The following is a 122,483-nucleotide window of genomic DNA, read 5'->3' on the forward strand; positions in this document are numbered from 1 at the left end:
TTCTACTGAGGGGAGTAAATGCCAGATGTGAGCTTCAAAGTTAATATATACCGTGTGGTGGCGCGCTTCGCCTGCGCGAGCGAAATATTGATTCCTTGACTTAGCGTTTTTATTATTTAGCGTATGGCTAATACAGACATATCATGAAATTACATATACATATGTACATATTGACACACAAGAAACTTAAGTTTGTCTTTACAACTGAATATCCAGTCCTTCAATCCAGCGCACTGCATCTGGAGTTGCTAGCAGGAAGTCCTCTTTGGCGCCGTGATAGGCTCGAATCCTGCATTCACTGACAATGTGGTGAACAGTCTGGTATGGAGCCTCGCAGTCACAAGCTGGATCAGGCAGCTTGTTCCACTTAAAGAGAGCATCCCTGCATCGCCCATGGCTGGTACGGATTCTGTTGAGAGTAGACCACGTCTTGCGTGGTAAGTCGAGTCCACTTGGACGTTTAGCACCTGAGAAGATGTTATGCAGGTGCACATCTGTCATTGCTTCCCACCGACCTTTCCATTCTTCAAGATGTTTGAAATTCTTAGCAACCATGTCAGCAGCATCGCACAGAGTTGGATGACGTGGTTTCAGTCTCTTGCGATTTAAAAGTGGCAGGTCGCTATGCACGGGTAGGTTAGAATTCCTGGAGATCTTGTGGAATTCTCTCATAAGGGCAGTACATCTGCGTAGATCAGGAGGCATTATACCGGTTAACAGTGGAAGCCAATAAACTGGAGTAGATCTGATTGTGCCAGATATTATGCGCATTGTCGTATTCAGCTGGGTATCAACAAGCCTTGTATGATGACTATTCATCCAAACAGGTGCACAATACTCAGCACTTGAGTATACCAAGCCCAGAGCTGAAGTTCGCAGGGTGGTCGCTGAAGATCCCCAGGTAGTTCCGCATAGCTTATGGAGGATGTTGTTTCGAGTCCTCAGCTTTTGAGCTAAGTTAAGAAGGTGTTGTTTGAAGCATAGTGTTCGATCCAGGATGACACCAAGATATTTTGGGTTCCAGTTGTGATGAAGAATTCTGCCTCTGAAACTTACCTCCAGTTTTACGTTCGCCAACTGGTTATTTAGATGGAAGCAACACACTTCTGTTTTACTCACACTGGGTTGGAGTCTCCAGATTTTGAAGTAATTGTCTAATGCAGACAGGTCATTGGCTAAAATCTCTTCTGTTGTCTTCATTTCCTGGTGTTTGACGGCTAGAGCCAGGTCATCGGCATAGCAGTATTTTCTGGACGAAGTGTCAGGTAGATCAGATAGATATAGGTTGAACAGTAAGGGTGAGAGAACTGATCCTTGAGGCAATCCGTTGTTCAGCTTCCTCTCCTTACTTATGTTGCTTCCAGTGATTACCTGGAACTTCCGATCACTTAGCATGCTGTTAATCAGTCGAGCCATTGTTCTGCAGGGTATGATGCGGAGAAATTTGTAGATAAAGCCTTCCCTCCACACAGTGTCGAAGGCGGCAGTTAGATCAACAAATGCCACTGATGTTTTCTGCTACATTTGGTATCCTGACTCTATGAAGGATGTGAGAGACAATACTTGGTCGCAGCAGCTACGCCCTGGTCTGAAGCCTGCCTGATCAATTGGAACGTTCTCTAAGATAGCGCTACTTATTCTGTTATATATTAGCCTTTCAAAAAGCTTGTAGCAGCAGCTGAGTAGGGAAATGGGGCGATAGTTTTCTACCCTGTTGCTGGGTTTGCCAGGTTTCAGAACAGATATTATCTTCACCTTTTTAAACTCAGATGGAAGTTGACCAGTCAGCAGGATGTCAGTGAAGAATTCTGCCAGCCATTTCTTAGCTTTTCCTACCATATAGATCAGGAATTCTGGGTGGATACCATCGAATCCAGGTGCCTTAGGAGGTTTGAGGTCCTTCAGTCCAGAGTCAATGTCTGAAACTGTGAAGGGATGGGTATACTCAGATGACTTAGCGTTGCTCCATGGCGAGAGAAAAAAAGTAAGAAAATCGGTATGTGACCGGACTTTGTAGCGAGACAGGATAACTAGAGGACGTGTATGAAGTGTGTGCAATGAAACATTCATTTTAGCCGTCATATTGTATAATTTGTGTTTCTGAGATTCGCGAGCGATAAGTAACGTTAATGTGGAGTTTAGTAACAGCCATAATACAGTCTGACGCAATTCAAAGGTAATTTCAAGTATTTATTTTTGATCAAAAGATTCTTTGATGAGCTAATAATGTACGACAAGCTTTTATAGGACTTCGAACATTTGGTGGTCGATGTTTGCTGTAGAACCTGCTTCAATAACACGGTCGAAAGCATAGAGAAAGTTTTCTCTGCTAAAACGAACTCATTTCACTCGCAGACAATCATCCAATGACCAAATGCGAATGGCAGTCCCCCAATTCGAGAAGATCCTACAGAAGTTTTCTTTCTCTTCCACTTCAAGAATTTTAAGGGCAACCGTTGGAATCGGCAGCTGCTTCTACACGACGAAATTTACTTTTGTACGTGTACGAAATTACGTACGCTGTGGGAGTAGCTGACACCGTTTTGGAAATTAATGTTGTCCTTCACAGACATACAAACAGAGACACTACACACACTAGTTCACTAACAACGACTTTAATATTACCAGCTTAAAAACGTTAATTTCTTCTTTTGAGACTTAATATTACAGTATAAACCACGTTCTTATCTTGAGTTCTGGAAATGCTTTGATGTCCTTACACATTGCTTGTTTTGTGCTAATTTCATTAACACTCACTGACAGTAATCTCACTAATTTAATCTTTACTCACTCACACAGGTACGTAACTTTGTGGCAATTTACTGCTTTGTGTATGGGTGTGTTAACCATACTGCAGTGCTGGCGCTAGGGTGACTTGCCAGTTTCATTTTGTGGCGGCGTAATGCTCTCAGGTTAGATCATTTACAAACATTTACGCCACTAAGGGTGTGTGTGAGCCAATGTATTTGTCGATGAGTTCTATCCATAAGGTCTTCCAGTTTCAACCTTTATATTTAATCTGGCAAGGAGTTTTCCTGAATGTTTGAAATAACTGGCTTTTTCATAAATTATCTTTCATTGGGAATAATACATACGCTGCGGTTTGTAGAATCTGAGATATAGTTGCTAGCATGTGTAGCTTGTGTATTTTCTGCTGTGATACCCCGTGCAGTCTTTAGTAAATCCGACCGACTTACAGACAGTTTCAGCGTATTTATTATATTCTTCACGGCAAAGGCTACACATTTTGTCTCACAATCTATTAAACTTAGCCCACCTTGTGCAGGTGATTTCGTCATCTGATCCATGAAACAACATGCCTGTTCAAATGAACTGTCCTACGTATTTTTTATTTGTGCTACATGTTTTCTATCAATGGGTAGGGCTCGTGCAACATGCCACATATTGGAAAGGGCTACTTTGTGGATGCGTTCAATCCTCTGAAAGATATTCAATTTTTTGTATTACAGTGCCGGAAAAAAATGTTACATCCTTACAGAGGTTTCCAATTCACTCAAGATTTACTGTTGCAACAGTGCATGGGTATTACATGAAATTATTACATTTACAGATGAATACCACAAGTGGTTCTGATGTACCAGGTATTGACCCTTGCTGAAATACCCTCATTAGCACGTAGTGTAGCCCCCATGGGCGACAATCCAGGCGCTGTCTCTGGCATCCATTCGATCGTACAGATGGCGAACACTGTCCTGGGGTACATTATTTCATGCCTGCTCGACCTGTTCACGTAGTTCTACAATAGTTGTTGGTTGAGGAGTGCACGACTCACTGCTCGTCCCATCTTGCCCATACATGCTTGGTTGGAGACAAGTCCAGAGTTCATGGTGGCCAGGGGAGTTCAAGCACGTCTTGCGGAGCGTTCATGGGCAGTATATGGGTGAGCATTATACTGTTGGAACAACACACCACGCTCTTTTCGCAAGAACGGTAAAAGAACGGATCTAACAACATTCTGCACGTGCTGAGTGGTAGTGAGTGTCCCATCTAGAAAGACTAAAGGTGAACGAAAGTTGTAGCTTATCACAGACTAGACCATAAGCCCTGGGGTGCGGCCAGTGTGTCTTGGCCGAATCCAGTCTGTGAGACAGCGTTGACGAGGTGTGTGTTGTATGCTCAAACGACCGTCACTCGCATGCAGGCAGAATCTGCTTTCAGCACCGAAGGCCAAGGCGCGCCATTCCATCTTCCATGTGATCCTCTGAAAATACCAGTCGAGTCGTACACTTCAATGCTGTGGCATGTGTGGAAGACGGGCCGTAGATGTGCATGCCCTTAATCCCAGTGATAATAACTGGTCCGCAAGAGTTCTTACTGTGGTGATTGTACGATCTGCCACTGCTGTCCTTTCAATACGATGATCATGGTGGGCGTCTGTGCTGTGTGACTGTCCTTGACATTGTCTATAGATGTGAGAATGTTCACGTGACAAATAATAACAGCGTCATTGCAAAATTGGCACAGCACGTCAAGCCTGTGTGGCAGTTCTCCGGAAAGAATATCCCGCCAATCGGCAGGCTATAATTTGGCCCCTCTAAAACTAGTTTAGTTAGCTGTAGGAAGCAGAAATGTGTCTCCGTGGATTGGTTCCTTGCTGGCTTCACACGTTTGCATCATATCAAGCCATCTGGCTGTGAACGTTCCCTGTTAAAGGGTAGATGAAGGTGGCGCTCTGCTATCTATGCCACTACGCAACGTGTTGGCGGGGTACGTTGAAATCATTATCAGTACATTTTCTATTCCCCAGGTGGCACATACAGTCATCGGATCAAGATCGACAGCGTCTTTCGAAATGTACTAATTTTTCCCAGCAGCATATTTGCTATGAGCACCGCTTACGTTTCCTTGTATTCCTTTGGAATTACGTCTATTAAGTCGTCTATGTTTTTCCTTAGTTTTAAGTCCGACACTCTCTTTTCGGCGCCTTTGGTAAAAAGATATATCATGGGATTTACTCATTCAGTAAGTCACAAGAGCTGTGTTTTATAATTGCTCGAAGTTACCGCCGTTGCTCACTTGCAGAAGTCCATTATGTCCGAGATTTCACCAATATCTTGGGGCGCACTTTTTTCGTTGCACTTTCCATTGTAACAGAAATACAACGGTCACAACTCATTTGCTTTCTTCATAGGTGTCACTCAGGTTTGTTACAATGACGCAGCTCAGATTGTTGGCGCTGTTTTCAAACACTCCCGCCACCGTTGACATGACTGTAGCTGGAAACAAAAATTCACTCAGTTAGTCACCTATTATTTACATGTGTCTGAATACCTAGGATAATCGGATCAACACCCACCTTCTCCGCAGTCCAGATTTGACACAATCAAAGAATAGAACTTGGAATGGCCACACACAGGCAAACAGCTAGTAATATCTGCAAGCAATGCATGCTGAGCACAAAATTTACTCGTTAGCAACACTTCTGACATCCAAGACGGGAAAGCCCTGCTATTATAGCTGTACGACACTGAGAAAAAGTTTTTCCAGTCAAAATGAAATCAAGAAGCTACTCAAATAATGCTCAGAAATATAAAAAAGATAACATGAACTGTGTCGTGGACAAGTGTCAGCAAAGCAAGTTAATTCTCACTGTTTTGTAATCAAAAAATTGATTGCTGCAAGAACTTACTTGATTTCGTACAGGCTTAATGCTACAAACCAAAAAATTAGACAACACTCCACTGAATACTAATCATCTACCAATGAATTAAACGACACAAACCAAATTAACTTTTGAATCAACAAAGGTACCTAACATCTTATGCTACCTACATTAAACCACTTCATTCAGATTTCCATCTTCACAATTAGTTGATTACTATCGGTTAACAGCTGGTGTGTGACCAAAACAAAATCACTATCACATCAAATGCTGAAAGACTGGTGCAATCGAAGTTACCAATACTTCGATAATAATAACCCCACTTCGGATGTGGTTATTAGGAGATAATATCCAGACTTACATGGCTGTATCCGTCAACAGCAACGATGTGCCTGCCTGTCAGCCATTAATATCGCTCCATGTACCAAAAACAGCCCATACATCACAGGAATTTCAACAGTTATTATGAGCAGCAGGTACCTCAGATGATAAAGATTGACTTCTCAACCAGCATGTCTGGAATCAGAAAGATGACACGTAAACGAAATGTGAGTGGGGAATATACTAACCCATTTTTAATTATTTTGACCTCTCTCAAATTTTCTGGGTATTGCGTGTATCAGGGTGATAGAATACAGTGTGAGGTGGAGGAGTGCTGATTACATGTGGGTTAACAGTGCATTAGAATACCGAAAGATTCAAAAATCAACAATAGATTTATTACTTGAGAGAGACGAATCATTGGTACATACATCTACTGTTACGTCTGCCACAGACGGCCCCTGCCAGACAGACTACACTCAAGACACCCCTGTGTACCATATAACATATTCAAGCACTTGCAGGCGCAACCAATAGGAAAACAATTCTTCAAAACAAACAGAACTTTCTAGAGACTAATGCGAACCTTTTTCTGCAGATGTCGCCTCACAGATATAGGGAAAGTTGGAGTACTCCGCCGGCCTCCACCGGCGCAGCCAGCGCAGCAGCAGTACAGCCAGTTTCTCGCCAAGGTAGGACCAGCTCCGACAGATCTCACCGACGCTCTTGATGAATGGTCGTCTAAAAGTTATTTGTTTTGTGTGTATATAGTGATTGTTCGAGAAGTGTAGTTCAGTTTCAATAGACGACATTATACTGAGTGTTCTACAATACTGAGAATTCTCTATCTCCGAAAAGAATTAATGAGGCTCAGGAAATACATCACCTTCGTAAGTGTCAGTGCTCCGTAATCAAACTTCTCATGGACAGTTCCAGTCATGAACACGTCTGCAAATAATTTGAAAGGGTAATTGCAGATACGATTATTAACGTGGTACGGCTTTTTGGATTACGGGAGGCTACACCAAGGAAGAGGCAGAAATCACTGAAATCACTGGAGTACGGTTTTTTGCAGACAACTACAGTAACTCCTCAAGAACCAATTTCTATTCTAGATACCAGAGAACAACCAAGAGTGTCAGGAACGTGCACCCCGCAGGTTGGGGCAATTCCACGGTTAACACTCGAACCATACTTGTCCGTCCTTTTCTAGTGTACTGCTGCGCCGTATGAGATCCTTACCATATAGCACTGATGGGGGATACCGACAAAGTTAACAGAAGGGCGGCTCGTTTTGTATTATCACCTAATGGGGAAGAGAGTGTCAAGGATAGGATATGCGAGTCTGGTTTGAAATCACCTTTCCGTTGCAATGAGATCCAGTCACAAATTTTTGATTGCTAAATTTCCATCCTGAACGGCAAAATATTTTGTTCACTACCACCTATACAGATAAAAGTGACAACCATGATAAAATAAGAGAAACCAGATCTCACACGGAAACATTTAGGTATTCACCTTCACACCGTGATAAATATTGTGAAAGTGGTACTATGCATCTTCTGCCAACACTTAAGTGCAATGTGCAGAGTAATCATGTACCTGCAGGTGTAGCTGTGTACTGGCGATCAATGTTTATAACAATAGACACTTAGTCACTGTACGCACTCCGTACCCTACTGTTTGTCTTTCTAAACAGTAGTTTTACAACGTATTCCTTTCGGAGTGGGACCACTTTCATCTTCGACATTTTACCAGTATGGATGTAAGTTTCAATTAGACACACTCTTTTACACCTAGGATACGGAGTAGCTGCATAGTTCAGTGAAATTTCCAGGACGAAAGTAATGTACGCCAACCGTCTGAAAATCGTGCAAAAAGTTTTTTTTTCCTTGTCTTGTCGTACTGTAGCTGTTTCGTTGTCGTGTTTTCTGTGGCAGAGATTGGGAACCACCCCAGCATTTCCCAAACAGAGCGTTAAAAAAACGCCAAAAACCACACGCAGGCTGGCCGGAGTATCAGAACAACGGTCATTCATCCACTGCGGTGTGCTTTTTATTTCTTTATATTTTTAGCGGGTAGGAGGCTTTTACCTCCGTTTCCTTTCGCTCACCTCTAGTTGCCGTCTCGTTCTAGCATCTGTGCCATTTTATTACGGGTACTTCTTGTTAAGTGACAAGACTGCTTTATCTCATCTTGTTTCCTAAAAATCATAGTTTTTCTGAAGTAAGGCAGAAAATAATTGATTAACAAATTGTCTGATGTGATAATTTATTTTTTATCAAATGCTATTTTTTATATTTTGTTTAAATTAGAGGTAATCTTAATAGAAAATTAAATCGTAAGGGAAGTTGTTCATTTGGTGAAAATGGAAGAAAAAAGAGACTGTGGACGCGTTTACTCTTACAATTTAAAGTAATCTCGCCTTCTTCTGAAATTCTTTATGTCTATGTCACGCTCTGTTCTATAAAAAACAAAGCATTCTGTTATTCTGCGTAACTCCAATCACTTACCTACTGTAGAAACTGAAATTCTTGCTTCTTGTTAAAAATAATTCTGCCCTGTTGTAGCGATTATATCGTATTGTATCATTGTTGTATACCCATGTTGCAGATTTATAGAACGAATTTCATAATTTTGATAGGTCATTCCCACCACGAGGTGGGCAGACAAGGGTGTGCGTTTAGTTAGGTCGAGTGGAAGACGAAACTTTCTTCTGGGACCGTGTTGTTCAATATGATCTTTTTCATTGCATGTGAAGCATGCTGGTATATCGTATTGTATCATTGTTGTATACCCATGTTGCAGATTTATAGAACAAATTTGATAATTTTGATAGGTCATTCCCACCACGAGGTGGGCAAACAAGGGTGTGCGTTTAGTTAGGTCGAGTTGAAGACGAAACTTTCTTCTGGGACCGTGTTGTTCAATATGATCTTTTTCATTACATGTGAAGCATGCTGGTAGTTACCGCACGTTTGCGAAGTGTGGTTGATAACCCCCAATACTCATTACTGGTGGTATTCGTTTTTCTAACTTCCATTTGTATAGATCATATTCTATTTTGGACAGGGAGTGGATAAAAATCTATCAAAAATTAACTCCGAATTGCAAGAACTTTTCTATAATTGAGCAATTTGAGTTTTATGCCTTTCTTCAGAACATCCACAGGAATGTTAAAAACTCGCAAATCTATCAGGTTGCCTTCGACTAGACTAACTGTGATTTTAAGACAGAGTCTGATGTTAAAGTTAACTCAAAGATACCAGTGCACTCACAGATTACTAGCTCTTACATTAACGTAGAGCTAAGATTGAAATAGTAGGCTGTTCCGTTAGTACTAATTTAGACACTATCTGCTTATCTCTTCTTAAGGAGGTATTACATCACACACGTACCGTATACAAGTCTGCAATGGCGCCCCAAGCGTGCAAGTCTGGAACTGCGAACGTTTTCTAATATCATGAAAGTAGTTAAACTTGTAAATTTTGAGAGGTATTAACCGCTCGAGCGAGGTCCTTGTCGAATTCTAGTTTAACAGTATTTTTCTGAGGATACGTTTCCATTGTTTGCACTTTTTTTACACGCTTGAGGAAGTGTAAATCATAGGACTTTTCACGTAGCGCAGCTGTGTAATATGTTACGCGAAACGTCACAAATAATGCGCAACTTCTAAATACTGGATGCGGCGCACGCAAATAAACAACCCTGTGGGCGAACGCTAAGAGCACTGAGACGAAACTTGTGGATTACGCTATACGAGCAGGTCCGTATTTCTTATACTGCTTCCAAGGACAAATTTGGTGATTTGTCTAGATAGCAAAGAAGGAAATGCCACAGTCTTTGGTTGGTTGGTTGCTTGCTTTGGGATATGAAGGGACAAACTACAGCATCGTCAGTCCCCACAGTCTTTTGCCAAGGAGGACAGCACTTCTGAAGAAATGGCTCTGAGCACTATGGGACCTAACATCTGAGGTCATCGGTCCACTAAAAGTTAGAACTACTTCAACCTAACTAACCTAAGGACATCACACACATCCATGCCCGAGGCAGGATTCGAACCTGCGAGTAGCGGTCGCACGGTTACAGACTGAAGTGCCTAGAACCGCTCGACCACACCGGCCGACGTACTTCTGAAGATCCAAGGACTGCGAATTAACTGTCGTCTGATCTGAAAAGTGGATCATTGCGTGGGAACGCGGAAATGAATACGGAACTGCTGTTGCCACTGACATCCGAGGTGAGCATCGATTGCAGCGACACGCAAGGATCCACTGACAAAGCACTGTAGAGCAGCTCTTCGATCAGAATAGAAATGGGGGTGACACAGCAGTGTCACATTTACCTGTTTATTGTTTAGCAGTTTCATATAACAGCTGTCCTACAGGGTATAGAAATGAAAGTTTGCGCTGTATTTAGAAGTTTTAGATATAGTCTCACTTTTACTAATGACAAAACTGGCCTACATTACCAGACATGCTTTTCCGACAAGGACTTGCTATTTCATGCAAGTCTGATGTCTTTTGACGTATAAATACATTTTTGTACTTGAAAATATCCTAACACAGAAATTTAAATTGTATAACAATAAAACAAAAATTATTGCAACCAAATGACGGCAGCATCATTCAAAAAATTTACCGTGAGTATGGCTACAGTCCAAATAAAAATTATCATTTGGCCAATCTGTTGATGTTTTGCAGACTTGAGACCGTGATGTCGTTTGCAGTTGGTGAAGCTTCAACGCAGACATATAAACATATAGCAAATGTTTACATTCATAAGAGTATTTATATATTTTTTTTTTATCTAAAAAAACGCCATCGTAACCGTTTGCTATAACGATAACTTTTATGGTTATCCATACATCGGAATCACATTTATTACGTAGCAAACGAAATTAAATAGAATGTCATACGCACGTGTAGACGATATTTTGATCTAAAATATTCTCAACAAGAATCAATACATACTTGCGCCTGCTATTTAGGGCTTAGTAATGACGTTCTACAAAGAATATTTAAGTTAGCATTTAGAATCACTTTTTGATAAGTAGTCGGTTACTGGTTCACTCGTCAGTAAACTACCAATCACGCACAAGAACGTGCACACACGTGAACACTTTTAGTGTGGTTTATTAAATTTATAACACGCAGACAGGAGGTTTCAACATGCCGTCTTTATTTGAGAGCTTGATACAACTCGAAAGAACAACTAATCGATATCTCTTCATGAGACCCTTCTATTACAAATGTCTCATTACGTGTAAAGTGCAAGACGAGAACTGTCTTAGGCATGTTTTATTTACTAGCAATATTTTGCTCCCACTTTCTCATTTTGTTTCGCGAAGCAAATTCCACACAATTATCACGTCAGTTTTACCATATCTTCTGGTTGATGTACGTATTATGCAGGAGGTGATGAGAAGGCGAGTTCGTTTTATAGTGGACTTGCAGTCGGGATGACCAGCATTTCATAGACCTGCAAATAAAACAAAATAAATTGAAATATTACTAACAATCATCAACAAAGTAATTTCCACAAAAAATTGGTCTGTACTTTCTATGTATGAATTACTGACCATCACTTCTGAAACACACACACACACACACACATACATACACATATATAGTGGGTGGTCCATTGATAGTGAGCGGGCCAAATATCTCACGAAATAAGCATCAAACGAAAAAACTACAAAGAGCGAAACTCGTCTAGCTTGAAGGAGGAAACCAGATGGCGCCATGGTTGGCCCGCTAGATGGCGCAGTCATAGGTCAAACGGATATCAACTGCGTTTTTTAAATAGAAAACCCCATTTTTATTACATATTTGTGTAGTACGTAAAGAAATATGAATGTTTTAGTTGGCCCACTTTTATCGCTTTGTGATAGATGGCGCTGTAATAGTCACAAACGTATAAGTACGGGGTACCACGTAACATTCCGCCAGTGCGAACGGTATTTGCTTCGTGATATATTACCCGTGTTAAAATGAACCGTTTACCACTTGCGGGAAAGGTCGATATCGTGTTGATGTATGGCTATTGTGATCAAAATGCCCAACTGGTGTGTGCTATGTATGCTGCTCGGTATCCTGGACGACATCATCCAAGTGTCCGGACCGTTCGCCAGATAGTTACGTTATTTAAGGAAACCGGGAGTGTTCAACCGCAGTTGAAACGTCAACCACGACCTGCAACAAATGATGATGCCCAAGTAGGTGTTTTAGCTGCTGTCGCGGCTAATCCGTACATCAGTAGCAGACAAATTGCGCGAGAATCGGGAATCTCAAAAACATCATCCAAGTGTCCGGACCGTTCGCCGGATAGTTACGTTATTTAAGGAAACCGGAAGTGTTCAACCGCAGGTGAAACGTCGACCACGACCTGCAACAAATGATTATGCCCAAGTAGGTGTTTTAGCTGCTGTCGTGGCTAATCCGTACATCAGTAGCAGACAAATTGCGCGAGAATCGGGAATCTCAAAAACGTCGGTGTTGAGATTGCTACATCAACATCGATTGCACCCATACCATATTTCTATGCACCAGGAATTGTATGGCGACGACTTTGAACGTTGTGTACAGTTCTGCCACTGGGAACAAGAGAAATTACGGGACGATGACAGATTTTTTGCACGCGTTCTATTTAGCGACGAAGCGTCATTTACCAACAGCGGTAACGTAAACCGGCATAATATGCACTATTGGGCAACGGAAAATCCACGATGGCTGCGACAAGTGGAACATCAGCGACCTTGGCGGATTAATGTATGGTATGCATGGTGCGGCATTATGGGAGGAAGGATAATTGGCCCCCATTTTATCGATGGCAATCTAAAAGGTGCAGTGTATGCTGATTTCCTACGTGATGTTCTACTGATGTTACTACAAGATGTTTCCCTGAATGACAGAATGGCGATGTAGTTCCAGCATAAGGGATGTCCGGCACATAGCTCGCGTGCGGTTGAAGCGGTACTGAATAGCATATTTCATGACAGGTGGATTGGTCGTCGAGGCACCATACCATGACCCGCACGTTCACCGGATCTGACGTCCCCGGATTTCTTTCTGTGGGGAAAGTTGAAGGATATTTGCTATAGTGATCCACCGACAACGCCTGACAACGTGCGTCAGCGCGTTGTCAGTGCATGTGCGAACATTACGGAAGGCGAACTACTCGCTGTTGAGAGGAATGTCGTTACACGTATTGCCAAATGCATTGAGGTTGACGGACATGATTTTGAGTATTTATTGCATTAATGTGGTATTTACAGATAATCACGCTGTAACAGCATTCGTTCTCAGAAATGATAAGTTCACAAAGGTACATGTATCACATTGGAACAACCGAAATAAAATGTCAAACGTACCTACGTTCTGTATTTTAATTTAAACAACCTACCTGTTACCAACTGTTCGTATAAAATTGTGAGCCATATGTTTATGACTATTACAGCGCCATCTATCACAAAGCGAAAAAAGTAGTCCAACTAAAACATTCATATTTCTTTACGTACTACACGAATATGCAATAAAAAATGGGGGTTCCTATTTTAAAAAAACGCAGTTTATATCCGTTTGACCTATGGCAGCGCCATCTAGCAGGCCAACCATAGCGCCATCTTGTTTCCCCCTTCAAGGTAGACAAGTTTCGTTCTTTGCAGTTTTCTCGTTTGACACTTATTTCGTAAGATATTTGGCCTGGTCACGATCAATGTAGCACACAGCACAGCATTTTTCTTCATGCAATCAGTTGAAATAGAAAACCTGTAAATTGTCGTTATTGTCGTTTACAACAAGACATATAGCACATGCCCATCTGAATTTATATCACTGTCGTGAAATTTGTAGTAAGTCTGTCAACAACTTTTCAGGATTTTTGCATCCAACATTTCCCCTTTCTATATTAAATATATATTTATATATTATGTACATTAAAAATATGTAACATATCTCCGTCTGAATCTTCTTTAGAGTATCGTGTGAAATTTGAAGTAAATCGATCAAAAACGTTTCTCATTTTTGGTAAAAACTTTTCCCAAATATATATTACACTTATATTTAAATGTTGAAAAATATATAGCCTATAGACCGGTCGAATGTTCATTAGGGTATTGCGTAAAAATTTTAAGTTAACTGTCAAGCACATTTCGAGACTTTTGTTTATAAAGTAAAACGATGACTTGTCTTTGTAGTATAGATTGATATTACGAGAAATTTGACGCCAGGGTGTCAACTATAATATATCCCCTATAGCTTTGAAGGAATACGTCATAGTTCTGGTGTAGAGGCAACGACAAATATCCAACGCAAAAGTGTATTCTCCACTATAAGAAAAATCGATCAGGAAGTGGATGAAGTGTTCAGCACTTGTGAGATCCTTGTGTCTCAGGGTGACTCTTACAACGTACGAAGTGGTACCGAACTCGCCCTTATCACGTACGAGACACTGAAAGCCATGGATCGAGGCAGTGAGGTAGATTCAGTTTTCTCTGATTTCGAAAATCATTTGACTCAGTACCACATATACTCTTTTTATCCAAAATGCGATCGTTTGTGTTATCGGAAGAAATTAATGAGTGGATTAGGGATTTATTGGTAGGGAGGAGGCCTCATTTTATCTTGGATGTAGTAGTTACTTCCGGCACGCGCCAGAGTGATGTACTGGGACCCTTACTGTTCAAGTTTTATACCAGTGACGTAACAGACAGTATTAATTGTAACCTCACACATCCCGCAGATAATGCTGTTATCTGTAATGAAGTTCTGTCTGAAAACAGCTGCACAAATATTCAGTCGGATATTGATAAGATTTCAAAGTCGTACAAAGATTGGTAACTTGATTTAAATGTTCACAAATGTAAAATTTGGGGCTTCACAAAACGAAAAAACGTAATGGGTGACTACAATATTAGTGAGTTACTGATGGAACCGGTCAACTCATATCTGGGCGTAACAATTTGCGAAGATATGAAATGTAACGACCTTGTAGACTCAGTCGATGGTAAACAAAATGGGATACTTCGTTTGATCGGTTGAATACTAGGGAGGCGTAATTTACATATAAATGATAAATCTGCAATACACCATAAATTATGAGAGGGTTCATCGAATTATCTTCAAGATATCTCTCTATCGTTCCACTCTCGAATGCGTGCGAGAAAAACGAACACTTAAATCTTTCCGGGCAAGCTCTGACTTGCCTTATCTTATTACAACGACCATTTCTCCGTATGCAGGTGGACGCCACAAAATATTTTCACACTCTGAAGAGGAAGTTGGTGATTGAGATTTTGTAAAAAGATCCTATCCCAACAAAAACGTCCTTGTTTTAATGAATGCCACCACAGTTTGCTTCTCATATCCGTGACACTCTCTCCTTCACGATAATACAAAACGAGTTGCCATTCTTTGAACTTTTTCGATGTTGCCCGTCAATCTTATCTGATACGGATCGCACACCGCGCGGCTGTGCTCCAAAAGAGGAAGGACAAGAATAGGGTAGGCAATCTCTTCAGTAGACCTATTGCATCTTCTAAGTGTCCTGTCAATAAATCGGAGTCTTGGGTTAGCTTTCCTTGCAACATTATCTACACTATGGGATCAAAAGTATCCGGAAAGTCCCAAAAACATGCTTTTTTCATATTAGGTGCATAGTGCTGCCATCTACTGCCAGGTACTCTATATCAGCGACCTCAGTAGTCATCGTGAGAGAGCAGAATGGGGAGCTCCGTGGAACTCACAGACTTCGAACGTGGTCAGATGCTTCAGTGACACTTGTATCATACGTCTGTACGCGAGTTCTCCACACTCCTAAACATCCCTAGGTCCACTGTTTCCGATGTGATAGTGAAGAGGAAACGTGAAGGGACACGTACAGCACAAAAGCGTACAGGTCGACCTCGTCTGTTGTCTGACAGAGGCCGCCGACATTTGAAGAGGGTCGTAATGTGTGATAGGCAGACATTTATCCAGACCATCACACGAGAATTCCAAACTGTCTCAGGATCCACTGCAAGTACTGTGACAGTTTGGCGGGAGTTGAGAAAACTTGAATTTCATGGTCGAGCGGATGCTCAAAAGCCACACATCACGCGGATAAATGCCTAAGGACACCTCGCTTGGTGTATGGAGCGTAAACATTGGACGACTGAACAGTGGAAACACGTTGTGTGGAGTGACGAATCACGGTGCACAGTGTGGCGATCCGATGGCAGAGTGTGAGTATGGCGAATGTCCGGTAAACGTCATCTGCCAGCGTGTGTAGTGCCAACAGCAAAATTCAGAGGCCGTGGTGTTATGGTGTGGTCGTATTTTTCATGGAGGGGGCTTGCACACCTTGTTGCTTTGCTTTGCACTATCACAGCACAGGCCTACACTGATGTTTTGAGCATCTTCTTGCCTCTCACTGTTGAAGAGCAATTCGGGGCTGGCGACTGCATCTTTCAGCACGATCAAGCACCAGTTCATAATGCACGGCCTGTGACAGAGTAGTTACACGAGAATAACATCCCTGTAATGGACTGGCCTGCACGAATCCTGACCTGAATCCTGTAGCACATCTTTGGGACGTTTTGGAACGCTGACTTTGTGCCAGGCCTCACCGACCGACATCGATACCTCTCCTTGGTGCAGCAGTCCGTGAAGAATGGGCTACCTTTCCGCAAGAAACCTTCCAGCGCCTGATTGAACGTATGCCTGTGAGATTGGAAGCTGTCATCAAGGCTAAGGGTGGGCCAACACCATACTGAATTCCAGCATTTCCGACGGAGGGCGCCACGAACTTGTAAGTCATTTTCAATCGGCTACTATTCATCCCATAGTGTGTGTGATAGCTCCAATTGAAATTATTCGTAACTGTAATCCATAAGTATTTAATAGAATTCACAAACTTTAGATCTGTGTTAATTATCGCATAACCGAAATTTAGCAGGTTCCTTTTAGTGCTCATGTGGATGACTTCCATTTTCTCATTATCTAGATTTAACTGCCATTTTTCGCGGCATACAGACACCTAAATCATTCTGCAATTGGTCCTGATCACTTTACAAGATAGAAAATGGCAGCATTATCTGAAAACAATCTAAGAGGGCTTCTCAGATTTCCTCCTAAATGGTTCATACAGATTAGAAACAGCAGAGGACCTATAACACTGCCTTGGAGAAAGCCAGATTTCACTTCTGTTTTTCTTGGTGACTTCCCAGCAATTACTGCGAACTGTGTGACCTTTCTGACAGGAATCACGAATCCAGTCTCATAACTGAGACGATACTCCACAGGTACTCACTTTGATTTTAAGCTGCTTGTGAGGGACGGTGTCAAAAGCTTTCTGGATATATAGAAATATGGAATTAACTTCCGTACACTGCCGATAGCACTCACTGCTTCGTGTGAATGAGAACTAGTCTTGTTTCACAAGAACGATATTATCTGGGATATTTCTTGGTAGGGAGTACGCCTTATTTTATATTGTATGGAGGGTCATCAACAGATGTTTAATTTACTCCCTGCGAGCCCGCGAGTAATGTGTTGCGTTACGTGCTGTTACGTTGTGTATCAGTGTCATAGCAGACAATACAAATTGTAGCCTCACCCTTTTCGCAGACGATGCAGTTATCTATAATGAAGTATTCCTCCAAGAAAACGAGTTATTGTCAATAAATCCTTTTATTGTAGAAGTACTGCAATATAGGTAACTGCAGTATCTGCTAAAAGTTTGAGCTTACAATTAATATGGCCTGTTAGGTCACTAATGCACAACAAGGGTACTACCACATTACTCGAGGGTATGCAGGAAATAACTTCTACATCTGTTTAGTCAATAAATCGTTTTCTTGGAGGTAATTCACAATGATCGAAAACAGTATGTGTTCCAAACCCCTACTACAAATCGACGTTACTGATATGTATCTGTAATTCAGCTGGTTACTCCTATTTTCTTTCTTGAGTATTGGTGTGATCTGTACAGGTTTTCAGACTTCAAGTAGGGATCTTTGGTCGAGCGACCGGTTGTCTTTGATTGCTAAATATGGAGCTATTGTATCAGTATATTCTGACAGCAACCTGCCTGATACAAAATTCAGACCGAACGTCTTTCCTTGATTGATTTAAGCTGATACACCATGCTGAAGGTATCTACACTACTAGCCACAAAAATTGCTACACCAAGAAGAAATGAAGATGATAAACGGGTATTCATTGGACAAATATATTATACTAGAACTAACACGTGATTACATTTTCATGCAATTTGGGTGCATAGATCCTGAGAAATCAGTACCCAGAACAACCACCTCTGGCCGTAATAACGGCCTTGATACGCCTGGGCATTGAGTCAAACAGAGCTTGGATGGAGTGTACAGATACAGCTGCCCATGCAGCTTCAACACGATACCACAGTTAATCAAGAGTAGTGACTGGCGTATTGTGACGAGCCAGTTGCTCGGCCACCATTGACCAACGTTTTCAATTGGTGAGAGATCTGGTGAATGAGCTGGCCAGGGCAGCAGTCGAACATTTTCTGTATCCAGAAAGGCCCATGCAAGACCTGCAACATGCGGTCGTGCATTATCCTGCTGAAATGTAGGGTTTCGCAGGGATCGAATGAAGGGTAGAGCCACGGGTCGTAACACATCTGAAATGTAACGTCCACTGTTCAAAGTGCCGTCAATGCGAACAAGAGGTGACCGAGACGTGTAACCAATGGCACCCCATACCATCACGCCAGGTGATACGCCAGTATGGCGATGACAATACACGTTTCCAATGTGCGTGTCCCGCGATGTCACCAAACACGGATGCGACCATCATGATGCTTTAAACAGAACCTGGATTCATCAAAAAAATGACGTTTTGCCATTCGTGCACCCAGATTCGTCGTTGAGTACACCATCGCGGGCGCTCCTGTCTGTGATGCAGCGTCAAGGGTAACCTCAACCATGGTCTCCGAGCTGATAGTCCATGCTACTGCAAACATCGTCGAACTGTTTGTGCAGATGGTTGTCGTCTTGCAGACGTCCCCATCTGCTGACTCAGGAATCGAGACGTGGCTGCACGATCCGTTACAGCCATGCGGATAAGATGCCTGTCATCTAGACTACTCGTGATACGAGGCCGTTGGGATCCAGCACGGCGTTCCGTATTACCCTCCTGAACCCACCGATTCCATATTCCGCTAACAGTCATTGGATCTCGACCAACGCGAGCAGCAATGTCGCGATACGATAAACCGCAATCGCGATAGGCTACAATCCGAACTTTATCAAAGTCGGAAATGTGATGGTATGCATTTCTCCTCGTTACACGAGGCATCACAGCAACGTTTCACCAGACAACGCCGGTCACCTGCTGTTTGTGTATGAGAAACTTTCCTCATGTCAGCACGTTGTAGGCGTCGCCACCGGCGCCAACCTTGTGTAAATGCTCTGAAAAGCTAATTATTTGCATATCACCGCATCTTCTTCCTGTCGGTTAAATTTCGCGTCTGTAGCACGTCATCTTCGTGGTGTAGCAATTTTAATGGCCTGTAGTGTACTTCTAAGTTATTCTTCATTTGAATTCTAGAACATTTACTTCGTCTTCTTTGGTGATGGAATCTCGGAAAACTGTGAAATAAAGTCACCTTAGTGGCCCTGTCATCGGTAATATTGACATTGCTGTTGCGCAGTGAAGGTGTTGTTTGTCCCTTGCCGTGGTTGTTCTTTACTTACGACTCTATCAATTTTCTCTCAGTTTTAGAGGCAGAGTTTCATTGTGGCAGCTATTAAAGGCATCTCTTACTAAAATCCACGCTAGGTTTCTAGCTGCAGTGAAACATCACTGCACTACAGAACTGTTTGTGATCGTGTTCCTAAGTTACTGCCATGTTAGTGATAATTTGTGAACAGTGACAAGAGGGTCACGGAAATGGATACACCGCAACGCATCACAACGAGACCGCCACGCCAGAAGAACAAAGATGTCCAGAGCATTTACGAAAAGACTATGTAGTGTCAGTATGACCTTATTGTAAAGTTGTTTTTGTAGTGCCATTTAGCCTGAAGGTGAGGTTTAACCCTCGAAACATGTCGCTAAGTAAATAAGTAACACAATAGTTGACAAAATTTTTGTCTGGTAGCGGTAATTAAAAAAAAAGCCTTTCCATACTGACAGGTTTGCTTGACCCATTGTAGAGCGTTCGGGAGATGCTGCAAGACCAGAACTGGCAAACGCCTGAACGTAGACGCGAAATAACCCTTGAAATCCTACTTACAAGGGAAACGTGTCTGGTCGTTATAACCGGTTTCGTCCGCATTTATAGTATATATAATGTTTGGCCAGAGATGAAAGTGACAAGTGGGAGCTCCAGACGGACAAGAGTCTAGAAAAAAAAAATCCAAGTAAGGGCAAGCAGGACTCACGAGCCGAGGGTTCCGTACAAATTTAATTATGTAGGCCTACCTACAGGGGGTTTCAGGAAGAGCGTGCAAAAATTTGTCAGGATGCTCTACTGAACAATTTGACGTAGCGAACCTGGGGACTTAGGATCAGCTTAAGGAGATAATGGGAATAAAATAATATGTCTATTTTTTATGTACGTTAGTTATAGTTAACTGCAGATACCATCATTAACACAATGAATCTACACACATCAAAACAAGTTTTGCATCACTTCGGTTCCGAGAGTTCCGGAAACTGTACAGAAAATTGGAATAGAGATCAACATAAACATCGTTCCCGCCCTTTTTATTGCTCATGAAAACCACACATTACATGTTGTACCATCATACAGCGAGGCCTTCAGAGGTGGTGGTCCAGTTTGCTGTACACACCGGTACCTTAAATACCCATAGCACGTCCCCTTACTTACATTCCTCGTGGCATACTATTCACAAGTTCATCAAGGCACTATTGGTCCAGATTGTCCCACTCCGCAACGGCGATTCGGCGTAGATCCCTCAGAGTGGTTGGTGGGTAACGTCGCCCATAAACAGCCATTTTCAATTTATCCTAGGCATGTTCGATAGGGTTCATGTCCGGAGAACATGCTGGCCACTCTAGTCGAGCCATGGCGTTATCCTGAAAGAAGTCAATCACAAGATGTGCACGATGGGGGAGCGAATTGTCGCCCATGAAGACGAATGCCTCACCAATATGCTGCCGATATGGTTGCACTAACGGTCGTAGGATGGCTTTCACGTATCGTACAGCCGTTACGGCACCTTCCATGACCACCAGCGGCGTACGCCGGCCCCACATAATGCCACCCTAAAACAGTAGGGAACCTCCACCCTGCTTCACTCGTGTGTCTAAGGCGTTCAGCCTGACCGGGTTGCCTCCAAACACGTCTATGGCGACTGTCTGTCTGAAGTCATATGGGAGACTCATCGGTGAAGAGAAGGTGATGCCAATCCTGAACGGTCTATTCGGCATGTTGTTGGGCCCATCTGTACCGCGCTGCATGGTGTCGTGGTTGCAAAGGTGGACCTCACCATGGACGTCGGGAGTGAAGTTGCGCATCGTGAAGCCTATCGCGCACAGTTTGAGTCGTAACACGACGTCCTGTGGCTGCACGAAAAGCATTATTCAGCATGGTGGCGTCGCTGTCAGAGTTCCTCCGATCCAAAATCCGTAGGCAGCGGTCATCCACTGCAGTAGTAGCCCTTGGGCGGCCTGAACGAGGTATATCATCTACATTTCCTGTCTCTCTGTATGCCCTCCATGTCCGAAACGCCTGGAGAGCCCTTCTTGGCACAAAGTGACAATGCGGACGCGATCGAACTGCGGTATTGATCATCTACGCAGGGTTGAACGACAGACAACATGTGCCGTGTACCTCCTTTTTGGTGGAATGACTGGAATTGATTGGCTTTCGTATCCCCTCCTTCTAATAGGCACTGCTAATGCGTGGTTGTTTACATCTTTGGGCGGATTTACTGACATCTCTGAACAGTCAAAGGAACTATGTCTGATACAATATCCACAGTCATCGCCTATCTTCAGGAATTCTGGGAACCGGGTGATGTAAAACTGTTTTTGATGTGTGTACCATTTGTACTCTATCTCCATAAATAAGCTGAAACTGACAGCCATCAACCTCAATGCAACTATGACATCGGCGAACAAGATTCTGGCGCAGCCTAACAAACATCCCTGGTCTGTTTAGAATCATATCACAGGTACCTACAATTCTGGTACTTAATTCCTTCCCCGTACCCACTGGGGTCCCACAGACAAATGACATTAGATATCCCCATAAGAAATAAGCAAGGGGATTCAGGTTAGGTGCCCTCTCAGGCCATCGGACAGGACCTCCCCTTCCAATCCAGCGACCAGAAAATGCAGCACTGATATGGTTGCGGACACCCACATTGAAGCAAGGCGATGCACCATCATGTTGTATCAACATCCTCTCACGAACAGCCAAGGGTACGTTCTCCAACAACTCAGGTAGAACTCTTTGCACAAACCTCCAATACAGGTGGCCATTCACACGGTCAGGTAGAAGATATGGCCCAACGAGATTGTCACCTGAAATGCCGGTCCGGATGTTCACACCAAACTTTCTTGATTGTGTGACCCTACTACAGCGTGGACGTTTCCCTCATCCTACACATGGTTGTTCCTGCTGTTCGAAACACCATCACGGTCGCATGAGGTCTCGTCAGTAAACAGCACGATTTGGAGGAAATCTGGTCGATCAATCCACTGTTGGTGCATCCACTGACACAACGCGACCCTTAGTGCATGGATCCGTTGTGGGTTATGTGGGTGTAATTGTTGTTCGTGGAGTGCTCGGCAGACGCTAGAAGGTGCGTCGCCCATTTGGCGTGAAATAGGACGAGTACTTGTAGCGGAGTCCGCTGCAACACGTTTCAGCACCTCCGCTTCAAAATCGGGTGTGCGAGCGGTCCTCATGATGCCAGGTCTGTCGTTTCTTCTTTTCAACCAGTCTCCCGCATTTGTCGATCGAGAGAGGCCTGTTAAGGAACCTTTCCCTGCAGAGCCTTTCAGCAGCTAAAGTATTGCAAAATACTTCCCCATACACAGAAAGTGCATGTCAGTGAGTTCTGCGAAACTGTTCCGGTACTGCTCCATCATGTAGTAAAGTACGTCCCTGAATAGCACTGGGTAATGAATGGGTATGTCGATGAGTCATGGAACGTTCCGTCATGAGACAATGTAAATACGATACAACAGAGCCACCTTATGGACAAGTAAGGTAAACAAAACCTGTATCACGACTTCCTAGTATTCAGGCTCGTCCTCCTTGTTTCCTTTCGGAAATAAAGAATGTACATCTAAACAAACGGCATAGTACCCCGTAATCTTGTACGCACGTTAGTTGCAAATAAGCTAGAAAACAGTAAATCTGGACAAAACGGCAGACAAGTTTACTTCAGTATCTCCGTAAAATGGTTTCTCCCATCCCAGGTTCCCTACCTCAAATTATTCAGTGGTGCATTCTCTATGTCCTGTTACATTTTTGCACGCTCTTACGGGAACATCCTGTAGACAGTTCATCCATTCCGGGAATCGAGAATTTCGGCGATTTTTGCCCGTTACCGATATCGATACAGGCTCGATATACGTTTACCTATTCCTCAACAGGACAGGCAGTCGGAAAACAGATGACAAAATTTTTGTTTTCATGTGATACAATTACAAATTAAAAATTGTCGGATTTATTTCCTCACTTCTGCTATGAAATATTGCTACACGCCAAATTTCTTGAATGTAGGTCAACGATAAGTACCCTGTACGGTTCAATTGAGTTTGCGAATATATAAATAAGTGACATAAATAGCCTTATCCTCTGATTATGTTGACTTACAAGGATAAATTTCTTAGAACGCCAAGGGACCAGAGACCTTAGCAAGTGATGTCAATTTCAGCTATATACGTCCACGCATTCCTGAGAAAAAGGATTCTTAACAGTCAGGCAGACAGGTGGATAACAAATTATTAAAATATATTTTCTTCACGTAATGTAATTATAGATTAAAAGTTTTCTGATATTTTCCATTACGTCTACTGAGATTTCTTTTTTTTTTTTGCAAATTTCATGATTCTAGGTCAACGGGTTTAGGTTTTGATGAGTGAATTGGCAACCATCATAATATGTGACTGAAATGGCCGTAACTTTTGACTGCATTCACGTGGTAGATCCAATTTTCTTACACCGCCAAGGCCCTTAGCTCCTCATATATGTCATGACATTCAACTTGATGCGTCTACCCGTTCCTAAGAAAAATGGTTTTTAACAGTCGGACAGACAGAAAGATAGAGAGACCGACGACAAGGTAAGCCTGTAAGAGACAGGTTTGTACCGACTGAGGCACAGAACCTTGAAACCGGTATTACTGGCGTGGGTATGGCGAGCCATGAGCCATTTATGTAAGCGCACATCCTATGAAGCTGTTTTCGTAGTGGAAAATTTCTGGTAATCCGAGGATCGTGGGGTTGAGAGCGTGCGTGGAACCTTCCTTTTTAATCTTCAGGCTCTATTTTACTTGTATTGCAAGTAAACCGTAAAAATGCTTAGTAAACGATATTTATTAATATTTTCATAAAAGATATGAAAATTAAAGGCAAAAATAGAGATCTTAGGGTTTATAATGAATCTCTCTCCTCTAACATTATCTTTTTTTTATGGAGATAACGGGTACTATCTATACAATCGATTCTTGCGTAGGTGGAGATTATCTCAGCTGTTTCATTAAAAGATTTGTTATGATTTTATATGCGATGTATTATATTTCCGGCTAAAATCTATAAAAAAGCAATTAATGTGTTACAGTCGATATGTACTAACAGATAAAATTACTCTTCTTTTAAAAATATTTGAAATCACGAAATTTCTGGAATACTTAATATTCATGTTATTAATTGTACAATCTATCTCTAATTACGAAATTTATTTCTGGATTTACTTATAAACTAAAGATATAATTTTGTGAAGATTTTTCTTTTGCAAAGAAAGTTTGTAAACTCTTTTGCTTTGTAAACTCTTTGGAATAATGTGAGTACCGCCGAATGTAAGTGGTGGTGGAAATGCCTCTGATGGAAGCGGACGTTTTCTAAGTTTGTCATCAACAATGTAATTATTGGTTTTATCTTAATGTGGATAATGTAAAACCGGTGAGATGTTGAAAGGTGTGATGAAGAATAAATTTCAAGAATAATACAGGCAAATCATATTCTGTTATTTAATCATCAAGAATCTACAAATTCGAAATTTCAGTTGCAAGAATGTACCCCTATACAAGACTATACAAGACTATACAAAGAGACAATGAAGATACGTAAAATGTTATTCTTTTGTATATGTTACGCCTCGCAAAGCTTTCAAAATTTATACAAAGACGGAGAATTTTAATAGTGATGTGTGGGAGGGCAATGTTACAGGTTGCAGTAGCGGAGTGTACTTGGGGTAATTACTTTAATGCCACACGATGGCAATCTTTCTTCATATTGAAAACTCTCGCCGAACAATAGTGGATCTGTGGGCCCCCCCCTCCCCCCTCTCCTTCCATGAGATAGTTAACAGGAGAAATTTGTTCTCCTGCACCCAGGACTTAAATTTCAGTCGCAAATTTTCCTTTCTATTAGCATTTTCTCTCTTTTATGAAAACAGTAATAAATGAATGAGAGGAAGAAGGTCAGCACCGAGCATAATACCATCTGTCTCTCTTACTACAGATCTAGATTTTAGGCGAGAGCGCAGTGTCTCATATGTAGTCATCTAGTTCACATGTATGGTGTGAACTGTCAAAAATTATAGGAAATGTCTACAATATTATATCAAAATATTACGCCACGCTGTATAAAACAGTTCAAAATGTACGTAACATCGATATTTTAGAATTTCACTTGAAATATAACGAGGACAGTCACCAGATATAGCCACACCGGATGTTATACATACGTCAGGACGACGTAGTCGTACTTGAAAATGGAGATCTTCCGAAATAGCTGTCGTAATAGTCCACAAATGTTTTGAGCAGTGATACTGTAAACTCACTTACTTTCTGAAGTCCCGTGATACTTCCGAAAATATGTCGACAATATATCTAAAGCTAAACTGGGGACAGTAATGTGACAGGGTATCGCATACACCACTGGGAGCACTGCAGTTATGTCTACCAAAATACGCTACCAAACGTACACCTAAACGGTCATATAACAAAAGAAATTGTGACTAACAGAGATGAGACAAGGTAGCTGTGTAACTCCCACTGTTTTTAATATTTATACGGACGAGAGTGAAACAACCAAACAACAACCATATTCTGTTTTAATATTGACACAATCTTAAATTCTCCTTTGAATGCCGACGATTTGGTAATAATACGACGAATTCAAAATGGCGTTTCAAGGTAATGAACTATCAATATTGAAAAGCAAAACAAATACGTATTATAGACTTCGTGGATAAAAATTTTGTACCAGCCAAAACAGTGCTAATAAATCATAAGTGCCACACTTTTCAGGTTTCAGATATCTACAACGTATTTTGACTTTTAGGTACTGACGCCATCATCAAAACAGAAAGTTCAGTCACATGTGTGGCCCAACACAAAAATTCCTGAGAAACAATTCGAGGAAGGCTACAACAACAAAATTTTACAAAAGAATAGCGATTGCAGCCCTAGACCACTAGACTGAGGCACTTGCGAGCTGTGAGAGAGGTTCTCTAGAAAAGACATGATCAGAAGCAAGGATATCCGCAAGGAATTAAACGTTTACAACGTGCTGAACGAATTAATAGAATACAGGAGACAATGGAGTGATCATATTACATGTATTTCGAAAGCTGGCTGACTCTGAAAACGTCGAGATTGCGACCCTCTATCAAAGAAGACCTTGGAAGACTGAGTACAAGACTGACGCCAGAAGTCGCTCGAGGAATGCTTGAATAACAAGACGAAAGACGATCAAATTTTCAAAGCGGTTTAGCTTTCATCCAGTGTACGTCCTAAGTATGGAGTCAGGCCTGAGACGTTCGCAACATGTGTTCACTACTTGCAGGTATCGAAAGACTGATTTTTATTTAAAATCCAAGCAGTAGGTATGTTGACATTCGAATCCGTAAGTTAATACTAAAAGATGTTAAACATTAAGTGTACGTGATAACATCGTTTCTGAGGGACCAGTTTTTTTCTTTTGTTCGTCTAAGGCGTCCTGAATGTTGCGGGAAACACACATGTGGTAACAACCTACAGCCGTACACACGAATGCGTACATATACGAAGTTCTAAATTTATGTTTCGTTGTCTTTTGTCTACGCAGTGCAGAATGTAACCGCGTATAATTTATTTTCATAAATGCTACGTAATATCCGTCTGGCCAAGCGAATTCTAGAGAAAAGTACTGACACGCACAAGAAATGGAATGCATTATGGAAGCTGAGAGGATTGAGTACTGTTGTAGTGCAACAGATGGTAACACTTTTCAAGCTGTAAACCAAAGAAAATAAGAATAAATTCCGGGCTAAATATTCAAAGACTATCCGATTAATTGTATAATATGCATTACTAATGTGCGATGGAAGGCCATAAATATGAACTAGATAACGTCTATCTTTAATATTGTAAGATATGGATTTAATAATGCTCTCTCATGATAGTTTTTTTTTAATATAGAAGGAGAAGATGTGTGACCAGTAACTTATGTTACAACCAGTGACGTCACAACTTTGTTTTGATGAAATAAAAAAAAGAGAATGATGGAATGCAATTTTTTATGTTGCTAATAACTGGAATCACTACATCTATAAGACCACTACATCTATTGGATGTGGTGTTGAACCTAACACCCCTATTGCAAGTAATACTGTCTGCAGTATAGGATGCTGTGTAGGAAGTATAAAAAAGGATCCATTTACTTTTTTGTATTTCAAAGAACACAGTTTTCTTGAATTTTGCATTTAAAATTGGTAGTATGGAGGTTCGTGAGTGTTATCTGTTAGGTACCGATCAGGAAACTAACTATAATCTAAGAATCACGTTTTGATATCGTGATAATGTGAAGATATCTAGACATAGTTCTGGATTGACGAATTTCATTTTAATCGGTAAAAAAATTAATCAAGTGCCTTATTACATTTTACATATCTGGCACAGCATCAGGTTTATGTCAAACATTAATTTGATGAAAACACAAAAAAAATGGTTCAAATGGCTCTGAGGACTATGGGACTCAACATCTGTTGTCATCAGTCCCCTAGAACTTAGAGCTACTTAAACCTAACTAACCTAAGGACATCACACACATCCATGCCCGACGCAGGATTCGAACCTGCGACCGTAGCGGCCACGCGGTTCCAGACTGAAGCGCCTAGACCCGCACGGCCACACCGGCCGGCAACACTTGTTGGTCATCGCATACAAACAAAATATTATCTTTCTGTACATGAATTTAATATACGATACTCTCTGGCGTCATGTAGAGATAACTTTCAAATAGGAGTGCCTGATCTGGCGATGTTGTATTATCAAATGTCATTCGCAACTCAGCACAGTATTGAAGCCATTTAAATAATAACGAATTCGTTTATCAATAAACGGTAGGCAACTTTCCTATTGACGTTGTCAGTGCATTCGATGTGTCGTGACCGCTTTCAGTTTTTCGTAGTATTCCATAGCTTGACGTCTAAGCGACAACCTTCGAAATATTAAAACAGCACTCCAGATTGCCGTTTGCTCTAGTGCCGGCCACTGACGCGATCCTAAACAAGATGCATTATGTGGATCCCGTATCCTTACACGTCGGGCTATGACATATTTTTATTTTATTTTTAGCTCTACTGAGTGAAGTGCCATATCTATTAGCAGCTCTCAAAGCTTATACAGCTTATTGAAAGGTGACGTCAAAATGACGACTTCCAGAAAACTCGATGTGACAAAGAAACCTGACAGCTGTCGACAAATTGGCTGGACGAGTATACGCCATTTTGACGTCACTTTCCAGTAAGCTTAGAATGAAAATAGCGTCTTCCGTCATATCTGGCAGACCTTTGTCTAATAATAACGGGGATAGGATGACATTGAGGGTCACGAAAGGCGAGCTGGATGTAACGGCTGGCAGTACAGTGCAGTACGAGTCTGTTCGTGGAACTGCTAGGGCTGAGTATGAAACGGAATGACGATGGTTATTGGTACATGGAGTAAATCTTTTAAATACATGCTAAATTCGTACGATCTTTGTGAAAATATTCAGAGTGTATCATCTGCAAAACTGGCTTTAATTTCAGTCAAAAAAGTCCTGCTCATGTTCGATCCGAAATTAGCAATGTCACAGCAGTAAATGGTAAATAGAGTCACGTTCGTTAACAGTGAAGGGGAAGAAATTAACAGGTGATTATGCAATACAAGTGTCTGGTAGCGGAATAGTGCGATGTCCGCCTGCCGCAATGTTATGTGTTCCCTCTTATGCGACTCGTCTTGATACCAGAGCTGTTGCCTGATAGCTTCATCTAGTTGCTCGGAATGTGATACCAGGATGCAGGTCGTAGGAAACACCACTACTGACCTGTACGCGCGGATGTCGCGACAGCATGTAAACAACAGCGTCAGCGATGTCCTCTGGATGCAAGGCAGGCGACTCTTTTACCTCTTTGGGAAAGTCGAACTTCGGCAACGATCTCCTCAGTCCTTCGGTATCCACCATACCAGGGGAAATTTGCTGCAATGAAATGTTCATTTCTTAGTTACAACTAGCATAGCCATGTACTAAAATTTGGTCTTTGAACGAAAATCGGTGGAATACGATTCTAATTATAACATGAAGCTGAAGAATGATGCAATTTTACAATAAAAATGAGTGCAAAATACAGGTGTAACAAAACTACGTATGCAAAATTTTTGAATTTTTACAGGAGATAGGATGGATGATTATGTGACAAAAATATCACTTTCCCCCCTCCCCCCAGGCGTCCATTGACATTTACATACAGCGCCCGCTCTACGTGAAACCTTGACCCACGATTATCGTTTTAATTTGCTCTTGGCATTTTACGATGTGATATTGGTTATAACATATTTTTGCCCAGTGTATAAAAGATATTCATGTCACAGGTTTATAATGAGAAGACATTAATTTTACTCGTGTATGTATGGCAATAGAAGAGCGTCAACTATAATTTTCAGGTTTACAATTAGAAGGACCTAAACAAATCTATTCAAATTTAAAATGTTCATTTGACATCATAAACGGTCGTCAAGCCAGAGTTACTAAAGCAATGAAATTTTTAAAATGCTGCGTAACTACTTCTGGCGCAGTCAGTCGCCATTTTCAAATTGTAATCACAAACCTGGAAAACGGCATTAATAATTGCAACCACACTTCTTTAGAATATTACGGAAAATACAATAAAACCAGTAAACTGAACCGAAGGCAGCAGAAACGGGTTACGCAATGACAATTTTTGGTTGATCAGTCATTTCACACCTTAATGCATTGTAGATGAAAACTGCATCAGGAAGAAAGACATTATATACTCTTGCATTACGATACGATCCTGCAGCGATACAACAATCATTTTGCAAACGTAGGATCACACGTCCCACTCCTATAACGTGCAGCAAGTCCAAAACTAGAACACAGCACGCAATGGTACTGTGTTCTCCTAGTGAAATCTTACAAAGACGATGCACTCCCATTTGGGCTAACACAAAAATGATCGTTGCATCACTGCAGGACGTAATACAATAGTACTGTATATGTGTAACCCAGATGCGAAAGACGCTAACGGCATGATAAGCGAAACTGAAGTATCCCGAAAAACTCATCTCACCCAAACTATTGAAGTTAAAGACTTCAATTCTTTTCTAAAAATAGGTGAAAAATAATTAGATACACGGTATTAATGGTTGAAATCTATAACTATGTTTTATACGTTAAAATCGTAAGTGAATTATTGACTTAGCTGTTTTTTTCACCAGATTTATCCAGTTAGTGGATTTTGCAAATGTATCGATCTAGTTACGTATTAAAAAATATTCGGCTGCAAAATCCGCTACTCGGTGTTAGTTACGAATGACGTAAGGTGGAATTTACTTATTGCGAATATAAAAGCAACACTTTTATATCAAAGAAAAATCTGAAAATTCTACGAAACTGGCTTATAAAAACACGAAGGGAACATTATTTTACCGGGAAAAACTGACTTATTTAATGTCAGAAAGAGAACAGACATGAATGCTCAACATTGTGGTTTTTTACAAAAAAATATACCATTCCGTTTTTCACATCAAAAGATATAACAGAAAATAAAATAAGCTTGTAATTGCATCTTAGTAAACCACCGAAACTGATTTGGAAAATAATAAAATTGGCGGGAATTTGCATCTTAGTTAAAATAGCAACAAAAAGTTCTACAAAATGAAATCAGCTGAAAATTGCTTTCAAGTGACATCGTCCTCAACACTACCCATTAATTCAAAATCGCTTGCCGCATCTTCAGGTGCAGCGGTGTCCCTGCCTGCTCGTGTAAAACCTCGATTAGAATTTGAGTTTGCTGTTGGTCGCCTAGTCGGGAAGACTAGCTACAAAAGCTATAAAAGCTTTTTGATGTTTCCGAGTTTGACTTCTGAAAGTTTTATTCCAGCTGTGATTGGTGTTGGTCTTTTCCTTTTCAGGATGCTCTTCCCGTCTCCAGTCTCAAAGTTGTAGAAGGGCTCTCCACGAACTAGAGAAATCATCTTGTTTATGCTTTTCGTGAACAACATTTTTTTGGCTTTCTGAATCTGTAAATGTCACTTATCAATACCTTTCTCTAATCCTTCCACGTATGTCATAACAATTAGTGTAAACAGAGTACTCTTTGCATAATATTGCTTTAGTAATACTTTCCATGTTCTTACATTTTTCATCTGGTAACATTTCTCTCTCACTGAACAGGCTGCCTCTTGCTTTTCCATGAGGGGCTTTCGCCCTCCTTCTGGTCATTTGCAACTGCTACGACAGGTTCGACCTCTTGTGAAATTCCTACTGTTTCAATTATGCAAACTTTGTTTGTACCATATGCTGCATTTAAGCCGCCCACAAAATAACTTGTTTTCTTCAAAAGACTCACGCAAATACATCAACTAACATCCTACTGACCAGCTGAACTGTGCTCACTAGTGCATATTTCAACAAGTAATCGGCAGCGAGAGCTTCATTGTTGCGTACACGTTCGTTACAGCGTAGCCACCCTAACTCTGAATGAGAAAAATGTCCCTTCGAATCGTCACAAACTGAAAGGTAGCTTTGAATGTCTAGATTGGTAACACTGGTGTCAGTTCGCGTTCCTTGCATCAGGATCTGGTACAGCAACTGCGACGCCTATTGAACTTCGCAGGTTTTACAAATTTTGGACATTTATCAGACTTTGCACCAGAAGACATCGTGCAGTTAGCGGCTTTTGCAAACCAAACAACATCTTATACAGCCAATTTCAAAGGTTTATAGCGGGTTTCGCGCACTGAAACCTATTTTTGCATCGGGGCTACTCATATAATACCTTTCGTCCAGATGCAGTTTTCATCTACACTGCATTAAAGTGTGAAATGACTTATCGACCAAAAATTGTTGTGACGTCTCGTGACCCGTTTCTGCTGACTTTGCGTAAGTTTACTGGTTTTGATGTATTCTTCATCATATTTCAAAGAAGGCTTTGCTTCGGTTTAAGGTTTTAATGTATTCTTCGTAATATTTCAAAGAAGTGTGGCTGCAATTATTAAGTCAGTTTTCCAGGTTTGTGATTACATTTTAAAATGATAACTCAGTGTGACGAAACTAGTTTCGTAATCTTTTAAAAATTTCGTTGTTTGAGTGATTGTGGCCCCCACGACTGTTTGTGGTGTAAAACAAACATTTTAAATTTAATTCAGTCACACTCCTTGATGACAGTTATCTCAAAATACAGAATCTATTCACATAATACTATAGCTGTTGCTTAAAGCTACTTTCACTTGACAAATTCTTTTAAATGATGCAGTGTTATGATTCGTCACTATTGTTATATAAAGTTATTCGAGTCTTTGTAATTTAATATTATAATTTGTGATTTTTGGTGAGCACATTTGTGTACAGTTTAGCTGACTCCTACTGAAACTGTCATCAGATTTTGTTTTTCCTAATAGTTGGCCAATTGTTTATTTCATTTTTTGATAGAGACCTGAAACCAAATTTATGAAGTGAGTTTACTCGTTTAGTCGAAAAGTCTATAATGTGGTTGGCACCACTCGTGATAATATACACATTAATTTTTTGCTTGTTTTTGTTACACATGTTTGTAGATTATCTATCAAAATGTGTTTGTTAAAGATTTGGGTAAATAATAAATAATATTTCAGTTTACTTTACTAATGGATGTGTAAATCATTGTAGGCTGTAATGTGTAAAATAGTTAAATTTTGTCTCACAGTTCTTTACTAATATTTATAGAGATGAAAATGTTGACAAACATAGAAAAATGAGAAAACTATCAATAGTTACATTACAAGTAAGACAAATTCCAGAATAGTAATATTTCGTAAATATGACACCATGTCAAAGAATTATTTTCTGAAGTAAGGCAAGAGAATGTGTTTCAATCAGAACATCTCAGACTACCACATTTGAAAATACCGTCCTCTCAACTCTGATATATTGCTTTCTCCTGGTTGCCACTTTTTGAAATATGAAGAGCAGATTTTAAATTCTTAAAATACGGTAGCAGTGGCTGAATTGCTTGTCTCTTCCTTTTGCTCTTTCCTTCATCACGTTCTTCCTCCTCAATTTCTGGGATTCATATTGAGAGTGCTTCCTCTTGCAGTGGCGTTGCTCATCAGATTTTTGGCAATATCTGTCTTAAAGAAATTACATTATTGAGTTATTTTCTATTTTTATATTAGAGGCATCATTCCTGGATTCACCGTATTATTCAGGAAAAAAATTAAGGGAAAGAATGAATAACTGTTCCCACCATATCCTTGGGGCGCCAGTTCACCTCTCTGTCTTACAAACTAGTGTGTACAACCAGTTCAGATCCGTCCCAGCAAGTGGAACGAATATTACTATGACAATTCAGACTGCCCTGGCGTTATGCAGGTTCACTCAGTGCAATAGCAGGGTCTGTATCCATCTGCTGCATTGTTGTGACTATATTAGGTGACTTACCCCTACTCGTATCTTGCTACCCCTGGCCGTGAGGTCCTTCCTCAACCCTTCCAGCAAGACTTTCACTGCATGCTTGCTGGCACTGTACATCGCTCCTGCGGCTAAGAACGGCGGCATGTGTCCTGCGATGCTGGAAAATTGAACAGATAGTTGCAGGACTCTGACATAGTAGCTGACTGCCTTATGAGGAGAAAAGCTGCACTCTGATACTTTACTCTAGAGCGACCTGTACAGACAACTAAAACATTTCTCAAATAAAGAGTCATAGGCCTGATATTCCAGTTTTGTATATCAGGTGTTGTTGTAGTCATCACTTTGAAGAATGCTTAATGCAGTTCTCCATGTTACTCTACATTATATAAGTAGTTTCATAGCAGGGTAACTGCTAAATCTAAAGTGGATATCCACTTGAACCTGCTTACTATATTCAGTCCTTTGATTGCTCTACAATGTTGATTCCCCTACTCTGTGCTGAAATACTAAATTACTAATTCACGATGCTTCCTATAAATCTATCCCTTCTTTCGGTCAAGCAATTCCAATAACCTCTTTTCTCCAAAATTCGACTAATCATCATCGTTTATCCGTTTGTTCCCCACATTTCTCGTACACACGAGGCTACATTCCAGACTAATACTTTCATAAAAAGCTTCCTGTCGCCCAAATTTATGTCTTTATGTCAACATATTTCTCTTTTTAAAAAGAGTTTTCTTTCCTTGCCGTCATCAGCTATTTGAATGCACAGAGACCAAAACTTGTCCACTACTTTTAGTGTCTTGTTTTATCACCTAACTCCCTCTGTATCGTTTTACTTAATTCGAATACCCTCAATTACCCATGTTTTACTTTCATTTCTTTTTACGTTATAATCTTTTTGAGGACACTAAACCATTCACTTTAACTCATCTCCCATTATCGTCTCCAACCGAATTACAGTTCCAACGGTAAACGTGGATTACTTCTGTCTGAACTTTAATTCCCTTCATCTCTCCCTAGTTTCCTTTCGTGTGTCCGCAACGTTCAGACTGAGTGGCAGAAGAGATGAGTTCCAAACCTATTTTATTCTTTTCTCAATTACTGTGCTTTTCATGAACTTGGACTCTTGGAACTGCATTCTGGTGTTTGTACAATTTGTCTCTAACGTATCGCTCACAGGACTCACATGCATAACACATACTATTGAACACAAAATTAAATGCAAAATCGAAGCTCCTACTCGATACGACTTTGTCTGTGTTATCGTTGCTGTAAATAATATTGCAGTGGTCTATAAATTATCGCTCCAACTATGCAGTAATGTACCCATATGAGAAGTATTATTCTCCCACTGGTTCGCAATTTGTCTCGTTAATGACAACAGAAGATTTACTTCCTCCTATCGGTATTTCGAGATATCGATTAACAAGCGAATATATAAGCCAATACTTGTTGTTAGACGTTGTATACGTTTTATTCATGATGGATTTCTGCACTTTTTATCACATATGTCTTCCAAAGTCCAACTTCTCATTCCAGTCATGTGCAGTTGGAGTCATGACTTATAACTGCTATGGTAGCTCAAAGGATCCTTGAAGAGTGCCAGCAAATCAGAGATCTGGTGAAACTGTGATACACCCACAAAACCAACAATAGATCTAAGTAGGATGTATATGGGATTTCTGCAGCACTTTTTTTACAAACCTGCAGCCATATGTACAGGTCATTTACCGTATCCATTATGTCACAAGCTATAGTCCATTTCCATGATGTTACAACCGAAGAAATCACACCTTTTATCTTGGAACAACTGTGGCAAATCAAACGAAACAGACAATGACATTACAGTATCCTACTGACCATTAAAAGGAAGCAGCTAATCACAACATAGCTGTTGAACCTCCACCTTCGCCTTGTTGAAACGTACTCACCCAAAATTAATACAGCATCATGTTTAAAATCAATCGATTAATTATGAAAAAATATAAATATATAGTTAAAACCAGTGTAACTTGGCAAATTAAGCAGCACTTGTCAAAGAGCTTATTGGATCTTTGTACGACACTTGGTGTAAAGTATAATGGAGCCCATAAATTAAATATATCTATATCCAGAATGTCTGTATGATTTATTAAAAGTATGTAGCCACAGATATATACAGACACACACACACATGCACACACACACACTCATGCACACAGACACATTACATCTGGTGATCAACATTAATTCTACATCTAAAAGGAAGGTATGTAAAAGACACATCAGGTATGTACACACCTTTTATTTTTCATACTGTTATTACCACATTTACAGTATGTAAATGATGTAACATCCATTAATACCACTTCTACAATGTATGTGAAAATAAACTAGCAACAGAATGTTTAAACTGAGTGCCAAAATATCCGTGAAAAACGTAAAGAGTGTTAACATTTAATCTGAGGTACATGTGATGCTATGTTACTGGGGATAAACATTTGTAGGTGTTTTTCAATAATGCTTCACTCCACCAAGCACTCTTTTAGGGGGAAAGAAAAGACTGCATCATGTTCTACACTAGAAAATATAACCAACATTGTTGACTAGTTAATTCATATTTCTGATGACTTTTTCACTTGGACATATCTGAAGTTTTGTTCTACTGGTATTCAGTGCAATGACGTCACGTTTCCCAACACTTTATCACAAGAAACTGTACTAAAAATGATGCATTTTGACAAAGTGTTTAATTCGTTATATCACTTAAACTTTATATTCTCATAGTACGATACACAAAATATAGGTTGTAGTCATAACATAACATGGCCAAAGAGAATTATTGAGCAAGCTTCTACATACAGAGAGGAAAAGACGAGATCTAAAAAGCATTAACTTTGCACAAAAAATAATTTATTATAATATATTAAGATTTCAAGTACAAAACAAATGCTGGTTGCTTATCTTAATATGCAAGGGTATTTACAATTTATAATCATGAACGAAAATTCATTCTTGCTCCAAAAAAAACTTAACTCTCTTACTTGTCAAAATACATACAGAATTGTTTTGTAACATTACAAAACACATATTAAACTTCTAATAATCTAACACATGGCTTAATGCGAACTTACAGTTAGAATGATTTTCTGTTTGTATAAAAGATAATAATGTCATTCCCATGTCTAAATCGTGTATGTTGTTAGTAAAAAATGCGTCTTTGTTTAGTGAAAATGTTTATCAAATTCAATAAACATTGTAATGATCCCCATGCTATGATATTATTCTATATCTTAACTAAGAAACGTTTGTCAGCTTCTGCTGATAGTGACAATTAGTGCTATTGCACAATGTAAACTCCAAGACAATTTGTCCTTGTACATCACTGTGTTAGAAATTGCCCTATGCATCACCATGTTACAGCAAATTTGTAAGAATTTTCCTATTTTATATTTGGTTACAGATAAACATCAAAATAAATTGTAACAAATTGCTGCATACATTGTCATGTTACAGCAAAGTTGTAACGAATAGCCCTACAAAATGTTATATCCCATACATCAACGTTGTGTACACTAATTTTTAACATTTACACCAATCATCACAGACATATACTGGATAAAACTGGTGAAATGATGGACACCATTGCCAAAATAATAGTGAGAGGCATTACTCCAATAGTATGGTGGATACCATTTTGGGATCAGCAATGGTCAGTTGATATGGTGACTGACACTAACCTTAATTCATTTTTGGGGCAATGCTGGTCAGCTGATATGGTGACTAGCAAACTAGTGGATGGGGCAGTTATGGTCAGTTGATAATGGTATTCACCATAAACCTCAATTATGTAAGGTGGTTCAATTATTGTCAATTGAAATCGTTGCAACTATTACACTAGATACTACTGATTGGGGCAAGGATGGTCACTTGGTATGGTGACAATGTTTGTCTCTAAATGGCAGCCATTACATGATAATTCAGTCCTAATGCTTAGCAGAAATACACAACCCTCCTCAGAGGAATTATAACAATATACAATTTGCACTTGCAATTTTTTTTGTATGGTGAAAACTTCAATGAAACAGAGCCCAAACATCTGCAACAATGAATATTTAAGAATGTAATGTATACTTGCTATCCCATAAAAAGATTTACAGACGAAAGACTAAGCAGGTAGCCATAAATGTCTAGTTTTTTTGGAACTTTATGGACCAAACGGACGAAACTTACACATCAAACTGTACAACCTACATCTGAACACACAAGGGATTATAATGAAAAATGCAGTGCATTAATTCATGCTTATACGTGTGAACTCACCATACCAAATGTGGGTCTGGAACTGCAATCATACTTAAGATTATTCATGTGTCCTGCAATATGTGATAGTTCATAAACAAAACGAAATCGCTAAGTAATGTGCATCTTCTTACACTATGAATCATATATATTGGACATGTAATACTTTGTAAAAAAAAGGAGTTCCGAAGCTATGTGTGTGTGTTTTTATAGGCTCCTACCCTATAAAATCTAGTACATACTAACATAATCATATAGTTAAAAATAAGTGAATGTGAGAAACACCCTCTCCTCAATGACTTCGTATCAAATTCGTAACGATGATACAGAAAAAACTACTAATTCAAATGGGAGTATAATTAGCCAGCACACTTTCAACACAAGTTGAGATGTGTTCTAAATGTAGGAGGTGTATCTGGAAATGACATGATTTTGTAAGAGAGATTGTGTGCTAAGATGTGTATATACGCTTAGTCACCAAGCTCTCAAGTGATATATAGATTTTGTTTGACTGAGCTCCAATAGCAGATACCCACTGTCTGGTTATGACACACATCACAATGCATTTGTGATAATGGTAGTCACATTCAGTGGGGTAACTGTTGTAACTATGTTAACTGACCTTCACTGTTGCAGCCAATAGTATGTCAAGTGCTGTGACTCCCCATATCAGCTGACAATAATTGTCCCAATTGCATCTGGGCTAATGACAGTCACTACATCAAATGACCATCATTGCCACCAGAACTGTATCCACCAAGCATCCAGTGAAATGTAGTCCTATTGCCAAGGTTATAATGACAATCATTGACGCAGTACTACATACTACCATCTTCATTGTAAGGAGCAATCTATTACAACTTTGTTAACATTGGTCTGTGCAAGGTAATTTGTTACAATTTTGCTGGAACATAGCGAAATGTCAGGCACTTTGTTACAATTTTGCTGTAAAACAGTGGTGTAGGAGGACATTTTGTTACAATTATTCTGTAACATAGTTATATAGCATATAATTTGTTACAATTTTGCTCTAACATAGTGACATATGGGGCAATTTCTTACAGTTTTGCTGTAACATCATTATGTATAGAGCAATTTGCTACAATTTTGCTGTAAAATGGCAATGTATGGGGCTCTCTGTTATAATTTTGGTGTAACATTCAATATGTGAGGCAGTTCATAACATTTATGTGTAATAGTGGTGATGTTTACTTTGGCATGTACAGGTGCAACTACAAGTGCTGGCAGTGGTTTATAGTTCATTCGACACCATCTGTGTCATAGTATCTACCTTGCACACAGGTTTCTTCATAAAATAATTGAAGAACAGCAAGAGCGGAGGTTTCTTTGCTTTATATTCTTTTTTGGCTTCAGCGAAGGGATGTACTCCATCCTTCATTTCGGGAATTTTTCGTTTCTGAGCGAAAATCTGCCCATCTCAGCTTCAGACAGGGTGATTCCCACCACAGTTAATGCATATTGCTGGAGATGATCAGTCAGTGTCAGTCATTGGCTACCTTTTCACATTTTCCGCAAGCTGCTTCCCCTCCCCAACTCAGCATTGTGTCGCCAGATCACTGGCATTTGAAACACCTCAAGGGGCTGGGTACATATATCAGGGCTAGCTATAAGCCAGAGGAGCCTTGCCATTGTGTATTCAGGTCGTCTCAGAGAACTGAGGTCACAACGAAAGTGGCAGTCTTCTCATCTTTCTATTTTTCTTATCTCTCTATTATTCCATTGGTTCCATTGTTTCACTTCTACTATCCTCTGTAATGACTATTCGTGATTGAGTTCTGAGATGTCTATAATATCATGGTATGCGATCACAGCCTTGCTTGAAATGAAGGAGTTACGCATCTAAAAAATTACGTCATTTCTTTTTTAGTCGTCATCAACTATTTGTTGGATTTCTTCCATTCTCTGTCTTCCTATATAGCTTTTAATCTCTGTAGCTCCCTCGAGTACCATGGAAGTTAGTCCCTGATGCCTTAACAGATATCCTATCATCCGGTCCCTTCTTCTTGTCAGTATTTTCCACACATTTCTGTCCACGCCGATTCTGTCGAGAATCTCCTGGTTCCTTACCTTATCAGTCCACCTAATTTTCAACTTTCTACTCTACCAGCACATCTCAGATGCTACTTTTGTCTTTTGTTACAGCATTCCAGCAGTCCACGTTTCACTCCCATATACTGCTACACTCCTAAAGTATGTTCTCAGAAATTTCTTCCTCAGATGAAGGTCTGTTTCATCCTAGCATACTTCCCTACGCCACTGCTAGTCCGATTTTTTGTCCCTCTTTCTTCGTCCAGCCCTCTGCCCAGGTACCTGAGTTCCTGAACTCTGTCCACTCTATGATCCCCAATTCTGATGTTAACCTTGTCACTGTTCTCATTTCTACTACTTCTCATTACTTTCGTTTCTTCGATTTACTCTCAATCCATATTCCATACTCATTCGACAAAAGATACTAAGTTCATCAGCGAAACTCGTCACTGATGTCCTTTAACCCCAAATTTTTATTTCTTTTATTTCTTTAAATGTTTCTATGACATACAGATTAAAAAGTAGGGGCGAAAGGCTACACCCCTGTCTTACACCCTTTTTAATATGAACTCTTCGTTCTTCGTCTTCCAGACTTATTATTCCTTGGTAGTTCTTGTACATACTGTATATTACCCGTCTATCACAGTAGCTTATGCCTATTTTTCTCAGAATTACGAACATCATGCACAGTTCTATGTCGTCAAACGCCTTTTCCAGGTCGTCAAATCCTATGAATGTGTCTTGATTTTTCTTCATTCTTGCTTCCATTATCAACTGCAGTATCAGAACTACTGTCTCGTGTCTTCACCAGGCCAAACTGATGGTCATCTAACAGACGCTAAATTTTCTTTTATATCCTGACGTATATTATTCTTGTCAACAGCTCTTTTAAGCTGATTCTGCGATAATTCTCGCACTTGTCGGCTCTTGCTATCATCAGAACTTTCTGGGTGATGTCTTTCTGAAATTCTTATGGTATATCGCCAGTCTCAAACATTCTACACACCAATGTGAATAGTTGTTTTGTTGCCAATTGTCCCGATGATTTCTCAAATTCCAGTGGAATATTATTTATTACTTATGCCTTATTTGACCTTAAGTTGACAGAAAGTCTTTCAAATTCTGATGCTAATACATATCACCTATCCCTTCTCTGTCGACTCCTGTTTCTTCTTCTATCATGTCATGAGATAAGTCCTCCCCCTCAAAGAGAATTTCAGTGTACTGTTTTCACCTATACGCTCCTTCCTCGGCATTTAACCGTAGAATTCCCATTGCACTCTTAACGTTACCGCCCTTGCTTATAATTTTATCGAATAATTTTTTCACTTTTCTACATACTGAGTCAGTCCTTCTGATAATTATTTATTTTTCTATTTCTTTACATTTTTCATTCATCCATTTTGCCTTAGCTTCCCTGTACTTCTTATTTATTTCATTCCTAAGTGACTTGTACATCTGTATTCCTGAATTTCCCTGAACATTTTTGTACTTCCTTCTTTCATCTATCAGCTGAAGTATTTCTTCTATTACCAATGGTTTCCTCGCAGTTGCCTTGCTTTTACAAATGGTTTTCTTTCCAACATCTGTGATTTCTCTTTTTAAAAATGTCATTGCTCTTCAACTGAACTACCTCCTGGGCTCTTCATTATCACAGTGTCTATAGCCTCAGAGAATGTGAAGCATAGTCTTCATTTCTTAGTGCTACCACATCCTACTTCTGTGCACAGTGACTATTCCTTACTAGTCTCTTGAACTTCAGCCTATTCTTCATCACTACTAAATTGTGATCTGAATTTGTATCGGCATCTTGGTTCAGGATGTGGGTTCCTGTTGTCATGTTGTAGTTCATGACCCACGGGCAACGTATGAGTGACCAAGTAAGTGGTCCTGACAGTCGGGATATCAGTTACTTTGGAATAAGGCTGGCATCTCGGACATATTCTAAGTCGTGGTCACCTTTGTGCTCAGACGGCAAAGACTACCAAATTCACCTGTTAGTCCATCAACTGTTAGGGGTAAAACTCAATGGGACCCAGGCAAGTAAGGCTAGCAACCTGCTTCCCTGGTACTTTAAATATGATGCTGGCAACAATCAGAGCAAAATGCCTCGAACTTTTGGAGCTGACGGAGTCCCACCTCTGACAAACCAGGGACCCCTAAGATACGACTCGGCAAACGAAAGGTAACGAGATGAGGAGCTATTAATATCAATGGGGGCTACTCTGAGAAGAAGGTAAAGCTGGCAGAGGCTGCAAGTAAGATGGGGTTGGACGTTTTAGCAGCTAGTGACATTCGGGTAAGGGGTGAGAAAGAAGAGGAAGTGGGAGAATACAAGGTCTACCTGTCAGGAGTCAAAGCAGGAATAGCACAATGGGGTGCAGGGCTTTACATCAGGAAAGAAATGGAACCCAGCTTAGTTGCAATAAGGTATGTAAACGAACGACTGATGTGGATAGATTTGACAGCGTCTAGCAAGAAAATTAGGATTGTGTCAGTATACTCGCATTGTGAAGGGACAGATCTAGATAAGATGGATAGTTTTTACGACACACTCAGTGATGTAGTTGTTAAAGTAAAGGACAAGTACAGTGTGCTGCTCATGGGTGATTTTAATGCCAGGATTGGAAATCGAACAGAAGGGTTTGAAAAGGTTATGAGTAAATTTGTAGAGGATATGGAGACCAACAGGAACGGGAAACAACTCTGTGCGAGTATGAGCTTAGTGATCAGGGGAACCAGATCTGTCATTGACTATATAATAACAGATCAGGAATTCAGGAAGGCTGTGAGGGACACACTTGTATTCAGGGGATTCTTTGATGACACTGATCACTATCTAATCTGCACTGAAATTGGCATTGTGAGGCTGAAAGTGCACGAGGTCATGTCCATATGTAGGAAGATAAGAGTGGAGAAACTTCAGGATAAGGAAATCAGGCACAAGTACATAACAGTGATCTCAGAAAGGTACCAGTTAGTTGAATGTAGTCAATTACAGTCATTGGAAAAGGAATAGACAAGGTACAGGGACATAGTACTAGAAGTGGCTAAAGAATTTCTTGGAACAGTAGTGTGTAAAGGTAGGATGAAGCAAACAGCTTGGTGCAATGACACAATCAAGGCAGCCTGTAAAAGGAAAAAGAAGGCATATCAAAAATGGCTACATACTAGAACTCAGGTAGACAGAGAAAGTTATGTTGAAGAAAGAAACAAAGTCAAACAGATAATTGCAGCATCCAAGAAGAAATCTTGGGAATACTTTGGAAACAGGTTGGAGACTTTGTGTCAAGCTTCTGGAAAACCATTCTGGAGTGTAATTAGCAGTCTTCCAAAGGGAGGTAAGAAGGAAATGACAAGTATTTTGGACAGGTCAGGAAAACTGCTGGTGAATCCTGTTGATGCCTTGGGCAGATGGAGGGAATATTTTGAAGAGTTGCTCAATGTAGGTGAAAATACGATCGGTAATGTTTCAGATTTCGATGTGCAATGGGATAGGAATGATGATGGAAATAGGATCACATTTGAGGAAGTGGAGAAAATGGTCAATAGATTGCAGTGCAATAAAGGGGCTGAGGTGGATGAAATTAAGACGGAACTCATCAAATCAGTGGAATGTCAGGTCTTAAATGGCTACTCACGATTATTGAAAGGGCGTGGGAGTCGGGACAGGTTCCATCAGACTGGACGAAAGCAGTAATCACACCAATCTTTAAACAAGGAAACAGAAAAGATTGTAACAACTCCTTAATCAGCGTTGTGGGTAAAATCTTCTCGGGTACTGTTGAAAGGAAAGTTCGAGTATTAGTTGAGGACAAATTGGATGAAAATCAGTGTGAGATTAGGCCTCTTAGAGGTTGTCAGGACCAGATCTTTAGCTTACGGCAAATAATGGAGAAGTGTTACCGAGTGGAGCAGGGAATTGTATCTATGCTTTATAAATCCAGAAAAGGGCATATGACCGGGTTCCTAGGACGAAGTTATTGTCTGTTCTACGAGATTATGGAATAGGAGGCAAACTTAAGCAAGCAAATAAAGGTCTTTACATAAATAGTCAGGCAGCAGTTAGAGTTGACGTTAAATTGAGTTCATGGTTCAGAGTAGTTTCAGGGGTAAGACAAGGTTGCAACCTGTCTCCACTGTTGTTTATATTATTTGTAGATCATATGTTGAAAACAATAGACTGTCTGGGTGAGATTAAGATATGCGAACACAAAATAAGCAGTCTCCCATATGCAGATGACTTAGTTGTGATGGCAGATTCGATTGAAAGTTTGCAAAGTAATATTTGAAAGCTAGATCAGAAATGTAAGGACTATGGTATGAAGATTAGCATCTCCAAAACGAAAGTAATGTCAGTGGGAAAGAGATATAAACGGATTGAGTGCCAAATAGGAGGAACAAAGTTAGAACAGGTGGACGGTTTCAAGTACTTAGGATGCATATTCTCACAGGATGGCAACATAGTGAAAGAACTGGAAGCGAGGTGTAGCAAAGCTAATGCAGTGAGCGCTCAGCTACGATCTACTCTCTTCTGCAAGTAGGAAGTCAGTACCAAGACTAAGTTATCTGTACACCGTTCAATCTTTCGACCAACTTTGTTGTATGGGAGCGAAAGCTGGTTGGATTCAGGTTACCTTATCAATAAGGTTGAGGTTACGGACATGAAAGTAGCTAGGATGATTGCAGGTGCTAGTAGATGGGAACAATGGCAGGAGGGTGTCCACAATGGGGAAATCAAAGAAAAACTGGGAATGAAATCTATAGATGTAGCAGTCAGGGTGAACAGGCTTAGAAGGTGGGGTCATGTTACACGCATGGGAGCAGCAAGGTTACCCAAGAGACTCATGGGTTCAGCAGTAGAGGGTAGGAGGAGTCGGGGTAGACCAAGGAGAAGGTACCTGTATTCGGTTAAGAATGATTTTGAAGTAATAGGCTTAACATCAGAAGAGGCACCAAAGTTACCTTCCTATTCGCAGTGTTTCCTACTCCCTTTACACCATTTTCTGTTGCTGTTAATATTACCCCATACTTTTCCGACAAGAAATCCTTGTCTAGTTTCCACTTCATTTCTCTGACCGTCACTATATTTACATTTCCCGTTCAGATTTTTTGGGTCGCTACCACATTAAAACTTCTGACATTCCAAGCTCCGACTTGTACAACGTTATCGTTTTGCTGGTAATTCAATAGTTTTCTCATGATCACTTCCCCATTGGCTGTCTGAGTGAAAGAATAGTACGGGATCTTTTGCCAATGGAGACATCGTCGTGACACTTTTCCTATTCCAGTCCACGTACTATGTGGGTGCACATTACACGTCCTTAATGCAATAGTTTCCATTGCCTTCTATATTCTCATGCCATAGATCACTGCTGATTCTTCCGCCTCTTACGGACTGTTTCCCACTCCAAGGGCAAGAGAGTGCTCCGAACCTCTGTCCGCTTGTCTGCCTTCTTTGGCAAAACCGGTAGCAGAACGAGGGTGACATCTCGCGCTGGAAGTCATCAGCCGCCATTTCTGGTGATTTTATTCATAATGTAAACAGTGGCAAGATTCGACCTGAGAACGAGAACGTTTAGATTACTAGTAAAAGATGCTAAACCTTATCATAGTCACCCAATTTTTGTGACTTCCTAAGAAGTTCCAGCAGGTTTAGCCAGTTAGTCTCAAACAATAATGTACTATTTCGTAACCGTTTAATCGTCTTTTAAGCGTTTATGAATGCACTTGTAGAAAGGGGACACATTTTCAAATGTCACATTCTTCCTCTTCAGCGCTACAGATACATTCTGATTTATGACGCCTTCAGCCCCGTTGCTAAATACAATCTTATTTTTCACAAGCCTCCCTCATTTGTTTTGATTAGTGGATGTGAATACTCCCAGACGGTAATTTGAATTTCATTAGGAGCGAAGGTAATAAAATGATTTGCCATGATGTTCCCACGAACAGCTAGGGACATACAGTAGTGAAAATCAGTTTATAGGGGGGGGGGGGGGGGGTGTTCCTACTAAAGTAATAGCCAATGTCTGTAGCATCCTGTATCGTATTTATTATGAAAGTAGTAGATAAAATAAGACATAAACAGGCACGACGGAATTACATAGTTTCTTTCATAAAACGAGTAGCAAAATAAGGTGTAAGCATTTCCTGGGTAGAGACTGGTATAAAGACTCTCACTTGCTTGTTGTGTTATTGTGTTGTTAGTACTCTGTGGAACCTCCGCTCTTCCTATTTACCTCTAAAATTCTTTTCGGCATCGATTTCGTTAGGGTTTGTAGTTCTTGTAGTGAATCTGTCGCACACCCTTCTCGTATCGAACTTTTCAGCCCACATACAGCCTCACATTGCCTTTGAATTGCGATAAATACGCGTTTCAAGTATTCCGCAACGGTTTTCTATAGTATGCATATCCAGGCTACATGCACGCCACAGCAAGACATCCGTATCTTTATCTTCAAACCGCTTTTAGATGTAGCACAAACATGCACAGATGCACTAACTTGTGGAAACATTACGCTTTCATTCTCCATGAACTCATACGTTCTAATCGATTCTGCCTCTAGAATCCAACTGTTCATGTAAGAGTTCACTGTTCTGTTCAATCAAGCAGTGAGTGATTTATCTTTAGCGCAGAAGGCCGCCCAAATCATAACACTTCTGCCACCAAAGTTTTTGCTCACTCTCACCTGCTGATCTGTTCTCAGTTCATTCCAATAATGCTGAAATCCATCCAGCCCATGTAAATTAAACTTCTTATCATCACTGAAGATCACTTTATCCCATTCTGAAGTCCCTGACAAACGTTTCTCAGGAAACCTCAATCCAGCCTGCTTATCTTTGAATGTTAGAACAGGTTTCTGCAGTCTCCTGAACGGAACATGTTTTCATTTGATAAAATTTGTTGTTCGCGTCTGGCAGTTACCGAAAATTTTAAGTCAGAAACAAGTCAAACAAGTTTAAGCCAGAAACAAGTTGAGAATAATAACGGTTTGTGGCCCTCGCTATGCGCAAAAGGAACCGTTTCGATGGCTGAGATAAATTTCCACTTTGCCGGTATTTTACGTTCTGTTTATACCGTGCCCCCCAATCTAACGAAATTATCGATCACTGTACGTGTGCAGTTCAACTTCTTCGCGGTTTGGCAATGAGAGAGTTCCATTTCCTTGTACGCACCAATTTCTGCACTTTCGTCTCATGATAACTGCTTTCCACGTGGCATTGTCACAATTGTGGTTTATGTTCACAACACGCGCTGTCATTAATAGTGTCTGTTTCCTACACTAACACCGGACAGAGTAGACTGCCTTTGTACTGAGTTCTACCCTCTACCATCTGAATCATTGTTGTCTGTACTACTGATATCAAATCCGTTACCACTTGACTGCATTTGTCAGTATTCTGGATCTCGTACTGCTGCGTATACGCTGCGCACAACTGAAAGATGTCAAACCAACAAAGGCACCAGGTTTCGACAACGTTCACCCTGAATTCATAATAAACTGTGACAAGTATACAAAAGTATGGCTGGCTCAATTTTTCAGAAACATAATGCAAACTGGCAGTATCCCACAAGAACTCAAACGATCTAAGGTAATAGCTATTCTAAAGCCTGAGAAGCCAGCTGACAACCCAAAAAGCTACAGACCAATTGCCCTGCTGTCTGTAATTTAGAAATTACTAGAGAGGCTTATATATAACAGAATTAGCACAGAATTGTTCAGGGCAATCCCAGTTGAACAGGCAGGCTTTCGGCCAGAAAGAAGTTGTATTGATCAGGTGTTGTCACTCACTACTTACATTGAGGCGGGATTCCAGAGAAAATTGAAAACATCAGTCGCCTTTATTGACCTCTCAGCAGCTTACGACACTGTGTGGAGAGAAGTCATCATGTACAAAATTCTTCGAGTAGTTCCTTGCAAATCTATAGCACGCTTAATGGACAGCATGCTCAATGATAGGGTGTTCCAAATAAGTATGGACACTGACTACAGCTCCATCAAAAAACTAAATAATGGCTTACCACAAGGATCAGTGCTTGCACCACTGCTGTTTAGCCTCTATATTGCAGAGCTGCTGGAAACACAATCAATAAAGTTCGGGTATGCTGACGATTGGGCCCTCGCTACAAGATGTAGCACAATTGAAGCATCTGAGGATATCCTAACGAAAGACCTGAAGATAATGGGTGAATATTTCCGTAAGTGGAGACTCCAACCAGATGCTTCCAAAACAGAGGTTAGTTGCTTCCATCTCAACAACAAACTCGCTGGAAAGGAACTCAACAGTCGATTTGAAAACACCGTTCTCAGGCATAATAAAACGCTGAAGTACTTGGCAATGACGCTGGACAGGACACTATCTTTTCAAGAGCACCTAACAAAGACTGCCGAAAAATTAAAGAGAAGAAACAACATTATTCAAAAGCTCTGTGGTACTACCTGGGGAGCAACGGCCTTCACTCTCCGCACCTCTGCTTTAGCAATTGTATTCTCGGCTGCCGAATACTGTGCTCCGATTTGGCTAAACAGCTCACATGTAAAAAAGGTGGACGTCCAGTTGCATAACACTCTGAGGATGATTTCTGGAGTAATTAAACCCACTCCAACGCAATGGCTCCCTGTATTAAGCCACATCCCGCCGCCACACCTGCGACGTACTGACACCCTTGTACGTGAATACAAAAACATCATGGGAAATCGAAGCCTGCCAATCCACCAAGACATTGAGGCTGCAAACACTAACAGGCTTCGATCTAGGAACCCACCAACAAGAACAGCAAGGAACTGTGTACAAGACGGTTTCAGTATCGCAAACGCACGTCTGAAAAATGGAACGCATGGCAAAATCAAAACGTGCCTTACATCACACAAAAGCCACCTGGTCTTGACCTACCACGCAAAACGTGGTCCACTCTAAACAGGATTAGAACTCGTCATGGCAGATGTGCTTACTCCTTGTATAAATGGGGTAAAATACCATCCCCTCAGTGTGACTGCGGAGAAAGTCAGACCGTCACCACAATGTTGAAGAGTGTTCCAGAAGAGCCTATAATGGGAGCCCAGACGACTTCCTGCTCGCAGCTCCAGAGTCGACAGATTACATTAATAGACTTGATGTTTGTTTGTAATCCGTAAACTTTGTTATATTAGTAATGTTGGTTTGTAATTATTAACGTCTGTTATATTAGTGATTTGTCTGTTTCTTTATTATGTGTCTGTATTGCCATTCGATAAATAATAAATAACTACTATTCCAACTCACTACGTTAACTGTGCGGCTGGTCCCGGCAGAGGTTCGAATCCTCCCTTGGGCATGGGTGTGTGTGTTTGTCCTTAGGTTAATTTAGGTTAAGTAGTGTGTAAGCGTAGGGACTGATGACCTTAGCAGTTAAGTCCCATAAGATTTCACGCACATTTGAACATTTGATTTGACTACGTTAATTTTCCTATAAACGTCCATGCCTTTACACTGATTTCCTCTACCATATAGGCTCACGCAGACAGAGCTCTACATGCTTGTGTAAGCCTTATACAACTGAGATGCGGTATGTTTCCTAGACGTTGCCCGCTAATGTCTGTTCCACCTCAACAGCCATGCATCTCATCAGCGTGCAGCACACCTTGCGACTGAGGCTTCTCTTGTCGGGGTGTGTAACATCCTCGTGATAAGTGCGGCAAAACCGAGATCCTCACTTTCTGTGATATACAACGTTCCAGTGTAACGCTGCACGGTGATAGCTGAATCATATCCAGAGCTTACGGTTCCAGAGGACGGCCGAAGCTCACCAGTTCCCAGCTCAGGAAACCCAGGTCTGCCAAGTTCACACCCAGCAAGCGAATGCTGATCTCCCTGAGGTGTTCACCGTTTAGAACGAGTGGGGAGGGAGGGGTGCCATTATCGAAAATGTGACTTCTGGTTGAAGAAAGTATTATGGAGAGAGGAGAAAACGAGGCCAGAGTAAGAACTGAAGAGTGGTGGGAAGACACATATGGCAAATATTACCCCTGGCAAGAGATTAAGAGGAAGGCCTAGGGATAATGTAATTAAAACAATGGAAGACAGCATTCAGCAGAGAGGAAAAAAACGAATTCAGTGTAAGAACTGAGAGGTGGTCGGAAGACTGCAGAAAATGGAAGGAGTTGTAATCTAAGATACTCTGCGAGTGGAAGGAAACTGTACAATATGATGATGATTTTGAGTCAGATATGTCTTAAAAAACGTGTATGTGAGACAAAATCTCTCGATTGAACTACGTATTCCTGAGAGTTAAATATGTTACTTTACACATCTGACGCCATTGTAAATTAAATGCTCATTCTAATTTATATCTAAAGGATGACTGACAATGAATGTGCGTGTTATTGCTGCCTGATGGCTTGCTATTCGAACAAAATCAACAAGTGCTCATTTTTATAGCTTTTGCAGTGATCTGAGACTTCGGCATTATTGTGACTGCTCAGAAACAATACTGATGTAGGCTTCTTATGTTTCACTGGAGCCTCCAACTAACTTCTGATTTGAGTTCCATACTCTAAAAGCCATCCACAGATATTACTCTAGTAGACCACTTGTATGTGAACTGGATAGTGTACGTGTTATCACAACCAAGACAGGCCCATTACAGTAGTCCACGTGTATGAGGGTTTGACTATTGTAGGTAGAGAAGAGTGCAGCTAGTACAGGACAACGCACCAAACAAAAAATCTTAATAAATGCATGGTGTAACGTGTGTAAGTGCTGATATTTTTATTGGCGGATGAGGTAAGTATATTGAACATCATTACATCAGTATTTAAATCATTTTCAGACCAATAATTATAGCCATTAGAACTCATATGTTTTTAGGTTGGTTAGTATCTCCAAGCACATGTAGCAAGAGCAAACCATTAATGCTTTTCTTCCCCCTGGACAGCAGGTCAGGTCTTGAAGTGTGGACACGTGGATGCAAAACGGGTAGTCTATAATGATAGGCGTTGTTCATTAGTGATGCAGTATGTCAATGCAGAAAGCATCACGAAGTCATTTTGTGACATGTTTGTGGGATTAATGTTCGACATAGAAAAAAGCAAGCATCACACTGATGTACATACATGTTAAGGTACCACATGTTAGAATATTAGCATTTATACCCATTACACCCTGCATAGGTCCGGAAACCATGCGTTCCTGAAAAACAGAAATGTTTATAGGAATCTTTCGTTACTGTATTTTTCTTGAGTGGAGCATTGTACAAATGTAAAACATGGATGATAAACAGTGTAGACATGAAGAGAATAAAAGCTTTTAAAATGTTGTGCTACATAAATGGGTAAGTTGTGGATGGGTAAATGAGATAATTTAGTGGTCATCAAATTGTAGCCGATGGGCTGCACGTGATCCGAATCGAGTGTTAGTGTGGTCCACAGTCGTTAGCTATACTTAATAATGAAATGCATCTAGCAATTAACAGCCGAATTCAAAAGTGTCTACTACTGTTAAGAGGTTTTTCAGAGCATTGTTTTCCTGCTCAGCAACAAACAAATATACTTAAATAGACAGTAATTTTTAAGGTGTGCTTTATTGTAGTTGACGTTGACCAAGTTGTCCGAGAGCTAACAGTAAGAACAGTTGACTGCTCACATCAGAGGCAGATGGGTAGGTAGCTTCCAGTACTGACATGTCACGGGTGTTCGCAACTCATACCGATCAACTGCTATGGTAAACCCATGTTCAGAAAAAAACAGAACGCCTTGCGCGTCTAGAGATAAGATGTTCATATTCACAGGACATGTACATTAGTAGGTTCTGCAGAAAGAGTTAGCATTTCAGGTTCAGCATGTGTCCTGTTGCCTAGTAGGCACATGGGCGGCTATTCACCCTGATAACTTGTACCATATGTGATGGCATCAATGCATATAATGGGCGAATGGCGCCCTATGGTATAGCCATCCATGGTGCGTTCACCCACTTCCAGAGATCATCTGTGATGGTTGGCACTGGGTCACAGTCCTGCACATGTCATTTCACCATATCCCACACAATTTCGATTGGCAACAAGTCGGGTGACCAGCTGGGCCAGAGCTATAGGCTAACATCCTGCAACACCAAAGAGACACATATAGAGCATCAAGTGGCTGTGCATTTCCTTGCTGAAAAATGGCGTCTGGGGTGTTGTGCGGAAAGGGTACACCTACGAGTCACTGGGTGTCGTTCACGTACGTCACATTGGTCACAGTGCTTTGGATATGTACCAACTGTGATTTGTGGTTGTAACCAATAGTACCCCACACCATAAAGCCTTAAAATAGCACTGTATGTCTCGCGCAAATGCAGCTCCCCCTGTCTGCCGCGAACCAAAATGCGGCCATCATTATCACACAAACAGAAGCTGGACTTGTCCGAAAACACTATCTGATCCCCTTTCCGTCCCCAGTGACGTCATTCCATACACCGTTGCCACCTAGCATGTTTCTGCACATTCGTCAATATTAGGTGGAGAAGCGGACGACGTGCTCGTAAACCCATGCCATAACATATGGTGACAGACTGTCACCCCTGATAGTGTACTATGTGTTACACTGTTCCACTGTTGCGTCAGAGCCGAGTAGGACACAGGTATGTCCTGCAATGGCATTCAGATGAGGCGTCGATCTTCTCGGGGTATGGTCTGCATGGTACGACCTGACGCATCTCGTTGTGTTCTACAGCCTTCCATGAACAGCTGTGCACACATCCGTTTAACTTCCGAAAGACTTTGTCCTACAAGAACAGCAATTTCCTGGATGGATGCATCACATCTCTCATGAAAATAATGCGCGCTCCACCAAACTCACTAATTTGGCGGTACAGTTCGCGCATACGTCTGAGAAACATCCTGCACGTCTGGTCAAGTCACACCGATCCATTACCTTCAGTTTATAGCGGCAACAAGAGCCACATGCATATTTTACCGGTGAGTGGTGTTGCACTGCATTGTCGATATTGACCTTGAAACTGCCCTTGAGATGCTAATCAGTTCTGCAGAGCGTACTAATGTACATGTCCTGTGAATATCAACATCCTATCTCTCATCGTTCACGGTGTTCCGTTTTTTCTGAACGTGGGTGTATGAATTTCAAACGCAAGTAACATGGGTTTGTGATTGAGCATTATAGAGACAATCATCTTTAAATGTGGTACATGTTCATAGCAAGGAATATGAAATTAAATTAAGGCTGTTATAGTACAACGCAAGGAGTAGAAAAAAAAATGACATTCAGAACATTCGGTAAACATTTATCATCTGGTATCAAACTGCATAATGCTTTGATATATAAGTAAAATTACTATCAATAACCAATTAGTCATTCACTCACACAGACAACACCGTAACAAAAACAACACCACAACAGGAAATTATAGAGTGACAGCTTTCAGGTCTCTTAGGCTCGCAGAAATATGAAAAGGAGAACAGTCGACACGAAGTATTCCGAATGCTGCATACTTTTTACGGTCTGTCCTAGAGGGCCGGTGGCCAGCATGTCACGTCCATTCCATGGCTAGTCAATTGGGGGTTCATAACATACTACTTTATGTAGGTTATCACTAATTAATAATATCAGTACATAAGCGACTCCAGGTGTCACCCCACAATGTCTCTATTGGTTCTTGCGCAAGGACGGTTGATGGCACTGGGATAATTAATCAGCGCATGACACGAATTGAGTAAAGGGAGGGATTGTTTGCTAGGCCACATCTTAATGCGCCAAGGAATTGTGAGTGTGGTAGCAGAAGGAATTGTAAATGGAAAAAAATGTAAAGGGGGGACAAACACCAGACTACAGTAAGCAGGTACAAAGAGATACATGTTGTAATAGTTACTCAGAGATGATGGGACTTGCACAGAATAGACTAGCACGCAGAGATGCAATTCAGTGTAAGGAATGAAGATCCCCAACAACAACAACAGCAGATATGATTGTTGGATACACTTGATGTTTAATGGCTGTTAACAGGCTATATCACTATGGACAGGTGATACTAAGTGATTGGGAATGCAGGTGATTCCATTTTTCCAGTAGGGTTGGAGTAACCCACCTGTTGATGTGGATGATGAAGCCGTCATCGACACCTCTCCTCAGCATGTCCTGCACGGCCTCCCTGGTGCAGATGCTCAGACCCAGAACGTTCACGTCCAGGATGCTCTTCCAGTCTTCTGTCTTGCCATCTGATTGTCAGGAAAAGAAATTAAACGTTGGTAAACGGTATATTTATGGAATAATTTTTATAAATACGAATATTTAGAGAGTTTTAGATGTATCCTCCACCATTTAAAATTTTCCTCATATTGAGTTGTTGCTGTTGCGCGGTTATTTTTTAAAATATACTACAAAACCTGTCGTGATGACAATGCAGTAAACAACTGCCATGATTTCTTCATGCATTACAGGCTTCAGCTGTGTACATGCATGTTGTTAAGTAGTGTTTTCTGGCGTCGTAAAGGCGCCTTCTGTAAGATCTGGTTTCGTAAACGGGATTTCCATAAGATTGTCTTCTCAGTCCATTCTTATGTCTTGGAATGCAGTAGAGTAAGTCGTTGGTCAATCGACTGTTCACTTGACTGCACATCCCTCCACCCTTCATAATCCTTGTATTTGTTTACTTAACCTTTTCTGATTAGGGCTATCAAGCCGATTCTTACTTCGAACCTGGATTTGACACACAGAGTACATTTTTTGCATCACAGTTCCCTAAGAAATAACAATTTTGATATGACAGGATTAAAATGATTTGAGTGTCTGAAGTGACAATTTAAGCAAATATTACAGGCTACAACTAATGAAATTAATGCTTCAGCTGCTGCCACTACAGTGATAATAATAATATAATAATTATAATAATGACAATAATAACAATGATGATAGTTTCAGATATACGTCCGAGAGATGGCACAACCGGCGCGTATCGAGGTCATGTTTAGCTACTAGCATCTTTGTCATGAACGCACACCAAGTTTCAGCCATATTGGTCTATTTCTTTGTGTTTGGCACTTTTGTGAATAAAGGAAGTCGAGTGATTGTCAAGAAATGGACGAAAAAGAATTTCGTGTGGTGATTAAATATTACGTTATGAAAGGCAAAGCACCTCAGGAGACTAAAGAGAAGCTTGATAAACACTACGGTGATTCTGCACCTTCGATTAGAACAGTTTATAAGTGGCTTCAAAATTTTCGGAGTGGCTATATGGGCACAAGTGATGCTGAACGTTCTGGACGCTCTTTGGAGGTTACGACTTCAGAAATCATTGATGAAATCCATGATATGATGATGGATGACAGAAGAATTAAGGTGCGTGCGATTGCTAGTGCTATGGACATCTCGAATGAACGAGAACATAATATTTTGCATAAACATTTGGACATGAGAAAGCTATCTGCAAGATGGGTTCTGCGATTGCTTACGCTTGACCAAAAACGGAATCGTGTGAAGTGCTGCAAGGATGGTTTGCAGCTGTTCAGGAAGAAGCCGTAGGACTTTAAGCGTCGTTTCGTCACTGTGGATGAAACATGGATACATTACTATAGTCCTGAGACCAAACAACAATCTGAACAATGGGTTACCAAGGGAGAATCTCCACAAAAATGCCGGAAAGGCTATGGCAACTGTCTTTTGGGATTCGCAAGGGATAATCCTCAACGCCTATCTGCAAAAGGGTAAAACTATTAAGGTGCATATTATTCATAGTTATTGGACCGTTTGAAACCCGAGCTGCAAGAAAAACGCCGGGCCTTTTCCATCACGACAATTACTCCTCACACACCTCAGCAGTTGTGGTCGCAAAAGCAATGGAAATAGGATTCCAACTCGTTTCACATCCCCCTTATTCTCCAGACGTGGTTCCCTCAGAATGCTACTTGTTCCACACTTTGAAGAAATGGCTGGCAGGATAAAGATTTTATTCAAACGAGGAGGTGATTGCTGCAACTAATAGCTATTTTGCAAACTTGGACAATTCCTATTATTCAGAAGGGATCAACAAATTAGAACAGTGTTGGACGAAGTGTATAAGTCTAAAAGGAGACTATGTCGAAAAATAAAAAAGGTTTACCCCAAACACGTAAGTAGTTTTAATTTTTGCACGGACTTTTCAAACGCCCCTCGTAGAAAGAATTTATAGATGTTCGAGATAGATGTTTTCTGAAATACAGCGTTCTAGGGAAAGGTGTAGACTGCACAGAATAACGTGGCTGACAGATGCGCAGTCGGCAAGACAGGCGTGGGGAGAACAGTAGTGGTAGGGGAAATGCTGAGCGCTGGAGAGGTGGGGACATTCTCAACTGAAATTCACATTTTTTGTGAATATTAAGCGCGGTTTCTGCACATCCACACTTGCGTGGTGGTCATTCAGAAAATTCTGTCACCTCCTCTTCGGCTAGTAACTAAATAAAATTCTGCTGAAAATACAGAGATTTGTTTTCGCTTGGCTCACTAACCATTTGTAACTTTGAGACAAGCGCCATGAATGGCGAATCTGGATTAAAATCTACACTTTTCTCTAGTTGCCGCGTTAAAATTTCTTCTTTTTCAAAACACAGCCGAGTTTACAGAATGTCACCTCACTAACATGTTGTGCAACTGCGAGAGAGTTCTGAAACGCTGATTTATTCAGTTTATTAGGTGAGGAACTGAGGAAAAGTGAGGCCAGTATATTATATAAAAGCACATCCTCGGTTCCAAATAAATGTGCGCTGTCTTCAGTTATGTCATTCCCAAACCTGTTGCACTTCTTTCATCGGCTGCCAATGGCCCTTAAAAGTAAATAACCATTAAATAAGTCCGTGTTCATGAAATAACACAATAGATAATTAAGTTTTGTATAATAAACTTATGGTAAAATACTCTCCTCTTTAACTGCTATAATTTATCATAATCTCTATTCAATATCTCAAATGGTTGACGAAATATGAGGAATGTATGGATATTTCAAGCTGGTTTATCCAAGTCTAAAGAAAAAATTTATACCTTAAATAAATTTCATATGCAGCAACATATTATGTAACATGCGCCGAAAGCAAAATTGTAGCAACTCCCAATTTTCATAGAAAATTTTTTCTAATTTCTCATAGTATCCTACTTTCATGTAAATATCGCAATAACTATAATCATTAACGAAATAATGGTTACACATCATGAAACTGACATACAAAGCTAAAGCAATAGTATCCGTAAAATAGTTTTAGAAAGATTTCAGGGCATGCGCCTTGAGACTGTCATCGCCGATCGGCCGAAATGTGGAAGACACTGATAAGAGAAAGATCTGGTTGGGAAGAAGAATGTAAGGGAATACCGGGTGTGTACAAGAACAAAATGGTTCAAATGGCTCTGAGCACTATGGGACTTAACATCTGAGGTCATCAGTCCCATAGACTTAGACCTACTTAAACCTAACTAACCTAAGGACATCACACACATCCATGCCCGAGGCGGGATTCGAACCTGCAACCGTAGCAGCAGCGCGGTTCCGGACTGAAGCGCCTAGAACCACTCAGCCACAACGGCCGGCTGTACAAGAACAATGGTAATCTTGTGGCCGTGCGGTTCTAGGCGCTTCAGTTTGGAACCGCGTGACCGCTACGCTCGCAGGTTCGAATCCTGCCTCAAGCATGGATGTGTGTGATGTCCTTAGGTTAGTTAGGTTTAAGTAGTTCCAAGTTCTAGGGGACTGATGACCTCAGAAGTTTAGTCCCATAATGCTCAGAGCTATTTGAAACATTTTGAGAGGTCGTTCCAGAGTCGGGTTCCTGCTTCTGAGAAGGATTTCGAGAGAGTGGCAGAACGATGCAGTGGGACAGAAAAGATTTTTATCTGATGGGAACGAGTATTCCTGCCATATTGTTCAAGTAAGAGCGTTAATGTCAAGGAAGGATAAGAGGACAGTGTCCGTTGATAAGACATTAGAAGAGACAGAGGGTATGGAAATCTCTGCGTTTGTCTGCCCACAGCTAGGATATCTGTACATAAGCCAAATAAATATAATCAAAGAGTCGAACATCACATACATAACGAACGCTAGCATTCATAACCGATTCCAGACCCTGTAAGCTTTCGTGAGAAAGGCCTTGGAGAATAACATTGCTGTAATCTATCATCGGAAGTATAAGTGTTTGTACAAGATTCTTTTTCAGGTCAAGAGGAAACAGCTTTATATATTTTTGTAGGGTATGGAGAGATGCTGATGCCCTCTTGCACAGTTATGTGCTCAGTCCAATGTATATTCCCATCTACTAGTACTATTCAACACTTCCTAATGGGACAATCTGATATTTGTCACATTTGGGGCTCAAGATGGAAGAGATTCCCGACATTTCAGGCTAATGAGCCTAGAAAGACCAACCAGTACCACTTGGGTTTTGGATGGGCTGTGTGTTGACCTTTGATCCTGCTGTCATTTTGAAAGTGAGCATAGGTCGGTACTGTGATTCTCAATGGATGTCTTAAGGTATGTTGGTTTTGCACTTAGATACAATTCCACGTCATCAGGGTCCTTGTGGTAAATGCAATAAGACAAAACTGTTCAAAATGATTTCAGGCCTGCAGCCAGTCGTCGAAAACTTCATTGCACGATATTTCGGCTGGACAACCGCCAGCCTTCTTCAGTTGAGCCGAACAAGGCTTTTTGAACAGTTGATTCGCCAGGAAATTTTCAAATTTTACAGGAGAAAACTGGTAACACATCATTTACATACAATAAAAAGAGTACAGGATCTAACACTGAACCCCAGGGTACACTTGGTAGACGCTGCCTCCATTGTGACTTTATGGTACTGCGAGAAGTCAGGTATGAGTGAAACCATTGCACTGCACTTGCTGAGAAATTTAGGCTGCTAAGTTTGGCAAGTAAAATGTCGAAGTCGATAGTGTCAGAGGCTTTGCTAAGCTGTAAGGGGCACATGATAGCCACCTCTGGTGCATCCATATCAAGCTTCAGATGATCTGTTGCCTTCATTAAGGCAGCTTTTGTGCTACCATGTTCACAGAAAGGCGACTGGTATTCACCTAGTACATTGTTTGTAGTCAGTAAGTTTGTTAGCTGCTCGTGGACTGTATACTCTAAGGTGCAGGACGTAAGCAAATAGGTCGGTAATCAGAGGGTGCAGTGACAATGTCTTGTTTTAGTAGTGGTTTAACTAATCCGTTTTCCAGGCCTTAGGGAATTAGTGGACCAGTAATAATCTTCATCATTTGGACTGTGATGCCAACACGTCCAGTAGACGACGATCTGATTTGCATGATGACTTGTTTGACGGTATTGTAGGTATTCTTACTTACGTAGTAAAGTCTACATCATTGCCATACCATAGTAATGTATCTCGCCTATTCTTGCTGAGAACCTCTAAGTACAGTGTAATTTCCAGTTCAAATTCTGTGTCCCAATAATGAAGTTCTTTTTTGAGGCATACTAAGTAACACAATAGTTAAAATAAATAAATATAAAACGCCGTTTAACATACTGCGGGAACAACTGGCTATCAAATGTAGCTTAGAAAGCTCAAAAAGCTTAAAAAAGTACAAATGAAGAGAAGGATATCACAATACCCAGTCCCAGGGTGGAGAAAATTTCCACCTGACCGGGAGTCGAACCCAGGCCTGAACATCCTGTATTCATATTTCACATTCTCAATTAACGAAAAAAAGAAAAATCTCAGCAGATTCTTGCAGTACACCGACATCCACATGATGATAGTCGTTTCGAGGCACTTGATCCGTTGGAACATACATTTAATGCTGACCTACGACACAGCCGTAGGTGATTTGTATATAAAACATTATACAGTTTCGTCTCCAGAATGACCCACCTGTCCACTATTAAAGAACGTATATATATGTTTCCTGACATGGTTTCTAATTCAGTTCTAATTCTACAAGGCGCAGAAGTTTGTAACAGCAATTTCCGAAGACTCTGTATCCTAAATACATAATTTTTTCTCGTCTACTGTAACAGTTTCATTCATGAAACATTCAATGACTGTTTTCGTTCATGTTTGGCGTGTGTTCCAGCGAACAACGAATGAGAAATGGGATTTTGATATTGCTATAGCCAAAGTATTCTGTATTCTGGATGTTTAATCTTACCAATTAGTGTACAGATTTTATGCTGACATAGGTGGGCTTTCTTGCTGCAGGCAGTGTATTTGAGGTAAAACGCAATTTCGGATATTTATGTGACATTCATTACACAATTACTTACGTTATGTTTGAAAATAGCACTCTTTTTTATTTTCCTGGACGAAGGACGTTGAACCTGTGCAGTTACAACATTGTGCTGATGATACAGTCTACTTTTTCTCTGTTACTTATTGCAGAAATACATGCCTTACTTTGGGAAAGTAGAATAACACAGGTCAAAACACATATTGTTTACTGCAATACAAATCTACACGAGCAGCAGCAGAAGATACGGAAACATTTAACACTATTCTTCCTGCAACTACACTAAACATGTACTGACACCATTACATTTTCTGTCCTCGATCAATTTTCTTTTGGCAGACAGACGTGAAAATCCACTGTTAACTTGGTAGTTACTGATAGAAATTCCGTTTTTCAGCTGGGGTATATTGTCACATGTCAAGTAAGGCTTCTTCTAGGGAACCTAATTTTTACTGGCAGTATTTTATCGCAGGAGATAGAAAAAACTGACGTGTTATGTATCTGCAGATTTATTTTCCTAGTGGCTCTCGGCTTCTGTACAATGCTTTGACAAACTTGCGGTCGCTGGATGACATGACTTTTCTAGAGTTGTCAGTTGAAATGTGTAGCCAGACATACGGTGTTATTTTGAATGAACCTCTATGCAACCCGTCGTCCAGTGCGCTAAGACCCCTGATATCCTCTGATTACATCTTACACGGAAGAAATCCGTTGTCCTTTGGCTTGACAATGACTGGAATTCAGTTTTGTGCGTGAAAGAATATTTTGTTCCTCTCTATAAGGGCAAAATCACTATCATGTGGTAGAAAACTATGACCTGTAGCTAGGAGTTTCTGGTCTACAGTAGTGAAATATTTACGGATGACCAGATTTTGGAAAAGTGTCCTAATATTTCGAACATCTCTCAGAAAATCAGCAACATTTAGGCTTTCGTTCAAATGAAAATCAAATGAAAAGCTGGTATTATGACAAAAACGTTCCAGTTTCGTTGCTTTCTCTGAATGCTTTCCATCATTGTGTGTAGCACAGTATAGAAACGCCTTTGAGAAGTACTGTAAAATTTCTCCAAATGGTCGGGCACACATGTTCGATTCTGTCATTACTTCGGATGTACCATATTTCTTTCCTTTTTTTTTTTTAATCCAGAATGGGTGAACACAGTATGGATGTACTCAGCATTCACGACTTTCAAAACTTACGGAGCATCAATCTCTTCGTCTGATGATGATGATGAGCGTATGGCATTGCTGGCCGGGAGACTCCTCGCGTGGCGGTTAGGCTCCACAAGTTCTTTAACGCCACCACGGCGACTTGCGAGTGAATGAGGATGGAATGATGATGAAATACATACAACACCCAGTCATCTCGAGGCAGACAAAATCCCTGATCCCGCTGGGAATCGAACCCGGGACCCCGTGTGCGGGAAGCGCGAACGCTACCGCAAGACCACGAGCCGCGGACGCTTCGTCTGATGAAGACGACATATTCTGATACATTCGTAGCAGGAGCGTTCCGTGTCTGACAGCGCCACTTCAGTATGAACTGCTAACTTTCTATCCGCGCCAAGTCCCTGACCCGTCTCTGCCAGGCGTCCACGCACGCCATTTCTGCTTGAATTGGTCCCACGGCAACTGGGAAGGTCTTACTGAGTTAACTTCCTCATCTTAAATGAGCATGATAACGTCGATGACAAATTCCTTCCTGTTAAACAGACAGTACAAAATTGCGACCGTCTCAAAAACTTGGATCGTATTTTACGACTGCTCATTTATTCTGGTAGATCTGCCCTGAATTCCATTCCATACTTTTCATGCAAATTCCTGGGTGATTCGTTTGAAAAGGAACGGCCGACATCCTTCCGCAGCCTCTCCTAATCCTATGGGACCGATGACCTCGCTGTTAGGACCCCTCTCGCCAATCAACCAACGAATCTACCGTTCGATTCTCGCAATTTTGTCTTTGCGGGTAATGTCTGAGTAACTGGTTTAACCTGATATCAGTCGCCCGACCATTAACTGACAGGTCCACAACATGTCTCGGTACTTGTTGTGTTGTTTGACAGATATTCATTGCACAATTTGGGACTAGATCAGTCCTTTTAAATGTTTGGCAGTGTGTACAGAAATTCCGATGCGCCGTACCGTTTCTTATTCACTAATATAAGTGCATACAGCTATTTACACCAATATTTCAAGAAATATATAATACGTTGGTTGGAACTTAAGTAGTGGCAACACAACTGTGCAGATACTACTCCATGGAATCTACTACTGTCACTGACAGCGCACATTGTTAACATACGTACCTTACCTCCGACCAAATGAACTCGCCCGTCCCACGTCACCGGCGTGCTCACAATCGAGGGAAATACAGTCACTTGTGAGCGAGCGGTCTAACGTAACCGTGTCACTATGTTTCCGAAACAAGGAACAACGGAGTTGGATCAAGATTGACTGTCGTACAGCACGACAGTGCCATCAATGTCTTCAAGAGGCGTGCGGGGAATCGGTATTGCCGTACAGAACAGTGGCACGTTGGGTAAAAGCCTTCAACGAAGATCGGCAAACTGTGGCAGACCTGCATCGGGCAGTACCTCCTAGCGTCTCTGCAGAAGAAGTGCATGCTGTTGCCGCGTTAGTGGACAGTGATCGACGCCATAAGATTCGTGAGCCCGCCCACGAAAGCGGATTAGCGCATACGACTGTGCTTCACATCCTGAAGGAACGCCTGGGCATGCCAAAAATTAATGATGGGTTCCGCATGACTTGACGGAAATGCAGAAACGTATGTGTTACGACACTGCTCAGACGCACTTGGAGCGAAGGAGAGACTTTCTTATGTCGTATCGTAACACTGGATGAGACATGGGCCACATCGTACAAGCCAAAACCGAAACGCCAATCCAACGAATGGTGTCATTATGGGTCGTCGCGAAAGTCGAAAGTGCATCAGAGCCCAAATATGGTGAAAGTTAAGGTGATTCTCGTGTACGACTGTGATTGTGTTATCCTAAAGCATTACGTTCCCCCACGGCAGATCGCCAATGCAGAGAACTACTGTTCGGTTTTGAAGCATCACCTACGATCAGCTTTGCGAAAGAAGCGGCGACACTTTCTGCGCAACCCACCCCTCATTTTGCACGACAATGCGCGGCCGCATACAGCGCAAGCTGTGGCTGCTCTGTTCATTCGATGGGACTGGGGAGTACTGTGCCATCCACCATACTCCCCGGACTTAAGTCCTTGTGACTTTGATTTGATTCCGAAGAAGATGGAACCACTTCGTGGCATTCGCTTCAGTACTGTTCCTTAGATTCGACAGGCAGTAGATCGCTGCAATCCCACCATCAACAGAACAGGCTGTGCTAACGGTATACTGCCCCTTCCACATCGCTGGCAACGGGTTCTACACAACGCTAGTGACTACTTTGAAGGACAGTAACAGGTGCAAATATGAAACTCTTTCGTATCGGTTGTGAATGAATAGTTGCCCCTATTTAAGTTCCAACCCTCGTATTAATAATAAATTTTCCTTACCGGTCGGTTGGTTGTGTGGAAAAGAGGCAGCATTGTTAATCAGGACGTCGACGCCTCCTAGGTTGTCCTTAACCCACTTGAAGACAGACAGGATGCTACCTTCGTCACCCACATCTCCGGCGATGGCGTGAAGTTTACCGGGAGCGCCCTTCACCTCAAGTTCCTGTCAAAGGAGAAACAGCAGAGTCATAACAGAGATTACGGGGAACTCGCGTGACGCTTCTTATCTGTGTTTGTTGACGGCGAGCGTATCTGCCTCTTTAGCCCACTACTCATACATTGACACGATCCGCTCAAAGATAGCCAGCTCGAATACTGACAGATTCAAAATTTCATATCCTGAAACTGGCAGTGAGCCTAACGCGTTTAATTCTCACCACTTTGTGTTCAAACCCTCAGTCTCTCTCCACTGTCTCAGTGTGGATTGTGGAGTAGCTGGGTGTCAACTGCCTCTCTACACTAGGTCGTGAAGAACAGGCCGCCCAGCAAATATTCGACAAAGGTGAATGAGGCAAATGCTCGCTTACAAATTTTCACCAGATACTCTCGGAAGAGAACGGATTGACGTGGCTATTTCCAACATCACTGAGTTGCAATGTGTATCACATACCGAAAGAGAATGAATGCAGTATCGAGTTTACATCAAAAGTTGGTTTTTATTCTATTGAGTATTTTCCGTTTTCGCACTCATATCACTGATTTCGAATGCAGTGATACAGCTAATGCAGAGCGGCACTGATTGAGTCCAATGCTTGCTGTCCCCCTATAAAAATATGTTTTAACGTTTTACTTCTACTATTGTACACAAATTGTCAATGACCTTATTTCCCTCTGGGGGAGGGGGGGGAGGGCGATCATGACTGATACGAACAGAGAGGTAACAAATCAACGAAGCCACCATCGCTTTGGTAGAGCATTCATTCATAGTACCGGTTTCGGATCTGAAAAACATAGATCTAGAAGGCACAAAACTGAGTGTGGGGTACCCACAGAACATTTTTAACATACCCTGTGGTGACAAAAGTCATGGGATACCTCCCAAAAACTAGTCGGATCTCCTTTTGCCCAGTATAGTGCAGGAGCTCGACGTGGCATGAACTCAACACGTCGTTGGAAGTCCTCAGCACTGAGCCATGCTGTCTCTACAGCCGTCCATAATTGCGAAAGTGTTGCCGGTGCTGGATTTCGTACACGAACTGATCTCTCGATTACGTCCACACAAATGTTAGATTCGATTCATGTCGCGTGATCTGGGTGGCCAAACTGTTCTCTCGAATTGTCCAGTATATTATTCAAACCAATCGAGAACAATTATGGTTCGATGACATGGCGCATTGTCATGGGAACATGAAGTCCGTGAAGAGCTGGAAATCGTCTCCAAGTACCGAAACATAACAACCTCCAGTCAGTGATCGGCTAAACTGAACCATTTGACCCAGTCCATTCCACGTAAACTCAGTCTACTCCTCTATGTAGCCCTCACCAGCTTCTGGAGTTTCTAGCTGACAACTTGGGTCCACGGTCTCGTCGGGTCTACGCCTCACTTGATTCCTACCATCAACTGAAATCGGGACTCATCCGATATGGCCACGATTTTCCAGTAGTCTAGGGTCCAATCGATATGGTCACGAGCCCCTCTGGAAGCCATGTCGTGCTGCTAGCAGAGGCACTCGCGTCTGTCGGCTGCTGCCACAGCCCATCTACGCCAAATTTCGCCCTACTGTTGTAAGTAGGCTGTTTAGGTTTTTATGTTGGTAACGCCACGTAGCGCTCTGTATGAAAATCACTGACTGCGCTGTGTGCAGTCTGTGGCTGGGTGGCATTGTTGGAATATTTGCTATTGTAGTGTTGGGCATTTGGATGTGAACAGCGCGTAGCGTTGCGCAGTTGGAGGTGAGCCGCCAGCAGTGGTGGATGTGGGGAGAGAGATGGCAGAATTTTGAGAGCGGACGATCTGGACGTGTGTCCATCAGAAAGAATAAATTTGTAATATTGGATATCATGAACTGGTATATATATATGATGACTTTTGAACATTATTAAGGTAAATACGTTGAATGTTCTCTATCGAAATCTTTCATTTGCTAACAATGCCTATCAGTAGTTCGTGCCTTCAGTAGTTAGAATCTTTTATTCAGCTGGCAGTATTGGCGCACACTGATTGCAGTAGTCTGAGTAACGAAGATTTTTGGTGAGGTAACTGATTCATGAAAGGTATAGGTTATTGTTAATCAAGGCCATTCTTTTTTAGGGATTATTGAAAGTCAAATTGAGTTGCGCTAAAAAAATATTGTGTGTCAGTTTAGTGATGATCAGAATAAGTAAAGAGAGAAATGTCTGAGTACGTTCAGTTTTGCTCAGCTGTTTGAAAATCAAATAACGCAGAGGTTTTCGAGCACTGTCATTTATAAAATTTTTCTAAGGGGAGGTTTCACTGTCCTAGCGGATACTTTCGTTGTACGGCCCACATTGATTTCTGCAGCTATGTCATGCAGTGTTGCTTGTCTGTTAGCACTGACAACTCTTCGCAAAACCGGGAGAGGTGGCGAAGTGGTTAGCACACTGGACTCGCATTCTGCAGGACGACAGTTCAAACCCGCTTCCGGCCATCCTGATTTAGTTTTTCCGTGATTTCTCTGAACACCTTCAGGCAAATGCCAGGATGGTTCCTTTGAAATGGAAGCCGTTGGGATCGATGACTTCGCTGTTTGGTCCCCTCCCCTGAGTCAACCACCCTCTACGCAAACGCCGCTGCCCTCGCTCGTTAAGTGAAGGTTCAAATGGCTCTGAGCACTATGGGACTTTAACATCTATGGTCACCAGTCCCCTAGAACTTAGAACTACTTAAACCTAACTAACCTAAGGACGTCACACAACACCCAGTCATCACGAGTCAGAGAAAATCCCTGACCCCGCCGGGAATCGAAGCCGGGAACCCGGGCGTTGTAAGCGAGAACGCTACCGCACGACCACGAGCTGCGGACCGTTAAGTGAAGGCCGTCGGCCACTGTGTTGCCTGTAGTGGGAGCTAATGCATGAAATTTGGTATTCTCGTTGCCGCAGTGGATTTCGGAATAATGAATTCCCTAACGTTTTTCGAAATGGAGTGTCCCGTGTGTCCAGCTCCAGCTACCATTCCACATTCAAAGTCTGTTAATTCGCGTCGTGCGGACGTAATAACGTCGGAAACTTTTTCACGTGAATCACGTGAGTAAAACTGCCAGATCGGCCAATGCTCCGCCCTTTCATATATTCCCTTGTGTACGCTATAATACCGCCATCTGCATATGTGGATATCGCTGTCCCATGAGTTATATCACCTCATTGTAATACGGATCCATATACACAATCTCTCTGGTAGCTGGGGAATATTCTGGGCCGTATGAAGGCGGACCGCCGGAACCAGAATGGTTGACACACCTAACAAGTCCTTGCACGCTGTCAAGTGTGGAGACTCTCGTAAATAAATTGCGCTCGATACAGTATTAATTTCTCAGATGGTATCAAAATTAATTTTCTAGTTTTCTTAACAAGTTTCTCGCCGGAAGTTTTGTACAATGTCAAGCAGACCACAAAAATTTATCAGCGACAACGATTTTCGTTACATGGGCGCCACGGTTTGACACCCATCACGTTATTTTATTTTTTATCCCTGAATAGTGTTACGTTTTCACGGTAAAATATGTCTTAGTGACTATAATTTTTTAGAAATTTCTTATATTTTTTGTCCTCAAATATGTTACTGTTCTGGCTATTTCCACAGACTGAAGAATATATATATATATTGTAAAGTCAGTTTTTACTTTTTCTCGTAGTGTCTCGTAAGAAGTTTTGTTTGAAAAGTACTGCACTACATTCTGGACTAAAAATAAAGATGTACAATTTAAAAAAAAATTGTGCTGACATTTAAAGTTACCACTAACTGGCAATATTGTAAGTGTCAGAGATGAGCTGCCTACTTTCCTGACGACTACTATAGCACTATCGATCGAATAGCAGTGAATGATCTCTGTGGCCCACCCGATACGAAAGCTTATTAAAATGCAATAGAGCTCCGATTGTCAAATGGGGCAGGCCGACTCTGCTGAATTCTTCCTGAAGCTGCAGCGTGGAGAGGGAAAAGTGTGGCTGTGGCCAGGGGGGGGGGGGGGGGGGGAAGACGTGGACTAACGTGCAGACCCGTGGCAGGTGAGCGGCTGCGACCTCTGAGACTTGACTTCGAGGTGAATCTGCAACATTGATGGCGTAGTAAAAAGTCGCTTCGTATTCAACAGATGGTTGACTGGGGGAAACTTGTGAGACGTTAAGTGGATCCTAACAGTTTTCTTCGGTATATCGTCAAACTGAAGTACCGACAATGTTAATTGTGGTTTCACCGCCAGACACCACACTTGCTAGGTGGTAGCCTTTAAATCGGCCGCGGTCCGTTAGTATACGTCGGACCCGCGTGTCGCCACTATCAGTGATTGCAGACCGAGCGCCGCCACACAGCAGGTCTAGTCTAGAGAGACTCCCTAGCACTCCCTCGTACAGCCGACTTTGCTAGCGATGGTTCACTGTCTGCATACGCTCTCATTTGCAGAGACGACAGTTTAGCATAGCCTTCAGCTACGTCATTTGCTACGACCTAGCAAGGCGCCATATTCAGTTACTATGAATGTATTCTGAACAGATAATATTGTGAATCATGTACCGTCAAGAGCGACGTTCACGATTAATGGATTAAAGTTAAGTGTGAAACTAATTACGTCCGCTTTCTGAATTCTCATGCCTTGTCATGTTCCAGACCTCACGTCAGTCTAGTCCTTCCCTCCTCACGCCAGCCTGCGTGAGCTAAAACGCTTGCATTTCGGCCTCCACTAGTAACACGGTGTTGGCTCTTCTGCCAACACAACATTAATGAAAGCATATAAAGAATAATGATCAAACAAAATTCCTCTTCCTACTCACGTGCTTCTGTATCAGAGGTTAGTTAGGAGTTGTTCAGTTATTTCCAGGCCCCGGATCTACAATATTTCCGAAACGGGGCAAAAACTGGATCCATCCCCCATATCCCTCCCTCCCACTCGAGCGATTGAGATAGAATGTAAAAAAATTAAAAGAAAAGACTTTCGAAAAATATGTTCATTTTGTAGAGCTAGTCTCTCTAAAGTGATTAATGTATAAAATATATGTGTTTGAGAATACGTAAGACATACTATTTGGTCTTAAGTTGCAAAAGTTCACACAGCATTCTTCTAGCGCACGTCACTGTATTTCGCTGTGTGGGATTTAAAGTGTATATTTTGTAATGGAAGCCATCAAACCCATATTCAGGACAGTGGAAATTAAAATGTTCTGTGGTGCCTCTCTTACGCCCAGTCGGCAGGTCTGACGTCCAAGCACCCTTAAAAAAACCCACAGTGAATACTGGGTGAGATTATTTGTGACCGGGACAATAAGAACCCTTTAGAAAATTTCCTCTCTCTATTGTCTGTTAGCTAATAACTTTCTCTTTTGTGTGACTCAAAATTAAATATAGGAAACATAAAAGCAGTAAAGACAAGACACAAGCAAGACAGTACACATTTCTCCAATCCTTACGTCCCTTGCGAAAGCTTTGTACGGCGTGCTTTCCGTTTTGGAAAGAATCTGTTACCTCATCAAAGTTCGTCAAACGTTTTCCTATGTGACAATTCAAAATGTTGTCGTCTAATACTGAAAATGCTATTAATACGAATAGCACCCAAGACTGGTGTGGTTTCTCGATTTGATTACGTCAGTTTTGCCACTGTCTGCTAGATAAAACGAAATAGGCGTTCCTAATATTGCAGCAGTTGTAACAAACGCCAAATAAGCGAGACTATTGTGGCACAAATCGCCATTTTTATGTTCCCCATTTGCATAAATAACACGACAGAACATAATTCACGAAGTACCAATATCAAATGCCTATTAGGCCTATTACAAGCAAGAAGTTTTATTTTAGGAAACAGTTTCACATGTCCACTACAAACACTAGTTTCTCAAGCATGAGATCCAAAAGTACTATTAGTGCGAAATATTATTTAAATCTGGAATCTTCTTATTCTTCTATGTAATTTGTGTGATATCCCCGTGTCTTTTCCTTCCTCGTTCAAACAAACATTACTCCGCGTTCATTCTCTGGTTAGGCGTTATTACTTGTTCGTACAAAGTATTTTCCGCGCTGTTCCGAGAATAGAATTTAAGCAACAGTTGTTTCAATTACTGTACAACTGGCCCTTAGTAGTGTACGTTCTGGCAAACATTTTCTGTCAAAATTCATTTTCTTGGATAGAGCGATAAGACATTTTGTAATCTTTCTTATATGCTATTCCTGTCAGTCATTTATTTCCACTCTGGTAGTATGAATCAATGGATTTCACGAATAGTTATAATAACGCTTCTCATTCGCTCACCCAGTCAACCACATAAACAAACATCCGTTTGGGTTTATTCGGCTCAGCTTGTATAGCCCCATCCTCTTTTGTGTGCAAGAAAGTTTTTTTTATTTCTTGGTGTGACAGAGATTCCCCTGGCAGACAAATCACGTACACTATACACGTATTGGAAAACCAACTTACGATTAGTTCAGAACTCAACTTAGTCTTCATTAAAATATTCAAAGCCAACACGGCTGCATTTCAAAATCATATGAACCCCCCCATGAACCATGGACCTTGCCGTTGGTGGGGAGGCTTGCGTGCCTCAGCGATACAGATAGCCGTACCGTAGGTGCAACCACAACGGAGCGGTATCTGTTGAGAGGCCAGACAAACGTGTGGTTCCTGAAGAGGGGCAGCAGCCTTTTCAGTAGTTGCAAGGGCAACAGTCTGGATGATTGACTGATCTGGCCTTGTAACAATAACCAAAACGGCCTTGCTGTCCTGGTACTGCGAATGGCTGAAAGCAAGGGGAAACTACAGCCGTAATTTTTCCCGAGGGCATGCAGCTTTACTGTATGATTACATGATGATGGCGTCCTCTTGGGTAAAATATTCCGGAGGTAAAATAGTCCCCCATTCGGATCTCCGGGAGGGGACTACTCAAGAGGATGTCATTATCAAGAGAAAGAAAACTGGCGGTCTACGGATCGGAGCGTGGAATGTCAGATCCCTTAATCGGGCAGGTAGGTTAGAAAATTTAAAAAGGTAAATGGATAGGTTGAAGTTAGATATAGTGGGAATTAGTGAAGTTCGGTGGCAGGAGGAACAAGACTTCTGGTCAGGTGACTACAGGGTTATAAACACAAAATCAAATAGGGGTAATGCAGGAGTAGGTTTAATAATGAATAGGAAAATAGGAATGCGGGTAAGCTACTACAAACAGCATAGTGAACGCATTATTGTGGCCAAGATAGATACGAAGCCCACGCCTACTACAGTAGTACAAGTTTATATGCCAACTAGCTCTGCAGATGACGAAGAAATTGAAGAAATGTATGATGAAATAAAAGAAATTATTCAGATTGTGAAGGGAGATGAAAATTTAATAGTCATGGGTGACTGGAATTCGAGTGAAGGAAAAGGGAGGGAAGGAAACATAGTAGGTGAATATGGATTGGGGGACAGAAATGAAAGAGGAAGCCGTCTGGTCGAATTTTGCACAGAGCACAACATAATCATAACTAACACTTGGTTTAAGAATCATGAAAGAAGGTTGTATACATGGAAGAACCCTGGAGATACTAAAAGGTTTCAGATAGATTATATAATGGTAAGACAGAGATTTAGCAACCAGGTTTTAAATTGTAAGACATTTCCAGGGGCTGATGTGGACTCCGACCACAATCTATTGGTTATGACCTGTAGATTAAAACTGAAGAAACTGCAAAAAGGCGGGAATTTAAGGAGATGGGACCTGGATAAACCAAAAGAACCAGAGGTTGTACAGAGATTCAGGGAGAGCATAAGGGAGTAATTGACAGGAATGGGGGAAATAAATACAGTAGAAGAAGAATGGGTAGCTTTGAGGGGTGAAGCAGTGAAGGCAGCAGAGGATCAAGTAGGTAAAAAGACGAGGGCTAGTAGAAATCCTTGGGTAACAGAAGAAATATTGAATTTAATTGATGAAAGGAGAAAATATAAAAATGCAGTAAGTGAAACAGGCAAAAAGGAATACAAACGTCTCAAAAATGAGATCGACAGGAAGTGCAAAATGGCTAAGCAGGGATGGCTAGAGGACAAATGTAAGGATGTAGAGGCCTATCTCACTAGGGGTAAGATAGATACCGCCTACAGGAAAATTAAAGAGACCTTTGGAGATAAGAGAACAACTTGTATGAATATCAAGAGCTCAGATGGAAACCCAGTTCTAAGCAAAGAAGGGAAAGCAGAAAGGTGGAAGGAGTATATAGAGGGTCTATGCAAGGGCAATGTACTTGAGGACAATATTATGGAAATGGAAGAGGATGTAGATGAAGATGAAATGGGAGATATGATACTGCGTGAAGAGTTTGAAAGAGCACTGAAAGACCTGAGTCGAAACAAGGCCCCCGGAGTAGACAATATTCCATTGGAACTACTGACGGCCGTGGGAGAGCCAGTCCTGACAAAACTCTACCATCTGGTGAGCAAGATGTATGAAACAGGCGAAATACCCTCAGACTTCAAGAAGAATATAATAATTCCAATCCCAAAGAAAGCAGGTGTTGACAGATGTGAAAATTACCAAACTATCAGCTTAATAAGTCACAGCTGCAAAATACTAACACGAATTCTTTACAGACGAATGGAAAAACTAGTAGAAGCCAACCTCGGGGAAGATCAGTTTGGATTCCGTAGAAACACTGGAACACGTGAGGCAATACTGACCTTACGACTTATCTTAGAAGAAAGATTAAGGAAAGGCAAACCTACGTTTCTAGCATTTGTAGACTTAGAGAAAGCTTTTGACTATGTTGACTGGAATACTCTCTTTCAAATTCTAAAGGTGGCAGGGGTAAAATACAGGGAGCGAAAGGCTATTTACAATTTGTACAGAAACCAAATGGCAGTTATAAGAGTCGAGGGACATGAAAGGGAAGCAGTGGTTGGGAAGGGAGTAGGACAGGGTTGTAGCCTCTCCCCGATGTTGTTCAATCTGTATATTGAGCAAGCAGTAAAGGAAACAAAAGAAAAATTCGGAGTAGGTATTAAAATTCATGGAGAAGAAATAAAAACTTTGAGGTTCGTCGATGACATTGTAATTCTGTCAGAGACAGCAAAGGACTTGCAAGAGCAGTTGAATGGAATGGACAGTGTCTTGAAAGGAGGATATAAGATGAACATCAACAAAAACAAAACAAGGATAATGGAATGTAGTCTAATTAAGTCGGGTGATGCTGAGGGAATTAGATTAGGAAATGAGGCACTTAAAGTAGTAAAGTAGTTTTGCTATTTGGGGAGCAAAATAACTGATGATGGTCGAAGTAGAGAGGATATAAAATGTAGGCTGGCAATGGCAAGGAAAGCGTTTCTGAAGAAGAGAAATTTGTTAACATCCAGTATTGATTTAAGTGTCAGGAAGTCATTTCTGAAAGTATTCGTATGGAGTGTAGCCATGTATGGAAGTGAAACATGGACGATAGATAGTTTGGACAAGAAGAGAATAGAAGCTTTCGAAATGTGGTGCTACAGAAGAATGCTGAAGATTAGATGGGTAGATCACATAACTAATGAGGAAGTATTGAATAGGACTGGGGAGAAGAGAAGTTTGTGGCACAACTTGACCAGAAGAAGGGATCGGTTGGTAGGACATGTTCTGAGGCATCAAGGGATCACCAATTTAGTATTGGAGGGCAGCGTGCAGGGTAAAAATCGTAGAGGAAGACCAAGAGCTGAATACACTAAGCAGATTCAGAAGGATGTAGGTTGCAGTAGGTACTGGGAGATGAAAAAGCTTGCACAGGATAGAGTAGCATGGAGAGCTGCATCAAACCATTCTCAGGACTGAAGACCACAACAACAACAACATGAACAATCGACACATTAATATGCGCTTGATGCTAGGCGCTTTATGAAACAAGTTTTTTTCTTCAAGATTACTGTTGTGTACATAGTTCCGCGTAGTCAGCGTGTACACAACTTTCCCACTAGAGCGCTCCCCGCTAAGCACAACAGCGCAGGCGCAGCGCTCGTCCATCTCCGTACTTCGAGATGGCGCGGTCTTAGAGACGGACCAAATCCTGCTTCCGCCGATCCGCGTATTAATATGTAACGCAGCCAATGAGATTGCTGCTAACATAGAACCTTTCCTCCTCATGGATCACACTCGCGCAGTGATTCCTGAACGCGCGAGGTATTATAACGAGTGTGCAGACCCCCAATTAGTCAGTCTGCATTAGTCTGCATTAGTCTGTAGTCAAGTTTCAGTCTGCGCCTAATAAGATTATCATATTCCTGTACATAGCCATGAAGATAACTATATAGACACTGTGCCAAGTATCAGAGATACGTGAGAATAAGATTAACGTACCAAGACCAAAGGAACTTCAGATTGTCAATTGTAAACAGCATCCAGAATCAAGTTACGTAATATCTATGATTTTTATTATTGTAATAAATGTGTGTGAAAATTAATCAAGTTCCGTTTAAAATTGGTCACTGTGAATCTGCTACTCTAAGCATGCAAGTGGCATTTCTATCATCTGACCTAACGGGAGAAGATAAACACGCCACGATAAGACCACGAGACATATTGCTGACACTCGCCTACTTCGTTAGAGCGACAAGTGAAAATAATCTGATGGTATGTGTACCGAAGGTCTTACAGTACGCACACCACAATCACCCAGGTTAAGCGCTGTCGGTCTGCCGAGCGCTGTTGGCAAGCGGAGAGCACTCAGTCCTTGTGAGGCAAACTGAGGAGCTACTTGATCGAGAAGTAGCGGCTCCGGTCTCATAAACTGGCATACGGACGGGAGAGCGGTGTTCTGACCACATGCCCCTCCATATCCCCATCCAGTGATGCCTGTGGACAGAGGATGACACGGCAGCCGGTCGGTACCGTTGAGCCTTCCAAGGCCTGTTCACACGGAGTTTAGTTTTAAGCTCGCCCATATTTTATGTAAGTGGCCAGCCAATAACAATTTCCTGTGACATTCTTGTTGCTATGTTTCCCCTTTCCTTAGGTTTTACATTCTTATGTAGCATTTTCTTTCTTTTCCTGCTTTCTTTGAGTGTGTGCTTTAGTTTTCTTAGGTCTGTCCACATTCGTTCCTTTTAATGTGTGTCAGGGCGCTGATGACCTCGATGTTGAGCGCCCATAAGCCCCAACACACCACCACCACCACCATGAATTTGGTGCCCCCTGAAATTGCCGCCGGAGCAGATATGCCGGTTTACCCTGTAAGGTGTCAGGCAAATCCAACACCTTCCATGAAAATCCTGACATGATAAGCAAATCCAGTAGTATGTCACATAGCTCCGAATAAATCGTGACATTAAATTAACCAAAGTAATACGAGTAGCGAGTGAGCAAATGGAATACCACAGACTAACACAAGAATGCCTAAATGCATGTCATACCTTCCTACCGTAAGACAGACGCAGTTCCGAGGGGAGAAACGAGAACAGAAGCCGAGAGCAGAACCGTGTTAAGCTAGAAGGCCCTACGATAAGGGACGGACACCCACGTCGCCAGCTAACCGCTAGGACCACCCCCCAGCCAATGTTAAAAGCTAGAGCCCTCCAGAACAACAGTATAGATCTTACGATAACACTAAAAGGGCCACACCAGCCGCAAGTTTTAGCGTGAGACTTTTTCGCGTCTCTGTTACGTTGCAAACGTTAAAAACATTGCCCCACCACGAAAAGTAACCGACAGGACCACCCCCAGCCCATGTTATAAGATAGAGCCCTCCAGAAGAACAGTATAGACCTTACGATAACACTAAAAGGGTCACACCATGTGCAAGTTTTAGCGTGAGACTTTTTCGCGTCTCCTGATTGGTCAGATGAAAACACAGCCAGATAGTTTTTTTTTTTAAACCGACTTCGGTAAATTGTAGTAACGAGAAGTTAGGAGAGAGTTGCTTCCGAGACGGCGAAGGTAGAGCTGCGCCGCCCGCTGCCCCCCCCCTGAAGCTGCCTAACCAACGACAAGGTAATGAACGCACGCGATGCCGCATAACAGCGCATAAAGCTTCACTCAGAACTGCAGAAGTCTCATCTGTTACACCCCCATTTTGCGTAATACTAGTGTCGATCGTCAATTAAAGCTCATGGTATTCACATTTGCTACGTAAGTTAAAATCTGAAACGCCATGATTTTTCTGTTATATAATTATTGAGAAGCCACATCAGCCACTGTAATTTACGACAAGTTAGATAAGTAATTAAAGATAATCGAGGGCCACTGTAGACCATTTTGATAGTTTTCTCTTTTGTGAAACTTAATTTAAACTTAGATTATAGATGTGATATGGCATAGGTCATCCTTCGATCCATTGTAGAACTTGGATACCCATTCAGGGATTATTCGTTCAGATTTTTGTTGAACGCAGTTGGTTTTTATCATCCTGTATTAAAATATTTCCTTTTATCAATATTGCAATTTATAAACAATGTTTTGTGAATAAAATAAAATTTCCAATGGTAAACTTAACTGCTTTTTCGACGTTATTTTACCAGCTAACCAAAAATAGGAAAGCCTTGAACCCCTTCCACTAAATTTAGTTAATATTAAGATTCTTTTACGGGGAGTGCAGTGGAGCTGACGCTGAAATCATTAAGTATTTGGTTATATCATCGCTAGTCTCACTGAACTCTTCTGAACTCCACATGTCATGTTTGGTCTGGCGTCTCCTTACCAGCAACAGGTCCCAGGTTCAAACTAGTCAATTCCCTGAAAAACACGCTCAGAGCGTCGTTGCGCGAAAGTGGTAGGGAGACACGACACCACGCAGAATGTTAGAACCCCCCCCCCCCCCCAAAACCCTAATATCCGGGCCAATTATTTCGATTTCGTCTGGTATTTTGTAACCATACTTTAAAGGAGCAAGAAAAACTGCTTCGGGCGGTAACATGCATTTATCCTCAATACATAAGCGGGGCTGTCCTATTGCCAATTGAATATCTACATTCTTATACAGTTTCATCTCTGAGTATAACGTCACATTTTGAAGAACACAATTGCTAAGCAAACTATCAGAACCGATGTCCGCCAAACAGAAACAATTAGTAATGAGAAACGTGCTTAGATTTTGGTTGGTGCAGGAATATTTTTTTTTCCAAGTTCTGTGCACAAACTGTTTGGAAAATGTGTAGTGAGTTTCCTAATGAGTCATTTGCCGAATGAGTCATTTGCCATTTACCGGATAGGACTGACTGAGTACATCGAAAAAGTTCAAAGAAAGGCACCACGTTTTGTATTATCGCGAAATCTGGGACAGAGTGTCACAGAAATGATACAGGATTTGGGATGAACATCATTAAAAGAAAGGCGTTTTTCGGTGCGACGGAATCTTCTCACGAAATTCCAATCACCAACTTTCTCCTCCGAATGCGAAAATATTTAGTTGACACCGACTTACATACGGAGGAACGATCACAAAGATAAAATAAGGAAAATCGGAGCTCATACGGAAAGATATAGGTGTTCATTCTTCCCGCACGCTATACGAGATTGGAATAATAGAGAATTGTGAAGGTGGTTCGATGAACCCTCTGCCAGGCACTTAAATGTGATTTGCAGAGTATTCATGTAGATGTAGATGTAGACTGTAGATCGACTTCCATAGCTGAATGGCACGTTTCCCAAGAACGGATTGTGGCTTTCTGTCCCCGTCCTAAGATGATATATTTGAAAGTAGCCCGATATTATTTCTTCTGGGCAGTTGTTGCTGTTCTACAGACGACTGTTTAGTGCAAAGATGATACTTGTGCTCAAAGACTGAAAACTGTTTCCTGTTATGGTACCAGTCTGTAAATGAGCGGCACGCTATCACATAATATTTCGTAAAATGACTCGTTCCACATCATTAACATGCATTGTGGCAAGTGACCCTTGGAACAGACAGCCACGGAACAAGTCAGTGTGATTTGTCGTTCTCTTGCCTACCACTCTTTCCCCATTCCGCTGTATTGCGGCCACCTAGGGTAGCTCGCCCGCTCCCCACTCCCCCACCCCCTCACCGATGACACAGTGGATTTCTACGAAGATGACCGGGCAGTGAGAAGTCCCGATTTTGTCTTTCGGTCAATGGTCGCGTCACACGAGGCCCAGGAGAAAGACAGGCCGTGGCACGTAAGTCACAGCACGTGAAACTGCAGGAGTGCCATCAGCCGTCTCTGGTAGCGAGCGAGTAACTATTTCAGACGCCTTTAGTAAGTCTTGACTGCGCATTTTAAATGGATGCAAGTTCTCGACAGCACACGACTAAATTAAGACCTTCAGTCGCTTCCTTTTCAATTAAATATTGATATCCCTGCACGCAGCCGAGCGTTCCCAAAGTATGGCTAACAAGTCTGCTGGTGTGACGTCACAAGTTCGTTGCAGGACCCGCACAGTTCGTTGGCCTCGTGGACCACACCCGTGACCACTGCCCGCTTCATGTATTACAAATTATTATGCATCGGAAAAATCTATTATTTCAGTCTGGCTTCTTCTGATGCGTTAAAAAATTTTGCTTTGTATAATCACAGCTGCTTCACATATCTGCTTAATAACGATAGTATCTATTATCTGTTTGTAATTTAAGACGTATTAAAGTCAAGATTATTTTGTTCGGCCACATCTTTGCAGCATGTCACCATAGTTTATTGTTCAGTTTATTTTCTTCTATGAACAGCTTTTGTAATTCATATGTAGTTCATTAGTCAATGTGCCAGATATTTTACTTTAGTTCATTAATCTTACATCGCGTTTACACTGAAACAATCCATCTTGCTTTGTTCCTGAATCTAACACGGACATTTTTCAACTTCGGAAAAGAAGTTGCTCTGTAGATGCACTAGTTTAAAATCTATCATCCAATAAAATTTCACCGCACCACATAGTTATCTTTGTACCTGATGATGGCGTAACAGCCGAAAACCGGTTTGCGGTATAAGTAATAAATGCTGTATAATATTACACCAGTGGTGTGTGTGTTCTCTAAATTTAACTTAAATGTTAATCCGTTATTCGAAAAGTTAACTTCATTAATTAATGGTTAACGGATTAACGGTCTCATGCCCAGCTATGGCGGCTGTATACCGTGTAGCAGGGGTGCACAGAGCCCGTAGCACAACAGGCCGCAAACTCCTGACTGTGACTACGTAAAGAGCAGCAAGAGGAGAGAGAAAAAGTTATTTGTTAGACAAATATTCACTTTAATAAACAAATGTAGCTCCAATAATGTTTTATCAAAGCGAATGTTTCACAAGAGAAAGTCCTCTCCTTTTAGGGAAGAAGATAAGCTGAATAAAAATAATTGCGAGAAAGATCCTGAGAGTCGGTCGCCATCAGGCAAACTGCCGCCCGCGGTGTCTGTGTGTGTGTGTGTGTGTGTGTGTGTGTGTGTGTGTGTGTGTGTGTGTGTGAGTGCGCATCACTGCTGTGTATCGTCCAGAGCTACCAACACCTGCGACCTCATTCCTGCACAACTAGAACTCCAAGTTATTGCACGGTTCCTTAAGGAATCTAATTCATGTAAAAAACAGCTTTAAGCGTCTGATTACTTTACAAACGACCCTGACCACATTGGAAGCAGACGAGTATATTTGGAACGCACATAATATACTTTGCACTACTAGTGATAACTGCTGAAGAAAAGGCAGAGGGAAAAAAATACAGGACAGAACAATGAGAGAATAGCATCGTATGGCAGGAGTTACAGATTGAAAATATTTATCATAACTTTAAAATAACGAAATTTTATAGAATTTCTTTTTTTACCGGTCGTATGATAGATTCTTGGGGAGAACGGGTCCTTGCTGTGGGTCGCATGGGACCCACGCGCCCCCGGTTGGCCATCCCTGGGTTAGGAAGTTGGTAGGACACCAAGACACCAAGACAGGCCTTCAAAATGAAAGTAGCAGACAAGAGTTCTAGAGAGAGCCCGAGAGACAGGTGGATACCTGGAGTGAAGGCATATGTGATGAAGAGGAGAGAATAATTGGTCGGATTGGATAGAGAAAAGGAAAAGTGTGTGAGATTTATGTTGTAAATAGACCCAGCCAGGGACTGGAATCTATAGAAGATGGTATTTGAAGTGTAGCAGCAGTTCAGCGCTACTTCGTTAGTAAATCCAGTGTAGCAAGTTAGTCTGGTATTTTAAACCAAGCACAACCTCCGTTTAAGAGCATTGTCGCAACCGGCAGACAAGGAAACAAGCGTTTTAACTAACAAGGGGAGGCCGCCAATTGTGAAATTCAGATTCGAATCATACCGCGCATAATAAAAGCTCATGGCCAAAGGTGTAATACTAAAAAAAAAATAAAAAAAAAAAAGGTTGCATGGCGTGAGATTCGATCCGGCGACCTTCTAATTACGAACCCAAACGCTTACCGCTGCGCCACGACGCTGTAGAATATCATTAATCGTAGAGAGTATTTCACCGCAACGGTTTCTTTTAACTGTCGATTTTCTCGACAACGGCTGAGAAGTGCATCTTGGTGCTTTGCCACATTGCACCTTTGGCCATGAGCTTTTATTATGCGCAGTATGAATCGAATCTGAATTTCACAATTGGCGGCCTCCCCTTGTAAGAAGGAGACCACATGGTAAACGGACTAAAGTATTTTTTTTATACTTCTATTTATGGTACATGCACTTAAGATCCCAAACATCATTTAACCAAAGCAGTTCAAGGTTACTCTCAAAAATTCTCGAGTAAATCGGCGTTGAAGATTTCCGAGCGTTCTTGACAGCTTAGAGTACAGTAAGGCCCGAAAGTGCTGTCACACTCCTCTTTTTTGGTTATGGTGTACATTTATGCCCCGTAAGTCTTTTCTTTTTTTCTGATGGCGGACACAAGTACCTGGAATGTGGAAGAAGGTGTTCCGCCATGTGCATAGACTCATGAATGTACAAACACCGGGAAAACCGTAAGAGTCGAGCAGTAGCATTTTGAGGCAAGATTGCACAAAGAAGGTGTACGAAAGCGAAAGATACTACGATGGCAACAGACTCTCTTCAGAATCGGATCCATTTTGGATCGAAAGAGGACAGGTCGACCATCAATTCGACAACAAACACGTGCAGCAGTGGCGGACTCTATGATTAGACCACCTATAAAATCGATGTAGGGAAGATCTGCTGAACTTGGAATTCCAAAAACGACTATGCTGACACACATGAAAAACGATCTGAAATTAGAATGGTTTAGGCCTACATTTGTAAATGGGTTGAATGATGAGGACATGCGGCGAAGACATGAAGCCTGCCCAAGAGTACTAGATGTGTTTGTAACCCTCCCACAGCGGGTAAAGTTTTCTTCTCTGTGATATGGGCTTCAATGTCCAGTAGGCAATCATAGGACCGTATTTCTTTCACAGTCTGTGAATCAGCGTTATTACTTGAAAATGTTGCATGAATGTTTTATTCCAGAGATCCACAGACTGACAGTTGGCTTCAACAACATGGAGCTCCTGCCCACTACGCTCTCCGCGTTCGAAAATTCGTGGATGAAGTGTTAGCCCTGAGGTGGATGGGGAGAGGATCAGTGCATCTGCCAGCGCAAATTGAGTGACCTCTTAGGGGTCAGACCTGACGCCATGCGACAATTCCATGGGAATAATGAAGACCGTGTCGCGAAACAACGATACCAGACAACTGACGAATTGAAGTAAGCTGTCAAGGATGCATTCAAGGAAATCACAATGCATATACTTTGGAAAATTTCACACAAGACATAGTGCCGCTTCATTTTGTGGCGCGACAATGGTGGTGCCAATACTGACGTTCTGGATCTCTAAACAGGCTGGAACGTAGAGAATCGACGTTTGGTACACATCTGCTACGACATGTTCGCAATATATAAATACACATCATGACCAAATAAGAGGAGGGGGGGGGGGGCTGTGATAGAACTTTCGTTCCAGACTGTAGGTTCACGTTTCCGGCGAGCCCTATGGCTCTTCATTGGAATAACGGCGTAACATGTAGGTGGACAAGGTTCGATTTCTGCCTGAGGTAAAATATTAAAGAGAGGTGCATGTTCCATGTCCATTTCCGTTAAGCGTCGAACATGTGGAGATGAAAAAAAATTGTAATGTCTTTTTTAATTCGAAGTATCTATAATAAAGATCTTCTAAAAGTGTGGAAACTAGAAATCTTTATTTGCAATTAAATTGAAATTTTGTGTGTGATGTGTAGTTACAAATAAGAAAGGCATGCATTTCTCGTAAAAATGATAATTACATACGTGCTAATTTGCATATGTGATGAATATCATTTTTAAATGACGTAGGTATTCTAATCGCAGGGAAGAAAAGCAATGACCGAAACTACATTAGAAATTGCGATTATCTGTCACTCGAACTACTGACTTCTTTTCAAGTTTACGTGTTTTACGCTTCACGGAAATGCTAACACAACATGCAGCTGTATTTAAAAGCTTGCGTCGGCGCAGAAACGCACGCAGGATCTGCACAAGAAAGATGGGCATTATATTACAGAGCCAAGCTCCCTTTCGAGGAAAATCGACCTTGCTTGACGATTGTAAAGACGATCGGAAAACTTCAGAGTCGATTCTTTCAGGAATATCTGAGGGTCGCCTAGTCCTGCTTTGGTTAATTGATACAGTGTATTCGCAAAGTCTCTCCACAAGACGCGTAATGTTTTGAGCACATTCATATCACTGTATAAGTTACTATCCAGGATTCACTGCTAGTGGCATCAGCTATAATGAGAGAAGGGATTCAACATGATTACAATAAAATTAATTAATTACATTAATTACTCTTAAATACACTGTTCTCACAAATATCACAATCAGTGCTGAAAATGTTTTCCTCTTTCTTGAAGGTACATTTCAGGACATTTACATTTATTTGCGATCACCTTTACCAATGTTTCACATGTAATCGCATGCAGGTAATGAATTATCGGTGTCTCCAGTTCCTATATTGACTTTTAGTCACACCCTGAAGCAAATAGTCGAGCGGAGACAGATCAGGTGAGTGTGGGGGTCAAAGACCTTTCATAGTTACTCTGTCTCCAAAGATTTCATGTAACAGTCGTAGGGAATGGTGTGCTGTATGAGGAGATTTTCATTCAGCAGGGCAATAAATGGATAAATTTTATGGGAACAATAGATATCGGAAGTGACCGTAGTATCGGAAAAGATTGGTCCTCTAATTCGCGATCGCATTATGGCAACCCACACTTCGATATTCTTTGCACACAATCGCGTTTCTCTTAACGCACGTGGATTTTTTGATGACAAAATTCGTGAATTTTGAACGTATGCCCTGTCATCGAAGAAGTATTAAGATAATCTCTCCATTGACAAAAGATTCCGGAATAGTCCCCCATTCGGATCTCCGGGAGGGGACCGCCAAGGGGGAGGTTACCATGAGAAAAAGATCTGATAATCAACGGAAGGATAACGTTCTACGAGTGGGGGCGTGGAATGTCAGAACCTAGAACGTGGTAGGGAAACTAGAAAATCTGAAGATGGAAATGCGCAGGCTCAACTAGATAATGTAGAAGTCAATGAAGTGAAGTGGAAAGAAAACAAGGATTTCTGGTCAGATGAGTATAGGGCAATATCAATAGCAGCAGAAAATGGTGTGACAGGAGTAGGATTCGTTTTGAATAGGAAGGTAAGGCAGAGATTTGTAACGTTCCCTGGCAGCACACACACTGTTAATAAACTGAAATGTCGTTTAATTGTACTATGTACGCCGCTATGAAGCAATTCGTATGTACTGTAATTGTTTAACAAAAAATATTATTTAATTTTGTATAAAGGACGTTGGTTATTATTGTAATATTTTCTGTAATAATATTCTCGATGTATTTATGATTGTAATATTTCTGTACTCATAATGTAATTACGAAATATGTTAATATCTGCGATGAAAAAATGTAAAATATATCCACAGAGGAAAATAATGTTGTAAGATTACAAAGAGATATCAATATTCAGCAATAGTGTAAATAGCACTACATAATGTGCATTCTTTGTCGTCTTCCTCGAGAGCTGAGAGAGAGAGAGGAACCTGTGACGTCGCATTATATGCATGAGTAGACTTCTTTTGTCTTATCTGTCTTTAGCCGCCATTAGAGGAGAAATTATAAAGGTGTGTAATTTTAATTATTGTTGTGGTCTAAATACATTATAATTTATCAAAAATGTGTATTACTAATGTAAATTAGCTTGCCCATGTCATCTATGATATTTCATTAAAGAGTTTTCAGCACTTTTAGCGATTCTCGTTGGTGTTGCTGGGCTGTGCCGCGACCGAACGATTTGCAGCGGCGGCACATTTAAAAAATTGTTCCGCTATAAAATTAACCAAACCCGTAAATCGGGAGCAGGTAAAATTAGCAGTGAATTACGAAATATTTTTCTTTTACAGCGATCCTGAGGCAGACTGAATTTATTACTAGTTTTACATTTGTGCATTCATAGGCGGATAATTAACGTTGAAGTTGTTAATCTGTTGGTTCTTTCAATTTCTAAAGCAAATAACTTAAACGTATAGTGAAGTGTGTTTTGTCAATGATAATTAAACGTTCAGGTCGGCTTGGCAATATTTAACCATTTTATGCTAACAGAGACAGTATTGTGTTCCATAGCTAATGCCGGGAAAGAATTCAGTAAATATTTAAAAACCCACTGCATTTAGAAAATGTGTGCCAAGGCCGAAATACGTAAAAAAAATTAATTTAAATAATTTTCAAAGTCATAAATGTTATTAATCAGTTAGTTTGAATATATCAGCATGAGAGGGTTGCTAAAGTTCACGTAATTTTAAATGTGCTTAATTCTGTCTAAATGAATCTTTATTACAACACATAAAAAAAGGGTTCTACAACAAAGTTCGTACTGAAAGAGTAAATAACAATAATATTTAAAGCCATTTCTTCCCCATTTTCACACATTCATTTCACATTATATATATATATATATATATATATATATATATATATATATATATATATATTCATTAAAGAGTGTGTTTCTGTGAACAGTTCAGTGGAAGGGTCGTTCTTATCAGAATCGACAGCAAACCAACACCGACAACGATAGTTCAGGTAAACATGCAGACGTCGCAAGATGAAGATAAAGAGATAGAGAAAGTGTACGAGGATATTGAAAGGGTAATACAATATGTAAAGGGGGATGAAAATCTAATAGTCATGGGGGACTGGAATGCAGTTGTAGGGGAAGGAGTAGAAGAAAAGGTTACAGGAGAATATGGGCTTGGCACAAGGAATGAGAGAAGAGAAAGACTAATTGAGTTCTGTAACAAGTTTCAGCTAGTAATAGCGAATGCCCTGTTCAAGAATCACATAATGAGGAGGTATACTTGGAGAAGGCCGGGTTATACGGGAAGATTTCAGTTACATTACACCATGTTCAGACAGAGATTCCGAAATCAGATACTGAATTGTAAGGCTTACCCAGGAGCAGATATAGACTCAGGTCACAGTATAGTAGTGATAAACAGCAGGCTAAAGTTTAAGACATTAGTCAGGAAGAATCAATACGCAAAGAAGAGGGGTATGGAAGTAGTAAGGAATGAAGAGGTACGCTTAAAGTTCTCCAAGGCTATAGATACAGCAATAAGGAATAGCTCCGTAGGCAGTACAGTTGTAGAGGAATGGACATCTCTAAAAAGGGCCATCACAGAAGTTGGGAAGGCTAACATAAGTACAAAGAAGGTAATGGCGAAGAAACGATGGATAACAGACGAAATACTTCAGTTGATTCATGAAAAAAGGGTACAAAAATGTTCCGGGAAACTCAGAACTACAGAAATAGAAGTCGCTGAGGAATGAAATAAATAGGAAATGCAGACGAAATGGCTGCAGGAAAAATGTGAAGACATCGAAAAAGAAGTGATTGTCGGAAGGACAGACTCAGCATACAGGAAAGTCAAAACAACATTCGGTGACATTAAAACCAAGGGTGATAACATTAAGAATGCAACGGGAATTCCACTGTCAAATGCAGAGGAGAGACCGGATAGGTGGAAAGAATACACTGAAAGCTTCTTTGACGGGGAAGATTTGTCTGATGTGATAGAAGAAGAAACAGAATTCGATTTAGAAGAGGTAGGGAATCCAGAATTAGAATCAGAATTTGAAAGAACTTTGGAGGACTTAGTCACATAAGGCAGAAGGGATACATTCCATTCCATCAGAATTTCTAAAATCAATGGGGGAAGTGTCAAAAAAACGACTATTCACGTTGGTGTGTAGAATGTATGAGTCTGGCGACATGCCATTTGACTTTCGGAAAAGCATCATCCACACAATTCCAAAGACGGCAAGAGCCGACAAGTGCGAGAATTATCGCACAATCAGCTCAACAGTTCATGCATCCAAGTTGTTTAGAAGAATAATATACAGAAGAATGGAAAAGAAAATTGAGGATGTTCTAGATAACGATCAGTTTGACCTTACGAAAGGTGAAGGCATGAGAGAGGCAATTCTGACGTTGCGGTTAATAATGGAAGCAAGACTAAAGTAAAATCAAGACTTAATCATCTTGTGGTGCAGCTCTTCCTGTTGTCTCCGTGCTTGCTAAGAAAATGTAAGAAAATGGGATGAGAATTTCATCTTATGCAAGACACCTTTTTTCTTTTGTTTCACCCATACATGTTTCAGCACTTTTGTGCTATCGTCAGTGGGTTCTATTTTTTATTTTTTTTTAAATTTTTAACTGTAAATTTGTTGTTAACATATTAACATTTGTATTATTTGCAACATTATGTAGAAGTTGCATTTATAACTTAATTGGCGAAAAGTGGGTGTAAGCATTAGTTAACATACCTTACATGATGTTATTGTCCATTTATTTTGAAGAACAGCTACCAAAAGAAATGGACAATAACATCGTTTAAGGTATGTTAACTAATGCTTACACCCACTTTTCGCCAATTAAGTTATAAATGCAACTTCTACATTATGTTGCAAACAACACAAATGTTAATATATTAACAACAAATTTACAGTTAAAAATAAGAAAAATAGAACCCTCTGACGATAGCACAAAAGTGCTGAAACATGTATGGGTGAAACAAAAGAAAAAAGGTGTCTTGCATAAGGCGGAACTTCTCATCCCATTTTAAAATCAAGACACTTTCATAGGATTTGTCGACTTGGAAAAAGCATTCGACAAGTAAAATGGTGCAAGATGTTCGAAATTCTGAGAAAAGAAGGGGTAAGCTATAGGGAGAGACGGGTCATATAGAATGTATACAACATCCAAGAGGGAATAATAAGAGTGGACGACCAAGAACGAAGTGCTCGTATTGAAAAGGGTGTGAGACAAGGATGTAGCCTTTCGCCCCTGCTGTTCAATCTGTACATCGAGGAAGCAATGATGGAAATAAAAGAAAGGTTCAGGAGAGGAATTGAAATTCAAGGTTAAAGGATATAAAATGATGCGATTCACTGATGACATTACTGTCTTACGTGAAAGTGAAGAAGAATTACATGATCTGCTGAACGGAATGAACAGTGTAATGAGTACAGAGTATGGACTGAGAGTAAACCGAAGAAAGACGAAGGTAACGAGAAGTAGCAAAAATGAGAACAGCGAGAAACTTAAGATGAGGATTGATGGTCACGAAGTAGATGAAGTTAAGTAATTGTGCTACATAGGCAGTAGTATAACCAATGACGGACAGAGCAAGGAGGACATTAAAAGCAGACTAGCTACAACAAAAAAGGCATTCCTGGCCAAGAGAGGTCTACTAATATCAAATATCGGCCTTAATTTGAGGAAGAAATTTCTGAGAATGTACATCTGGAGTACAGCATTGTATGGTAGTAAAAGATGGATTGTGCGAAAACCGGAACATAGGAGAATTGAGTCTACTAACATCAAATATCGGCCTTAATTTGAGGAAGAAATTTCTGAGAATGTACATCTAGAGTACAGCATTGTATGGTAGTAAAAGATGGATTGTGCGAAAACCGGAACATAAGAGAATTGAGTCTACTAACATCAAATATCGGCCTTAATTTGAGGAAGAAATTTCTGAGAATGTACATCTGGAGTACAGCATTGTATGGTGGTGAAAAATGGATTGTGGGAAAACCGGAACATAAGAGAATTGATGCGTTTGAGATGTGGTGCTACAGACGAATGTCGAAAATTGGGTGGACTGATAAGGTAAGGAATGAGGAGGTTCTGTGCAGAATCGGAGAGGAAAGGAATATGTGGAAAATGCTGAGAAGGAGATGGGACAGGATGATAGGACATCTGTTAAAACATGAGGGAATGAGTTCCATGATACTGGAGCGAGCTGTAGAAGGCAAAAACTATAGAGGAAGTCAGAGATTGGAATACGTCCGGCAAATAATTGAGGACGTAGGTTGCAAATGCTAGTGTGAGATGAAGAGGTTAGCACAGGAAAGGGATTCGTGGAGGACCGCATAAAACCAGTCAGATGATAGACGATAAAAAAAAAAAAAAAGAAATGCGCCCCGATATGTGAGACAAAGCCTCATCAGGTAAAAGTTTCGAACTAAAACGGGGTTCATGACGGTTAACAGATAAATTATACGATTCACAACATGCTATTCCTCTTCCATGGTCCATATAACATAACTGTGCAGCAGTAATTTTATACAGATACATCCCCGTCTCTTTGGTTACGGCGTTTTGTGCTGCCATAGGAGAGATTTCAGCCTATTGCGACAATCACTTCACGGATTTGTTAGACTCCGCAACATGATGTCAGAAATGTCGTCAATCTTCCATTCTGTTAAAATTTTGGGAATACTAGTTCGTGGTGCATCATGAACTGATCCTGTTGTCGGGAATTTGCGAATTAAATCACCCACATTGTCACGATGTGGACACTTCGAAGGAGGAAAACGCAATCTAATTTGCTGCCTCACATGCTCCATAAAGTTTTCTCCTACACGGAAAACCACTTTCACTAAAACACTCTCTCGGCAACAGTAAGCATTCAGACCACACTCACGTAGCACAAGAATTAGACAATAACAAAACTAACAGCTGCAAACATATACACAACAATACCACTCCCACCCTATCGTTGCAGGTCCACGGAACACATGCTGGCAAGACTTGAACGTGCTGCCAAGTTTATGTGCATCACAAGGCGAGACACACAAGACTTGCCGATGTGGAAAGACTTTCAGTTCTCAAATTCCATAAAATAAAACATCTGATTGGCATATGGTCTCCTTGTAACACTGTATCTAGAAATATAGGTTAGGACACATGGTGTGTGTATGTGTACCTTGATCTTTTCAACCCTCCTTGCCATTCCCACGACGGTGAGTCCTTCTTTCAGCAGCGCCTGCATGATAGCGGCGCCGATGCCCGCACTGGCGCCAGTAACCAATGCGACACGTCCCTTGTACTTCTCGATACCCATGGCTATGTGGACAGAGCGGTTAGATAGTCAGTATCTCAGGCACAACTAACAGAGTGACTACGACCACACTCTCTTATATATGCGCACATGCACATGATAAGCTATCAGCAAAATTAGCTGCGCTGTCGCGACATAACACTTTACATAATTACTGATATGTTATCGTCTTCATAAACAACTGCAGCAGAAAAACCCAGTATTTTTAGCGGTGATCATCCTGGATAAGATATGGAGAAGAGACAAACTTGTGATTACGTAGGCTTTCCCGGCGTAATAAGTCATGAAAGTCTCTTCGGGTTTGCTGCCGGATCTTAAAATCAACTTGACTCGATATTTCGGCGATCCAACTGGTCGCCATCTTCAGGAAAATGCTGCTTCTGCTGATGAGTCCCGCTGAGAACTGACGCCAGCTTGCAAATCGACGTCCTATATAGGTCACCGTTCAGTACACGGCGCATGCGTCGCCCATCACGGTTTCTGCCTTCCAAGACAGGGAGGTGGCGCCGCCCTTAGTGAAACACTGCTGGCAACGATATATCGCAATCAAGGCCGCACCGAAGACCGTTCAGTTTTGATGCGAGATAATACAGGATTCCACGTTTTGCTAAGAGGAAATTCATTGTCTCTGTTGATTAAATTATCAGCCAACCGAATTTCAATCGCCTCTCTATAGACACTGTTCCAAAAACCGAAAATGTTGGCAACCACAACAGTTTCCTCAAATTTCATTTTGTGTCCCTCATTTAGGCAGCGTCTCTTCTACCGCCGATTTTTCCGGCTGTCGTAGCCTCGTATGACGGCGATGTTCCACACACCTGTCATGCACTGTGTGAATAGAACGGCCAACGTAAGCTTTCCCACATTGACACGAAATTTTGTACACACCGGGTTTCCTAAGCCCCAAATCATCCTTCACAGAGCTGAGCAGAACCTTACTCTTAGAAGGTGGATGGAACACACTCTTAATGTTAAAATTCCTTAAAATTCGTCCAATCTTAGACGATAAGCCTCCAGGATAAGGAAGAAAGGCTACAGATCTATGTTCCTCTTCGTACACCTCCGGAGATGGTCCAAGCTCCATAGCCCGACGAATATGCTTCTCGGTATATCCACTTTCCTTAAAAACAGTCATCAAATGCTCAAGTTCTTGGGTTAACCTTTCTGCTTACTCGAGGCTGGCGTACACATACACATTCAAGACACGATGGCCACAAGAGCATTTAGATCGGAAGAGGCGGACTGCACGCCTAGAGGCCGGTCCCTTCAGAGGACGATTAAGCCTATCTACATCGGACGGCCACCGCCCGTGGAGTGGACAGCTTTTGCCCGAGTGAAATGGGAGGACGACCCCGTGTTCGGCTTAAAGGAGAAATTCCGCTACATTGTGTGGGAGCGCCCAGCCTACGCATTCTTTACAAACATAGCACGCAGTTTTAGAGGTTTTCACGGGGAGACAGCAAACGCCAAAGGCCGATGCTACAGATTTCCAGGTTGGTCGCCTTAAACGAAACGTCATTCTCCTGTTTTAGAAGAGCAATGCTGATTGGCAGACGATATTCCTGACGCCTTGAGCTGAAGGAGTAATGGAAGAGACCGAAAGATATACCCCTTCACATCTGGTGTGGAGAGGGGCTGTTCCTTTGTCGCTCTTGGAGCGAGAACACGTAACGAGAGCGTGTGCCCTTGTACGTATACTCAAAGAGCGAGGAACAAGTCTCTCCTCAGTACTTCACTGGGAGAGCACCTCTGTCGAGAGCGAATCAGAGTGCGACTCTATATCGAGTCCTTGCGATTAAGCATTGTTCACTGTGTTGGTCTCCACACTTCTTGTGCGGTGTGAACGGACATAGTTATAGTTAAACGCCTGCGAGCGAATTTTTGAGTGGCATTGCGGTGGACTGGTTATCTGACCAGTGCACCATGCCAATAGCTAGACTAGGGGCGGATAGGAGTACTTGACTTCATCAAGGCGTAGGGAGAGTTTGATTGGCATAGGTCAATTCAGATAGAACGAGAGTTATCTTATCTGTCAGCAGGAAGCGGCGCAGACAGCAGTCATCGCAGCTTATGGTATTGTGCACTACAGCTCTTGCGAGCCCCATATTTCCTCCACTACAATACACTTCACTGCATTTCATACATGACAGCCTCGACCGTAGCTAGCAACATTCTAACGGATAATTATTCAGGTTGAATAGGCGTGGCTCTCAGCCATTCTGTCAAGTCAATAACAATCTTAAACTTTGTATAGAAATTTCATTAGCGAATCCTATCTTTAAGAGGTAACTTCACATTCCGAAAATAACCCAGAAATAACTTGTTCAGTTCATAACTAAAAGTGCCATTGTGATTTCTCAGAATGAATAATAATTTTCGTTAGTTTCATGTTTTTCTTACACTAACTAACACTACTCCAGTACCCAAGTATCCCACTAGGTACGTAAGAAGTTTTGTGAATTTTTGTGTCATTTCCTTACAGCGGACGACTCCAGAAGATATTTATTGCTGAAAGTTTTTCAGGCATTTCTCTTTAGAACGTTAGGAGCGTCTGTCTGACTTCTGTAGTAATGTCGGGGAGGAAATTACATCTTGCAGGAGCCGCAGGGTAAAGGGTACATCTCAGATTAATCTGTTGCGCAGAATAACAGAATAGCACCCACACGCTCACAATGTGACCGAAAATAATCAGAACGAGAGCAGTCACGCATTGTAGGGAGAGTCTCAGGTCCCTCTTCCCTATTGGACATTCTGGGCACGAGCCCAGGACCCCGAGATCGATAGGCGCCTCCTCAGTTCCTCCCAGATCCCCAAACGGTAACCGACATTTATTACTGAAAAAACAAATTTAATCCGAAAAAAATCGAAGCATGATGACTGGCTAGAATGCCCAATTGCTTATTAGTTTGGCGCAGTTCACAGTTCTGCACGGGGCCAACAGTGACGTAAAATTAAACGTGACTGGCCAACTTAAACAAACCGACCCGACGATCGGAAATTCCCCTGTACCTTTCTGCAGTGTTGTGACGTTTGTTTTGTTTGTATAAGCTCAAATGGTTCAATTGGCTCTGAGCACTACGGGACTTAACATGTGTGGTCATCAGTCGCCTAGAACTTAGAACTACTTAAACCTAACTAACCTAAGGACATCACACACATCCATGCCCGAGGCAGGATTCGAACCTGCGACCGTAGCAGTCGCGCGGTTCCGGACTGAGCGCCTAGAACCACGAGACCACCGCGGCCGGCGGTTCTATTGGTATGTGACAATAAATGCACACTTATAACAGTAAGTAGTAGCAGTAGTGGTAGCGTTTGCATCAGAAGATGCAAAAAATGCATCTGGATGGGTAACATATATTGCCAAAGAACATCCACATAGGATTTAAAAGAGTGTGGAGATGGAAAGTCCAAATCAAGATTGCTTATGAAGTAATCTGTACACTCCTGCTGCTGGTGAGTATTGAATTCAATCAGTTAATTACAGTATTACTTAATATAAAAAAATGAGAACCATGCATGCTTGTAAATGAAATACAGAGAGAGACAGTAGAAGTGATAAACGAAGTCTTCACTTTTACGTAAGCGCAGATTCACAAAGGTGAAATTTCTCGAGAAAGTAATACTCGCACCCTCACTTCTGCACTCTGCTTGAAATAAACCACAAAATGTTTCAATTATAGTACGTTTAAAATTAGTTGCGACTTTTGGCGTTTGGTTGGAGGGGGGAATGACGCCGTGGCCCTGGTAACACGAATGGCGAGCTGGCTTTCCCTACCACGCCACCAGCGTTTCGTCTGGTAAAGCGCCCCTGTTGCCACTACTTGGATAAACAGTACCACGTGGTGTCACGCAATAGATACATCAGTGATCGCCATCTCCCGTTGTGAAGTCGTACTTTCTGGCGTTGAAGTGTTCTTTAGCCGGCAGGTATTGTGAACAAGTGTTTTGTGCTGGCATTGCATTCGTATCAACAGTGCAATACATCTGAATAGAAGATTTGCAATAAAAGTGTCGTCCAAGACACAGACACCGGCTGAGAAGATAACGTTCTGCTGCAAAACATTCTCCAGAATTTGGCAATATTAAAGGCAAAACGCCATAGCACTCTGTTGTGATGCATGTAACTCCAACAACGCAGTGAAAGAAAGCGGATATTTTGCTCTGGGTACAAAGAAATCTTCCATGAGATAAAGTTCAACCTAGTACGTATTAGGCGAAGTTAATGGAACTTGTATCGCTGTAGAAGCCAAGACTTCATGCTACCAGGTCGGCGAACTGGCTAATGGTAACGGGAATATTTTTATCAGGCTTCCTCCGTTTCATGTTTATTTGAATCCGACAGAGTATATGGGCCTAGCTGAAAAGTAATGCAACAAAAAAAGTTTACGCTTACTTATTTTACTTATTTTATTTTATTGCGAGTTCCGTTGATCCTGATAGCAATAGAGTAGCTTGAAATGCTGACAAAAGAAGCCAGTGCATATGTTACACGACAGCACTGGTCTTGAGTTGTCAGACATACCAAGAAGGTAGTTTAGGAGACATTGATTTGCCAAGGATCCTGATGAGTTCTGAGGAATACCTTATTTCTCTTGTTGACAAGTTTGTTAAAATCTGCTGCTTCTACCAAAACACAGCAGGGGTTACAAATATGCGCCACAAGGACATTCTAATGCAGTTGAAACTGCTACAGAACCCTGAAAGAGTGTGTTATTAAACTAATAACTGAGGGCAAGACAGGTCAATAGTTTCTGAAAAAGCCCCTTCGAGGCAAAATAATAAAAGTGTAACTTCTTGATTTATATTGTTACGAAACCCACAGCTGTTCTTGTCACCAGCTATCGATGGTTCTTAATAATAACATTATTTCATTGAAAATAGTTTATAGTCACTTGAATATCGCGGTAGATATGGAAGTTTCGCACATTAATCGTGTGACAAGACACTCTTGTCTTTGTGCGCTATCATTTGCCAGAATCTTATTTCGATATCTCAAATCATTTATGAGATACGAGGAATTTATGAATATTTCATTCTAGTTTTTTCACTGATGGAAGAGTTCGTGATGGCACGCTTTACATTTTCTCGATACTGGAAACAGACAGCGATATCCTTCCAAGTTTAAAGAATAATTCTATATATTACTACATTTAATACGCAGTAACATGTAACCTAACATGCACCAAACATAAACGCACAGCGATACCTATTTTTCACTGCAAACTAAGAGTTTCTTGCAGCATTTTACCTAGTACGGAAATATCGCAACTACTATGACCATTAACGAAATGATAGGCGGTTCATCGTGAAGCTGACGAATTAAACTATGAAATGTGTGAGATTGCGAGTTTTGTACCCGACAGTTTCTTTTAAATCTTTTGAGAAATCTCGCAGATCGGCCGGCTTTGTCGGCGGTCGAGCGAGCCTGACAGGTTCCGCATTGTACTTGAGTGGTCAGCGCGACAGAATGCCAGTCCTAAGGACCCGGGTTCGATTTCCGGCTGGGTCGGAGATTTTCTCAGCTGAGGGACTGGGTGTTGTGTTGTGCTAATCATCATCGTTTCATCCCCATCGACGTGCAAGTCGCCGAAGTGGCTTCAAATCGAAAGACTTGCACCCAGTGAACGGTCTACCCGTCACACGACATTTACATTTACTTGCTGGCGCGCCCAGCTCACGCTGGCAACTACGCTTCCATGTAAGGCTGCAGGCTTTCGTGGCCGTTATCACTAAAGTTAAAATCTTCTGCGGTGTTAGGCCGTGTCATATTTCCTCTAAAATAATCGACGTTGCGACCCCTCTGCTGGAATCTTCTTCAGGATCTTCCGGTGTCCACTATTGCTAGAACACCGTGTTCTAGCAATAGTGGACACTGGAAGATCTGTGTTCTAGCAATCGTGGACACTGGAAGATAGGTGTTATAGCAATAGTGGACATTGGAAGATCTGTGTTCTAGCAATAGTCAACATCGGAAGATCCTGAAGAAGATCCAAGCAGAGGGGTCCAAACGTCGATTATTTTAGAGGAAATACGACGTGACCTAACACTCCAGAAGATTTTAACTTCACTAACTACGCTTCCTTCCACTCATTCCGTACTCAACTGTCAAAACTGGTGGCTTGTTTTAACCGCCCTATAGACGTTACTTGTGATGCTACTATGCAAATTCACGCACTATTTAACCATCATGTTACTGGTAGAATAGCAAAGAACCGGTACACAGCATAGCAGACATTTATTTCAAATGGCTACAAATAGTCAGAAATTTAAATATAACGACGAAATTAGCCCGAAAATATTCCCCATGCACTTAAAAGTGGTTTTCAGAATATCTAACACTGGGAAAAAGTCGGTGTCAACTAAATATTCAAACCTGAAAACAATAACTGTGCTTGAATGATGGCGTGGATGACGGTAATGGTGTTGCCACGCTATTTCGTGGTATATAATGTTCGTACAGAAATTCCAGGCTTTAGAAATACCACAAAGCTGGCGTATATACCTACACCTACCAGTTGTACAGTCCTCGGTTAGCAGGTGCTTAAGTACTTGACTCAGAACATCTCGGAAAACGCGTTGTATGAGCACGTAATAACGCCTAACCGAAGAATGAATGCGGGATAACTGAACTACTGATTCTGGCGGGGTTAGTGAAGTTAACCGGAGAAAAAGTTTTGACAATGGCAGGAGTAGTTACAGAATTAGTGATGACAAGATTGTTTGTTAGAACGAGGATGGGGAAGAAACGAGGACATCACACAAGTTATATGGAAGAATATGACGATTGCAAATTTATATAAAAATTTCTTACTACTATTTTTCGATCTCATGCTTGAGCGTATGAATGAAATGTGAAACCATTTCCTACAGTAAAACGTTTTTCCTTGTAGTAAGCCTAATAGAGGCATCTGATGTCGGTAGTTGGTGAATTACGTTCTGTTGTGTCATTTATGCAAATGAGGTACATAAAAATAACGACTTGTGCCAAAGCAGTCTTGCTTATTTGGTGTGCAATATTAGAACGGTCTATTTCGTTTTATTTATCAGACGGTGACAAAATAGACGTAATCAAATCGAGAACCCACACCAGTCTTGGGTACTATTCGTATTAACAGCTTTTTCAGTATTAGACAACGGCATTTAGCAAAACGTTTGACCAACTTTGATGAGGTAATAGATTCTTTCGCAGAAAGGAAAGCACGCCGTGCAAAGCTGTGGCAAGATTAGAGAAAAAGAAATTCTTTGACCTAAAGGTTGAATAAATGTGTACTGTCTTGCTTCTCTCTTGTCTTTACTCGTTTTATATTTACTATGTTTAATTTTATAACTCACAAAAGGGGAAGTTATTAGCTAATAGGCAATGAAGAGTGGAAATTTATTGAAGAGTTCTTATTCCCTCGGCCAAAGATAATCCGACCCACTACTAATTGTGAATTTTTAAGGATATTAGGATATCAAATCGGCGCAGGACAGGCATCACAAGACATTTTAATTTCCACTGTCCTGAATATATGTTTGATAGCTTCCATTATAAAATGTACACGTTTGAATTCCACAGACCAAAATACAGTGACGTGTGATAGAAGAATTCTATGTGAAGAGACATGGCACTGCACTTTAGCACACGTAGGACAGTATAACATCCTTACATTTCCTCGAACATACATGTTTCACATATCAAACTGTTCAGAAAGATGTGCGCTACAAAGTTAACATTTTTGAAAAATCGATTTTATGAATTTTTACGTCCTATCTCAAACGTACGAGGGGAGGGGAGGGGAGGCGCCACTATCGAGTTCTTGCTCCGGTTCCCAAATATCGTTGATCCGGGGCTGCGGTCAGCTTAGGTAAAGTTCACTCCAGATCTCATCCTCTCTGTCAGACAGTCTTGTTGTTACAGTGCAGAGTTACGCTAGTGGGAGCGTTATTTAATTTCGGGAATTTTATTTGTGGAATTATTATAAAAGCATTTTGGACATTTATTCTTTTAGAATTCTATTCCTATTTTCTGTACAATTTATATTCTGTTGATTTTGTGTGTCACAACCGCAAGTCGCGTACTGTGACGTCACACGTTGTACCACTGTTCATTGCACTGTGCAGTACAGAACTGCACAGGACAACTCCTTTAGGGTTCAGTTTCACATTTTCTAAAAGTTAATTGTAATACAGTTGTACAGTTTCAGATGGCTCTGGCTGCCCTTTTAACACATATCGTTTGCGTAGGCACGCCATTTCAGTTGTTCAGGTTAACGTTCAACACAGCCATACATGAAAGCTAAGAACAGGAGATCAGAGTACAACATCAACATACAAGACGGACAAAGTAAAATATGTAAGTAGGCTGTTTATATTTTCTTATTGGCAACTTTACGTAGCGCTCTGTATGAAAATCAATGGCTGTGCTGTGTGCAGTCTGTGGTTAGTTAGCATTGTTGTCTGCCATTGTAGTGTAGGGCAGCTGGATGTTAACAGCAGGTAAGTGATTTGTGAAAGGTATAGGTTAATGTTAGTCAGGGCCATTCGTTTGTAGGGATTATTGAAAGTCAGATTGCGTTGCGCTAAAAATATTGTGTGTCAGTTTAAGCACAGTCATGTATAATTTTTCAAAAGGGGACGTTTCAAATATAACAGTTACAAGACTGTACCTGTACGTTGCAAGACTTTTCTTCAGAATCGTTCAAACCAGTGACGGTATGTAAGGTACTCCTTATTTGCAAATAGGAGAGCATTTTCCTTTATTTCCCATTTTGCTGTTTGACGTATGTGAAGTGAATCTAATACGTGGGGAGTGAGGAGCGAGCGGTAGTTTCCCGCACAGGCTAGCAGCCGTTGGCCATCTGGCGCTCTCAGAGCCAGTGGGACGAGGTGCCGATGCAGAAATCTCTCGTAATGTCAGCTAAGAAATGCGTAGGAAAAGTACATTTATTCTGGAGCGAATCAAGTAATTGTTATTAATAAATATTTGCTAACAAATGTTGCCTTTTGTCACTCAGGCATTAGGAAGAGTCTATGGGTGATAAAAACAAACTTTACAATTCCAGGAAACGTCGATATTTAACGAATAGCTTTGGCATAACCGAAGTTGTACGATCTTATACGAACTATACCGACAGTATGCTCGAATCACAGACTGTGCGCCATAGTCGGTAGTCGCCGAGGTCGCCGTTAAGATGCCTTTCGGTCTAGTCCTGCAGTAGACCATTCTTTCGTAGCGTTAATATTTAGCTTATAATCAGAGTGAACAAGTTCATTTTATGGTGTTTCTTAAATAAAAGCACCGTAACAGCATCCCGTCTAAAAAAATATTTTGGACAAACAGACTCATTCTCGCTTCATTATGTAAAACATATATTGTGTCTAGGAATCCTGTCTATTCGTTTGCTAGACAAACAATGAAACAATTCGTATTGTAATATCTCTGGCTTAGTCAGCCATCATAATCGGCTCCAAGAAGCTGTTCCCAGAGCTGTGGAGATGCAAGAAGTATATAGATGACGAAATGTGGTGTGAGGTACTTGTGACAGATGTTAGATTCGGTACCATTCCCGTGAGAAAGACCGCCTGCATAATGCTACTGCTCTGTGATTGGCTGCTGTGTTCGGAGCAAGGGCGCCAAAACGTTAAAGTATAGTTATTATTATTAGTTCAACTACTCACTGGAAAGACTTCACTTTTTAATATAAATAACTCTCAACAGCTGACTATCAATCGGCCATTTTAGAATGATTAAAAACAATTTAAATCAGAAACAAAAGACTGACGAAATTACAGACGAAGAACTTCGGAAGCGTTCGGGTCACGCCTTCTCTGGCATGGCGCGCGAAGTGTTTCGGGCTGTTCGTCACTCTGAATTAGGCAGTCGAGAAGAACAGACATGTTGTCTGTCGTAGGATGTGTTTCCAATTTTTATTTAAGTTCCTGTTCGTCACTCTGAATTAGACAGTCGAGATGTACAGTCATGTTGTCTGTGGCAGGATGTGTTTGCCAGTTTTCAGTATTAAAAGATTCATTCCGGTAGTCATGAGGCAAAGACACGTGCCACAAATAGTGTAAAGATACATTTTCGTAAACATTGTGTTTGACCATGTACTTTACTGTATCGGAAGGTCTTGTATTAGGATCGTGTAGTCTTTTCGTGTGGCTATATTAAAATACGCGAGTGGCATCCCAAAGAAGTGATACGTTATTTCAGAACAGAACCTCGCCAAAAGTCAGTTTCAGCCTCACGATACAGAACCTACGACCTGCGTGCTGTTTTCTGCGCTGGGGACATCAACTTGAAGACAGCAGGTTAGTGAACTATAACAGAACCTTCGTATTCCACACAGTGCAGTGGAAACAACTAGGCACCTCATGTGTACTGCATGCACAGAACAAATGTGCTCAGTGAAACGTCATCTGCAGTATTGCAGAGGAGGTAAAGGAGGATGATCGTTATTAAAACCAACAATCAATTCATTGTTTCTACCTTGTCATAGTATTAATGAGTTTCATTACAATCAGAACAAATACAATACTTAACTTTGATAAATGAGCCGCAAGCAAAGGGCGACATACAAAAGAAACTGAACTGCAGTGATTGCTGATCTCTAACTCACATATGTCTGTCCTGAACTGCTACCGAAGTCCTAACACTGACGCTGCTATCCAAGTGGGCCGCCACCAGTCAGGCGCGGGGCTTATGTCCTCTTCACATAAGGGCCGCTGGTATCGCGTTGTCGTGCTGGAAGGTAGGTCGGTCAGCGTGCGATTGGCTGACTTCACCTCACAGCCTTCTCTTCTCTTTGTTCCCTACTCGCGTGCCGGCGCTTGACTTCGCCGTAACAACATAAAACAGTAGCGTTGTCCTTTCTGAATCCGACGGTGCTGCTACGCCTCTGCAAGGAGTCATAAAACTACGAGAGCACCTCCACATAACAGGAAAGAAGAATTCCTGCGCGGCTGCTCACAAAGTCAATTCAAGGGCGGACTGGCTTAATTATCGCAGGAAAGTGTGGGAAAGCGTGGCCGGTCATACTGTGCGTCCCTTATATCACCATCTACAGACTCACCGGCTAAACTGAGACATTTTTGGAGGTATGCTATGAGTGGGCGGTTCTTGCAAGTTGACGATTAGTTTACTGCCGACGAAAGGCAAACGCACCAGAACTCGTGATCAACCTCTGGATTAACGCAGGAATATTCTGAGGAGCGGAAAGAACGAACACTGCAGCTTGTGAATCAAATAGGGCCCACAGTGAATGCCCACTCGTCTTTTAAAGGGTGCCTAAAGGATGCTGCTTTCTCGGACAGCTATACAACAATTCAAGCAAATCACACTAATGGTTTTTATTACAATAAAGTAGATTGACAATGGTTAACTTTGGTTTACAACGAGTTGGTTCAAATGACTCTGAGCACTATGCGACTTAACGTCTGAGGTCTTCAGTCCCCTAGACTTAGAACTACTTAAACCTAACTAACCTAAGGACGTCACATACATCCATGCCCGAGGCAGGATTCGAACCTGAGACCGTAGCAACAGCGCGGTTCCAGACTGAAGCGCCTAAAACCGCTCGGTCACAGCGGCCGGCTACAACGAGTTGTCGCAAGCTATGGGCGACATGCAAATAATCAATGTGCTTCGCTATAGACAATCTCCATGCAAGCAATTAATATAAGGCACTTGTCTCAGTATAACAGTTAGGATGACGACTACTGTGTGGTTTCTAGTCCGGATCTGCTAGTCCCGGGCCGCGCGGGATTAGCCGAGCGGTCTAGAGCGCTGCAGTCATGGACTGTGCAGCTGGGCCCGGTGGAGGTTCGAGTGCATCATCGGGCATACGTGTGTGTTTGTCCTTAGGATAATTTAGGTTCAGTAGTGTGTAAGCTTAGGGACTGATGACCCTAGCAGTTAAGTCCCATAAGATTTCACACACATTTGAACTTCTTTTTTCTAGTCCCGGTCTACTACTGTCCTGCCGAGGTTAGCAGCAGCGGCGCATATATTGTCTTCTTGTAGAGGTCGCAACTGTCGTGGTGACGTCCTAGCCAGCGTGCTATTGGCTGACGTCGTCTCACAGCCTTCTCTGTGGTTACGTTCTTAATCTTCGTCCGGGCGCTTGCCGTTACGACGGAACACGACTAACATCAGATTTGCAGCATGAATCCTTTCAGTGCTTTTGTCGTCTGTGTGTATGTCACACATTTTCCGGAAAATTATAGGAACATGTAGCAGTCTGTCCGTCCGTTGTCACGTAATAGATCAGTTTTTGATGAAACGTATTACAGCATAACGACGCATATCGAAGTGGAAATAAAGCCACGCACCAAATATTGCGAAATTAGTCTCCTAGTCCAATGAGTTAACTGAATTTCTTTTGTGGTGATATAGTATACGGAATGATTCTCTTCAGCTTCCATCCATCAATACGTACAGGAAGAAATTTAGTGTACGGTATGACGAAGCACACTCTCTGCCACGTACGACATTTACAGAGCATAAATATGGATATCGGTGACAAGAAGAAAATGAGTACCGTTAACGCATTTGTGACGACTGCCTTCCACTGTGTTCCTGCGGCCGATTAGACATGAGAGGTGACCCATCAGATCATTGATACGCTATCTACAGTCTCTACAGCTATGTTCCGGGCATTACTGCTGACTCACCGTGGTAATTCACGGTGCGTCACATGGCGAAACAGTTGCGTAATCTAAAATTACCACCACAAGTTCTTTCCCGCTTTGCGGCTAACTGACATACAATCTAGATCACAAGACGATGTGTGAGCCACACTTACTGTCCTGCTGTACAGTTGAATCACATACTAGGTATCATAGCTAAGTTCAAATGTGTGTGAATTCCTAAGAGACCAAACTGCCGAGGTCATCAGTCCCTATACTTACACACTACTTAAACTAACTTACGCTAAAATGGAAATGCTGTGTGGCCAGGGCCTCCCGTCGGGTAGACCATTCGTCTGGTGCAAGTCTTTCGAGCTCACGCCAGTCCGGCAACTTGCGTGTCGATGGGGATGAAATGACGATGATAAGGACCACACAAGACCCGGTGTCTGAGCGGAGAATATCTCCAACCCAGCCGGGAATCGAACCCGGGCCGTTAGCCATGACATTCCGTCGCGCTAAGCACTCAGATACGAGGGGCAGACACTAACTTACGCTATGTACAACAGACACACCCATGCCCGATGGAGGACTCGAACCTCCGGAGGGAGAGGCCGCGCAGTCCGTGACATGGCGCCTCAAACCGCGCGGCCACTCCGCGTGGCATAACTAAGTCATGAGTGCATCGCCGGCCCGGGGGCCGAGTGGTTATAGGCGCTACAGTCTGGAACCGCGTGACCGCAATGGTCGTAGGTTCGAATCCTGCCTCGGGCATGGATGTGTGTGATGTCCTTAGGTTAGTTAGGTTTAAGTAGTTCTAAGTTCTAGGGGACTGATGACCTCAGAATTAAGTCTCATAGTGCTCAGACCCATTTGAACCATGAGGGCATCAGTATAGAGTAGCAATAAATTAAAAGGCTATAATATAGGGTGTAAAAGATAACTGAGGGGCTGAGAGTGCAAATGATACAAGTGCTTGACGAAGCAAACTCAGTAATGACTGTCAAAGTTAGATGGCTAGTTATAAATGTATGACTTACTATAGAAACATATTTTTTTCTAATGGTCAGTTAATCTGTCCATAGTTCTACATATAGTTAGAGATTGTAGTGAGCCGGCATTATTTTTTATAATATAAGAGATGTGTTCAAGAAATTCCGGAACATTCGCAATTTCGTGCCAATGGCGAGTTGGAGCGAAATTTGATTCGCACCCCTGCACCCGCCTGTGTTTAACGTGTGACTCCCGGAGTTTAATTGTCGTACTTCTGTTAGTCAGTGCTGAATTGCGTAGAAAGCTGCGTCGCACAATTTACGAATTTCGAGACGCCCGAGTTAGAAAGCAACGCGTTTGCATTACATTTTGCGTGAAACTCAAGAAAATCTCGACAGAGACACACCAAATGATGTAGGAAGCCTAGAGTGACGAGTGCTTAAGACATATTCGGTGTTACGAATCGTCCACACAGTTTAAAAATGGTCGGACGGAAGCTAAAGATGACCCTCGTATAGGACGCCCTTCGACGTCTGCTGGCGACGCGCATGTCAGGAACTCCGACGAAATTGTGCGTGCCAATCGAAGACTGACTGTCCGAGAGATTTCAGAAGAATGTAACAATTCAGTTGGATCATATCATGAAATCCTGACACAGCATCTTGGAATACATCGTGTTGCTGCCAAGTTCGTCCCACAAGAGTCAAGATCAGATATACCTCCGCCCCGCAATCAGTGAAGAGCTTTTGGATCGCGCAAGTGAGAACGCTATGTTCCTTAAATAGAATTGGAGAGAAGAGAAATTTATAGCACAACTTGACTAGAAGAAGGGATCGGCTGGTAGGGCATATACTGAGGCGTCAATGGATCACCAATTTAGTATTGGAGGGCAGCATGGAGTGTAAAAACCGTAGAGGGAGACCAAGGGATGAGTACACTAAACTGATGCAGAAGGATGTGGGTTGCAGTAGGTACTGGGAGATCCAGAAGCTTGCACAGGATAGAGTAGCATGGAGAGCTGCATCAAACCTGTCTCTGGACTGAAGATCACAACAACAACAACCTGATGAATTGACGTGGGTCTACAGTTATGATGATGAGACCAAGATTTAATCTTCGCAATGGTGCGGGAAAGGTTCTCCAAGACCAAAAAAAGGTCATCAGGTCAAATGTCAAAGCCATGCTGACAGTTTTCTGTGACTTTGAATGATTAGATTACCATGAATTCGTACCACAGCGACAAACTGTTAATCGACGGTAGTATGAGGATGTGTTGCGATGCTTGCGAGAAAATGTGAGAAGGAAAGGGCCCGAAATATGGTGAGATAATTCATGGATCCTGGATCATGACAAGACATACTTACATTCTTCCCTTTTGGTGCCGCTCTATTGTACAAGAAACGAAATCATCAAGCTGCCTCATCCTCCATATTCTCCAGACCTGGCCCTGCGGAATTTTATTGCTTTCCAAAGTTGAAATCCCCGTTGAAAGCACGAAGATTTGGAACGATAGACGAGATAAAATTCGCAGACGGCACATCGCGCAATCCAGCAAGAGGCGTGCCAAGACTGGGAGAGGTGATGGGAGCGGTGAGTCAGTTGTGGAGGAGAGAATTCGAAGGAGATCATGCAAAGGAAGTAGAAAGTAACTGTAGATAAATTTGGCGTAGAAAGTTCAGAAATTTTTTGAACAAACCTCGTATTAAAAATACTTATACACCTTTTAAAAGTTTTTAGAGTAAAACAGGTACAAGTGGTAATATGTTTTACACTACTGGTGATTAAAATTGCTACACCACGAAGATGACGTGCTACAGACGCGAAATTTAATCGACAGAAAGAAGATGCTGTGATACGCAAATGATTAGCTTTTCAGAGCATTCACACAAGGTTGGCGCCGGTTGCGACACCTACAACGTGCTGACGTGAGGAAAGTTTCCAACCGATTTCTCATACACAAACAGCAGTTGACCGGCGTTGTCTGGTGAAACGTTGTTGCGATACCTCGCGTAAGGAGGATAAATGCGTACTATCACGTTTCCGGCTTTGATAAAGGTAGCCTATCGCGATTGCAGTTTATCGTATCGCGACATTGCTGCTTGCGTTGGTAGAGATCCAACGACTGTTAGCAGATTATGAAATCGATGGGTTCAGGAGGGCAATACGGAACGCCGTGCTGGATCCCAACGGCCTCGTACTACTAGCAGTCGAGATGACAGACATCTTATCTGCATGGCTGTAACGGATCGTGCAGCCACGTCTCGATCCCTGAGTCAACGGATGGGGACGTTTGCAAGACAACTACCTGCACGAACAGGTCGATGACGTTTGCAGCAGCATGGACTATCAGCTAGGAGACCATGGCTGCGGTTACCCTCGACGCTGCATCACAGACAAGAGCGCCTGCGATGGTGTACCCGACGACGATCCTGGGTGCACGAATGGCAAAACGTCATTTTTTTCGGATGAATGCAGGTTCTGTGTACAGCATCATGATGGTCACATCCGTGTTTGGCGACATCGCTGTGAACGCACATTGGAAGCATGTATTCGTCATCGCCATACTGGCGTATCATACGCATAATGGTATGGGGTGCCATTGGTTACACGTCTCGGTCACCTCTTGTTTGCATTGACGGCAATTTGAACAGTGCACGTTACATTTCAGATGTGTTACGACCCGTGGCTCTACCCTTCATTCCATCCCTGCGGAACACTACATTTCAACAGGATAATGCACGAACGTATGTTGCAGGTCCTGCACGGGCCTTTCTGGATACAGAAAATGTTCGACTGCTGCCCTGGCCAGCACATTCTCCAGATCTCTCACCAATAGAAAACGTCTGGTCATTGGTGGCGGAGCAACTGGCTCATCACAATAAGCCAGTTACTATTCTTCATGAACTGTGGTATCGTGTTGAAGCTGCATGGGCAGCTGTATCTGTACACGCCATCCAAGCTCTGTTTGACACAATGCCCAGGAGTATCAAGGCCGTTATTACGGCCAGAGGTGGTTGTTCTGGGTACTGATTTTTGTTAGGATCTACACACCCGAATTGCGTGAAAATGAAATCACATGTCAGTTCTAGTATAATATATTTGTCCAATGAGTACCCGTTTATCATCTGCATTTCTTCTTGGTATAGCAATTTTAATGGCCAATAGTGTATTTACTATGTTATATTTTAAAGATTTTTTGGCACAACGCACTTGATATCTAATGGAATTACATTTTGCTAGAGACATGTGAGTCTCAGCATTATTTTCGAAACAGATAGCAATCACAGTTTGTGTCACTGGCGGGACTTGAACACTGTCACAAGTACGTTTGAGAAGACCACACACAGAATCGTGCTTTTGCAGGGGTGAGGGGCGGTGGTGGTGGAGGGGAGGACCTTGGTGCTCGATTCCTGTTTGAACTACGAACATGGGGTAATATGTTTTTGATTTGGCCTGGACAAGCGCCCTGTTGTGTCGCCATTCGAACAGCTGTCTTGGTTCGTTGGTTGATTTGAAGGAGGAAACCCAACAGCGAGGTCGTCGGTCCCATCGGAGTAAGAACCATCTGGGAATGTACCTGAAGCGATTTAGGGAGATCATGGAAAACCTAAATCATGATGGCAGGAGACGGGTTTGAACCGTCGTCCTCCTGCCTGCGAGTCCAGCGTACTAACTCTGGTACTGCGCGCCGCGGAATTTGAATCCGCGCCAGGCGTCATGGACATCGAAGACCCATAGAGGTCTCTGCACCATCGTGCCGTAGGCTGTGGCGGCGCGCGTCTCCTTGTGACGGCGGCACAATGGAACACGTGGTCCCAGCGGCTAATAGCGGCGCCCCCGATAACATACTTAGGCGTCTGCCTCGCGCCCAGCCAGCAGTCTTAACATCGCGTGCGTCTCAGGACATATCGCCTCAGCGTATTTACTTTAGTGTTTCTATTCCAATGGACGTGGTTGTCTTGTTTGGTTCGTTACTCTGTTGTCTGTTCTTGTTGTGTTGTAAGGTCCTTGATTGGTCGTGTCCGTCCTCTCCCGTTATGTTGTTGTCCGCGGGCCGCCGCGTTTCCGTCACTACTACACCGCGACCGTTCCGTTGGACGAGGAAGCGGAGCTGGGGTCTAGGCAAACTGTGCGCTTTTGGAAAAGATGTTAATTGGGTTGAAATTAATGCTCAGTTAATGGCACTACTTGTATGTGCGCCGTTCGGATTTTACGTGTGAAAACAGTCAGCCTTATATATGTCCGGACTAGAGCGAGACTGATGGTTCAAATTTGGTCCACCAACGCATCGGATCTCGGCCGAATATAAGGTTTCACAGTTTGAAAAAAAAATCTTCCTCCGTTTGGATTTTACGTGAAAGAACCATCTTCTGGGTGGTTTTTGAAGCGCGCTAGTTCTGTACTTTAAACTTGTACGAATCGGGTCAAACTTTGTAGGTAGATAAATAGATAAGCCCAAAACGAAAATTTTTTAATCCAATATTCTTCGTATCCAGCAATCTTTATCGGTTGCGGAGATACTATGCTAAAAAGTCGAGCTAAATGTAACATAAAGAAACCATTCTAATTTGGACTGATTACGCGGAAACAGTTTAAAATGCATTCTTACCATAAAATGGAAAAGTTGCTCAAAAATTCAGCTTCGCTCGGATGTTGCCTGCAATAAACACTTTTGTGAGTTTTTATGTGCGCGCCACTTACATTTTTCAGATATGTGCAAATCGGTTAAAAATTTGTAGTAAGATAGGAAAATACATGTAATTAATGGTCGCCTTGTTCCCTTGTGAAAGTTTTATCCATTGCCACGATATAAACAAAATAGATCCATGGACAATACAGTAAACAGATACAAGGTCAGTCGTCGCCCAAGTAAATACAAATCTACGTGCGCGATCTAATGTCAAAATTATGGTAGAGTAAAAGATGGGAAACAGAGTAAAAAATGCCCCACAATGGCACCAAAAATGGGGATAGACAGCTTTTGGTGTAAAAGAAGGGAACCAGCTTTTCAGCTTATCTGCCACCTACAACGACATTAAAAGATTAGAATTAAAGGGTCTTCGTTTGCGATCCCAGCCACGTTCGGTTCTCCCCGGTGAGTTGGTGTCTAATTCAGCTTCGAACGCAATCTCAAAGGACGTGTGTCAGTGCCATTCGTTCCATTGAATGACGTGAGTTATCACCCCAAACTGCTTTTACTTCCCTCCTTGATGGTGTTGTTACGCCACCTCTCCACGAGGAATTTTGGCAGCTTTTAACCGCGCTAAGGTGTCTGACACCGTAGTTCACTCCGCTTCCTGCAAATCGCCGTATTTGGATGGGCCTCCCATAGAATTTTATGTTCGGTTTTGGCCTCTGATAGGAGATACGATAACATCTAAGGTCGAAATAGTTGTTTTAATTCCCAAATAGACCGGACGTCTGTTCTTGGATTAGATCCGACTTGTAACGCTACTCAATTCTGATTATAAAATCGTAGCGCGGGAGATGAATAGCTCGGTTTTGCTTGTTGTAATTGTCTCGCGTTGTCGTAGTTGTATTCCGGGTCCCACTCCCCCGACTCTCGCTGCTCAGTGTCGTCGTCTTATCTCGACTGCTTCCACAGTAAGTGAAGCATTTTGGTAGTTACCGCACTATGTAACATGTAGTTGATAGCACCCAGTGCTTATTAGTGGTGGTATCGGTTTCTTCAACTTACATTTTTATAGCTCTTATTGCATTTAGGACAGGGGGCGAGTAAACAGTCTACCAAAAATCAGTTTCGAACTGCATGAGCTTTTCCATAGGTGAGCAACCTGAGTTTTATTCCTTCACTTACAACTTCCATGAGAATGTTAAAAACCCGCATCTTTTTCGAGTTGCCTTCTATTAGACTAAATGTAAAGTTCGAGACAGAGTCTGTTGCTAAAGTTACGTTACAGATTACTATCTCTTACATAAATGTAGTGCGGAGATTGAAATAGTAGGTAGTCAGTATTAATTTACACACTTCCAGCTGACCTCTTCTTAAGCCGGTACTGCACGACACACTTATCGTATACGAGTTTGCATCAGCACCCCAAGCGTACAAATCTGAAACTGCCAATGTTTTCTAGTCTCATGAAAGTAGTAACTCACCTATAACTTTCGAGAACTATTGGCCGCTCGTTGTCCTTGTCGAATTCCAGTTCACTGCCTATTTCTGAGGGTATGTTGCCATTGTTTATACTTTTTACACACTTAAGGAACTGTAATCGTAAGTACGTATGACGTAACGCAGTTGTGTAATACGCTACGTGAGACGTTACGAATAATGCGTAACTGCCAAGTTCTAGATGCGGCGCACACAAACAACCGTGTGGACGACCTCTAAGACCCCTGAGGCGAAACTTGGATTAAGCTATACGAGCAGACTCATATTTCGTACACTGCTGCCAGGGATAAATTTGGTGATTTATCCAGACAGCAAAGAAGGGAATGCTGCAGCCTTTGGTCAAGGAGCACAGTACTTCTGAAGAGCCATGGACTCTGAATTAACTGCCGTCTGCGCTGAAAAGTGTAGCATTACGCAGAAACACGGAAACGAAAACGGAACTGCTCTTGCCACTGATACCCGAGGTGAATATCGATTTTTGTACTTGAAAATGGCCTAAGACCGAAATCTGAATCGCATAACAAAAAATAAAAATTATTTCAACCTAATGGCGGCAGGACCATTAAAAAATTTACCATGACTGTGGCTCCAACTACAATAAAAAATTATCATTTAATCAATCTGTTGATGTTTGGCAGACTTGAGACTGCGATATCGTTTGCAGTTGGTGATGCTACAACGCAAATGTATAACAGATATGGCAAATATTTATATTCATAAGAGTATAGTTCTTATGATTTTTGATCTAAGAAACCGCCTCCGTAATCTTTTGCTGTAACAGTAACTTTTGTGGGTATTCTTTACATGGGAATCATGTTACTACTTAGCAGATGATATTAAACACAGGGTTCGACATACACATAGAGGATCTTTTGATGTATAATATTCTCAACAATAATTAATATATACTCACGCCCGTTATTCGGTGGTTAGTAATGAAGGTCTACAAAGAAAACATAAGTACAAGAACGTGTTTACATCTCATAGCTGTCACATCTTTAGTATGGTTTATGAAATTTTTAAAATGTAGACAGGAGAATTCGACATGTCGTCTTTATTTGAGAACTTGATACAACTGGAAAGAACAACTGAACATCTCTTCATAAGACACTTTTATTACAAATGTTTCATTGCGTGCACAGTGCAAGATGAAAACTGTCTTAGATATGTTACATTTAGTAGCAGGGGAAACACGTGCAATATTTTGCTCCCACTTTCTTATTTTTTTTTTCACGAAGCAAATACCACATAATTATCACATCAGTTTTACCATATCTTCTTGTTGATAAGCGTATTGTGGACAAGGTGCTGAGCAGGCCAGTCAGTTTTATAGTGCATTTGCAGTTGGGATGACCACCATGTCATACACCTGCCAATAAAATAAAATATGTTAAAATGTTGCTACCGATTAACACCAAAGTAATATCTAAAGTAATATGTTCAATACAATACAAACACGATTATAGAAGTGATTGAGTTTTATGGGTCACCTGTATCCTTTCTCCGTAAAAGTACAACATATGTGACACTTTCCTCATAACGACTAGGACATAACTTTGCATTTTTTCCCCTCCATTTCATCAAATATTGCAGGGCGCACATTTACTCTCCCAGTAAATATTATCGTGCATTTCTGTATACGTAATTACTGGAACTAAACCTGAAAGACATGTGACCGCTATCATCTGAGTGTAGCAGATTAATGTTTTGCGATAAGGCCCATTAATTACTGAGTATATTCATAGTTACTTACTATTAAAATATTTTTGTTCATTAATTATTAGTAATATCTCTCTCTCTCACACACACACACACACACAAACGGAATTACAACTATATATCATATTGATGACTAGTTGTGTAACACTGTAGTGGACATTTCAGCTGAAAAATCGGTTGTCGTACCTTTTTTATAAACGAAACGCTACTCGCGTTGTTGGTCGTGCGATATGCAGAAAGTATACTCTCCTGATACGCAAAATCTAATGCACGATTCCTCGAAATACTATTACACTCTCGGCTCAGCTGGGCGCCTTGCATGAAATCTACTGTTGATGTGTGCGAAAAACGATTAAATGTAATTTGCTCTCTCACTTCGTGTGTCGTGAGAGCACATCAAAGTATTCTGCTCATAACGTACCGATGGATTATTCCATCTAGATTAGACTATGGGTGCACACTGTATCACAGTACGCTTAAGACTTATCAAATTACTCTTTGGGAAAAAGCCATTCGCAACTGTTTAGCAGGCATGCGTTCGACGCCTATAGAACCCGTTTTATTGGAGGCAAGAGAGATGCCATTAAGAATTAGACGTCAGATGCTGTCAGACAAATTTTTCATTCATATGTGGCGTTCAGGGATAGTCCTGTCAATAATAGTAGAAAGCGCATTTACGAAGTACGGATTGGCTCCAAGGAAAGAACTCAATTTTCGGCCGTCTGTACCAAATTTAACTACCGGTCTCCTATCGTATATTCTATGTTATTTTCTTCCCATTTGCCTTTGCTTGAATATAATATTGACACAATCTGCTGCCAGATTCCAGTTCATTATTATAATACACCAAGCTTTGTGGGAGTTAATGTAAGTGCAGATTTAATCGTCTCGTTGAAATCGATGGCCTGTTTATATCTGTACATACGCCGATGGCTCCAAAATAACACAAGAGGATTATACTGAATAAGAAATTCTGCGTCCTCATATCGTGGCCAATAAAGGCTTCATCTTCTTCAAAATGCTTTAGTTTTTACGGCGGAGACTGACAATTTCGGAAGGAATGATTTTTTGCATCTTCAACTACCTTCTTAAAGACAGTAATCATATCCGACACCCAGAGTGTTATTCAAAATATTCAACACCGAAGATGAAATAAAGCTACTAACTGCTATATTTTGGATATGGAGTTGGAATATATTCGCCGTAAACGGAGAGGGCAGACAATCAGTCTGCTGTGGGAACGTATAATGAGTAAGTTGATGTTCAAATGGTTCAAATGGCTCTGAGCACTATGGGACTTAACATCTGTGGTCATCAGTCCCCTAGAACTTAAAAATACTTAAATCTAACTAACCTAAGGACATCACACACATCCATGCCCGAGGCAGGATTCGAACCTGCGACCGTAGCAGTCGGGCGGTTCCGGACTGAGCGCCTAGAACCGCTAGACCACCGCGGCCGGCTAAGTTGATGTCTTAGCAAAGCAAGCTACATCTACAGGAACTGTTCTCGATTCAAAACTACCGTATGCATACTACTTGCTTGAAATCAAGGGCCACGGAAAACAGCAATGGCAACAAATGTAGAATGTGTCCCAACAAACTAAAGGAGTGTATTGTACGGCAATGGAACATCAAATTACAGCAAGGCCGTGGTTTGCGGGGGTGTATCTGGACCGATCCACGATTTCCAGTGACGTTAGACTCCTCCTTGATCACGCCTTTTTTTCCTGCACAGCCGTGCAGAATAAGTATTTCTGATTCGTCTGCAACTGACTACGATCCTCAGTCAGAAGGTGATGGGAACTACATCTTGTTTTCATGTTCAATATTTGGCAATGAACGATCGGAAGTTTTGAAGATTTGGGTGAGTACTGTTTAGCTCCTCCCCCAGATAATTCCGAATCTGTTACTAAGAACATTCGCCTTTAAGAAGCGAGTTAGGGAAAAAATTAGTAGATTTTAATAGTATTCATACCTTCTTTTATCTGCATTGCTTATCATTAAATTTAAGAAGTAATGTGGATTAACAACATAAAAAGTCTAGCTTACTTATCATGCTATTTGTTAAAAATTTATTGGGGAAGAACATTTTTTGCCGTCGCCAGCTTTCAGTTCTCTAAATACGCATTTATACATTTTTTTCTCTACAATTGTGCCATCTATATAAACATGTGTTCTCGATGGCTGAATTGCGCACAAACTCTGGCGTCCCTACTACAGTGTGCATTCACATTAATGTGACCAACCTGTCGAAGACCTGAATAACCAAATTTTGCAGCGCGGATCACTGCGAGTCCTGCAAGAAGAGAGTCAGTGAGGTTCTGGAAGGTACTGACAAGGGCGTGGAGCCATGTCCACTCCAGCGTCGTGGGCAGCTGCGCTAAGCCTCCCCGATGAGGATCCATAGAGCGATCAGCCCGATCGAGGTGGTCCCACAGTTCTCAGTTTGGTTTAAATCCAGGGAATTTTGTGGCCATGCAAGTACAGTATAATCATGCTGGTGCCCTTCGACGCATGCACCTAGACTGTGAGCTGTGTGACATGTTGCATTGTCGTGGTGGTGGATGCCATCGAGCTGAGGAAAAACAAACTGCTTATAGGGGTATCCAGGGATAGACGCATTGTGCCTTCAAGAACGACGAAATCACTCAGGCAATGCCACGAAAACATTTCCGAGACCTTAAAGATTGCTTCTGCGGCCTGGACCCTTCCGATAACTGTTCCAGGGCGTACGCGCCGACGGCCAGTTATCCACTGGAGCGTAACATGTGATTTATCTGAAAAGCCCATCTTTCGCCATTCAGTTCCTGTATTTATATCCAAATTCCAACCTCCTTCGCCGATGAACAGTCGTCAGCGTGGGTGCACGAACCAGGCGCCTGCTGCGGAGACCCATACGCAGCAACGTTCGCTGAACGGTCGTGAAGGAGACACTGTAGGTGTTCCCTTGGCCCACGAGGGCGATCAGTTGCTCAACAGTTGCACTTCTATCCGTATCGTTCGTTCCCCCCTGCCACCTCTGGCTGGTGGTGTATCACAGTTGCCTCATCATCGGTTTTTCATAGCACCATTTTCCCATGCGTGGTGTATTTTCATCAAAGCGGTGAGCGAAAATGTTGCAATCTTAGCCATTTCGGAAATGCTTCTACTCCTGCTCGAAAGCCAATGATCACGCCCTTCTGGAAGTCAGATAAATCGTTCCCTTTCCGCATTACGATAACAACTGAAATGTTACCCTCTTCGCCATACTCCCCCCCACCCCACCCCCCCACCCCCGCCCGACGCCATTGTTATACCCTCCACTGCATCGCATTCGAAGATGAAATGAAATGATCGTATGGCATTTACTGGCCGGGATATCCCCTTCAGAGTTCGGCCACCGTATTGCAAGTCTTTGTAGTTGACGCCGCTTCGGCGACTTGCATGTCAGTGGTAATGAAAATGATTATGAAGGACACACAACACCAAGTCCCTTACCGGAAGCCGGCCGGAGTGGCCGAGCGCTTCTAGGCGCTACAGTCTGGACTGGAGCAACCGCTACGGTCGCAGGTTCGAATCCTGCCTCGGGCATGGATGTTTGTGATGTCATTAGGTTAGTTAGGTTTAATTAGTTCTAAGTTCTAGGCGACTGATGACCTCAGAAGTTAAGTCGCATAGTGCTCAGAGCCATTTGAACCAACCTTACCGGGAATCGAACCCGGGCCCCCTTGCGTGGTAGACAGTAATGCTACTCCTGCGCTACGGATGTTACTGATTGAAATTTCCTGAGAATGTCCCGCCGCAACGATAAAAGCCTTTGTTTTAATAATGTCTACCCAAATCCTGTATCATGTCAGCGACTATCTCTTCCCCATTTCGCGATAATACTTACACAAAACGTGCTGCTTTTCTCTGAACTTCCCTGATGTATTCCGTTAATCCTATCTGGTACGGATCCCAGACCGGGCAGCAGTACTCCAAAAGAGAATGGACAAGCGTAGCGTAGGCAGTCTCTTTAGTAGATCTGCTGCATGTTCTAAATCTTCTGCCAATAAAACTCAGTCTGTTTCGCCTTCGCCACAACATTTTCTGTGTTCTTTCTAAAGCTCCAAGGCAGCTTTGGGCCAAGATTAAGCCAATCTATGGCTATCAGACCCCTGTCGGCATACCTGGGCTTTCCCTGAATGGAGCAATCTGTACTGACTCCGACACGATTGCAGAACTCTTAGCGGTGCATTATGTTCGGAGTTGCGCTTCTACGAATTACCCGCTGGCCTTCCGCTCCCTGAAAGAGCGGTTGGAACATCGGAGACTTTCATTCCATACACACCACTCTGAATCGTACATTTAGTGAGTGGGAATTCCAAAGTGCCTTAGCCACTTGCCCCGATACGGCTCCTGGGCTGGATCGCATCCTCTACCTGATGCTCAAGTACCTCTCGGCGAACTTCCAGCGACGCCTCCTAGACCTTGTCAACTGTATCTGGGTTGAGGGTGAGTTTCCGTCACAATGGCGAGAAAGCATCGTCATCCCCGTGTTGAAACCTGGCAAGAACCCACTGGAGGTGGGCAGCTACCGGCCCATTAGCCGCACCAATGTTCTGTGTAAGTTTCTCGAACGCATGGTGAGCTGGAGGCTGAGTTGGCTACTTGAGTCTCGGATCCTTCTGGCTCTGTCCCAGGGTGGGTTTTGTAAGGGCCGCTCTGCCACCAATTATCTGATCTTCCTCCAGTCTGCCATCTGTACGGCATTTGCCCACTAACAGCATCTGGTTGCCGTCTTTTTTGAAATGCGAAAGGCATACGATACAAAATGGGGACATGACATCCTCACCACACTTCGTGGATGGGGTCTTCGTGGCCCGCTCCTGATTTTTATTCAAAATTTTCTGTTGGTTCGTTCCTTCCGCATGCAAGTTGGTCCCTCCCATAGTTCCTACCGAGTCCAGGAGAATGGGGTCCCGCAAGGCTCTTTCTTGAGTGTCTGCCTCTTTTTAGCTGCTCAATGGGCTCGCTGCAGCTATGGGAACATCCGTCTCAGCTTCTTTGTATGCTGATGACTTTTGCCTGTACTATAGCTCCACTGGCATTGTCGTTGCTGAGCAGCAGCTGCAGGGTGGTATCCGCAAGGTGCAGTCTTGGACCGTATCGCGTTGCTTCCAGTTTTTTGGCCATCAAGAGTTGCGTCATGGATTTCTGCTGGCGTTGCACTGTTCAGTCTGAGCCACGGCTTTATCTTGATGGAAAACCTCTTGCCGTGGTGGAGACGCATCGGGTTTTGGGCTTGCTTTTTGATGCCCAGTTGACTTGGGTCCCTCATGTGCGGCAGCGTATACAAACCTACTGGCGCCATCTTAACGCTCTTCGTTGTCACACCAGCATCGGTGCCGATCGGTCTACCCTTCTACAACTGTATCACGTGTTGATTCAGTCCTCTCTTGATTACGGGAGCCTCGCTTACGTTCCGGCATCGAATTCGGCGTTACAGTTGCTTGACCCCATACTTCACTGCGGGATCAGACTCGCAACTGGAGTTTTCCGCACAAGCCCTGTAACCATCATACTTATGGAGGCTGGTGTCCCTCCATTGCGGATCCGGCGCCAACGACTACTGGCCGCTTATGCTGCACATGTTTGTAGCTTGCCTGGGCTTCAAAATTACCATCACCTATTCCCCAACTCGGTCGGTCAGTGTGTACAATCGCGGTTCGTGTCCAGGCTCTTCTCTCTGGGCTTGAGTTTTTCCCTCTCCTACCTCTTTTCTGGGCCCATCTACGTCTACCCCCGTGGTGTGTGTCCCACCCATGCCTGGATTTGGCACAAGTCCTGAAAGACTCAGCCCCTCCTGAGGCCCTCCGCTGACGCTTTCTTTCCATCCTTGCCGCATTTTCTGGCTCTACCACAGTCTACACAGATGGCTCGATGGTTGCTGGTCGAGTTGGGTATGCTTTTACTCTTGGGCAACAATCTGAACAACGCTCATTGCTGGATGCCTGGAGTGTTTTCACTGTAGAGCTTGTTGCCATCTCTCGCGCCCTACAGTATATCCGCTCCTGCTCGGGTGAGTCCTTTGTTATCCGTAGTGACTCCCTCAGCAGCTTATGAGCTATCAACCCGTGTTTTCCTCACTCTCGTCTGGTGATCGCTATCCAGGAGTCCCTCCATACTCTTGCCCATTGCAGCCTCCCCGTTGTCTTTGTGTGCACACAGGTCATGTTGGCATGCCAGGTAATTGTTTGACGTGCTGGCCAAACAGGCTGTCGATGCACCGGCCCTGGAGATTGGCCTTTCGGAGTGTGATCTCCAATTTTGTGGCAGAAGGTCCTTGGTACCTGGAGTGATGAATGGCGCACCATGCCTTCAGCCAACAAACTGCGGGTTATCAAGGAAACTAAAGGTGTGTGGCACTCCTCCATGCTAGCCTCTCGCAAGGACTCAGTTGTTCTCTGCCAGCTATACACTGGAGATACCTGGCGACGCACAGGCATTTATTGTGCTGTGAGGACCCATCTCTGTGTCGCTGTGGATCAGCGTTGACGATGGTTCACACTTTGTTGGACTGTCCGCTTTTAACTGGGCTCAGGCAGCAGTTTGCGCTGCCTGATACGCTCCCTGCACTTTTAACAGATGACGCTACAATGGCAGGCTTAGTTTTGAGTTTTATTCGTGAAGTGGGGTTTTATCGCTCGATCTGAGGGTTTGTGTCTTTTTTTGCGTTGAGTCTGGCCTTTGGCCCACGGTTTTAGGTTGGGGTTTTTAGTGTGTGTCTTGGTGGTTGGCTTTTCCTTGTTTTGTTACCATGGTCGGCCAACCACTGTAACAATCTGTGTGCTTTTTTAATTCCTCTTTTCTGGTCTTTGTCTATGTCTTTCTTGTTCTGTATCGTCCATTTTCATCCCCGTTGCTTGTTTTTGTTCCTTGTGGGTGTTTCATGATCATGGAAAAAGGGACCAATGGCCTTTGTAGTCTGGTTCCTTCAACCCCCATAATCCAATCCTATCCATGCCATTGCTGGTGAAACTCGACATGCCAATGTATGGCCTCTGGCTTTCTCTGACCACGACGCCTGCATCTACGATGTCGTCCTCGCCTGCCAACAGGTGTGGCACAGTTGCAGCCTGTGGAAATTAAACGTTTACCACCTGACTGTCCGTGATCGCCGACGGATTGTTGAGGATGCGTGGGCCCTCTGTCGTTGACGTAGCCCTGCACACTCATCCACCTCATCCTGGTGGCTCTCCTGTGTGGAACCAGCTCTACACAGGGCACTGATGGGATATGGCAAGGACTTCAAAGTTTGGCAAGCGAGCACCATGGACTTTTTATTATGTGGTGCTTGATGACTGCACTTCAACGGCATTCTTTCCTGTCCGACAACAGTGCATCGTGTTAATGTGCAGATTACTTCGCTCATGAGACAACGCTTTGATAGGTTCCTTGTCAGGTCCTGCACCCACAACCATATGCCTCACGAAACGCCATCGATGTAGCAACTCCTCACAGAACACCGACGTCGTCGTCGAGCTCTCATCTACGACCTCACCAGTGTGGAAGGACGACGATACACTACGCAATGCGACATAGGTCATGCTTTCTATTCTCATTTCCGCCGGTTGCACGCTGCTGTCCACACACCCCCCCCCCCCCCCCCCCAACCTTAATTGAGGAGGTAGCGGCACTGACTGTCAACGCCGTGCCAGAGGATGTGTCTCAAGAACTTTAGGAAAATGTGACCCCGATGAAGTCCTATATGCTATCAAGGTGGAAGTTCCCAACAAGTCCCCTAGACCTGACGGTCTCCACTCGCGCTTTACAAGTATTTTAGCTGTCTTTTGGTACCTAGTTGGACGTCCATCTGTCGTAAACTGATGGCACCCAAAACGACGATCCCAGCCACCTTCCTCGATGGGGTCATCATCTTGGTCCCTAAGCTACAAGGGTGATCATGTCTCTGTTGATTAAGGCGATGGGCTGGTAATCACAGGCACATGAAAATTTTTACGCGTTTGTTGGCCTCACAACTCAAGAAGGCAGCAAGATACGTCACCTCCCTTGATCGGACTTCGCCAGGTGGTGATAACAACATCCATACGGCCCTTTGCCATTACAGGGACATGATCGCGCTCGCGCCATTGCAACATTTATCTGACGCATCAGCACTGCTTGACTTCAGTCAGGCATTCGATCATGTCGACCATACGTTTCTGAAATTGGTGCGCTAAACATGGGTTTTCCAGCTGGTATAGTAACAGTGGCAATGCAGCTCTTGTCTGGCGCGACTTCAGGAATACTCTATAATGGTTGCCTCACAGCGCCTCTAGAGATCGGGCGTTCTGTCCGACAGGTTTGCCCATTGTCCACGATACTGTATGCTTTGTCATTAGAGACCCTACTACAGGAGCTTCGTCAGCGCGTAGTGGGCCCGACATTGCATGGGCACCACTTCTCTTGTCCAACCTATGCTGACGATCTAGTCCTGTACCTCCGCAATGCAGACGATGTTCGCGCGGCTCTGAGTTGGGTGGCGACAAACGAGGAGGCATCGGTAAAATCTGGTTTCGCAGGACAGAGCGGATCAGGTTGTGGAAATGGGCCAAGGTCAATTACTGTTAGTTATACAAGAACACACACAACTTTATTCCTCAAACTAATGCACAGTTTCCTCTTTAAAACAACAACATCAATTGACGGCTGAGGGACCAAGTAACTTCTGCAGAATAAGTCTAAATGATTACTTTTAAAACAGCTTGATTTAGTGTAACGGCTGAAGGCCTTACTTAAGTAAAATTGCAATATCTTCTCGGCTAAAGGCCGAAATAATATTTCAGATCAGCTGAGGAAATACTTTAAAAGCCATACATTTACAAATTTCGGCTAAGGCCTTGTTAAGGAAAATTCAAATTAATTCCTTGGCTGAAAGAGCAATTAAAAAATTTTTGCATAATAAAAGAGAGGCTTTACAGGTAAGCTTTTACACAGTACAACAGAAAAACATCTTAATGAAACTTGAAGCATCTTGTCGGCTGTAGGTCCAAACAATTACTGACGGATAATTAAATACCACCTTAAGATAAAGATTTACAGAACAGGGATGAAGACCGTTTCAAGAATTCAAGATAATTAACGAGGAACCTTACACACAAGGATTTACTTATTAAAGTAACAGATTCTGAAACAAACGCGGCTGAAGGACTAAAAGCAGAGGAACAAGAATTTTAAACAAAACACGGCTGAAGGCCTAGTCTTAAAATAGTTGTCATGAAGTTCGGCTGAAGGCCATATACTATACATAAAACATACAATATTAATACACGGCTGAAGGCCTGGCACAGTACCTGCGACCAAATAAAATGACAATCACAAACAACAAAGTGGTGCTCGGAAGTGTTCCAAGGGTCGGCCTGGGGAGGAAACTCTAACCACAGTTTCGGTGAGACAGGCATCCAAGCATAACACTAAACAATCGGGTTGCAACACGACCTAGGGACGGCTGAAGAACCAACCAACAGCCTAATCAATTCCCTCTGTCGCTGCCGACCAACTGCCTATTCCAGTACGCAGACAGAATTCATGTGCTCAGTCGACATCACAGAAGCTACACACACTTCGTCGTAAACACACTTGCACAAGAACTCGCACAATAGTGAAAGCAATCACTGTGGAACAACAAGGACGAATCAGTTCGACGCACAAAGAGTTTCCACAAGCGGTCGGCGACCAAATACGCGTCGTTCGATGAGACGACCGACCGAACGACCAACCCAGTTTGTTCCCACTCAGGTTACGTGTCGGTGACAGTCAGGCGAGTCTTGGTTGACCGAAGCTGACTGCAGCTCTAACCCAGCTCAACTCCATGTCCGCTCCGAACTCGGAAACACGGCGACCCGGGCACCCTGGCTCCGACCCAATCATGCAGAGGTAACACTTGCACAATGGCCACGACATCTCTGCACGAGGAAGGAACTGACCCAGGTCCGGTAAGATGACCAAGTGACGAGGCCTAGAAACGGTCAAAAGACCAAATACACGTCGCCCAATGAGACAACCAACCGAACGACCGACCAACGGTCATCCCTCTCTAGTATCCTTTCCTTCCGTCGGACAGTTCACGTGTGTCGCAAGCGGCCGGCGAGCACTGGCTGTCCGCACCTCACTGGCGCTCCGCCCCGACTTCAGGGCGTCCTGGCCGAACTCTCACATACGACGACCCGGAAATGCTGTCGGTCGCTCAGGAGTTGGTACGACAGTGCACTTATCGATAAGCGCTGCTGCTGCCACTCACGGTAAAGCAAACCAGCAACCAAGTGACGCCAGTAAATCGAATTAAACGAAAAAACGAGGCACGGAAGAACCTAAAAAAGATGACGAGCAACAACCGCCATGATCGCTAGCCGCGCACAGCTCAATCGGGTAGTTCTCTTAACATTTCGAAGTCGAAGGTTCTGCTCATTGGTGGGGGACTACCTCAGAGATGTGTCGCTCCTCTAAGTGGGGTCACCGGCGTTCGCCTTTTGGGTCTGATTTTATGATTGACCTCCGTCGTTCAGCGGAAAAAAGCAGTAGATGTCTTGTGGTGTCACCGCCAGACACCACACTTGCTAGGTGGTAGCCTTTAAATCCGCCGCGGTCCGTTAGTATACGTCGGACCCGCGTGTCGCCACTATCAGTGATTGCAGACCGATCGCCGCCACACGGCAGGTCTAGAGACACTTCCTAGCACTCGCCCCAGTTGTACAGCCGACTTTGCTAGCGATGATTCACTGACAAATTACGCTCTCATTTGCCGAGACGATAGTTAGCATAGCCTTCAGCTACGTCATTTGCTACGACCTAACAAGGCGCCATTACCAGTTACTATTGATATTGTAAGACATGTACCGTCAAGAGCGATGTTCACCAATTATGGATTAAAGTTAAGTATTCCAGTAGCTACGTACTTTTTTTGCTAGTAGAATTACCTTGTCCTGTTCCAGACCTCACGCCAGCCTGCGTGAGCTTAAACGCCAAGCCACAACATGTCTCATCCAAACGATCAGGGCTGGTCTTGTGGAACAATGGCTAAGATCCCTCGACATTGTACAGCATGCGCAGTACATGAATGTTTATCACGCCTCATGCATCACCCATGTGGCACAAGTGTTCCAGTTCTGATTACTCTAGCATGTCGCATGTTAATGGCGATGAGATCTTTTGTTTGTACCGGGATGTTATTTAAAATTCAATATCCGTCTCTTGCACTCCCACGGGAGTGTGGTGGAGTGGGCTTATTCCATGTGCCAGGCAGAGCTAAGACACTTTTTGTTAGTTCCCAACTGGAAGTCTGGCGTCGCTCGCCGACGAGCCTGACCGGACTGCTTTTGCATGAATACGCGCCAGTCTTCATGTCAGCCCAGGTCATGTTATCAGACATTCCACCCCTCTTTTATCGGTTTCGGCACTTCTTTCTTGAATTAAGGTACAACCTC

At 42.1% G+C, this 122,483-nt stretch overlaps 1 protein-coding gene across 1 annotated transcript; it reads right to left on the bottom strand.

Annotated features, from left to right (window-relative positions):
- Positions 1-11,153: 11,153 nt before the first annotated feature.
- Positions 11,154-89,616, bottom strand: LOC124777516 (dehydrogenase/reductase SDR family member 11-like). The gene is made up of 6 exons (XM_047252961.1): positions 89,446-89,616; positions 64,088-64,250; positions 54,439-54,568; positions 34,072-34,201; positions 29,458-29,610; positions 11,154-11,425 (listed from the first exon to the last, which is right to left on the bottom strand). Exons 1-6 carry the CDS (start codon positions 89,581-89,583, stop codon positions 11,384-11,386), a joined length of 756 nt encoding a protein of 251 aa, XP_047108917.1. The 5' UTR covers positions 89,584-89,616; the 3' UTR covers positions 11,154-11,383.
- Between the last annotated feature and the right edge of the window lie 32,867 nt (positions 89,617-122,483).

Source organism: Schistocerca piceifrons, chromosome 2 (assembly GCF_021461385.2).
Source record: "Schistocerca piceifrons isolate TAMUIC-IGC-003096 chromosome 2, iqSchPice1.1, whole genome shotgun sequence".
Lineage (NCBI taxonomy): Eukaryota > Metazoa > Arthropoda > Insecta > Orthoptera > Acrididae > Schistocerca > Schistocerca piceifrons.

Bases quoted from the DNA above. Each gene is read 5' to 3' on its own strand.
- LOC124777516 (XM_047252961.1), bottom strand. From the start codon at position 89,583: ATGGGTATCGAGAAGTACAAGGGACGTGTCGCATTGGTTACTGGCGCC. The intron at 34,202-54,438 runs GTGGGTTACTCC...TCAATTTTCCAG, and splicing joins TTCATCATCCACATCAACAG to CATCGCAGGACACATGCCGC. The intron at 11,426-29,457 runs GTCAGTAGTGGT...TTTTATTTGCAG, and splicing joins CGCGACATCCGCGCGTACAG to GTCTATGAAATGCTGGTCAT.